Source organism: Micrasema longulum, unplaced genomic scaffold (assembly GCF_059751315.1).
Source record: "Micrasema longulum isolate JH-2025_06_02 unplaced genomic scaffold, ASM5975131v1 h1tg001119l, whole genome shotgun sequence".
NCBI lineage: Eukaryota > Metazoa > Arthropoda > Insecta > Trichoptera > Brachycentridae > Micrasema > Micrasema longulum.
The window spans coordinates 7,913-129,808 of NW_028278307.1; the positions used below are offsets into that span (position 1 = coordinate 7,913).

Genomic DNA, 121,896 nt, shown 5'->3' on the forward strand with positions numbered 1-121,896 from the left:
TTTTTATTATTATTTTATTTTATTTAATTTTATTTAATATTATTTTATTTTATTTTATACTATTTTATTTTATTTTATTTTATTTTATTTTATTTTATTTTATTTTATTTTATTTTATTTTATTTTATTTTATTTTATTTTATTTTATTTTATTTTATTTTATTTTATTTTATTTGGTTTTATTTTATTTTGTTTTATTTTATTTTGTTTTATTTTGTTTTATTTTGTTTTATTTTATTTTATTTTATTTTATTTTATTTTGTTTTATTTTGTTTTATTTTGTTTTATTTTATTTTATTTTATTTATTATATTTTATTACTTCAAAATGGATGAAACAGAGTTATTTTACACCTAAACAATTTTTTACCGTCAGGGAACAAATAATGTTTAACGTATTTTATATCAAATAGTTTGATTTAATTGTATCTATGTATATTTTAGGGTAAAATCAAAAGAGGCTTTTGCCATACGTACATTTTTCAAAATATTTGTCTCGATTCAGTCGGGAATCGTACGTGATACTACATTTGTGGTAGCCTAATGTAACAGAGATCTAACCACTACATTACAATTATTTACAATCAGTGTGGAGGAAAAAAAAATATGGTGTAAAAATTCAACTGTTTTGGAATATGATGAAATTAAAATAGTAATTAGATATACCTTACACAATTTTCTCTTGCAATAATTTATTTAATTATTGTGTATTAAAACGTAAGTAGATGGGAGGCAATCTGTGGAAATTATAATTGATTGGCAGCTCTATCACATAGAGCAGGAATTTACCGCAACGGGATAAGTGCGGAATATGCAAAACTGCTAAGAAAACCAGTATCAACTCTGTATCACTACATACATATTAAACATTGCATTTACTTCAAGATTGAATACATCAGTGGTGGATCTACTGTAGTACAATATTTAAGAACCTGTTAAAATATGTGAAGAAGTTCTTGACAGTTCTTGAGCTGAAATTCATATCTGCTACAATACAATACAGGAAATAAAGTCCACTTGCACACAATATAAACAAAACTTATTCAATAATATGTACAATTTCTCCCTAATATATATATATATATATATATATATATATATATATATATATTAGGGAGTAATTATATGTATATATATATATATTACATTCAAGAGTCGGCTTACTTCTTGATGTCGGGAAGCTACGCTCAAGAAAACAGCCTCCGATTTCGCCGATTTCCCGCTCAGTTTTGTCAAAAGGAAAATAAGAAGCACGATCTTTCAAATCTGGAACGATCGTTATTTAAATAAGACTACCAGAAGTATAACTAAAATGTTTTCCTTACCATTTTCCATGACTATGATTTCAGGAGAATGCAGAATGCTGGCTACGAGCTCACCTAGATGCTTACGGGTCATGGTGGGTTCATGAGCTACCTGCATCGCTTCAAACTCTCCGAGATTGACAGCTGCCCATGTGACGATAAAACCTGTTGATGCATTCTCCCTTTTTCAGCTTTCAAAGACTGCTGGAGGCACGATGCAGAAGCCTGGATGAAGATCTATGCAACATCCCATCGGTGATATATAATGAAGAACTCACACGAGAGGTAGTATAATACATGATCAATATGGTGCAGGCAATTGGTAAAATAAACCAAAGTAGGGAACAAATGCCGAACTCTCCTCTAGTGGAACGGAAGGCCTATTGACTACTGCCAACAGGCCGGCTTCTCCTGAAGAATTTTAAGTATTTAAATTATAAGAAAATTCCACCTACTATATATGTACATACATACTTGGTTATCAGTAGATTTCCATTGTAAGCTATATCTTCAATCAAGATAGTTAATGAATCGTACTTATTATAAAAATAGCACAATGAAATTATCAATAGTATTGTAGCTAATATTATAATTTATACCACTATAAAAAGGACTCCTTTCCGACGTAATGACTAAAAATATTTATTCAATTTGCACCTTTATAAAATTAGATTGAACAATCTGTTAGCTATCGCCGACTGTTACCTGCCAGTATTTTTATTTTTTAATAATAAGCTAAAATAAATAAATAAAAATTCAATTCAAATCCGACGCTTAGTAATATACTTAATTAAATGTACGAGCAAGACTTATATACGGAGAAAAATAACTAAATGTTTTAAATACTACGGTAGTAGTTCATACTAAACTTTGTGTGCAGGCGGGTGAAGAATACAGTTTAGTGTGTGAAATAGAACCAGAACCCTAAACGAGTACTTTTGACTCGATATCTACTAGGGATTCGAACCACGGACCTTTGAGCGGTGAATCCGAGATGCTAGCCACGGGGTCACAACCAGATTCGATGACAGGTCATTAGTCCTGTAAATGCCTATACTTTCATATTCCCTACTCAAAATATTTTCCCTCTCAGTTTCAACAAATTGAGATCTAAATAACTGCCTAGCCAGGAAATCCAGCCTGTCTCCAAACATTTGGACATACTCAAAACATTTTTTTTAAATAAAAGGTTTACAAAAATGAAGGGCCTCCTACCGCCAAAAACCCGACGCCCGCCCCTGGAATGTAACCAGCACCGCACCGCCCATAGTACGTCCCGCTATGAAGCCGTCAAGGAAGTTGGTGCAAGAATGCCTTATGTCTTATCCTAGTGTTAGTTTTCTTGAGATTGACCTAATATTGACGCAAGATATCGCAGGTAGAGCGTGCTTGCTTGTTCCAGCGGCCAATTTACATTTGCGTGTCGTTACATTTCTCTAAAACGTTGAAATAGGCGTGAATCTTTTGCCACTCGTCCCACCCAAAAGTAAGATGAAACGTTTTAAAAATGTTAAAAATATTCGGCCATATCCTTTTTTCCACTTTAAATTAACTGATGAGTTTTTTGCCAAAAAGAGAATACGAATGCTAGGCTTTTACAAAGTACATGACATGTTGTTATCGGCGGGCTTAACTGACATTTTGTCAAAAAAAAAAAAAAAAGTATTTATAGCACAATTTTTATCTTTCCAATCCAGCGCTGCTATTCCAAACGCTCTTGTGGCCGTACGAAACACTTTTATCTCGCGTATTTTGTGTGTAAATATGCGAGATACAAGCTGTTTCTTCGGCCGCGAGAGCGTTTGGAATACCACCCCAGGGTGAGAATATTTTTAATGGTAAAATCATATGATTTGTGGTTAGATGTTTTGATTAAGAGTGAATAGTTTATATGTGCAAAATGGTTGTTGCTATTTCGTTCAAAAAAATGTATTATCTGATATTGAAGATTTATAACGGTAATAATTTAAAATGTTTATTTAGATTTGCGCAAACGATATCACTGCACAGTTGTTATTAAATCGACTAATTCAGCTTCTGCAGATTATTATACAACAACAACAACAAACCATCACGCCGTTTCTCTGTAAGGGTAGGCAGAGAGGATAGAACTCCACGTAACTCTATCTTTGCATACATATCTCGATTCCTCTATATTCATACATCTTATCATGCACGCGCGCCGATTATTCCGACTTTTGACATGTCCGTCTTCAAGTATTTGTTGGATTTGGTCATGCCATGTTTTTCTCGGTCTTCCTCTATTTCAGCATCCATCAACATTCGCATTGTATATATTTTTAGCCGTTTTTTCGATGTCCATTCGCTCTACACGTCCAAACCAACGCAGAACTCCTTTCTTGATTTAATCAATAATGCCTATCTCAGCCTTACATAATGTACGGATCTCGACATTTTTGCATCTATCGTACATAGTTTTACCACACATTCGCCTGAGAGATCGCATTTCGACAGCATTCAGCCTACTTTCATCCCTGTTTTTCTAAGTCCATACATCAGGGTCGGGATCAGGACTTCATTGTGAACTGCTAGTTTTGCCTCTTGCGACAAACATTTGTTATTATGCATTCTTAACATTCAAACACTGTTATTACAATACTTAATAATGTGTTTTTTAGAAGAATAACGTACTTGGAAAATAATTATTCAGAATAATGTTGCGTAGGTAATCAACAAAAATAATCGAATATTTCGTCGTTAGGGGTTAAAACGTTTTGCCAGTTTATATAGTATATTTTCCACATCTAACGACCGCTTTATGTGGATATTTTGTTTCTATTTAGTATTCAAGGATTGTTTGTTTAGTCCTTAACACGGCCACGGTTTAAATTTTAAAGGTATTAATTAATCCAAATAGGCGCAAAATATCGTAACTTGGTATAAATAAATATGTATACGTGTTGATACTACCAACGATTTAAATTGATTCTTTGTAAAAAACACTCTAAATGCACCGTATAACGTATGTCATACAAATAAAGAACTGTTTGACATTTTTGCGAATTTTTTTTTTTTAATACTATAAATTAGACCTAGGTAATTTTCATATTTCTCCACACAACAATTACTAAACATATTTGCTATTTTAAGAAAAAAAAAAATTCCTTTTAACATGATGGGTAATATCGACCGAATTACAAGTTGCCAGATTACATTTTGATTATTTACCCAAACATTTTAATTTAAAGCACATTTTTTAATACTTTAAGTAAAATAACTGCTAAAATTGGAAATTAAATTAGGAAAAGCGTGTTTTGAGCCTTGGACGTAAATCCTTGATACTCTCACCGTGCCAAAATATGGTAAATTAATTTTTAAAAAAATTGCAAATTAAGACCAGCATTGAATTATTTTTTAAATAGCGTATAACTACTCTTTTTTATTCATAAAACCAAAACTTAAGACATGCGCGGATTAAAAAAAAATCTATTTAAAAAACGTAACCTGCAAAAAGCACCACGCTTAGTTTAGAAGATCGCCGTCTTCTATTAGACATGGGGGTGCTTCATGACATACTTAGTGAACGCTTTGATAGTCCGGCTCTTATGTCGGAGTTGTCATTAAATGTCCCTGGCTACCGCACCCGTCACACGTCGAGCTCTCTATTTCATGTGCCAGCAGTTCGTGCGAACTATGCCCAGAACTCTCCACGTATACGTTTAGCTCGTGAATATAATTTAAACTTTCCCCTCATCGATCCGTTTGATTGTCACAAATCAACATTTAAAGTGCGCGTTTTAAATCAAACAAAATCTTGTTTTATCTCTAATTCTCAATATTTTATATATTTGACACTTGTGCAATAATATTTACACACATGTCTACCCTCATTCTATAATAACACCCACTCTCCCACCCTCTCACACACTTACACACTAGCGTGTATTGTACGAGTATTTAATGTATTTCTGTGAATATCGGTCATTGGTTTTATTCACTGTATATTTTATTTGTTATATTTTTTTACATGTATTACTGTTGATATCCCTAATCAATAAAATAAAATAAATAAATAAAAGTAAGCTTAACATATTTTTATGTTTTCGCTTCAGGTTGCGATTTTCCCACAAAAAACGAACCTTTTCTAATTTATAACCATCTTATTTTTATCTCGTCATTTCGACGAATACTCGACCCTCTATCCTTACACTGCACCGGAGCAGGCGCAATTCATTGCATTGCCAAGTCTGCCATTTGGTAGTAAGGATTGTGATAAGTTATCCCTAATTGGATCCCTACCGCTTTCCATTGACCTTATAATACTTCAGGCATGGCAGAGTGCTCTAACAAGGTGACCTCAAGTGCTTCTGATGTGATAACAAGGAACTTAAGTGTTCCTCTTCATGCTCTAAAACTGTAGATTAACTTGTTCAGAGCGAGCGTCAAAACATGAAGCCGTTTGAAAAAATGAATGGGCCCTTTCACTAAAAATGGTACAGTAATTTCATTGTATTTTGGCCAGACCGCGAAAATTTAGACAGACGTTCGTTGAAGAATCTTAGAAAAAAAAAGTTTAAAAAATACCAAAAGCTTATGCGTTTATTTTTGTTTTGGTATAATATAGTGGGTTCGTAATACACTACTCGTAGGTACCAACTTATTTGAAAAATAACATATTATTTTTACATTTTAGTATTTTTTCAGGTTCGTTACTAAAATACGGCGTTTATTAGCAAAAAATAAAAACACATACATATATGCAAGACAAAATAAAACAAAATATATATTAGACATTGAATTGAATTGCAAGAAAATAATCCTAGCAGCTTCGCTAGATACAAAAATACCTGTTCTTAAGCTGCATTTCAAATATAAACACTATGAATATAACAAACAAACAAACAAACAAACCATCACGCCGTTTTCCCGTAGGGGAAGGCAGAGAGGAAAGAACGCCATATCACTCTATATTTGCACACAAACCTCGCTTCCTCTACATTCATACATCTTCTAATGCACGAACGCCGATTATTCCTACTTTTGACATGTCCATCTTCAAGTATAGATCTTGACCGCGCCATGTCTTTCTCGGTCTTCCTCGTTTTCTGTGTCCATCAACATTCGCATTGTAGATCTTTTTAGCCGGTCTTTTGCTGTTTATTCACTCTACACGTCCAAATCAACGCGGCACCCCTTTCTTGTTTTTTTGTTTTTTTAATAAATAACCCGCTAAGCCTCTGTTTTGAGGCTTGTCAGCAGGTAGATAGAGGAAATGGAAGGAGGTAATGAAAAATACACCACAACACCCAGACCAATTGAGAAAAAAAAAATCTTGGATTCTTTTCTTACATTCTGTCGATAATGCATATCTCAGCCTTACACAGTTCACTTTCTCCATTGTGAACTGCTAGTTTAGCCTCCTACGATAAACATTTGATTGCCAAAGTAGATTTCAGTGCACCGTTCACCATGTTCCCGGTACTCACTCTCCTTTTAATATCTTTCTCGGTCTTTCCATCCCTACTAAACATACTTCCTAGATACACAAATTCAACTTCCTGATTCAGAATATCTCCGTTCACATTGATCTCACATTTAGTTATATTTTCATCCCTTTCATAAACCATCACTTTCGATTTATCAACATTCATTAGCAAATCGTATTTTTTGCATACATCGTAGACTTTTGTTACCAAAAATTGCAGGCCTTCTTTGCTGCTAGCAAGAAGCACGGCATCATTCGCATACAGAAGGCAGTTAACAGTGAAACCACTCATTTATAAACATATATAATTCAATAGCAATAATCGTACTTAATTGTAATAAAAATAATAAATAATAACAAGAATAGTACTAAATTGTAATAAAAAAAATAAAAAAATATTACATCAGTAAGTATACTTATTTTACTAAAACAACTGATGGATTTTTAATAGCTCTTTTACCCTTAAGTATTACACAGTAGTTTAAAAGTTTGTATGAAAAGTTACTTAGGCTCTGTTTTAATTATCTTCGTATTTTTCAAACAAAGATATATAAGCCGTTTGAATTTATTTGTTTTAAGGTTTTTTTTCTTCTATTAGGGGTTTAATTTAAAATCCGTGTTATTATATCAAAGGTATTAGAAGATAACAAAAAGAAAAAACTTCAAACTTAAATATATTTTATGTTTTTGAAGTATATTATAAACTGTTCTTCAAAAGACTAAATCAAGGGTTATTTGAACAAAACGAAAATTTGTATACAAATTGTGTTTTATAAAATATTTTTATAAATCAAAGGGGGAATTTACAATTTACTTTAAACAGAACTGCTTTGCATGTGTCTCTGGTCTTTGTACCCGTAGACCAACGCGGTTTGTTCCATAAGGAGACAGTAAAGTAAAAAAAGAAGAGTCATAAAGTGCCATACACAAATGGGTAGATCTAGTTCTTGAAACCATCTTAACCGCCATTAGCCAGTTTCGGGGACCCTGGCATAATCTTATCACAACGTTCGTCGATCCAACTTTTTCGTTTCGCTTTTTGTTTTGCAATGCTGAGCGTCTGTTGATTATTTTGTGAATTGCACAAATTATGTTTTACTTAAAAAAATTAATTGAGTACAAAGAAAATTGTAAAACCGTAATCATACGAGTAGATTAGTGAACTTTAAATGCATAATACAAAAATAATAATAATGATTGGCTGATTTGTGTAGCGCCATTTTAGTAAAAAAAAGGCGCTTTGCAATTGTATACTTAAACTTACATTATAACTAAGCTAAACTGACATATTGTATTTTCTGGTTTAAAATAATTGAAGGTATAATAAACTAAAGAAGTTAGATTTTAGTTGGGATCTGAGCTGACTAGGACTGTCGGTGATCGTAAGTTTGAAGGCAATTGGTTCCAGAAAGAGGGGCCAGCAACGGCAAAAGCACGATCTCCGAATCTATTGTTTGGGAAGCGCCGGATTTCGACAAGTTTTCCTCTGCCTGAATCAAATGCTGGCCTAAGAATACATTTTCTTTGACATGTATTTTCCCTAACACAAAGGTCCGATAGGTATCTTGGAGCCATTTCATGAAGGGATTCAAATACTGACCAGCAAAGCTTGTATTTTATTCTCTCTGGGCTTTTTAACCAGTGGAAATTTCGAAGATGTTTGTGAGATGTGAGAATATTTTTTTACTCCCGTAATAAACCTTGCTGCTGCATTGCATATTACATCAAATGGCTTAAAAGCGTTCTTAAACTGGTTTCCACTCGAATTTGTTTAAATTATCACAAAACAATCAGTTTACGAAAGGATAAATAACAATTACACTCTATGTTCATATCCTAGTTAAAGCATATAAGGTGTTTACAAATAGTCTTCAAGCTTTTCTGTTGGCTGCCAACACGCGTGCGTCATCAAAAGTCAAGTCCGCGCCTCGCCGCGTAGTTCTTGACCTTGAGTAGACCTTGAAAAGATCGAAGAGATCAAAAAGCTGATGCCTGTTCAAAACTTTCGGGAGGTTTGAAAACTACAAAAAGATGTTTACATTGAATTTAATCTTAAGAAGTGAAGCTCTTTTTTCATTAGGCCTCAGACCTGATTTAGAAAGACCAAAGTAATATGCCAGTTTTTTAACGTTATCAAACGCTTTCCAACATTATTTTTGTAGATCTTACTTTTTTTGGTAAAATGAAAACGTTAAACTGGTGAACAGATGAATAAAAATTAGGACATCGTGCAAGGGCCCCAGGATTCAAGATGAGTCAGTGATTTGTGGACATTCGGCGGAAATTCTGCAGGAAGAATCCTTTCCGTACTTTTACCTCAACACCCTTATTCACATTAAGACCCTCCCTTTTCTGCATTGTTCTGTTCCCCTAAATAAAATGACCCATTTACTCTCAATGTACAGATCTTTATAATTATATTTTACTAAAAATGGTAACTAAGCTGTGAGAATTTAATGACTGTCATCTGAAACTATTTAAACCAAAATATAGGTATCTACTACAATCATTTCGGCTTAATGCGTATTATGTGTACATTTTTTAATTGATACAATCACATAAAAAGCTTTTTTTAAATCAAAATAAAACAGGTTGTGGTCCCGTGGTAGAATCGCGAGCTTTCAATTAGAAGGCTTAAAAATATTTACAACAAAAAAATGACTATTGAAATATTTGCGTTAGTCATAAGAATGCAAACATTAATTACAAATAAAATAAAATTTAAATTCCTTTAAAAAACATGTTCAATTACAAGTTACCGAAGAAGATACTAAAAATTCTCACACAAATATATAAATTTTCTATTAAAAAATAGATTTTACTTTATAGACAATTAAATTAAGCTCTGTTAAGTTCCCGCTGTAATCGGGGCCTAGGGGTTGTTACCATTCAAAATTATTCAGATATTTACAAATTCTGCAGTGTTTCTTTATTTATATATTAACGGATATAGTCCGAGTGGAAACCAAATACATTTTAAATAAAGTCGAAATTACAAACACAAGAGACAAAACAAAAAAACAACAGAGCTTTGACAAAACATTCAACGACTTTAAGAATTGGCAATCTCCGTGGATAAGACGCTTGACTCATGCACGGAAGGTTCTGGGTTCGATTCCCGATAAAAACAAAAAATTTAACGTGATTTTTCACAAGCCAGGGTGGTGAATTTTGGCCTCTTTACATGTTGCGATGGAAAAAATGACAGGATCTGGACTATTTATTTAGTGCTCGTTTAAATCTTGGTAGACTAAACCAAAATGGTTGTATTTTTAATAAACTAACTAACTAACTAACCATCACGCCATTTCCCCAGAGGGGTAGGCAGAGAGGATAGAACGCCACACCACTCTGTCCTGGCACACTTCCTTTGCTTCCTTCACATTCATACATCTTCTCATGCACGCACGTCGATTATTCCGACTTTTCACATGACCACTTTCAAGAATTTGTTGTACTTGATCATGCCATGTCTTTCTCGGCCTTCCTCGACTTCTACAACCAGACACATTCGCATCATAAATCTTTTTAGCCGTTCTTTCATCATTCATTCGCTCCACATGACCGAACCATCGCAAAAGACCTTTCTTAATTTTGTCGATAATGCTTAACTCAGCCTTGCATTCTGCTCTAATTTCGACATTAGGGCACCTATCATACATTGTTTTTCCGCACATTCGCCTGAGGGATCGCATTTCAACAGCATTCAGTCTACTTTCGTCCCTTTTTTTCCAACTCCATGCTTCGCTTCCATACATTAGGGTTGGTACCAGAACTCCATTACGAAATGAAGGAAATTATATGACTATAAGAATAGACCTTTTAAATTTATTCAAAATTGTAAATACAAAATATTGTATCTTATAAGATTGCCCTAAAATATTATCTCTTATCAACTTCAGGGTGCCTGGAAGAATGACTAGACAGGTGCCACCGTTTTGTAGCAACAATTCACGGACAGTGTATACTTGTAATGCCGTATTAAACAGACTTCATGAACTCAGCAATAGTTATTCCCACGAATCTGAAATATTTGGTGTAGGGTATTGTTCCCATAGAACAAACCTTTTGAACTTTTTCAAAGATGGTGAATGGTAATTATATTTATTTATTCATGCATTTCATAATATATACAGTTTTTATTCACTTTGCCCAGCTGTATGAAACAGTACTTATAATTTTTTTGTTGTATTACTGTAGAATATTTTATTATTTAATTTTGTTTTTTACATTTATTCTTGAATTGTTTAAACTTTCTACTAAATATGCTGTATAATTTGTGGGCTATTTTTTCAAATATAAATGTTGTATAATTTTAGGTTTAATTTTTTTTATAAATCTTGGATGTAAAGAAATTTATGTTTTTTTTCTTTTTTTAAATATATGTACTAAGCTAAATATGTTAGTATTATAAATTTTTGTAAAAGGCAGTTAAGTATAATTATGCCGTTTATGTTAATAAAATAAAAATAAAATAAAATAAAGAAAACAGAAGTATGGACAAAACACTCAAAAGCTACATAGTAAAAATGTCTGACATAAAAATGAAAAACATGTTACTATTATACCTCGTATCAAGCCAGTGGCAGTGGCGGTGATATGTACGGAAATGATTCCGGAAATAATATAAAGGAGTGGCGGTTTTACGACTGTGTCCGGTGTCCGGTTTGTTCTGAGAAACGTTACATTGTAAACATTATCCATCTCATATAAAAACAAAGGTGGGTTACCAAAACCGTACACGAACCATTTCTCATTAAGTCAATTGTTCATTTCTACCAAAAATATTCTAAATAGAATACTTGGAATAGTTGCCGATAACGATTTTACAAAACACACAAAAGTATATTGATTATTTTTAAAGATATATTTGCGTTATAATGATTTACTTACCAAAATATTTAAATTTCAGAGTTATGTGCAGTGCCCCATGCACCACTGGGTGCAGCTAGAGAAATTACGATGACGATGCTTTAAAATTTTACATATTTCGAAACTCGCATACAATCTAAGGTTAGTTGTTTCCAAACGGTAATGCAAATGAAAATCCATTATTTTAACTTTTTTTTCACATTGCGTATTTTTACTAGCATTTTACTTAATTCAATGGGTCGTTGCAATAAAAAGTCTGTAGTTTTATAAGAGTATATCTGCAACATTGTGCTCAAATTGAGATTCTAATTTATTCGCTGTAACAATTTCAGTCTGGATTAAGTTATCTCATGTTATCCAAACATTGGGCGAGTTTACCAACACTGGATGGCACCAAAGGACTACACGGCAAATTTGGCAAAGGTTTGTCCGGTAATTTAAGCAAAGGATTGGATATGTTATAATTTGGTCTATAGCCCATACTGTGCAGGCTGCAACCATTGTTTGTTTATATGGAATAACACCACGGTACAAGTAACACCGGTCAAGTAAATGAAGTACTAGTTAATAATGGTCTAACAGCAAACATTGTTGAATAACAGCGGTTCAAATTTATTTGCACGTTTATTTCTAATACTATTTGGCGACAGGAAAGTGTCGCGAACTCACGGATCAGAGGTTCGATGTAGTTGTTAAGGCTGTAGATAAAAGGTAAAAAATATAAAATTTTGTCATTTCAGTACTCTTTTTTTTTTTAATGGTGCAATTCAAAAAAATTAATAGATAAAAACACTTATTTTCTTCGGTATTTCCGATAAAAAATAAACTATATATTTATAACTAAAATATTAATTATTTTTCACAGGCAGATTACGCCTCTTGAAATTTAGAATTCACTAAGGTTGGTACATTGGTACAAAAAACAAATCAAATATTTAAAAAATTGTAGATTTTTTTTAAATTTTTGTTTTTGATTAAATACAGCTAATATTAATTTTAACCTTTATTTATTTATTTGACGAACTTATGCAGTCCATTCTAACGATGGTAAATACGATTTCCTATAATAAATACAGGCACTAATAAAATAAAAAACAACTAAGTAAAATTAAAGCTAGGACAAAACAAATTACTACCTTAGACAAGACGGTCTATCTTAGTGAATTTTTAAATCTTTAAAGACTTCCACCAAAGAAGTCCAGATCTTGTCTCGAGTTTACAATACGACACAATCGGGACATTGGTGCATGCAAGCCATAGTTTGTTCTGTGTTGATCGAGGAACAGTACATTACTATTTCGCAACCGGCGGATTGGAACATTGAATGCCACTTGTTCCAGTAACGATGGTACATCAATTAAGCTATTCAGTAAATTAAACATAAATATGGAGTCAATGTTTTCTACGTTTTTGTAGACTTGAGATTTTTAACATTGACTCCATTTCTCCGTAAGTGTCGTCTCCCCTGTCGAGGCCAATCATCCATGCTACTTTTCTTAGCAAACGATGTTGCACCGATTCGATATGATTTATCCGACCTACATGGAAGGGAGACCAGATCACGGATGCATATTCTAAGAGAGGACGAACAAGTGAGCAAAATAGTGTTTTAACCGTGAACATATTAATAAAGTCACTAGATGTACTGCTAACAAAACCCACGAGTTTTAGTGACTTGTTAATCATAGTATCAATATATTCATTAAAGGTATGTTTACAGTCCATGATAACTCCGAGGTCCTTAATTGACTTGACTACATCTAAATTAATATTTTCTATTTTGTAATCAAAGGAGATAGGTTTTTTCATTCTATAAAAAGACATTATTTTACATTTTTCAAATATGTTATTCTAGGTAGCTGGCTTTGCACCACACATTTAATTAATTTCTAACCCGCTAAGCCTCTATTTACATCATTTGTTTTTTTAAAGTAAATTGCAGTAATAAATATGTAAAAATGTAACCTTAAAATAAAATAAAATAATTTTAAAAAACAATTCTGCTTTATCCTACAATTATTTCCACGCACGGGTATACCAAATTCATGCTTTTCATAAAAGGAACTTTTGTATGCATTAGCCCAGTAATAATATGTGATTCCTATTCTGTTCAAGGTGCCAGACTCTGAAATTTACTGCATCTTCATGTTAAAAACTCACCTTTTCTGATCGCCTTTCAGAAACGCCAGAAACATTCATTTATATCTATCCTTACAACCCTAATTTTCCATCATATCATTCCTCTTTTTGCTGGAACCTCTCCCTGTGTTTTTCTAAACTCCTCGCCTGATTCTACATCTTATGCATTCCTTACCTCATCGTGTATACCATAAGAGATTCATTTCTACCTTAACCGAAATAATATGTTAACCCTTCAATGCATATTTTTCTCTCTAACTACGAACATAAGTTTATGTGTGTTTTTTTATGCGAATACTAGGAAAAATAATTTTAAAAAAAGTTTTTTTTAATTTTATTGTTTTTTGGTTTATATGGCATTAAAAGTTTAAAAATAGAAGAATGAAAAGAAAACAAGAAATGTCAATTCTTATCTTTCTATAAATGAAAAAAGTTGCGAAAACAATTATAACTTCAAATCTAAAAAAAAACAAAAAATCACACTATGAACTTTAGCTTAATTACACTTTTGACAGAATACGTGCTACTGACTTTTTCTTTTAAATTTAATCGAAAAAGTTTACCCTGGTGGTGACTTTTAAAATAAATTATAATAGCTAGTATGTATACAATATAATAAACCAGTCGCCGGGTGATAAACATGTGTTAAATAACTTTTATTTTATTTTATTTTATTTTTTATTTATACTTTTACGTTGTTAGTATTGTTATGTTCCCTCACTGGGGTGTCCCGTGCCGAAGGAAACATTTTACAAAATGTGAAACATGCCTTAAATTAGCTATTTAACAAAGTTAACATAATAATAACAATAAAAAAAACCTAATTAATCCAATCAACCTAATTATCATTAACATAATAAACAATAAGAAACTAAAATAATCACAAAAAACATAACCAATTTATATAGACCAATAGAACAAATTTCATAAACAGTACACACATTTTACCTATTTGGCTTGATCCACTCATCGACCCGTGTGCAACCCACCTCCACTATTAATTTCTTAATATAAGTTTTATATTGTGAGAACTTGCTATCTTTATACACCGATTATCGGTATGTAGCAGATCGTCTACATTATGCATTGAAGGATTAAATGTTCAAATTTGGTTTTTACGTAAGTCTGAGATAAGCTTAGCGACAAAAACCAAGAAAGGAGTTCAGGGCCTCGATAATGATGGGAAGATGAAATTTATCTTCAATTTTATCTACAAAATAAAATTAAGTTTTCTGTATAAAAAATAGAATATGTTTATATATTTTTTCTAAACATGTTCAATTACCGCTTACCGACGAAGGTACATTACATTTTCATACAAAAATACACACTTTATTTTTTTAAGCCAATCAACAGGCTAAAGTAAGCCCTAATAGATTGGCATTAATGAGTAATACTTAATTTAAATCTTAAAATCTACTTAAATTAACAAAGTGTATAATTAACAAAAGGTATGTACTCGAATATAGCATAATCTAGGCGGAAATGTCAAGTGTGACATCGCGAGTCAGGAGAGACATCACTGCTTGTTTCTTAAATGCCTGCCCTTGCTGTAGGAACACATCGATGGTACCGTTTAGTGAGATTTCGTTCACTGTTCTAAGGATCCTTGGCAGAGGGAAAAAGAATCCAATGTTAGTTTTATAATTTCACAGTTTCACACTTTCGTACACAAATATCTATATTAGTTTATACCATCTCAGTATATACCGAAGAAGATAGCCGTTCATAATCGTGGCCCAGATTTGAACATATAGAGCGAATGGACGGCAAAAGAACGTCTAAAAAGATTTACGTTGCGAATATTGATGAATGTAAAAAACTAAGAAAACCGATAAAGACATGACATAAAAATACTTAAAGAAGAACATATCAAAATTCGTAATTATTGGTGTGCGTTGGATAAGAAGATATATTAATGTAGAGGAAGTTAAGTACGTATGCAAAGACAGAGTGATATACTGTTCTATCCTCTCTGCCTACCCCTACAGAGAAACGGCGTAATGGTTTGTTGGTTTGCCTTGTTTTATATGTAAGTACAAGCACAATCTGCCCTTTGACAAAGGGCTTTTTAAATCGGTAAGTTCAATGTTGGTTCGAAGATATAGCTTAAACAATAAACCAAATAAATTGTACGAAAGTTCAAAATAGATGGATAGTAAATTCGTCTCATCTAAGTTTTATGATAGCTTCTATTGATCTGATTAAAATTCATTAATGCGCACCTGTTTATCGCATATTAGTTTATTAATTTAAAAAAACTGATTTTCTATTTAAGGTGGTCAGTGGTCACGTTAAGTGCCTATATTATTGAAGGATTAGCGGGCCTTAGTGATCCAACATCGGTAGATATTCATAACAAGAGACAAAATAAATGACTGCGGAATTATTCAAACCATGTACAGAAGCATTTCCTCCGCGAGAATGTACGGACGTGCATAAAAAGTATCGTTCATAAATCACACAAAACAATATGGCGAGAAGCAAAAAAACTGTAAAGTTATCTGCCGCACGGCTTCCGCCATATTTAATTTCCCACTCACTTTTAGGAAGATTTAGGGCTATTCAAACATTACAAGTGACATATCACGTATTGAATTTATTAAGGAATCCCACAAAAGTGTTTTGGGTCGGTGTTATTAAATATTTGTAAATAGTGCCGCCATTATATGAAGGGTTTATTGTTGACCCTGTACAAGGGTTGTCAAAAGGAGTTAACATTCTTAATATTATTTAGGATTCAAGAAAACTGTTTCTTTTTATGATTTTCGGTCCGTTTTCTACATAACACATTAATAGTGAAGAGAAAGCTTTCAACAAATTCGGAGAAAATATAAACATCTCGTATCTCGATATTATTGAGTGACACTATTTTTGACATTATTTAGTAAATGAATACTTAACTAAAGAAACATCTAGTAATTTCACATAAAAATACAAAATCATTTTTTTCAGTATTTTATAATATACGATGAAAATGGCGTGGTGTAGTGGTTGAACGCTTGATTCACAAAAGGAAAGTTCTGAGTTCGATTCCCGATGAAAACACAAAAATATATATGAAATTTTTCTCAAGCCTGGTGTTCTGCGCTGTAATTGGGTCTCCTGGCCTGTTTTGGTGCAAAAAAATGTAGTGTTCTCGCAAAGTGTTATTTATTTCAAGTCTATAAGTTGTTAAACTTTTTTATATCAGAATAATAATCACACACTAGAAAAATATGAAATGAGTTAAAACTGTAATATTATCATTATTCATATTTAAAAAAACTTTAACGATCTTCCAGAAATCTTAAAATCAATAGCAAATATTAAAACATCCAAATCTTAATTAAAAAAACACACGAGACCCACCCTTTCCTGAACCCCATACAGTAGAAAATTGTGTATCTTTTAGAATATTATATCCAATTCTAAGGAATCTGTTTTAAATAGTAAAAATGAAATGTAAATAAAATATAATACATGCACATATAACAAATGTAAAACGAACTCCCTCTCTAAACATAAGTTTTCTTTTTATTAGAGAGGTATAAATTATATTATTTATAATTATTGGGTATCTACATAATTATTATGTATGTACAAACCATTTGAAATTTTATACAAAACAAAAATATGTTGCTCAATAAATATAACATACATATTATCTTCTCAGTAAAAACATTGAAAATTTTTATATTTATTTGGATAATTTATATAGCGCCGTTTTTGTGAAAAGCTGTACAATAAATCATTATCCCACCACGTCTTGCAGCTACAGAGCGCATGGACGGTTGGGATTCTTGTTCCTCGTCGCCGAACACTGATTCGTCAATAACAATATAACATAAGAATTTAAACCATGTTAACCTATCGACTATCGAGACAACACCTGCAACCAACAAATTATTATATGGGTCTGGTTTTTGTATCTTTATACCAAATGATAATTCACTTACAGTACCTTAAGAATATTGAAAGCCCCCACCCCCTTACCCGGATCCGTTTAAAAAGACTTGTGGCCTCTTTTCAGATCCGCACGTAACAAAATCATTTTTTTTAGCTTTAATGAAGGGAATTTTTTTTTTTTTTTTGCAAACTCTTTGGTTTAGAAAAAATTGTGTTTTTTTGCTATTTGCATTTACTGCACCGTCAAAGCAACCTAAGTATATACAGTCAATTTATCTGTCATCTTCAATCTAATTTTCCCGATTCTGACGGCGATGGGGTATGTTAGTTCATTACCTTGTTCGCAAACCGGAAGAAACAAATCCGATCAGGAGAACCAGAACCGTTCTTATGCATATGACAAAGATGAGGAACACGTCAAAGGATCCAAAAGCCCACGATCCACCCGCTGCTGTCATAGAGTCCTGGGGGGATTTCTGTTAACTGTTCCATAGAGAAAAAAAAATAAAAAAATATTTACAGATTAATGAGGGGAGAGGAAGATGTATGGACAGAAGCCAACACGTCCTCCCCCCCCCCCCTTCAGGATCCCCTCAATGATTTCGTTTGTTTTTTATTCAACATTAAAATATGTTCCAAATTTACAAACAATTTACACAAATAAACGTATACAGATAAAGAACACAATGAAAATAATCTATTTTTATGTGTGATATTTTGGTAACCCTGGCGATTACGTTTTGCAGGATTAGGCTAAAGGGAAGACCGACGACTATTCCCGGTAGAGTTGCTGGTTGCCATGTAAGACAGGAGATGGGATACATTTACTACTGCGGTCCTCACGCATTCATATTATATTGTTTTTATAGGCCTTTGTGCTGCGTAAATTTAATAAGACTAAAAAATCCGACGTTGATAATAATTTTCATTGCTAATTACAACAAAAAATACATATTTTAATTGACGTGTTTAAAATACAGTATTCATCATTTGCCAATGTTTGAACATCCGTATTTCTTCAATTCTCCATCTTTTAACTTTTTTTAAGAAAAATATTTAATTTTAGTGCAATCAAATTGCATTTTTTAGTTTCATCCTGATTTCAAAAATCAGCGTTTACTATAAAAAATAATACAATTTATTCCATTTTCAAAATAGCACGGAGTATCTAATACAAAAAAGTGAAAAATAAATTACAATTACTATGGCGACTACTTTTCTTGACATTTGGCTTGCCAACCGCCGGTTTAATGCAATAAATAGCATGATAAATAATAAATAAATAAATAAAAATAGCAGTTTTGGAATATTTTCAATATTTACACCAGTGAAATTCAAATATGTATGTGATTGCGCAGCAGGGTTATACGTCGCGAAACGTAAATATTTTGACATTTAATATAAGTGTTCTCGGATGTTCCATTGTAATCGCGAATACGATAAACAAGCATGGCGAATAATTGTCGCTTATTAGCACTTCGACAGTTATTTGTGATTGAGCTACTGAATTGTTATAATTAAACGATAAGCATTTTTGTAAAAAAGTACCTTAGAAATTTTGAAAATGAATCAAGTTAAGGAGTACATTTAAATCGGGTTGTGGTCCCGTGGCTAGTGCCTCGGACTCACGAATCAAAGGTCCGTGGCTCGAACCCCACTCCACTACAACTCGGTTCCTATTTTCTAATGTGAGTTATTTACAAATCGTTGAAAATGGCTCTCAAAATGAAATAGGTACTAGGGTATATTTATAAGAACTCCAATATTTATTTTTTCTTTAAAAAATCAATAAAAATAAAACATTTTAAATAGGGACAACTAAGTCTTTAGATTGGAAACCCAAAATGATTACTTGCAAATGTGTAGGTACATACTAAAACAATAATTTTAAGGTTACGAATACAAATAATTTAGTTTGTGAATTATACAAATTAACGTGGTCTAAAAAACATTAAAGCTGGGTAACTAAAGAACAACTTGGCACAAAATGAAAGTTAGCGTTATGCTCTAGAATCCAGATTTCTTCCAGTATCGAAGTGAATTCTGTGGGTTAATGTCTTTTCATTAAACGACTAAGTTTTAATTAAATTTTTAACGACGCCTTTAAAAAGAAACTCCGAGACAAAGTGCTGAATGTGAAGTAATATTAGAGATATTAAGCAGATGATGGCGCGATAAGGAAGGTAATATTCTAGATATTACAAGTTATGGTGATTGGCCTCTGAGATTCTAAGTGATTCGAAAATTGAAAACCAGAGATTGAATCGCTAAAATCATAGCGAATTTATCGATAGCCACATTGAAAATTGTCACTTACCATTTGTTTTAAATGTAAGCAGTTAAAAAATACGTCTTCGAGCATTTGTTAGTTCATAGTGTCTCAGTGAGCGAAACAGAGTCCAAAGCATCAACAGCTAACTGCCGTTATGAACAAAAAAGCAGTTTATTTTACAAAGATCGCGAAACGAGTTAAATACTCACATAAAATAATGTTCTACAATAAATTTAAAACTATTTGAAATATAATAATGAGCACTTAAAAAATATTTCAGTACTAAAAACGATGTTATAATGTTTTTTTTTAATTATTGCGTTTTTTGAGCAAGAACAAAATATTTATCTTTAGATAAAAAAACTTTCTATGCGCTCTGTAGCTGCAAGACGTCCTGTAATCTAGCTCCTATCTGTTATAATTTTTAAATGATCTTAATTGAAAACGAGGAACTAGAATCCCAACCGTCCATGTGCTCTGTAGCTGCAAGACGTACTGAGATATTTATTAACTGTATGGCGCCCTTGAGGTGATTTTCACAAAAATGGCGCTAAATAAATTATCCAACTAAATATATATTATATATATATCAGTAGGTAAACGCACCAATCAATAAAAAGACCGTGAGGCAGACTAATCTACATGAATTTTTTTCCATTTTTTTCCTAAATAATGATAACTATCGACTCAAAAATAACTTGTTTAAGATTTGGGTGATATTGCACACCCTGACCTATATTTTTCAATTAGTAAAATTCAATAAATGAAAAAAAAAAACTGAAAAAAGTCGTTCTTTATACTTCATACTTCATATTGTGTCGTGGTTTAAACATGACAAATACTCAATAAAACAAATAGCACCATAAATAAAAATATAATAAGGCTAATATTTCACTCCAGAGTTAGTGCAAGTATTTCTGATTGGATCGCAATATCTCACTTATATCGTTAGGTCGGACAAGTCCTGGACGGATGTAGAGAAACACTCCTTTTAAGGGTCCTTCGGCGGTGACAACTGGGAAACGTGGGTCAGAAAAGAAATAAGAAATTAGGGAAGATGTACTGGACTGTCACCCGAGGATACCTTCGTGAGGTGACACTTTTTTTACTTCAACTAACTCCGAATAATTTTGTGATTATGTAAAGAAAAACTACTTTTTTGAAGATAAAATTGCGTGTACGATATTCATTGGAAATATTAGTATATTGTTCTACATTGTCTCATCATTTTTCTCTGTTCGGGCAGATAGAGAATCCAGTTCTGCGTGTGAAAAAGAACCAGAACCCTGGACAACCGTTCCCTACTCTTAGGTAAAAATCCTGCAAAAGGAAATCGAGCGGAGAGTAGTCAGCCTCATGGTGTACTGGTTTATATGTATGTTTGCCTTCCATTGAACAAAAAAATGTTATTAAACCCTGAGTTATCGTACCATGTAGGTTTTTTCACTCGTCTGAAATGGCCTATTGTGGGATAGAACTTACATGTAGATCTGTATAATTTAATACTATTTACAACTGCGAAAGAGTAATTTTAAAATTCATCAAATCAAACATGGAACGTCGATTCATTGAAAATATACATGAGTGAATAAAAAAATCTCACAAAGCCACCTTTTGTGGCTTGTTGGTGGATTTACCTGCATAAAATTAATCCCACTTAAAAATAAATATCTTCTTATCCACACAATAACATTCAAAGTAAAAACAATAAGACTTAGTAGAGCATTCAATTTATTTTTTAAAAAATGGGTATTACATCAACACATATTATAAACATTTAAGTACTTACATAAAAAAAAACATATATGTGCATCTACTGTATAAATTATGATCATTTTGATTTTTTAGAGGAAGTTAGAAATATAGAAGAGAGGGTCTTGTATTATTGTTTTAAGCCGAATATTTACGAATTTTCGACCCGTAATTTTTTTAATAAGAAATTCAATGATTTATTTGGTTTATGTGTTAATATACTAATAGTTTTGTAATTTTGAAATTACTCCACCCTTGACGTCACAAGTTATCGTCGGTGAGATCTGCTGACATTTAATGATCGAGCAGAATCCTCTATTTTCGGTAAGGCAATCGGCATACCCGACGTTTTCGTTCCACGGAGACAGGAGTGATAAGAGTACTGTCTGACTTTATTACGGCTGTAGACTCTGGTCATCTGGTGTTGATGGCTCTTTTGGACATGAGTGCTGCATTTGATACAATTTTTGAACATCTGGAGAAAACTTATGGTATTCATGATCAGGCACAAATGTGGATTAGTTCATATCTTAATGAAAGAGAATATGCAGTTGTGTTTCAAGGTAAAAGCTCACCCAACTTTCAGGAATCTACTGGAGTACCTCAAGGGTCAGAACTCGGACCATAAGTCTATCTCCTATACACTAAAGACATAGAGAATATTATCAAAAAATGTGGATTGTGGTCTCACTGCTATCTAGATTACATACACATTTATTTTTATTTCAAAACAGTAGAGATACGTGTGCTTGTTAATTTAATTAAAGGATGTATTGGGAAAATAAGAAACTGTATGGCTGAAAATACACTAAAGTTAAACACATCTAAAAAGGAACAACTATGGATGGCTTCAGCCAGAGGACAGAATTTGATTCAGGATGCGGCACCACTCGATGTAAGAAGTACCGCTTTACCCACCGTTAAACTACTGGGAGTGTTCCTTAATTCTGACCTTTCTCTTGACGCTCAAATCAGAAGAACGATAAGCTCATTCTTTTACCAGCTGAGGCAGATTAAATGCATACGCAAAAAAATGCCAGTTGATGCCACCCGTCCATTAATAAATGCTTTTGTAGTGTCTAGAGTTGATTATTGTAATGGTATTTACGCAGGTCTACCGATGAATAAAATGACTCGCCTACAGCCTGTATTGAATGCCGAAGCGAGACTCATTTTTGAAATCTCTAAGTTCAGTCATATCACTCCACTACTTCGGGAATTACAATGGCATGTCCCATCGTATAATATTATGTGTTGCATAATATAATATTGTATGTATTGTGATATATTATGTATTTCCAATTCTCTGCCACAGAAATGTTTACAATTTTCTCGCACTTATAAGACGCAAGATATTTCTTACGTTTGATAAAATTATATAAAAACATATTTCTCGCTATACAATTTTCGCGATATGTAGATTCAGTATTTGCTAGTTCACATTTGAAGAATTCACTATTGTATTATGTACAAGGAACGAGGGTGCTTTTCCTTTGAGGGCGTAAATAAATGGAGGGAAAGTCATATCCAATTATTCGAGGGACGCTAGAGTAGGCCATTACATACGACACCCTTATCAATACTTCAGCCTTATATTACTCCTCTAGGACTTGAGCTCCTGGCACGAATTCCAAACACGTTTATGAATCCAGGATATTTACCATAAAAATAATTTATTTACTAACTACACTTTGGTATTAGCGTACTTTGGAAACATTTTTAGTTTTTCTTGATTTTTGGAATTCTGAGATTCTTGGTACAAAAGTCTACGATGTGCGCAAAAAAAGCGATTCGCTAATGATTTCTTATTTTTTAAATTATTTATTTGAATCTAATAGAATAGAACCTATTTTACACGTCTTGCAGCTACTAAAAAAATTTACACTACATTTACAGGTGAAGTTTAATTTCGATATAATATGAAAGCTTACATCAAAAAAAGTATTGCGGCTACAAAGCGAATTAATGAGTTGAATCCCAACAACATAAAAATGTGTTTTTAACTTTTACAAGGAAAACATACAATTATTATTCATCTAGCAAAGAACTAGTAAGTTTGGCAAGTTTAGTGAACATGCAACAACACAAAAAGGAAACCATAAAAAAATTAACAAATATAACATTCCGATAGTGGCCGATAATCGAAGGGTGGATGTGTTTTTTTTTTTTGTTTTTTTTTGTTGCACCACAACAGGCCAGGAGGCCCAATTCCAGTGGTGAATTACATCACAGAACACCCAAGCTTGAGAAAAATCACATTTATTTTTTAGTGTTCTCACCGGGAATCAAACCCGAAACCTTTCGTGTGTGAGTCAAGCGTCTTGACCACTACACCACGGAGGCCGCCAAATGTTGATAAATCAAAAGCAATAGTTTTTGAAAGGGATGAAAGTAAAACTTAATGTGAGATCAGTGTGAACGGAGATATTCTAAATCGGGTAGATGAATTTGTGTATCTGGAAAGTATGTTTACTAGGAATGTAGGGATAGATATACTGAGAAAGATATTGAATGGAAGGTGAGTGCCGAGAACAGGGTAAATGATGCACTGAAATCTACCTTGGCAAACGAATGCATGTCGCAGGAGGCAAAACTAGCAGTTCACAATAAAAAATTTCCGATCCTAATGTATGGAAGCGAAATAAAGTGAAAGTGAGTTGAATGCTGGTGATCTTTTATGTGAATGTGTGGTAAAACGATGTATGATAGGTGACAAATATCGAGATCCGTGCACTACGTAAAGCTGATACAAGCATTATCGACAAAATCAAGAAAGGCGTACCGCATTGATTTGTACAAGTAGACTGAATGGACAGCGAAATAACGGCTAAAAGGATCTGTGATGCGAATGCTGATGGATGCAGTAAACGAGGAAGATCGAGAAAGCTATGGCACGATCAAATCCAACAACTACTTGAAGATGGACATGTTAAAAGTCGGAATAATCGGCGCGCGTGCATGAGAGGATGTATGAATGTAGAGGAAGCGAGATCTGTATGCAAATATAAAGTGATATGACGTTCTATCCTCTCTGCCTACCCTTACGGGGAAACGGCGTGATGGTTTATTGTTGTTTGTTCTGGTTGTGATATTATAAAAATATAAGTATGAAATTTTACTATCTCCACTTTCATTTTACCACTTTTTAATCGACAATGTTTTGAGTATGTCCAAACGTTTGTAGAAAGTAGAAAGACTGATTTTCCTCCCTAAGGAGCAATATAGACCTTAATTTGCTGCAACAGAAAGGGAAATTCTTTAACTTCACAAAAGTCAACAGATCGAAGCGTTTCGATGTGGATGTTTAAACATAAGCCGAATGGTGAATGGTACACAGTGTGTAAAGTGACCACTTCAACCAGCCAATGACAGGTCATGAGCCCTAAAAATGCTTAGACTTAAATATTTCCATCTCAAAAATGCCTCTGTGTTGCAACATTTTTTTCGTTTTATCTGTTTTTACGAAGATTTGGACACAATGCTGTTAATTTCTTGATTCAAACTCTGTCATTTCTTTTTCTATAACTCCATAATCTCGTGGGAATAGTCACCACTTTTGATTATAACAATAAAATCATTAGTTTTTTTTTCACAATCGGCATCTATAATATTTGAATAAAGGTACAAAGTAGAGTATAACGAATGATTAATGGTAACTTGACAAGCAATAAATAAAGATGAATTCTTCGGTAATCAATCATCCGATACAAGGTCGTATCACTTTTATATAAAGAGTGGGTTATTGAAGATAATAAATTAAAAGCTGCATTACAAAATGACCCCCGCTCCTTAGCCGGTACGGTTTCCACGAAACGAACTCCCATGGGACAGGATCATAAAGTAAACAAGCATTGTGTAATTTGATTTAGCTTCGGTCAATCTTTATCAAATTCGAATTTAGATTACAAGTTAATTAAAAAACAAATGATATTGAAAGCTCCCTCTTAAACATTTTTATTCGATTTTAAAATAAAGCATTATTACAAAGTAAACAGATAATTTTTAAATGTATTTTTATAGATATAAACAATTTTTTTACGCAAATACTGGATTTAACTCTTGAGTATTATTTTCCAATAGACATTTATAGATAAATGTATTATATATTGTATATATTTTTTAAAAAAATTCCTTGGTCCCTCTTTCTCTTTCCTTCCAAACTCATTACCTGATACCACATTCTTCATCCTTTAATATGTATAACAAAATGTACTTTTATTAAAGTTAATATATGTCTTACATTATCGTTAAAAAACAGCTGTTTTTCAATTAATTAGGTTTTTTTCATGTGTGTCTCTTTTAATATACAGATATTTTGTTTTTTAGTACAAACTTTTTGACCGACTCTTCTTTTGACCAGTCTGTTTTTTATTTGGCTGGAAGACATTTCTTTTAGCAATGAGTCCGCCGATGTACTTATTTTTTCTACTTGAAAATTTAAATAAATAATTATAATAAATAAACTATTTTTTTTTCGTTTTTGCTCCAAGTATTTTCTCTACTTTCAGCCATACGTGACTTTGATTTTCTTCTGCCTACTCTTGAGGGATACGATTTAATGGAATAAATTCGATGTGTGTTTTTACACCATAACAAGACAGGTAATCATCATAAATTATTCTGATGCAGAAATGGAATATTGAATCGATCTAAAAGACCATATCGAATTTAATACTCACGAATTACCTAGTTATTACTCACTTTTATTTTTATTCGTAAATCAGTCGACCTCTAATAGTACATTATTTTTAAGTGTATTTTGGATTTCTAAATCACCAAGTATGGTGCATAATAATGCATTAAAATAACGTGAAAATACTTCAAACAACTTTTTCAAATTCTTCGTAATATGAATAAGAGTAATTGTATTTCTTCTTCTTATTTTCCACATCTGCTCTTAAGTGGAGCATGTGGATATCACCAGGCGCCTCCAGGAGACCCTATCGCCAGCCGGGATTCTTGCCTCCACCCGCGTTAATCCGGCATCTCTTAGTTCCAACGAATAAAGCCGAAAAATCGATATCAACTGCCTTCCAGGACGTTTATTATTTAATATTATATAGAGTAATTCTACATAATATTGATTAGTAAATATATATAAATATAAAACAGTTAAGGTATAAGGGTATATAAACTAAGGACGGCTTCCATTTTTAACGTCACCAGCCTTACAAGGCCGGGCTACCCACTACTCGCAGGGCGACCCATTTTTAAAAAAATCTTTTTAATTTTTAAAGCATTAACCTTTTGATCATTTGCACCTTTAGGACGAAAACTACTCAACTCAAAAAATCAACTTTTAGGAAAATTTAAAAATAATATTTTTTTCTTCCTTCGTAATCTTTTGTCGATTGTTTCGTATTTTTCGAAGTAAACACCAAATTTTGAGTTAAAAATTATACCGAAAGCTTTCAGCTATAAATCTATGAGAAAAGGGGTAATAAAAATAAATTATTTTAAGTTTAAACAAGATATTTATTTAATGAGTCATTATTAGATTGAAATATCAGTACGCCCATACGGTACTCATAGATCGTCTGGAGCGTTTGCAGAATCAAAGCATCAGATTTATTTTTAATCTCAAAAAGTATGACTGTGTATCACCCTTTCGCGAATTTTGATAAATAGGTATTTAAAACTTGTTTTTCAGTCATTCTATTGCAAATACCTCCCCAGTACAGTGCAAAAAAGAAAACTGCATGTCGGACTCATTATGCCCAACTAAAATCGCTGTTTCGTAGTCCCGTTTACCGCACCCCAAAACTTGAACGATATCGTTTGTTTTTGTAAGAAAGAGTATCAGATCCTAAAACGGTGGGAACACTCCAATGGTAAATATCTATATTGTGTAAAAAAACACTGTTGTAGTGCCATAATCCAGGGAGAAAATACGGGAATATGCTTGTACGAAGAAAGGTCAGATTGAATTTCGTCCCGGCTATGCCGTTTATGTGAATAATCTATCATCTGTCTTTGCTGCTTATTTCTGTTCCTTATATTTTTTTATTCCTTTGTAAAAATTTCTTTTAATTGTAATGTTTATAATGGACTTTGTCCGTAAATAAATAAATAAATAAATAAATAAATAAATAAATAAATAACTTTTGGTCAAAAATGTCATCTAGATCTTGCACTTCAGAAACACAAACTAGTTGACTAAATTTCCGTAAAAGGTGTCAACAAATAATAATACTCTTTTAGTCAACAAAATACTAAGACAGTAAAAATAATATGTAAGTGATACCAGACTTCCTTTTCATGAGTAAAACGTAAATACCAAACGAATCTTTTCAGTAGCATGCTTTGGGTAATTACTGGTCCGTACAATGTAATTTTTTCACATGTTGAAAATATATTGACGTTTAAACAAAAGATGGCGGCTGCGACAAAAGAAATCTTTGTCAAAATGGTCGCTTTGTTCCTGTTTCGGCACTTTGAAATATAAATATTAATATAAACGTCATATCCTAGGACAGCCTTAGAGTGTCGACTTAATTTGGGGTAATACCTTGTTTTACGAGTTTATGGCGGTGCATTTTGTATTCCGGAGGCTTCTGTTTCTTGTTAGACCCAATAAATGGCAGTGTATCGAGGTCGGCGACTGGAATTTGGTAGCCGAAAGCTGTGCAATGCAGTACAACAATAAAACTTTATTGGTATAAGCCGATAAGATCAAATACACCCATCCCGACGTGGATTGCAATGTAAACAAACAAAGGATAATTCCTATGCGATAAACAGGACTATTTTCAGAGATATGCTCTGACATTTTGTGGAAGTCTGGATGATTACAATTTTAGAAAGTCCAACAAAATGAATTCGCAGAACCTAATAACATCCATAAAAGATATCCATTACCTACCGAATTTTGCAACGTCGTTTTCGAAACAGTGTGCTTTGCAAAAAAAAAATTGTAGTTTAGATTGATACTTTTAATGGATATAACATAGAGGTAAAAATAGTCCAGAAACTGCATACGCACATCAAACAGAAGGCGATTAAACTACTCATCAATGAGTATGTTTACGTTTTGACCCATTAGTTTCTTTGTAGACGTCGCTCAGTACCCAACTCCTGATTTGAATTCAACTATCCCGTGTTGTGTCCTTTTAAAGTTTAGAAATAATGCTAGGATCTTAAAGAAACAGGATGGTATCACATTTTATGTGTAATTAGCAAACGATTATTTAAGTAGCAAATGCATTACTTAAAAATTGAATTATTTTTCCATCTGTCAGATTGTCGAAGAAACAAAATTAACATTTCGTTAGTGTTGCCTGGGTAGTAAATTTTTTTACCCTACTTTGCTCATCTAATGCAAGAACTAATGGAAATTAGACCACGGATTAAACAACGCCGTGGGGGACATTCGAACGACATTATCTTAAAAACATAAAATATTATTTAACATGATATAAAAATATCCGTTTTATGTAAAATAAAATTAGTTTTATATTTTATGTTCAAAGTTCATAAATTCAATTACTCTTATTAAATGACCCTTTACTTATCTACTCTGTTGTGTCAATCAATGTTTCCGCGTGCACAATAAAATTTTAGAGAAATTAACAGATTGCTTTTTTTTACCTTACATTTGTGTTATGATTTTTTTCCCATCAAGCAACATTACGCGGCGACATCACGAATGCGCGCTGCAAAAGTAGGCCATAGTGGGTGGATTATTGGACACAGTCCGTTTTCTCTGAATCATTTGAATAAATCCGTAGCATGTGACAACAAAATAAATTGTTTTTATTAAATTACAAATTTCAAATCTTCAATTAAATTTATATACCTATAAAATCACTTTGTAAAACGCCCTTGAGGTATAATATTACGAAAATAGCGCTATTTGAGTTATCCATAATAATAATAATAATAAGCAGCGTGATATGACGTTCTATCTTCTCTGCCTACCCCTAAGGGAAAACGGCGAGTTGGTTTGTTTGTTGTTTGAAGTATATTCTTGAAGTTATTCTATTAGTGTGTATAAAATGTGATGTTTTCAATTCAACTCCTCTAAAACTTCTCGCTCTAGATTTTTAAAATACTATTTGACAAAGTAGAAGAAGACAATTATTTATCAATTTAATTTATTGCCTAAATAAGTATACGTATTTAATATTAAGGAATCTATATAAAACTAGTGAATTAGGAAATGAGTACGGAGCGATCTCTGGTTAGGATAGTCTCCATCTAACACGGCTCAGCCTGTTGTAAGATGGAGATTTTTTTAATATCTTAGAGTTTATGTAGTTCTAAACTAAATAATAATAACATAAAAAACTAAAACTACTAGAAATGTAAGGGTAATTACATATAAGAATTTACTTACCAATTTTAAATTAGTATAAGGAACATTGGGAGTCATCCTTAATTCTGACCTTTCTCTTGACGCTCAAATTAGTAGAACGATAAGTTCATGCTTTTACCAGCTGAGACAGATTAAATGCGTACGCAAATATTTGCCAGTTGATGCCGCCCGTCAATTAATAAATGCGTTTGTAGTGTCTGGAGTCAATTATTGTAATGGTATCTACGCAGGTCTACCGATGAATAAAATGACTCGCCTACAGGCTGTATTAAATGCCGCAGCGAGACTCATTTTTGGAATCTCTAAATTCAGTCATATCACTCCACTACTTCGGGAATTGCACTGGTTACGTTTTCCACAGAGGGTGGAATACAAACTCTGTTGGCTTATGTATAAGTCACTGCACAACTCTGCTCCAGAATATTTAAGGGAACTCTGCATTCCAGATGAACTAGCTGACAGACGTCTTACGCTTAGATCAGCTACATCTACGTCGAAAGGAAAATTTATTATACCTCTACGCAAACAGCGCACTAAATTCGGCGAACGTGCATTTGCGGTCGCAGGCCCTACGGCATGGAATGCTCTCCCAGCAGAAATCCGAAACTGTGAGAGTGAAGTGATGTTTCGGAAGAAACTTAAAACCCACTTGTTCTTTAAATCATTTGAATAAATTCTTAGCATGTGGTGGAAAAGTAGTATGAAAAAGTACATTATTTTTCTTAAATTAAAAAGTTAAAGTTAATATTAAATTTATATCTTTATTATATAGTGATTACACTTATGTTAATACCTCAAGGGCGCTTTATATAGTGATTACACTTTGTAAAGCGCCCTTGAGGTATTATATTACGAAAATGGCGCTATATAAGTTATCCATAATTATTATTATTATATTATATAATTATTATATTATACGGGTATGTGCTCAGAATACATAATGTTACTCGCACATAAATAGTATAGTAAAATATATAATAAAAAAACAAATGTAAAGTAATATAATACTTAAGTATATAAATATTGAGTGTACCAATTACATAAAGTAATACGTTAATTAGTGTTCATATATTTTTCAAAAACGTCACTTGCTACACTATTTATATTTATATTTTATAGTGTATTGATTTCAAGGATAAGCAGTACGTGTGAAATATTTAAAAATTGTAAAATGTAATTTTCACTTTACGACCAAAAATGTAAGCGAAAGAAAATAAAATCGCAACCGCAAATTATTCATCTCACGTTCTTCTCCACAACATTTTACGATGACGTCACTCACAACTTTCGGAAGGAACAATAAAAAGCCACAAGATAAAAGGCGCCGAAAATTTTACTTAATTTTTGAGGTTAGGTACTTTAAACTTACAGGCGTTACATTTGAACATATCCTCCAAAACCACACTGCAAATTGAAAATTCAGCTTTTTTCTCGAAACCCATTTTACAAAATACTTACTTTCCAAACATACCAAAAAGTTACAACTCTCCGCGATTAACAATGTAATAATATACGGGGTGTTCTTCAAACCCTGTCACATCCAAAACCACGATGATCAGTATGAGCAAGAAAAATACATTTTTAGAACGACTAAAATCTTAAAAAAATAAAATAGAGAAAAAAACAATAAAAAAAAAAAAAAAAGAAATATTTGAGTTCTTATATTTACCCGAATATTTTATTTTTTCAGGGCCATTTTCAATAATTGCCTACTTCTGCAGGGGGGAAACGAGGGGGGAGGGGGAGTCTGATACACCGCCAACCGCATGGGCCGCGCCCCCCTCGCTTCTCCCCTGCAGAAGTAAGCTACCATTTGTTTTTTTTTTTTATATTTTATTTTTAATTATTTTACTAGTTCTAAATGTTTTTTTTAATATGCTCATACGTCTTCTTGCCTATACTGATCACCGTGGTTTTGGGTATGACAGGTTTTAAAGAACACCCGGTACATACATGTTCAATATTCTTTTTTATTATTTGTACACCAAATAAATTTACCTCTACCCCCAGGTTTAGTTGGAATGTTCAGTGGTCTTCTTACCGAATAGTAGTGACTGACCGAAACGATATCTTCAGCCGAAACCGAAGCTTATTTATATCGGCCTATTTTTGGCCGAAACCCACATTTTGGTCCGTCCTCATCTGGTCATCCGAATGGTCCTCATTTCTACACATGACGTGACCATACCATGGCATCCTGCTTTCTTCTTCTAAAAATATTTAAAAACAATTTCCAAAGGTGATTAAAACTAGAGTGAGTAAAAAATCATCATTATCATTTCCCTGCCCGTATGCAGTGGTGCATACGGCACTACATTGGTAGTCCAATCGCAGCGTATCTAGATTATTATCATTTTTTACATGGAAGGTAAGGTTTATCGCTTCATGTGCTAGTCCTGGTGAAATATTGAAGTGTAAAACCACCTTTATAACTAATATCACATCCCTTTAAAGTCTGTTCATTATTAGAAGCATTTCCAAATAAGAAAACCAGCCGCGTGTTACCCGACGGAGAATTTCCTATTTCACACATATCATCTAACTCTAAACGGCACGTTTATTTAAAAATATAGTGAATTGAGGTTTATTAGATTAGTATTTATTACCTATTTAAATTTGATAATGTTTATATTTTTAGTATTTTTTAAATAAAACTCCATAGTTAAGGACTTTAATAAAAAAATATTAATAAAAACGGCTTGGTAAACATATAACTTTAAAAAAAAAAGAAATATAAACGTTCTTATAATTTACCCAAATATTTCAATTTTGGTGACCATTTTCAACGAGTTGTAATAACTCATCAAGTCGGGGTAGAGTGGGGTTCGAACCTCTGACCTCTGATCCGTGAGTCCGCAACACTAGCCACGGGACCGCAACCCGATTCAAATAATATATAATAGTAAAACTTAGCAAAGGAGATTTTAATGATAATTTTATCAAAATCATTACTTAGCGATTACTCTAAGGTAAAAATTCTGCAAAAGGAAATCGACTGGAGATTAGTCGGTCTCATGGCGTACTGGGTATTGCGTTTACCGGGAATTAAATAAATAAATTATTTTAAAACAATAAATACCGATCCACCGTATAGTATTTTATCATGCCATATAGATTTTTGCCGTGGTGTGAAATGGACCAATCATGCGATATCACGCAGTGGGCTCGTGGTTTGCACATGCACAGCGGTCCAGTCTCCGTGAAAGTACGATAGGAATCAAGCCTAGGACGTCTGGAAAACGGAGTGAACATATTGCAACAAAACACGTAGGTAAGCATAACATAAGAAAACAATATATTTATGTGGGTTTGGTTCAAATATTATTAATCCATATGATTGTAAATTTTAAACAAGATCTACTATGTAGAATGTAGAAACGAATTCTGACAAATTAAGAATCGTTGGATAAAGTGACGATATTCCAGCCATGTTTTACCATTATACCGTATATGTAAATTATAAATAGTAGTTTATAATGTGCTGCTCGCTTCGATAGTCCTAAAAGGACCTCTAGCACCTTACGGAAGAATCTAGAGGGCGTTCTGAGGGCCACGGCTTCAGCGTTACCGAGCATATCAGATCTCAGTATTTAGGCCGAGAGACGGAGGGACCCACTGAGGCACCTCAGGAGGGTACACTATAATATTAAAGGTATTCTTCATTTATGGACGTAATTATATGTCGCCACTGCCCGGAGTGGCTTGGAGAAAGAAACGCCCTCAGAACCAATGCGCCGATCATATAAACAGCATCGAATCAAAATAATCTCTTCTTGGAAACATTTTTTGAACTTTTACAAATTATCTCGTTTTTCGTTTTCAGTGCGGAAAAGTACCCAGTAGCGTTTATTGCCAAATATAGCACGTTCATATAATTTACCCGTAATACAAAAAATTAAATTAAATGAAGTGCTTGTGTAAATATTACATAAAGTAGGTTTGTAGTTAAAAAAAGAATTTAACCTTCAACCTTAACTTCTCCAGGTACAAAATCCCTGTTCTAAAACTTCTTTATAAGAAATTGAGAAATTACACAATTAAAGTATAGGTACAACATTTATAGAAAAATATAATCAAATTTAAAAAAAAAACTGAAACAAGTTTTTTTTTGTTATTTGAATTTTTTTTCAATGTGCAGCTGAATAATCTATATGTGCAAAAAACAGTATTTTTTTGGAGCAATAATTTACTCTTACTTTTGATATTGAAGTAAATTTCAATATTATTTTTATAACAAATTTTCAAAAAGATAGTAAGATAGGTTGATATTACCAACTTAATTTTTTTTTGTAAAAATTTAAATTGAAAAAAAATTATACAAGTTTTATAATCAATATTCCTGCATCGTTTTTTTGGGTGATCCCGTATAGGTTGGATATTTTCCGATGTTTCCATGTAGTTTAGCCTGAAGATGGCTCCTTCAACCATAACTGTTAAAATCTACTCACGTATCTTTATATCTATAATTTGAAATCAATGGCGAATAAATGGCGAAACGTAAGTTGTCCATAATAATAACAATTAACCTTGATAAACTTCCTAGGTGATAAAATTCAGTACTTGGCTGCAAAGGTTTGGACCTTCTTAATAAATATTATTTATTTAAAAGTATTATTTTATTTATTTATACACATTATAATATTACATACATTTTTTGTACACTTTGCCCAGCTAACAAGGGTACATACTCCGTTCTAAGCTCGGCAATTACATTTTAATACATAATAATTACTTACAAATCAAAAGAACGAACAGACAAATAAATTATAAACTTACTAGGATACACATTTTAGTATCTAAACATCAAACTAAACTATGACTTAAGTGACTAAAGTAATAATTCGCTCCCTCTTAAATAGAATCCCTTAAGACAAATTAAATGCACAAGCTTAAATTTGCCGGTCGATGCCACCCGTCAATCAATAAATGCGTTTGTAGTGTCTAGAGACAAGAGTCAATAATTTTAATGGTATCTTTGTATTAAATGCCACAGCGAGACTTGTTTTTGGAATCTCTAAGTTCAGTCATGTCACTCCACTACTTCGGGAATTACACTGACTACGTTTTCAACAGAGGGTGGAATACAAACTCTGTTGGCTTGTACATATAAGTTACTGGACAACTCAGCTCCAGAATATTTAAAGGAGCATTCCAGATGAACTAGCTGACAGATTTCTTGCGCTTAGATCAGCTACGCCCACGGCGAGAAGAAAAGATTTTATATCTCTACGCAAACAGCGCACTGGATTCTGTGAACACACATTTGCGGTCGCAGGCTATATGGTATGGAATACTCTCCCAGCAGAAGTGCGAAACTGTGAGAGTGAAGTGATGTTTAGGAAAAAACTTAAAACCCACTAGTTCTTTAAATCATTTGAATAAATCCGTGGCATGTGATTACAAAATAAGGCATTCATTGTTACCAATAGTGTTTGTACATAATGTTTTAAAAAGTGCATTGTAAAAAAATCCGATATGAATTATTATTTCGCACATTTTTTATATCGGCGCACAAGCACGGAAGCTACTCATAGTGCGTGCATATTGAGCTGAACTGGTTTGCATCATACAAGCTTAACGCATTCAACATCAACCATCAGACATTGAACTCTACAAAAGGAATGAACTATTTATACAATCACACACAACAAATCAAGTATCTAAACTTACTTTTTAGCTCAGAATTCAAATATTTTACATGCAGGAGAAAAAAATATTGTCTTTGAAATCCGGGCACTGCGAGCTCCTGGATAATTTGTGGGGCACCAAAGAAAAGGGGAGATTTTATTATCGACGTCATTATTGTCGCGCATGTAATTAATTTGTTTTTTTTATGTGTTCAATGGCAGGTTCGGAAGCCGGTTTCCTGGACCAGATGAGGCAATTATTAGTGTGCGGATGCGATGGTCATGTATAACTTTAAACCGATTACTTCAGTGCTCACCTACCTGCCTATGTGTCTATATATTTATTGTGTGTGTATTTATTCCCTACATACAGTTTTAACTGTCTTAAACTTAACTCTGTCCGCCTCGTGTTCTTATGGTCAGCGCGTTTGCCTACCATGCAAAAGTTATTTTTTTAGTTTTTGGGGGTTGCATTATAATTAAATTTCTTATAGTATCATAATTTCCTTTCCCGCACCCAGTGGTGCATATCTATTATCTATAAATATCTATTATCTCAGTTTCACTTTTCTATGGCTCACTGCTTTCCGTATAACTGCATTCAATTTATATAGCGCCATTTTTGTGAAAGTCACCTCAAGGGCGCTGTACAATAAATAAATATCCCAGCACGTCTTGGCAGTTACAGAGCGCATGGGCGATTGGGATTTTCGTTCCTCGTTTCCAATCATAATTCAATAATTTTAATATCATAATATATTTCAATTGTAACAGATAGGAGCTAGATTACAGCATGTCTTGTAGCTACAGAGTGCATGCACGGTTAGTAATCTAGCCCTCATTTACAAGATGTTTTAATTGGACATTGAAATTTAATGTTTAAATGATATTAAAATAAAAAAATCAATTAAAAAGCTGGCTTTTAAAAATAGGAGCTAGATTATAACAAGTCTTGCAGCTACTGAGCGCATGGACTGTTGAAATTCTAGACCTCATTTACATATTGAAGCAAGAATACCAATCGTCTTGCAGCTACAAAGCGCGTGGATGCAACTAGCAACTTAAAATTATATCAATAAATTTTAAAAAATTTAAATAATAATAAACAAGAGTTATATTTACTTCTAAGAGATAGTTATTTTCTTATTTACTTTTTAAAAAAAACTTTTTTTCTTATTTACTTTATATTTATAATATAAGAGGATCGGGTGGGTTGTTTGGCATTTGATGTCCTACTATTATTGATAAATTTTATTGCCTTAACTATGTCTATCATGCATAATTTTACCTCTCTGGACATATCCTTATGATTTATCACTGTATGAATATCGTATAAATCCTCATCCAGACTTCTGCACCAGCACCTGAAGTGTGAAGACTGATCACCTCACCTACATACACATACATCAACAATATTTTGAGTTTGTCCAAATTTTTGTAGACAAGGACTGGATTCAACTCCTTGGGGAGCTGTTTATATTAACATATTACAACAGAGATAAAGAACATTTAAGAGAAGGTAATATAGAAGTCTAGGCATCTACGGGGCTTATGACCTGTCAATAGCTGGTTATGGCCACTTTACACACTGTATAACATTCACCATTCTGCCCTTATTTGAACATCAATATTCCTTCAATCCTTTCATCTGTTGATGTAGGTGAAATAATTTTATTAGATGAATCTCATCCGCATAAATAAAGGTTTCAGCTCTTTAACTTCACAAACATCAACAGATGAAAGGATTGAAGGTATATTTAACGTTATTTAGAAGTCTAGTCCTTGTCCAGTCCAGTTCTTGTCTACAAAAATTTGGACAAACTCAAAATATTGTTGATAAATTACCTGGTCCATGAAGAAGTATAGAAATTGAAAAAATAACATTTTCAGGCGTTGCCTAGTATGTAGGTGAAATAATTCAATTAGATGAATCTCACCCGCATAAATAAAGGTTTCAGCTCTTTAACTTCACAAACATCAACAGATGAAAGAATTGAAGGAATATAGATGTTCAAATATAGACAGAATGGTGAATGTTACACAGTGTGTAAAGTGGCCACTTAAACCAGCCATTGACAGGTCATAAGCCCTGTAGATGCCTAGACTTCTAAATAACGTTCTCTTAAATGTTCTTCATATCTGTTGTAATATGTTAATATACATACATGTTTAGTGTAACAATGCAGTACTATATGGACTTTTACCTGCATTTAAAAATAAAATGGATATACGTAATTAATTATCACATATCAGTAAGACCACCAGTCCACAAGAAACATGTTACATCGACGGTAAAAGGGCCAAGTACAATTTTTTTTTTTTACAAAATTTTATACACATTTTTACACTTTTAACATTTCAATCATTTTTTTTAAATTTATTTTTACAGTAACTAAAATTCCACCAAGCCACTTTCTGAGGCTTGTTGATGAAGATTTATATTAATAGTAACTTATAAAATATTACCTAAATTTATTAAACAATTCATTTACAGATAGAATTAGCAGTCGAAAAGATCCGTTTTGCCGAAATACTTATTTGTTAAATACAATTTACCCTTATACCAATTGACTTGAGTATAATATTTTTATACGTGTATTTTACCAGCCGTCATATGAGCCGTCACGAATCCGTCGTAAATTTTGGCGTTTACATCGAAACCATACATGCGTAGGAACATAGCTTTAAATAATAAATAATTTATTAAATCTTACATTGTTTTGGATTTTATAATACATAAAAAAGGTATTCTTATTTTTCTTTTTTTTATCTTTATGGCGCATCATTTATTTACTCATTTTACAGTCGTTCTGTACAAAAAGTTAGTAAATAAGTATTTTGTCACTGGCTTAGTTATAATGATTACATATTGTAACTAAACGAAAATACATAATAGATTTTTTGTAATTTTTTTTTTTGCCTTTCTTGTAAAACCAACATTAAAAAAATTCATTTTTTTACAAAACCTGGCCCTTTAAAATTATCAACAGATCAGCTAGAATTGATAAGGAAGAGGTACCCGAACTTTTTAAAAAGCAAGGGTGCCTATCCGTAAATACAATTCTATGGCTCAAATTTGTTACTAGATATCGATTTGATCATAACTACCAGAATATGTAAACATACACATAATACAAGGCTTGCACAACGTGAAGGCTTGTCAGTACCGAGGCTTGTACACAAGTATGGCCAAAAAACACTTTATTATACAATTCCTAAAATTTTCAATAAGATTCCTTAGCAGATCTTTAAAGAAAGTGTTGAAAAAACTTTTAAGAAAAAAATAATTGAATAGCTAATATGTAACAAGGCTTTATAGTCATTATTATTTTATGTTAACAGTCATCTATTTAATTTTTTGTAAATAAATTTTGTGTAATAAATACGTATGCTTTTAGTTCTTAATAATGTTTATACTACTTTTTAAATTTATATAATTTCTCTAACGTTTTCCTTCGTAAAGGAAAAATAAGAAACCTGCTGACAAGCCGGTTTCGCGGTTTAGTGTGTTTCATTTTTTTTTTCCTTTTATATTTTCTGTTCGTGTTACCTTCTTAAATAAAAATAAATGAATACCAAAAAAAACATAAAAAATCTGAAACTGGTAGCTAGCTAGGGATTACCTAATAGCACATTTTTAAAAGAGAAAACATAAGAACAAAATTTCCTGGAAGGGAAAAAGCGGGTCAGAAGATTTGGGTCATTAAAAGTTTCATATTATATTGCACGTCAGACAAAGCGATCTATGGCCCTTTCTTGTCCTGTTTTTACAAGTGCCCGGTTTACCGACAGCCCCAATAAAATAGCTACCGCCCTTTTCCTAACCACCCGCATTTTTTGCTTTTGCCATCGACGAAATAATAATAATACTTACGTGTCAGTCAGCACCCTGATGATGCACATTCAAAATAGGCTCATTACAATCTTTAAAATGGCTCTATCCGTCCACATGTTAAACAAACATGGAAATACATATCCTAATTGAAATTAAAATCGATACTTTTTAAACACTTTCTTACAAAACTATAATTATTAACTATTTGTAGAACCTACTGAATTATGAAGGAAGAGCAAGAAAAGAGACAAAATGTCTATTCTCTGTTATTCTGAATCAAGCCTATTATTAGTTTTCTTCTATACATATTGTATGGAGTGTTAAATATATCAAGACTATTAAACTTTTTATTAAATGCTTCACATATACGAGGGATTGTAGAATGTTTCCGATGATTAGTTTTAATTTTACGAATATAGAAAATATCAGAGAGTCTAGTTGGTCTGAAGGGGACACGGTAAGTAAGTAGATTAATGAGTTCTAGGGGATTGAATTTACTATTTACAATTTTGTAAAGCATATAATTTTTATCCTGACTAGAGAAATAGATGAATAAAAACCCCATATAAAATATTAGATTTGTTTACAATTAAACGAAAAGGACAACATCTTAATGTTTTAAATAAATATCACGTGTCAACACTGTCGGGAATCGAACTTGATACTTCATTCATGGTTCAATTTACAACCATGTTACATCGGTTGTTGGGGAAACCCAATGAAACCTCGTATTCGAGTTCTACAAATTGTAATCTTCCAAAACTTGATTAAAAAACCAATTTAATTTTGTGAACCAGAAGTTGTATCCAGGAGATAAAAAGTATCTACCGCCGCGGAATAAAAATATTGAATAAAGAATTAAAGTCTGTCACACAATGACAAAGGATCCGACATATTATAACACGGCTTGTCCCTAAGGACGAAGCGCTTTAAACCTTTTTGATTGACAAAAAAATCATTCCTCTCGCGACCACTTTTCGAACCCGCGTACACTTTGTCAAAAAGAAAAGAAAAATGTTTGTAAGACAAGTTTCAACCCTTTTACATCACAAAACATCAAGGTAATTTATTTTTTAAAACCGTTATACACTTTACGTTACGATTCGTCCCATCTCAACACGGAACTTTTAGTCTCATGGAGTTGGGACTTGTGTTTCAAATAATGTACAATAAATTTATGTATGTAAATAAATGAGTAAATTAAAAATTTCTATCATTAATTTGAAACGCTTTCATTAATATTAAGCAGATAGTTTCTACATAAATTCATAATCATTTCCTTACGGCCCCCAATGGAGCATAGGACACTGCATGCACTGCATGATATTTTTTGTTACGTGAAGGTAAGATGATCAGTCTTAGGCTTCAGGTGCTTGGACTGCCAGGAAATATTACTATTAAACGTTTTAAATCAATATTACATGTTAACCATGTCGGGAATCGAACCCGAGACCTCTTCAAAATTTCAAACATTACCTTTTTTTATTTTATTTTTTATATGCTAACATATTGTTTTAGATGTGAGTAATACACAAAATAATACATTTGATATTGCGAAACCTGCCTATGGGTCAGTGGAGTAGCTACATCTGCAAAAAAATGCTTTATTATTGTACTTTTTTTTAATTGGGGTGTCAACGTAAAATGTTTCCCTCGGCACGGACAGGGAACATTTTTTGAATTTCAAAAAAAAATACATGAATTTTAAAATAATAAATCAGTCGAAATAACCACATTTTAAACTCATGTCCAACCGAAAAGTCTTTAGACCTAAATAATTTTGTCAATTTTATATTTTTATTTATTCATATAAAGATACACATCTTTTCTTTTCTTAAAAAGGGAAAAAATTTAGTTTCTTATGTTTAACTCAATTTTATTTCTTTAACTCAATCTTTATTCTTATCTTTCACAAAACTTAATCTTTATTATTACTTGAATTGATTTTACACACTTATTTTATATAATTTATGAAAGATGGTGGAGTTATGTAATTGAAGATATATATAAAGAACGTTAGTAATGCTTACTTGAAAAATGTATGTATCCTTGTTGAACTTCCAAATAAACAATTTTTTTTTTTTTTTTTTAATAAATAACGTACCCCTAACTATATGAGACCTAGAGCCCTGTGTTTAGTTGGGGTACAACAAAATAGAAAGTGGAAGCATGCATATTATTAATGAATACTTAATAAATAAATATATAAATAAATAATGAATAAAAATAAATTTCAACAAACATCTGGACATCACGCTTAATAGTATAATATATATACATCTAATTTTAATTGTAATTTATTTAATCAATTTTAGTAGTGCGGTAATAATATCAAAGTTAAAAATATTATGATTAATATTATTTTCATAAACTCACACAATATTTTAATTTTGTGTTGTTTTAAGTGAAATAATAATTAATTTATAGTTACTGTACTCAGTAACTTACTTCATGATACTTCATTGCTATTTTTTATTAAATAATATAACCAGTGAGCTTTTAAGGGGTTAAGTTTGAGGAAAAGTAGTAAACACTTCCAAGTCTCTTTGAGTTGCGGCCTGCCGGTGTCAAGTAGAAAGGGGCAATGTATTCGAGTCGACGAATCACGGGAAACGGGGACGACAGGTAATTTGTTGCTCATTCGCTCAGCTTTTTGATTGGGCCGCATTCTTCATGGAGTCTCGCCCGCGGGGACTGCAATCAGCTTAACGTTTCTTTAATAACTCTAAGCAAGTAGTGCCTATAATTTCAAGTAATATTTTTTGAATTCTCTCAAAGTTTATGTACGCCATACATGTCTATACATGAACAAGTAATGTATGTAAACAGATATATTAAATTATGTGAATCGAAATCTCTAAATCATTTCGTCAAGGTAGATTTCACATTGAAAACAACTCTAATCTTTATTAAATTCCACTATATGTCCGTCACAGTAGTTATCGCGTTGGCGTAATATACATACAGTCCAAAATTCGATTCCCGTATGGCACGACATGATTTATCTATTTAAAATTATTTTTCTATGTGATTTTTGGTTCTGACGCGTAAGACTGGTCTTCTTACCTTCTTAATACTTAAATTTTGGAAACATTTTTTTACTCGTAAAAAATCGTGTCAGTCCATGTTTAACTTCCATACATAAGTGTTGAGACTAAAACTTCGTTGTGCACTGCCAGTTTTTCGATTGACATATTTTTACTAGCAATTACTGTGTTTAGTGCGCCGTTCTTTTTGTTCCCCGCATTCACTCTCCTTTTAACATCTTTTTCTACTCTTCCATCTCTTAAAACATGCTTCCATGCAAACATGCTCAACTAAAAACCTAAAAAAATACAGATGGTCCTTTTCCTGACTTCCTTGCTGCCAAAAGGATTTACAATGCGAATGTTGATGGATTCAGAAAACAAGGAAGATCGAGATAGACATGGCCTAGCCAAATTTTTAATAATAATTGTCTTGCGTGCATGATGTCTATATGCAAATACCCCTATGAAGAAACGGCGTGATGGTATTTTTTTGTATCAAATAACTTTAAAATATAAACTGCAGTCATAAATAAAAAATACAGAAAAATCATAAATAACCATAGAATCAAAACTCGTATTTGCATACGCCACCAATCAAATATGTCTAGATTATTAAACTTAACCTTTTAAAAAAGAATTTACTTTATGGATAAGTTCCTTTATAAAATATAATCACAAGATACACTTATTTGTTTATAAATTTGTATAAACCACTTAATTTTTTTGATTACACTTCGACCGGTTTCGAGGTTACTACCTCATCGTCAGGAATTTAACTAACTTATAATTACATGCGTTGCTATTTATATAATAAAATATTGTATGAAAGAGACAGAAAATTGAAAGAAAGAGAGAGAAAGAAGATAAAATAAATCATAACGGGAATAGTTTTAAAAGAGGACTCGAAGTTAAATTTAATTGATTATTTATTATTTGAAGTTTTTGATTAATGGCTTTACTAATTTCTAATCGTTCTAAATTATCTAAACGAAAACCATTTTTATTGACATGCAAAATTTCTACACACGTTTCTTGATTAAATTCATGGTTTTCGGAAATAAGATGATTTTCGAATTCTGAAAAATTATTATTACTCAGACATCTTATATGTTCTTTGATTCTAACTTTAAATTTACGTGAAGTTTTTCCAATATAGAAATTTGGGCAATTTAAACTATTTAATTTATAAATACCCGAATGATTTAATTTATCATCCTTATCTTTACAATTTGTTAATATTTTACCTATGTTATTATTAGTATAAAAAGCTGGCCTAATATTGTTAGGTAAAATTTGTGCTATATTATTAGATATTTTTTCAATATTTTGAGTTTGTCCAAATGTAGACAAGGACTGGATTCAACTCCCTGGGGAGCTGTTTATATTAACATATTACAACAGAGATAAAGAACATTTAAGAGAAGGTAATATAGAAGTCTAGGCATTTACGGGGCTTATGACCTGTCAATGGCTGGTTATGGCCACTTTACACACTGTGTAACATTCACCCTTCTGCCCTTATTTGAACATCAATATTCCTTCAATCCTTTCATCTGTTGATGTAGGTGAAATAATTTAATTAGATGAATCTCACCAGCATAAATAAAGGTTTCAGCTCTTTAACTTCACAAACATCAACAGATGAAAGGATTGAAGGTATATTTATGTTCAAATATGGGCAGAATGGTAAATGTTACACAGTGTGTAAAGTGGCCACTTAAACCAGCCATTGACATGTCATAAGCTCTGTAGATGCCTAAGACTTGAACTTGTCTTAGTTAAAGATAACTAATTTTGTCATTTTTATGTGATATTGAATTTGTTATTTAAACATAATAATAAACAAGGCAAAAAACAAAATTAACGTATTAACCCGTGTGAGGCTATGATGTCACATGAGTCTACATATAATACAAGACTTGATAGGTATCACTTTTTTTTTTAATTATGAAGTCATTTAGTCGGCCTCGTGGTGTAGTAGTCAGCGTGTTTGCCTACCATGCAAGAGGTCTTGGGTTCGGTTCCCAACATGGTTGACATGAAATATTTATTTAAAAATATGTTTTAAACTAGAATATTTCATAGTCTCTAGACTGGTACCACAAGCGTAAGACTGATTATCTTACCTTGATGTAACAAACATTATCAAAATTCAAGATACACTGCAATTTATGTACCAATGCAGTGCCCTAACAGTGACAGCTAACTGTGAAACTAGCGTCGCGGGTTCGATTCATGCCAGTCAAAAAATCCAAGAAAGATTTTTTCTCAATTGGTCAGGGTGTTTTGGTATATTTTTCATAACTTCCTTCCATATCCTATTTCTTACCTCCTGACAAGCCTCTAAAGAAGAGGCTTAAAGATATTATTTTTGCTTTATTAAGTTAGTTTATAACATCTTAAGAACTAATATAAACTTTTGATAACTTTACAATTTTTTAATCAAAATTTCTCAAGAACATATTTTTTCAAATTAATTTCAAGTATTTCAATGCTTTCTATTTCATTCATTTTTTTCAGATTTCTACAGCTTAAATCCCTTGTACAATGAGTTTTGAGACTGTTTTTCTCCTTATTGGTAATCTTATCTTTTTTTTTATCCTATCCTTAGTTTTGTATGTTGTTGGTTAAATTAGATTGTGTGTTTATTTTTATTTATCCTCTTAGTTATTTTATGTATTGCTAAAAAATTGCTACATTATATTTTATTTGTTGCTTTACTGTGGGCGAGCCAATTTATTTGTGCATTCTTTCTACACAAGAATAAATACTTCTTTTGAGTACAATCCTCATCGCCTTATTTTGAAGAATTTATATATTTTTATTGTTTATATTTATTGAATGTTTTTCTCTTATAATTACATAGGTGTACAGTACATGTGAATAATAATAGAACAAAATGATAAGAAAAAAAATCCCACATGGGCATAGCCTAGGCGTGGGTATACTGGTTTAATCAGTTTAACATGACAGCACGAATTTATGAACAAAATTATACATACATAATGATACATACATGCACACACACGTCCATACACAACATTCATGTGTATATACACACATACTCGTATACACATATATATTTTAGTGTAAAAAACAAAAAACCGAAAAATAACATATTTTGCTAGCAATTTAGCTAAAGAAATCAAGTACGTCGCTTTCCATGACCCATTTTTTGCATATTTTTAACAATGTGATAGGTTAAACTTTTCGTGTCTCTTACATTATCTGTAGATAAATTGTATAGTCTGGGAGCGAAGAAGAGGGCATGTCTAATGTCTATGTCCTTATCTAGTTTTACAGGGAGGTACTTTGATTTGAAGGTTAAGCCTCTGACTCGTTTGATTTTGATTAGTTATAAATAAGAAGCCCATAAGCTCTATTTCATAGAAAAAAAGCGTTCAAATTTTTTGGTTTGGTTTTAGTGTGGTTTTTAGTTCAACAACAAACGTGTAATGTGCGGTTTCGGTTTGCGCTTAAAATTCTCACCTAAGTGTCTATGGCCAGTTGTATTGCTGTAATCTGCAGCTAACTTCGTGATCAATAATCATAGAATGTTTTTTCTCCGTATAGGTGACTCTATTAGGTTATTACTCTAAGGTTACAGCCATTTTCTGTTTTTAACTAAGGAAAACCATTTTTTTGTGATATTAATTTGACACCACTGTGTTATGGTTTGCCGGAACTCAGTACATACAGTTCATTCAAATATTTAATAACCTCTGCTTTATATGTGCATGACAATAAGTTCTTTTATAAATCATTCTAGTGTGCCTACTACCACAAACGAAATGTGTATGTTTACTTGATTCACTTCGGTGAGGCACTAACACATTAACATAGGCTTATAAGCATTCGAACGCGTTGTATTTAAATGAGTATGTACACAACACTACCACCGAATCACAACCCTTATTTAGTATCGATTTTATTATAAAATTATTATTTGGAGCAATAACTTTATGACTTTCTATATAAAATAATAAAACTACATATTCTGTTTGTATAAAATCACTTAGACAAATTTAATATAACGGTCGGTTTCAGAACATCACTGTATTTTTCTCAAGGTTTAAAAATAAACCATAATTCAATATTTTAAATCATACCAAATTACAAGTAGTTACCTAAAATACACAATCTTAAAACAGTGCTTTATTTATTTAGTTTTTTATTGCTTACTTCTTAGCATGCTCACTTGACAAATTTACTACTCTGCTCTATTTTAAAGTTTATTTTTTTGTAATTTTATTGATATTGTTAGAAGTTGCTATAATTTCACTCGTCCGTGCGTTTGTAGCTGCACGACGTTTAGTAAACTAGCTTCCATTTTGTTTTTTTTTTTTTATAGAGTCTTTATTCAATAAAATATACACATTATTACAATATTAATAAATTGTATTAAGAAAATAAAGTATTAAAACATATTTTGTCCCGATAAACTATTCAAAAATAGTTGGTCATCGGGTGCTCAGACATTAGTTTTAATTAATAATCAAATAAAAGAGAACAGACATAATACTGCATACGTATAAAATAATGAACATATATTATTTGGTTTTTGATGCTTTGAAAAATATTATTAAGAAGAAAAAACTCAACAAACCTAGATAAAAATGGTTTAAAGAAATATTTTTTAAAAATAAGAAAATAGAGTAAAATAATACAATTATTAACTATAAAATACCTTTTTTAAGGGGTTCTAGCATTTCAACCGTCCATGCGCTTAGTAGCTGCAAGACGTGTTGTAATCTTACTACTTTTTTTTTTAAATTTATATTATTATTATTTTAAATTTTATTAATTCACTAAATTTCATCGTCAATCAAAAATGTGTAAAAGGGGGCTTAAGTTCTTACCGTCAATGCGCTATGTAGCTGCAAGACGTGCTGGGACATTTATTTATTTTACAGCGCCCTTGAGGTGATTTACACAAAAATGGCGCTGTATAAATGATTCAAATATTATAATAATAATCTAATTTAAAGCCTTGATATGGGAACGTCATTTTAGTGATTTTACAGAAACTAAATACATACTAATATTATTTTGTTTATTGGTAAGCAGATTTTTTTTTTAATAATAAGCAAATTTGTAATAAACTTTTAATTAAATAAATCTTTTTTTTTTAAACCAATAGACGAAAAAAATAAATACAAAAGTATTGGGACCTGAAAGTTTACTAATGTCATCAATAATGTTTTCAGTATGTCCAAATCTGTTCCTGTCCAAACTTTGGTATCATTCTCAAAAAAGTTTTCCATCTCTGTTAAAATATCTACTAAGATAATACAAATAATCAGTTTATTTAAAACCTACGGCAAATGTAAAACTTAAATTAACGTAAAATTTCAATCAGTTAAACGTTTTTTTAAAATAAATAATTCATTCATAATAATAATATTCGCGTGTTGTAGTAAGCGCGTTTGGCTACCAAGCGTATGGTCCCGGTTCAATTTCTGACATGGGTAATATGAAGATATATTTTTTTAATTTCTTTGCTTTATTCACTGTTTCCAGGCCTCGATTACAAACGTTTCATCGGTACATATCGAGACGATATAAAGTAACATCGATATTTATGTACGAAAATGTGTATATTTGTATGAAAATTCAAAGTAACTTCGTCGGTAACCGAACATGTTTAGAAAAAAAAGTTATATTTTTCATATCGTAAACTTAAATTAACATTGTAGATAAAATTGAAGATGAATTTTAACTTCTCATTAGAATACGGGCCCTGGACTGGTACCTGGGTCCCGATCACAATGGGAAGTTACCAGAGTTATATTCGACTGTCTATAAAGAAAAACCGATATTATTTGTCCACGATAATGAGTATATTTGCATGAAAATTTAAAGTATCTTCGTCGGTAACCGGTAATTAAACATGTTTAGAAAAAGAATTGTAAACATTTTATATTTTTCATACAGAAAACTCAATTTTACTTTGTAGATAAAAATAAAGATAAATTTTAACTTCCCATCAGAATACGTACCCTGAGACTTTATTACTAATAAAAATGACCTCTATTGTAATTATTGATCGACATAAACTGCAATTCGTACCTGATCTGTCTTTTCTCTTCAAAATTTTAAACAATTTTATCGATAGTCCTTATCTCTGAGAGCGTATTTCAATAACGTGTCCCGTTAAGTCAACGCAATTTAAAAAAATATATAATCCATCGCTCCAAAAAAAATATTTTAAAACTCGTTTATTTATTGAAGCTGCTTCAAATTAAATTTACTTGGTCCCCATTATGATATTTTTAATACAAAATTTGTGACTTCAAAAAAAACTTTTTGAAGCACTCTAAAATTAAACATTTGTCAGTGTGTAATAAGTTTATGTTCATGTTATTATCATATCAAAATTTGAATCGGTCAACTTTATTAAAAACTACGATCCTCCACTCTATTTTCTCATCCCTTAACATTCTTGCTATTTTTTTCTCTTGTATTATGTAATATTATTTTTTTCTCTTTACTGTGTAATATGAATGATCTCTCATTGTTTTTGTATAAAACCTTTAACTGGATGTATGTACTATTTTTTGTATCTTTTTTTTATTTTTTGTTTTTTTTACAGCATACATAAGAGGTAAAACAGAGTATTAAAAAATAAAGGATAATTACATAGCAATGAAATGAAATACACAATAACAGTAAAAATAGTAAACAAAAAAAATCCACAAAGGCATGGCCTGTTCGTGGATATACAAGAAATGTTTATGAATTTTTGCTCCTACAATAAATAGACAGTTATAGTATTTTTGTGTAAAATAAGAAAGATAAAAGAAAATCTTCTGTAAAAGATTATAAGGATTATTATATCATATAACTGTTGTTTTTCCTAAATAATATATATATAATTTTAACATTGATCTATGCACCATTAGCCATTCGATACATTAGTGAAAAGGGTAATAAATTTACAAATATTTCCAAAATCAAATTTCCTATAATATTGTAAATTATGTAATAATCATAAAAAAAGAAACAGTTTTTATTCAAATTATCAAAACTTAAAAACCTCGTAAGTGCAAAACGTTAATTCTATTAAAATTAAACAACTATAGTATTCTATCATCCGTCATTGGAGGGAATGCTCTCCCGAAACTATAGTTGTGTTCTTTAAATAAAATAAACGTGTCACACTAATAAGAAGGTTTTTATATAATAGAAATTCATCATGAAGTGTAACGAAGTGAATGCCGATTCAATAAATGAAGGTTTTGTTTTTCTGAGAATTACTTTAATTAATTTAATTAATTAATAAGCACCCTAATTTAGATTATTTTTCAAATTAATCACATTAACTATAATGAAAAAAGATTTAATATTTTAAAGAAAACCCGTAAATAGACATTATAAATTTAATACAGTCCATTGAAATTATTGATTATGAGAGTCAATTTTAATAACTCAACCCCAAAAATATAACAAAATGTCGGAACGAACTTTTATTTTGACTGAATATTCATTGTACTGATAAAAATTAATGTGAAATAAAAAGGGTTATTTACATTATGTTTGATTCCAATAAAATAATTATAATTTATCATAATCAATTGATATGTCCTTTAGTATCAAGAGACTTGTGTTTGAAAAAACTTAATTAATTATACTTCATAAAATCATTTTTTACATAATATTATTAGAATTCATAGTAAAAAACTAAAACATAATCACAAAGTTAAATGTCACAAATAAATTAAAGTTATTGATTATAACTTTAGTTAACTATTTTTATAAATTGATGTTTTCTTTTTTTTCTAAATATTTCATATTCTTGTATCTACCTACACAGAAATAAACTTGACAATGGAAAAATTGATCGTTTTAAATAACCAGTTGGAAATAAACATAACTTTACTGTGGAATTAATCATTTTAAGGACATACTGCATAGAATCACTTTTGTAAAGCGCCCTTGAGGTATTTTATTACGAAAATAGCGCTGTATAAGTTATCCATAATAAAAATAAAAATTAAATGTAATATTTTTTTAGACCAGAATTACAATCATCATCATCATCATTCCCTTTCCGCACCTAATGGTGCATAGGACACTGCATTGTTACACCAATCGCAGCGTATTTTGATCATTTTTGTTACATGAAGGTAAGATGATCAGCCTTACGCTACAGGTACCAATCTAGGGACTATGAAATATTCTAGTGTGAAAACATATTTTTGAATAAATATTTTATATCAATCATGTCGGGAATCGAACCCGAGACCTCTTGCACGGGAGGCAAACACACCACGAGGCCGACAAAGAATTACAATTTTTTATTTATTAAGAAATTATTTTTTTTAAAAAACAATGCAAACGTTTATTGGGCCAGTTGCACCAAAAAAAAGAAGACATTACAAAGGAGATGATGAATATTTCAAAAAAGGGAATATGGATAGTCTTTTCTTCTGTAAATTTTTCTCCATCTCTGTTGTAATATGTTAATATCAATAACTCTAGGGAGTTAAATCTCTCTATCATCTCCTAGGGGAGATAAATTTCCAGTCAATCTCTACAAAAATTTGGACAAACTTATGTACTTTTTTTAATATGTAAAATGATAAAATAGTTGTGTTTTCTTCAAAATTGTTAGCAGGAAAAAAGTACGAAAAAACAAAACGTTTTGCTAATTTTGTCAAAAGGTAATCATTTTTTTATATTTTTATCAAAAGTTTTTGAGGTGCGTTTGGCCGTTTGTGATCTTTTTTTATGTTGTGGCAACTATAACAATTATGTTTATACTGAATACTCACCATATTCCTTACAAAGTACTAACTTACACCAATTATTAATCACTGTATATCCTATTTCTGGATTAACTTCCTTCACTCATGTTGGCACATTTCAAATTTCACTAAACTCGTTTTGTTTACCTTATATTTTGTGTCTGGTACTATAAATGTGAATATTATAGCAACATTTTCAAATAGCAAATTATAAAAAAGTACACTTCTCCCAAATGTCCATTTTGTACAAAAATGTAATATCACAATTTGCTTATTTTTTCAAGGGACCCATTTTTGAAGTGTCTAATACATATTTCTGAGAAAATAACCAGATTCAAAACCTAATTCGATTAATTCTGACCAATTAACAATTATCACTAGAAAGTGAATATTTTTAGCGACACGTTTGCGGCTCGATCTCGGACTGACGAGAAAAACCACGATAAAGGAGACTACTCGTGGTTGTGTTTTGTTTTGAATCTATTTATTTTGTCAACATTAATAATACAGTGAAATAAAAGAGTTAGATAATTTTGCAAATTGCGCACAACTTTATTCAGGTATAAATATTTAATTCACGGTAATAATATAGATCGTTCGTGTCCTATATACATTTTTACAACAGTCTTTAATGAATTTATTCATTTTAGTATATAAAAATCCGCAGTTTGTGTCCGCGTTAAAACTATAAGGTAAGTTTTGGTAAATGACTTAAAAACTTAGAGCGAGCTTTATACAATATTCACATAATATTTACAAATCCAATAAAAATAAAATCTAAGCGACGAATTAACACGAAATGTACATTGCGAAGCGCGAGCACCGGTCGGAGCCGAGTCAGACCAAGTAGGCCTGCGCCGGGGGAGCCCGCCAGCCCCGGGAGCCCCGAGAACCCCGCTCCAGAGTGGAGTAGTCCGAGTCTATGGACGAGTATATATGGTCCGAGTGGGGCCGGCCCGCGCTCCCCGGCGGCTGGTACGCGGGCGGCGGCAGCTCGCGCGCCTCCTTGTCCACCGCGCGCGCGTGCTGCGCGTGTGCGTGCGCCAGGTGCGCGTGGTGGTTGCCGTTGGGCACTGACCCGTCTAGCGTGTACGTGTTGATGTTGCGCCGGTAGTTGTCCGCCGGCTTCCGGGGCCCCCGAGCTGCCCCCGGCATGGCGTAGCGCAACCGCTCTCGGAAACGCTTCTCGCCCCATCGCACCCGCGAGCCCGTCTTCAGGTAGGGCCTCAGGTCCGGGTCGGACTCCGCCTCGGGCGCGATGTGGCCCTCCTCGACCAACACCAGCTTGAACACGCGGCCCTTGAGCGCCTCGTGCAGCGCCTGCCGGAACTCGAACCGGGACCACTCGGTTTGCAGGAAGTTGCGCGTCAGCACTAGGATCACGCGCTTGGAGGCCTCGGCCGCCTCCAGTACCGGCCGCGCGGGTAGGCACGGCGAAGGAGGCAGATCGCGGTGGTGCAAACACAACTGGAAGGCGGGATCTCCGTTCTCCAGCTCAGCCGCGATAGAGCGTATGACGAACTCCTCGTCCTTGGGGCTGTAGCAGACGTAGCCGTCGTAGAGCTTCTCTCTCTCCTCGTAGCCACCGGCGAAGCTGAATAACCGAACGCCGTAATGTGAGAAGAGCCACACTCTAATAGGGTCCCGGAATACGAAGGCGAGCACGAGCAGCAACAGTGTAAGCAAAAAGCCGCATAGAGTCAGTACCATGGTGGGAAGGTAATCTGATACCAGCATGTTATCGATGACGGATCCACCTGCGTAGTAGTCACTACACGCTGTGCCATTTAAATCCAACTCTCTTTTTCGTGGAGCTTTTGATTCGTTATTCCAACACCAAACATCGGCTCCGTCGACAATCTTTTGTGCATTGTCTACTACGAATGCGGTGAAGTCTTGCAAAAATTTACACCTACAAGACCACCGATTATTTCCGATAGACACCTCTCGGAGTTGAGTGTTCAAATTAATCTGCCATATGGGAAACACTGCTAACCTGTTTCCGTCTAGCCTAAGGATTTCCAATGAATGTAAAGGTTGGAAGGTCATATTTCCAATATGCTCGATTAGATTATTTTGCAGATAAAGTTCTCTGAGGTGACCGAGATTTTCGAACTCGTATCCCTTCAGTTCCATTAAACGATTATCCTCTAAATGAAGAGATTGCAAAGCATTCAAGCCAGTAAATGTTCTATTTTGAATATTTTCAACGCCACTTCCGTTCACAAAAAGCACTCTCATGTTTTTTCTACCTATAAACACGTGATTTTGCAATTCTTTAAAGTCGTTGCCGTCTAAATACACTTCAGTAGCGTCCATCGGTATTCTATGGGGAATTTCTATAACTCGTTGCCCCGAACAATCCACTACGTTGGTGTTCCAAGTCTGGTCGTGATAGCACGAGCAGTTCTGGGGACATGTCATTTCACAATCACAGGCGTCGAAGTCACAACAATGGCACAAGGCGAAACAGTGTGTTTCGTATTTACACAAAAAGTCCGAAGATTTAATACTCGTTAGGGGTAAGTGGGTGGTTCCGCGGGAGTGGGTCATTTTACACATCACATTTTCCAAGTCCATAACACGAGGATGTTGACGCATATTCGTCATATTATTTATAAGAGGTAGCCACTCCATAGAACAATCGCAATGAAACGGATTACCACCGATATAAAACTCAGGCAAGGAACGATTTTTAGGCACAGGCGACAGGCGCAAACTATTTAATTCTAAATGCACTAAGTCGTTAGCGTACATGTCCACTCGCGATAGATTAGTTTTGTCCAAGAAAGTATTCACTTTAATATTATTAATATAGTTATTATTAATAAATAATAGTTCAACACTGTTCGGAATCGCCATCGGCGACAACTCCACAATTCTGTTATGACTAACATCTAAAGTTTTTACACGTATTTCTTCTTGAATTTTATAATAATTTCCTAAGTGTTCAATATAATTACCGTGAATATCTAACCACTTGAGATTACTGGGAATGAAAGCGTAATCGAACCAAATTAAATGATTTTCGGAGAGATTTAACCACAATAAACTAGCTAGCGTAGAAAACACTCCGTTGATATCCGATATGATGTTAGCGTCCAACCTGATGGCCTCCAGCTGGGTATTTCTGTCGAAAGTTCCTCTTTCTATACTCTGGATTTTATTTTTGGCGAGATTTAGAACTTGAAGGCTCGGGAGGTCCCATAACATCCCTTTAGTCAAATTTCCAATATGATTATCAATAAGTCTCAGTCCTGTGAGCTGACCGAGATTTTTGAAGGAGCCATTTCTAAAATCAGAAATTTGATTTTCACCGAGATCCAATGTTTTCAAAAATGCCAGTTCCCACAAAGCTTCCGGAACTTTCAATAACTGATTAGAACTTAAATCCAATTCTTTGAGGTCGGAACAGTTCCTAAATGCCATCGGTTCAATTTTCACCAAGAGATTATTATTCAATGTTAATTTACTCAAAACATAAAGTCCGTTAAATAAGAGTTGATCTATAGTATGCAGTCTATTTTCCGCTAAGTTCAAAGTATGCAAATTATAAAGCGGCAAAAATGCGTTGTCTTCCACATATCCAATTGAATTATTGCGCAAATCTAGGATCTGAAGGAAAAACAGATCTTTGAAAGTTTTCCCGTCGATTCTAGTCAACGCGTTGTGCGACAGGTTCAATATTATCAGTCTTATTAGTCCGACGAAAGTTCCATCGTCCACATGATTACTGGTGAGCTGATTACTAGACAAATCCAGCACTAGGAGCTGTTCTAGGCGGTGGAATATTCCCTTAGCGAGCTCGTACAGCATATTGTTGTTGAGGTAAACGTCGCGCAACTCGCGAGAGCTAGCGAATATACCCTCGGGAAGCGTCTGCAGACGATTGTAGGAGACGTTGAGAACTCTCAGCGAGATGAGACCGTTCAGCGCCTCGCCGGAGATCTCCGAGATGTTGTTGTGCTGCAGCGACAGGCGGTGCAGGCGGCGGAGGTCCGCCAGGCCGGAGCCCTCGGGCAGCGCCCGCAGCAGGTTGTGACTGAGGTCCAACTCCTGCAGCGCTCCCCCGCAGCCGGCCCCCGTCCAGCCGAGGCGCTCGGCGCTCCGCAGCCGGTTGCGGGTGAGGTTCAGCGTGTGCAGGTTTCCCAGCGGACAGAACACGTCCTCGGGCAGAGCGCGGATGTTGTTGTCGCCCAGATCTAGGCTCTGCAGCTCCCGCAGGCCGTTGAAGGTGCCCGCGACCACCTCGAGGCTCTTGGCCGGGCCCCAGTCGGAGTTGCGCGAGTGCACGACCAGCTTTTTCAGCTCGCGCAGCCCTTCGAAGGAATTACCGGGAAGGTGCAGCAGCTTGCACCCGTCTAGGGTAAGTTCGTCCAGCTGCGTGAAGCGCTGGAAGTAGTGCGCCGAAATGGCGCTCTCGAACAGCAGCACTCGATTGCACAGCAGCTGGAGGCTGGAGGAGCCCTCGGCGGGCACAGGGCGCAGCGCGGCCCCCTCCGGATCCAGCGTGCGCAGGCGGCAGGTCTGCGCCCCCGGGGCCGCGCCGCGGCAGCCCTCGCGCTCCTGCGCCCCCGCCGCCGCCAGCAACAGCGCGGCCAGGAGCCAAAGCGGCGCCGCGCTCCTCATGACTCTGATGGCAGATAGTATAGAAGTCGACCGCGAGTCACCGCCCGCTACATCAGTCGAGCGCTCTGGAAGCTGACGTCTCGTATCCTAATAAGCGATAGACCATTCTCTCCTTATCACCCTTAAAACTGTAACTTCACAATCACATCGAATTTCTATAAACATCGCGTAATCCAAAAGATAAACGCACTAAAAACTCGTCACCTTTTTAACATAATAATAATTTTGTCTTTTTTAGCCGTGAAAATACTGAAAACTATTCTATATACTCGTGTACTTCAGTCGCGTGTCACGAAATAGAAATGTACTCGCGGAGAATAAATTGTACGTAGCGCTATTCGATCAGAATACAAGTTCACTGTTACGTTAGAGCGCGATATCGCTTCACCGGTAGCGCAACCACCCTGGTCGAGATCTCGGTGTGGACTGGTTCGATGCGCGCGACCGCCGACCGCCGTTCTCCCTATGCTCGTAGTGCGCCGCGGAGCCGCGCGGCGCCACCGGCCGGACTCGACTTTAGACAGAGTCAGCGATACTCCTCTCGAGCCTTCGGAAGGGAATGAAAGAAAGAGCCGTAAAGTATTTATCGCTCGGATTAAATTAAAACGAACAAAGTTTCCCTAAAAACGTTTCGACTTATACGCAGTTCGTTCGAGAGAGAGAGATGCGGAATCGAAAGCTGGACAGCTTTTTGTATAAGTTAACGTTATGTTATTAGACGACCTATGCCTACGTAAAATGACAAAAGTAAATTGAGTTACATGGAGAATACAATCTTCGTATTTACGTTATTAGTATTATGATGGAACTATGTTGATAGAAAAATCAAAATATCATATGAATCCCTCTTTCATTTCATTCCAGCGTCCCGTGTCTTGGCCCAATAAAAGTACCTAATCGATCGTTTCCATTTTTCCTAGGCTTGAAAGTCCACTGAAAGTCTGCGAACTAAATATCAACTAAAATATAACGATTTCATTTTTTAATTTACTGAAATTTCAATGTTTTTTTTCTATAGTTCGTAGTTCCTACTAAAATGTTATCTGTTTTTTATGCATTACACATTATTTTATTATTATTTTATTGGTGCACATAGCATAAACATAATAATATATATAAGTATGTACATTCAACGTTATAACAGTGTTTCTATTAAACAATAAAATATCACAAATACATTATTTTTTGGAAAAAAATACTTGAACAATTTTTTTTTTTATTTAATTTATTTATTGACAATTCTTGGTGGAATTCCATTGTTATGATGTAATAACTTATATTTATATATAAGTTATTAATTTAATAAAATACTTGGTACACTTCCACTTGAACTTAAGTGGAAGTGTCCAAGTATTTTTTTGAATTAATAACTTAAATGTAAATATAAGTTATAACATCTCTTAAACAAAACTTGATGATTTATGTTTGATAATGTCCTTATTAGACGAAACACGAAACCCGTCACATTTTAATATTATACTCTCCTATATGAATCCTTTATATGACACTAACTTATTTTGTGTTGATTTGCGTCTTGTAAGACTAATCTACCAGCGTACACACTCTACGATACTCTTGTGAGATAAAACATTGTATTATTAATACGAAATATTATAAAATAAATGGATCAATTCTGCTGGTATATTTATGTGCCACGTGGTTCTAGGTGTCACATAAAAAGTTATTAAATAAATGTAGAATTTGATCCAATGAAATTTAATTTTGGATACCTTATCAATAATTTTAAAAGAATCCTACCTAATAACAATGACTAGGCAGAAAAAGTTCATTAAAATTATATCATCATCACTACCTTTCGCACCTAATGGTGCATAGGGCACTGCATTGGCACACCAATCGCAGCTTATCTTGATCAATTTTGTTACATGAAGGTAAGATGATCAGTCTCACGCTTCAGGTACCAGTCCAGGGACTATGAAATGTTTTTAGTGTAAAAACACCCTTTTAAATTAAGTTTTCATATCAACCATATCGGGAATCGAACCCTAGACCTCTTGCACGGTAGACAAACGCGCTGACCATTACACCACGAGGCCGACAATTATATCTGCATATTATTATTTTTTTTTTTTTTTTCATTTTGTATCTTGAAATAGGACACACATAAACATATTCATATGTGTGCTGTAATAATAACAATGTAGATACATAAATTTCATTTATGTTGTTTAACACATATTTCTTACCCTTCTGTTTGAATTTTGATTTTAAAAAATCATGAATGTTTTTTCCCACATAATATTTTTTTACTGCCTCATAAAAAAAAATTAGTTATTTCGCCTTTTTTCTAAACGGAAGTCTAATTTTTACATTTTCTCTGGTATTGTGATCATGTTCATGTTGCTTTCCAAATTTTGTGTTTTTCAAAAGTTAATAATCTTATACACAAATATCATATACTATCATGCACTGTTTGAAACAAATTATTAATGTCGTAATGAAACTTTCTTTTTCATACAATTCTTTCTCTGTTTTTGATGTGTATTATTATTATTATTATCTTATCTCTTTCTGATATTAATTTATCAAATATTTTTGTGTACCGTATATTATATTATTTTCACATATATACTTACTGTTAACTAATTTTCATTATTTGTTTTTAAGATTAATTTGTTAATAACATTTTTTTTATACGTATATATGTGTATATATGTGTGTATATATATATTTAGAATTCTTAAAAAGTTATTTACAATTTGTTTTTTAATTTTAACATTGTTCTTATATTCATATTTTTAATCTTTTTTTTATGCAAAGTTTCGCTTTTTATTTTGCATTGCAGTTTGCTTTTTATTGTTTCTACATGTATATAAAATCTTTTTTTATTTCTTTTAATGTGTTTTGTATTTATAAAATTATTACTTTCTTTGTTTGTAGTTACCTGTATTTTTTTTTTATACTTATAAGTGTATGAAAATGTATTATTTTTTTTGTTCGAATTCTTTACAAGTTACTTACAATTACTTTTATTATATCCATTTAAAATTATTTTTTTCTTTTTTACTATGTAAAGTTTCATTTTTTATTTTGCATGGCAGTATGCTTCTTATTGTTTCTAAATGTATACAAAAAAGCATTGTTTATCTTTTAAATTTTTACGCACTATGTTTGTACTTAACTGTATATTTTTTGTAAATGCCCCTTGGGCGTATTGTAAAATTAAATAAATAAATATTTCACGTTTAAATACTTTGAAAATAAATAAGTAAGTTGTGAACGGCAAAAAGCATTAATCATTTTATAAATAACTCTAACGTACAAGACAAAATGACGGGCGCTGGGCCATGTCGGAGTAGTTTAGACGGCAACTGTGAAATTGGCGTCGCGGGTTCCATTCCCGCAAGAAAAAAATCCAAGGAAGATTATTTTTTCAATTGGTCTGGGTGTTGTGGTGTATTTTCACAACCTTCTTCCATATTCCGTCTTTCCTATCTGCTGACAAGCCTCTAAAATAGAGGCATAGATTCCTTTATTATTTTTTTAAAAACAGAATACAAAAAAAAACATTTTGCCTTTATGTTAAGGTAATTAACGCCAGAGACGGAAATACAGTTTGAAAATTCGTTTGTATTGTTGCAATGTCCCGGGTCCTGATTTTGAGGGGCCTTAAGTACAACTGCTTTATGGTAAATCGTAACTATTTTGTAATTTCGGCACGGCTTCAGGTGAGTTGAATTGCATGTAGATACGAGTACATAGCTGATAAATAAAATTACTGTTTATGAAAACTGTTTAGGTGCATAAGAAATATTGTGATAAATAGAAACAAATACCCATATAAGAATATTTTTTATTTAATACGAATCGCAGCATACAATCAATTTAAGGCACATTAAATTCATAACAAACAAAACAAGAGAAAATTTAAAATAAATAAAATTTAAAAATAGCACATAATATATCCAATCAAAAACCTTAACAAACATAAATCTGTACCAACAATATTTTGAGTTTGCCCAAATTTTTGTAGACAAGCACTGGATTAAACTCCCCGGGGAGCTGTTTATATTAACATATTACAACAGAGATAAGGAATATTACCTGTACCTTATTACCTGTACCCATTACCTGTAGATGCCTAGACTTATATGTTACCTTATCTTAAATGTTCTTCATCTCTGTTGTAATATGTTAATAAATCTGTAACTTAGAGGATAAAACACGGGAGTCCACTTTTTGCCGTTTTGAAGTTAAGAATGCAGAAATTATCGCAATAAGCTCTTTTATATGCAAATTAAACACCGCCAACTTTTGGCTTAAAAATGCTTTTTTTAAGTTGAAATAAAAATCTGAAGTTCACTTTGTCATACGCTATTTTAATATGTATTTTTATTATCAAAATAATTTTTATTTTACATTGAAAGTTCTTTATCGATTGAAATTATCTGATGATGGTTTGAAAATCACAAAATCTTGTTTCCTGAACATTTCGTTCAATGTGACTCCTGTGGTTTAATCATTAAGTTACATAAATACAATATAATAATATAATACACACGCATAAATACAATATAATAACATATAAGACATAAGCATGTTAAAAAATACATCAATTGATTATTCGCATTTCACTTTAAAGTGTTTCAAAAGAATTATTTTTAAAACGTGAAATTTTGTAATATAAATTTTATATTTGAAGTTTGAAATGTCCATCGCTCTTGTACACAGACAACCTGTTTCCGTAAATTACGTTAATTCGTTAATAATTAATTCGTACATCCCCTCCTCAAAAATGTTCATTATCTCTGTTGTAATACGTCAATTTTACGTTATTTCTAATTATTTTTTCGTAGATTTTTCGAAACATTAACAAATGAAGCGCTTATCTATTTTTATTCTAAATTCATCATCAGCGCGTTTAGTAACTATGTGATTCAATATTATATAGTTAATTGAAAACATTTACTATTTTCCTTAAATTAAATACTGAATAAAAATCCTTCAGTAAAGCTTTAAAGTACATTTGAAAAGTGTAATATTATGTACAATACATTGAAAAAATACCTATATATTACAACAACAATAATCACTTATATAATCACTTACACTATATAAAATGTACATAGTCCAGTTATGTATGTAAATACGCGTTTTCGTTTTTTAACTATTGTTTTTTGAGTAGTTTTAAATTAACGTTTTACAAAAACCTGTTTTATTTATTGGCTTAAGCATATTATTATTTAATTACAAATACTCGCATATACACAAGTAATATTTTACAATACCATGATATTTGTGTACAAAATTAATAATTCTAAAGAACACAGAATTTAAAAAAAAAAAAGTCAACTTGAATACCTACCATCAAACTCCAAAAAAAATGGGAAAAAACATTAATGAAGAAAATTGTAAATCCAAATTTAAATATCTATGTGTTAAACAGTTTATAAATGACATATATTCATATAATGTTAGTATTAGAGCATACATAATAATATGTTAATGTGCGCACTATTTCAAGATTAAAAAAAAAATTGTTATCGACAAAAGTCTCATTTTCTTATTAGATTTAAAAAATTTAAAAGTTGAAGCAAATCCCAATTAGATTGTAAAAATAGTAGGTAGGCAAATTGGGAAAGTACATGGTAATTTTATTTCAATTAAAAATTCATCGCTGATGTTTGTATCTCTGTATTATACACTTAGTGTAGAGTTCCATGGTACCATGACCGACATCTGTTGATGAAAAATATACTTTAAAAAATTCACGAAAATTAAAACCTTGATATGTGCGACATCTATTGGTAAAAATAAGAGCATCTTACAAAAGAGTGTGGTTCGATTACATGCTTACACGCTGACATCTACCGAATAAAATTGTTTACACAACAGACAATCTGCAACTCGTATTGCGTGACATCTATTGGTAAATAATAAAATTATTTTGAAAACAATATCGCTAGTGATAAACTTTTATTACTTTTTTCGTCAACAGAGGAATTTTGTTATCCGACTGTCCCTGAGTATTTTTTTTTAAATCGGAGTTTCAAACGCAAATTTTAAAAAAATTCAAATTAATGTAGATACGTACATTTTAAAAAAGTTTTGGTTCCAAGTTCAAAACAAAAAAAAAGTTATACATTCCTGTCATCTATATTTAGGTTACTTATAATAGAGAATAATTAATTGGTCCCTCTTGTATGTTGAACTTCTAATTTTGTCACGTAATGTACATTTCACTTTCAAAATATGTCCAATAATAATTGCTTACCGTCGCAGCATCACTGTAAATGTGTTACTCTACACAATTAATTGTATAGTAAGCAGCATATATTTTGAAAACAGGTCCAATTTCATAGTATGCCGGTCGAAAATACATATTTTTTATTGTGGTCTTTTACCAAAACATGATAACATCGGCCGAAAACAAGTTACAAATATTTTTTTTAATTTAATAATAAGCATATAAACAACAAAACCACCCTTGAGGTGATTTTCACAAAAATGCCGCTATAAAATGTTACAAACAGAATTAAATATTGGAACGCAGCTCAACTTTAAATGTCGATTATTATCAGTATATTGGTGCACCTGTTAGGAAGTGGAAAATCTATGGGCTAATCGCCCAATGATAAACTTGTTTTGACATTTCAGTATTTTGACACGATCGAACCGCCTTGACAATTTCAATATCTGTTTTTACTGTGCAATTAACATAATTTAAATCCAGAATTGAAACACCAGTAGAGTAAGTGTGTTTTGTATTATTATCACCTTTTAAAAGTATTTTACTGAACTACTGTTTGTGCGATTCTGTGATACATTGCGAATGAATAATAAAAATGACGTATTGCAATATCCCATATTACTCATTCAGGCAAGAATCACCAACATACAAATACAATGTACTTTTTCTGTCTGTAAAACCATCAGCTGAATACTTAGTCACGGCCGATATGCATTTTTTTATTATAAAGTGGTAGTATTTTGATCGGGCTGAGAAATTCCATTGTTCTTTCAAAATAATTATGAAAAAAACGTTAATGATGCGTTTAAATTTTTAGATTTTTGTAATGGGTCAGATATTAGATATTCACAGAGATATTAAGATAATTCAACCCCTCAACATGCCACATACTCCCGAAGGAAGAAGATATAAAGCTGAGGAAGTGGCCGCAGATAATGGTTATGTCCTGAAGGATGTTTACCTGCCTGAAGAAATATTGGTGTTAATACTAAGTTACTTGGATAATGAGGCCTTGAGCAAGGTGCGCTATGTCTGCCGAAAGTGGTGTGAACTTATCAGAGAAGAGGTATGGAAAGTGAAGGCCGAACGGGAACTATCAAAACGATTTCGTAAAATAAAGCCGTACCGGAGGTTCCCAAGTCAGGTCTACCAAGGAATGTGCTGGAAGGATGCGTATGATAGAAATTTAATAAAAAATCATTCGGGCCAAAATAAAAATAATCAATTCTGGAAAGTTCTAATAAATGGTAAGTCAATAAATATTTTTTCGCATATTTAAATATATTTATAGGAATATCAATTTATCTTGGAGGACCAAAGTTTTGTTTTTCTGGGTAATGGTGCCGTCCATCAAAGCAATCCAAGATGGCGGCAGTCATGAAATCTAAAAATTTTTTTTTATTTTTTTTATTTATTTTTCTTTTTTAAATTCAAAACAATTTTTTTTTTAAATTCCCGCCAAACTGCAGAAGCAGTTTTTTTGCAGGGATTTCTCTCTTTAAACATTTTTGTAACATAATATAATAAATGTTTACATAAAATATTTTTTTTTAAAAATCTTAAAAATATCAATAAAATAAAAGTTTAAAAAAAAAATTAAATACAAGTTAATCAAGTCTTTTTTGAAAACGAAATATATAAAAAATAATAAACAAACACTTTTTTTGACACTGTTTTAAATTGTTTGGTTTCCCCATTTTTTTATATTTTTTTTATTTTTTTATAGACTAAACTTAGAATTTAAGAAAAAGATTTTTAAAACCAATTTTACTTTGTTTTTATTCATATCACTATTTTTTATTTCGTCCGGGAGTCTCTTTACTATGCGAGGGAGTATATACGCCCTGGTCGTCTCTCCATACGCATTTATGGCTCTTCTTTCTATGAAGTTTCCTCTCGCTTTTTGGCGCGTTTCATGCTTATGTGATATTGGCGTTTTATAGAAATCCATGAAGTCCTCTGTTACCAGGCGATAGTATATCATATTCTTTTTTTTTGAGTTTTTTCATTTCATTTCATTTCAATTGGAGTGTCAAGTATTCATCTAAGGGAAGGTTCTTACCTCTTGATAGAAAAGATACTTATATCGTAGACTTAAATATGTCTGTCACGGCACCGAATAATTATGAAACCATAATATTGTACTCCACATTTCAAACTCATTATCTGCTTAGCTATTTCTCCTTATATGGCATTTATAAATGCCACACTATATTATTAGGTGAATAATATACTATGAATATGTAAAGAAGTCATCCAACTATTGATTTATTTAAGAAATCAAAACTTAGTATATTAATTTATTATTATTGTTATTTTGATTTTAAGGAAACAACCTAAAGTTGATATAGTATATATACTTTACTTAAATCTATTTTAATGATAGTAACTAGCTTTTCCAAAACAAAACTAGTCCATTTTTCAACTTGTTGAGACTACACGTTGGTCCAGCTCTTGTAGCAGCTCATTCCAACCGTCAACAACCCTATTGCTCAGAAAATGCTTCCGTGGGTTTAAACTGAATCTGGTTCTCTCCAGCCTGTAGCTTTGACTGTAGCCTCAAAGTCGAGCATCTTGTTAAAGTTTAAACATGGGATCCAAATTTGGGCAGCTATAGTAACTGTTAAGTATCTTGATGACTCTTATCATGTTTTTTATAAAATTAATACCCCAGTCTATCAGATTTTATGTTATCAACTAAATTATATTTTTTTTTGAACTAAAGCATTGAACATTTTGAGTTTGTCTAAATGTTTGTAGACAAAAAACTAGATTTCACCCCCTAGGGAGTCATTAAGATTGACAAATTAAAAAATCAACAGATGGAATAATTGAAGAAATATGAGTGTTTAAACATAGGCAAAATGGTGAATGTTACAGTGTGTAAAGTGGCCATTTAAACCAGCCAATGACAGGTCATAAGCCCTGTAAATGCCTAGACTTCCATATTCCCTTCTGTAAAATGTTCTCCATCCCTGTTGCAGTTTGTTAAGCATTAAACTTTACAGTTAATGTCCGCATGATATTTATTGATAGGAGGAGATTCTTGGAAAGTGGAGACGCCCCCTGTAGGAGTAACAATTCCAAAGAATGAGTTGACACGGGAACCGCAGTCTTGTTTTGTCACTTCATACCAGAGTTGCAGTAAACAGCAGCTCGTGGACTTGTGTGCGGAAGGCATTCACCCTGACATACTGGACACCTTCCAACCAGATATTGTCGTCTCAGAATGGTGAGTAACTTAACTCTTATCTATATAAAGACCTTATTGTATCTATGAGACTAGTATTATAAGCGAGGCAATAAATAACTAGCATGTAACAGTCGCCAACAGCAGACTGTTATTATTTTAAATTACAAATTCTTCACGATTCAATTTTAATCGCGTACTAACTGAACTTTTTGCGTAGATATTTAACATATCTGTTAATTTTATGTGGTTTTGGTAGCATTTTTTTGAATAACAGATTCTTTATTACATTTAGATTGCTCCGAACAGCAAAAAATAAGTTGTCAAGACCAAAGGGGCAATATTTCTGGGTGCCCGAGATCTTAATAATCAATCAAAGCCTGTAGAACCGATGAAAGGAGGCCCGGAGGGCCGAATTTCCTAACATGTAACAGTCGGTGATAGCCAACTGTTGCCTTCCAGTCATACATGATTCATGTAGTACCATAATGTATCATACTCAATTATTAGCATAGTATCATACATGCCTATTGTAGTATAATACATGGTTCGGTTACATACATGGTTAGGTTACATACATGGTTATAAGATTAAAGATTACTATTGAAATAAATAAAGACGGGTCACTAAAATTTAAATCATTGTCAAGTGAAACGGAAAGTCTATTAATGTCTGTCAATAGTTCAGCTTTTCTTGTTGAGTCTCCTGTGGTTTTCTATATATAAAAAAATCCAGAGATCCTAAAAAGGCCAGTCATCTATTTTTCAATAATACATATATGTCTATCATATATCTATTTACTTATTTGCTTAAAACATTTTCATCTTATTTAATATTCATATTTGCACCTCTTATATGGATGCATTTCTGTGTTTTGTGTTATTTTATTTATTATTTAATTGTTACATATTTATCACAGCAATTAAAATTTAATTATTTATACAATAGGTTAATCGAGTAGTAAAAGTATACATACATATTTTTTGTTTTTGCTGGTGAGTCATCTAATCTGCCTAACTAGGGATAGCTTCCCCGTTCTAAGGCAGTAAATAATGTATTTTTGAAAGTTATTTTTGTCAAAAATATATTTACCTAAATAAGACATTTTTATCCATTTTGATAGTTTTTCAAGTTAAGACACAATACATATAAAATTATTTATAAATGAGATACACATATAGACAGTATTATTACTAGAGCACACATAAGAATATGTTTATGTTTGCCCTACTTCCAGATTTAAAAGTAAATAATAAATACACCACTAATACCTAAATCCTAAGTCATTATCAGTAAAACTAGAAATCAACTTACATCCCTCTACATCAGACAACAATTTATCTGACTCCCCCCGACTAATACAGATTAAAAATGCAGCCAGCAGCTTCCTCAGACTGGCAATCCCACGACACTTCCATGAATCTAGGATAAGGTTATATATCCTTGGGCTTATATAGTATTGCTGCCTTCGAGTCAAAAAAGTTATACATCCCTAGATTCTTTACTGAAATAAATCTAAATAAATTTGTATTTTTGTAAAACCTTAAATATGTCATTTGCGTGCAGGTATGCGGCGAGGTGGGACTGTGGCTCTGTGTACGAATTAAAGGTATCTCTTCTTGACGACATGGGAACAGAAAGAAGCATGTTTGATTTTCAGTTTCAAGTTCGGATGACCAACTGGATGGCTGGCTGGAAAGAGGTAGAGATTTAAATATTTCTGTATATCGATTTTTAGTCAATGCTTTATTTTATGTTTGATCTTTAGTTATCCAGAGATCAAACACAACATAAGTTGAATGTTTTATTAGTTCTTAAAACACATTTTACTATGTTATGTATATATGATTATTGATTACATTTGAAAAGTTTATACTGTCTACTGAATTTGAAAAATTATTATTCTTTTAAATATATTTTTAGTAAATAGATTGAAAGGCCTCATAAAATCAATAACAAAACATATTATAGGAAATGCAAAAGTCTCACATAATCATGATTTATTTATTTTTTCCCTCTTAAACTGGTGTATAGTATATGTAGATAGAATCTAAGAGTTACTAAGCTCAAACACACTCTAGAAAAGAATTGTAATTTTGTTTAGACTAGTATACAGATTTGTATAAACTTCATCATCATCATCATTATCAAACCCTCATCCACACCCGCTGGTGCAAATGACACTGCTTTGTTAAATAAAATACAGCATATCTTGATCACATATATTACAGGAAGGTAAGGTGATCAGTCTAATGCTTCAGGTGCCATTCCAGAAACAAATAAATATTTCAGTGAAAACCACCTCATAAACGAATATTTAATGTCAACCCTTCCAGGAATCAAACCTAGAACCTCAAGCATGGTAGGTGAACGCCTCAATCACTGCACTACAAGGCAGACTTTTCTCCACTCGATTTCCTTTTTAAGGATTTTTACAGCAAGTCAAAAACACTTTTTCAGGATTCTATATAAACTTAAGGACACATAAGCAATATCTTAATCAAATATCATCATTTGAAAATTGAATAGATGCTAAAATTTGATTATAAACTACTACGTTACATGTTTCCTTACTCTTCTTATATGAATTATTTATATGCCCATCCGTAATATGTATCAAAATGTCTAGAAGACTGAAAACCCTACACAATAATTTTCAGGTTAAACATAAATTTCAAAACTATGGTCCCGGCGTCAGGTTTGTGAGATTCCTCCACAGCGGGTGTGATTCCCAGTTTTGGGCCGGACATTACGGATCCAAAATGGCCAATGCCAATGTTTTTGTTGATCTCCAGAGTATAGAAGAACATCAATATAAGTCGGCCAAAGATGAAATGGTGAGTAAAAAAGAAAGAAACAATTTATTACATAACTATCAAATATTTATTTATTTTATAAACGCCCAGACAGCTTAAAATATACAGTTAAAAAGTACATAAAGTATTATAGCAATTGACATGAAATAGAATCATAATTATTTCACTAAATATGTTAATAATTGCAAAAAAAGGAAATAAAGTTAAGATGAATAGAAATTAAAAACATATTAAAAAGAGGAGAATTGAAGGAATGGCCATTCAATGGAAATAGCCGATTTGATTGCAGCAGGAGTGGTGTGGAGCAAGTCCAACAGCTCAGAATAATTATTAGCATAATATGTTTCCCTAATATCGAATTACCAAGGCGGGCATTGTATAACAAAAGAAATTAAATTATCATCATCATTCCTTTTGCGCACCTATATGTGGTGCATAGGGCACTGCATTGCTATACCAATCGCGGCGTATCTTGATCATTTTATTTTTGTTACATGAAGGTAAGATGATCAGTCTTACGCTTCAGGTACCAGTCCAGGGACTATGAAATATTCTAGTGAGAAAACACCCTTTTAAATAAATATTTTATATCAATGGTTGATCAGGAATTGAACCCGAGACCTCCTACATGGTAGGCAAACGCGCTGACCATTACACCACGAGGCCGACAAATGAAATTATACTAAGAAAAAACTAAATAATGTATTTTTCTTATTTTAATTCAAATGTAGTTTCACCAAGAAATGTCAGTAGAGAAGCTCAATCTAATAAGGCCCAAGACACAAATTACCGGGATGCCGACGATAAGTATTTTATATACTCACCCAGTCCCACATTCCGCCTTAATTTTTTTTTAATTTACAATTTAAACCAACATGCATCCAGCCCAAAATATTTCTCCTAGCTGATAAATAAATTAGTAGATTGTTAGAATTATTTCGGCACGCCACCGCCGGCCGTGTGTCAAAACTACAATATAAATTTTTATGGAGACATGGGACTAGCATTTTTAAATATTCCAAAAAGTTTGATTGAATTACAATAAAAATTTTATTACTTTGAAGTAAATTTAATGCATTTAGTGTATTATTTAACTTATTTTATCTGGGATTATGAAAGGATTTTTTAATAAAATGTCTGTAACAGACCCACAGAAAGGGCATTTTTGCATGTTATTATGTAAGTTCCTGCATTTACTTATCATGGGATTTAAAAAATTTAAATCAATAACTTAGATATTTATCTTAACTATCTGTATAGAATTAACAGTTCAAGCATCAGTAATATTGCTTCTGTTGGAATGATGCCAAGTGATGTTTCTAATCTCTGACCCTTAAAGAAATTAAATGTTTTTAAATTACAAAGTGTAGTATACAACATCATTAGCTCATCTAAATATACATCCCTACATTATTGAGTCAAAATAATGTATCGTTTCTCACTCTATGTGAGTATAGTATTATTATTATGCGTAACATATGTAGCGCCTTTTTCGTAGTACAATACGTCAAGGGCGCTTTATAAAAGTGGTTCTATGCAATATTGAATTTGATTTGACTTAAAATTTAAGTAAAACAATTTGTTGTCATTTATACGAACAGTTTGGCTAAAATACATAACACCCAGTATTAATAAATAATGTGTTGATTTTTAAACAGGAAACAATGATCTATCTTTATGCATTTTTTAAATATGACAAAAGCACTAAAAGTTTAAAATCTTTTAAATAGAACTACCTACATAATACCGTCGGGTTTCTGGCATAAGTTGGTAACTACATTTTACTAGTTGTGAGATATTGCACCTTTAGTTAAAGCTCATCCCAAATCAACAATTGAAATAAAACAGCAAGTTAAATATTATATTATAAAAATTTTTTATTTACTTTTTAAACAAAGATTATTTGGTGCACTTTATGAAGACTTCTCATTTTTTGAAAATTTGTAATTAGAACGTTTGCCAGAAACCTGGTGATATGTCCTAATTTTAACAGTGGGCAAATGACTAATTTTACAAATACTGTCTTTGATCGCATATTTAGAAGAAAATTGTGAATTGTAGGTCACCTACATCATTAATAAAATGAGTTATATATCTAGATATATAAATATAATACATACACAAATTAAGAAATTCTTGTTAGTGAATTATTTTATGATATGCTTTTTTTTGTTTCAGGGTGACTCCTTTCCATTAGATTGAGATGATTTATCAATCAAAATTATGAACTTAATAATGTTGCTGTAGAAATTTTATAAAATGTTATTTTGAATATACTGGTTTACTTGTGATAATATGTATTATGTTTATAAAACAAAACTTAATGTGTGATTAATTTATATACTTAAAAATATATTAAATGCTTTGAAATTGCATTTTGATAATGTTATTATTGAAATAAAAAAAAGGATATTTCATGTAAATTGATTTAAAATGAACAAAAAACAACAAAACAATACACCATAGGCAGAGAGGATAGAACACATCCATGTTTGCTTTATTTATATACAAGGGGGTACCAAAATAAACCGAACTAATATTGTGGTGAGTGGAGTCTTTGTAGTACGGGGTTCTGCTGATATGATCATGTAGACCTGCCTTTTATCAGTCAGAATCCCATGTATCGTTGCTGTAGAAGGTTCCGTTTAGCTGGTGTGATTTTTTTTGTGGCAGTTGTTCTGTCTGCTCGTCGTTTTTGCCATGGATGATCGAGAGTGCGGCCGAAAAGTTTTGCTTCCTGCTCGGGAAAACTGGCACGAAAACTCTTGAAATGTTAACAACGGCCTACAAACATAATACTACGAGGAAAACTCGAGTGCTTGAGTGATTTTCCCGTTTTAAAAGAGGTGAAAAGGCAATTGATGACCAACCTCGCTCTGGATGTCCTTCGACGGCCCGAACCGACATAAATTTTATTAAAATTTGTTAAATCATCCTGGTAAATTTACGACAGACCACCAAAAAAGTTGTCAAGCTATCCGGAGTGACTTGCGAGTTCAGTGAAGCGAGTTTTAAGTGAAGATTTGGGCATGACAAGGACGACTGCCAAATTTTCTCTCACACAGCCCTCTTTGTGTGCCAATTTTTGTCCAAAAAAAGTATGACTGCTGTGCCTCACCCCCCCCCCCCCCCCCTATTTTTTTATTTTTTTTGGTTACAATCCATTTATTCAATTCCTTGCTTATTTTTACAAGGATTTTTTACTTATATTACATATCATAGTTTCTTAAATACTTAAAGTTTGTTACATTTTTTCATAATTTACTTTTTTTTCAAAGTCTTTACATACTAATATTATATTACATTATAAGATATCACTTTTTTTTTTTTTACACGGTTTTTTTTATTTTTATTTTAATTATATTTCATTTCAAATTGTTTGTAAAAACTTAAAAATAGTTATGTTATTTCAAGATACACTGAATTTGCTTCTTATGCAGGGTAATCACACTATAGGAGTATTATATTTTGTTTTATATTGTGGCTCTTGAGTCTAGTTCATTAATTTGTTTTATTCTTGTTACTATGGTTTTCAGAAAAAACACATATGCTGGTCTTGTTTCGTTATGCTTGAGTACTTCTTTTGGTTTATTAAAGTCTATATTTTTCATTTTGCACAGAAAGTCTATTTTCAACCTTTCAACATCAAAAATGCTGCATTTAAAAATTAGATGTGTTACATCTTGAATTGACATTTGATCACAGGGACATAAATTCGTATTTATTAATTGAAATCTGCATAAATACTCCCTGAAAGCGCCATGGCTAGTAAAAATTTGGGTTAGTTCAAAATATCTGTTTGTTTCATTTAATATATTTATGCAATCTTCTACATTGCCGAAGAATATCTTAGTTGTTTTTCCTTTCTTTGAGCTTATGTATTTTTCGTCCCATTCTTTCGTTGAATTTATTTTTATCAATTTTTTTTACATAGGATATCGGAATTTCATCATAGTTTGGTAGTGTTTTCATTTTTGTTGCTTTCTTTGCGAGGCTATCAACAAACTCGTTTTGAGTATGGCCTGCATGGGCCTTTATCCAAGTTAGGTATATTTTGTTTTCAACGTCCTTGTTCAGTTGTCCAACACGTTTTATTGCATGAATGATTTTATCGGCTGACCTCATGTCGCTAACTTCTTGGATGCTTGAAAAGCTGTTACTGTATATAACGATTCGCTTGTTAGTAAGACGTTGCAAACTCCAATTAAGTGCTTCTTTTATAGCTATGAGTTCACTCTGATATACTGTGCATTCTTTAGAAGTTTTTTGTAGATTACCTGCTCGTTTATGTATACTACAAAGGCTGCTCCTACACGGCTATCTAGCTTGCTTCCATCGGTGTAAATTTGAATGTCATGCATATTATCATTCAGCACTGAGTTATTTTCAAAAATCACTTCAATGGCGTTCAAGGCAGCTGGGTGATCAAGTTCACTCACATTCACTAGGGTTTGAATTATTCTGTCGGATGGGATTTCTTCGGCTTTGCCATACCTTTTTACGTTATAATTTTTTTTTCTTTCTGAGATGGCAATTTCTAATGGTTTTATACCAGCCAAAATTAGTGCTGCATCTGTAGAGATTGTGCGATAGCCCTTAGTTATCTTTATGGCAATAAATCGTTGCAGACTTTCAAATTTTTTTATGTTTTTCTTCTTGCTAGCACAATCTCCCCAGACGCTTGCTCCATATGTAAATATCGGTGTGAGTATATATTCATAAAGAATTTTTATAACCTCGCTTTTAAGTCCCCACGTGGCTTTAGCTGCTCTAGCTATTTGTACTTGCTCTAGCTATTTATAACCCCCCCCCCCCCCTATTTGGCCGATCTAGTCCCCTGCAACTTATTTTTATTCTTTTCAATTGAAAATACCTGAAAAGATCGCTTTTTACCTACGTTGGCTGAGGTTAAGAAAAAAACGACAGAGGCGCTGTCAAACATCACGGAAAACGAATTTTAAGGTTGTTTCCAACAATGAAATAAAATATTGGACAAAAACATTATCTCCGACGGAGGCACTTTAAAGACTATTAAGTTTTTTTTTTTTTAATAATTAAATATTTTTAAAAAAATATTAGTTTGGTTTTCTTCAGGGTACCCCCTCGTATTGTTAAATTTATTCAACCATATAAGAATAAATTATTATATGGTTGAATTAACAATGTATTCCTCACTGGGAAAATCCGTGCCGAGAAATACATTTTATTTTAGTTTGATTTTTTTATTTTTGTACGCAAATAATAGTTTTAGAATATATTGTTACAAATCTCAAGCTTAATGTGGGTGAGGTTTGAAGGTCCATTGTATTTCCATTTATTAATATGTTTTAACTTCCTGCTTGTATTTTGTGATGTCCCGTCCCGATCATTTTTTGGCAGATTATTAAAGGGTTCAGGTCCAAGATATAAGTGAGAACATTGACCATATGATGTTTCCATTCTTGGTATCGGCTACACTACTTCGATGGCTTCCCATGTTCTTATGTTTCTAGTTATGGTTTTGGCCTTGTGTTTGTACTAATAACATAGTAAAACCCATTTGAAAATGTGCAGAACATACATAACAGCCCCTGTATGGAACACATATACCGAACTTACCTTATGCATAAATAAATTAATTAAAATGTACATTAGTGGGAATATTCCACAAAACTGTTTCTGCTTACCTATTACTATATATATTATTGTAACATAGTATACAAATATTAATAAGATAAATACTTACAATGATATTCAATTTTTAAAAATATGTAGGTACTACTTGAGTAAATGGTGAGCTTTCCATATTCCTTTCTCAAAATGATTTTTTCATTTCTGTTTAAATACTGTACATCCGATTATGTAGTTATTATAGCCTAAAAACTAAATAAACAAGTTATCTTAAAATTGTGATTTTTTGTTTTTCTTTTCACCAATTAAAGCAATGCATATATATTAAGATTTGTGTTTAAAAATGCAATGACATGTTTTATAGAAAATCTCAATTGTCATAAAAAAAAATATTTTTTAATATTGATACTGTTTAAGGATGGCGGCGCTCAGATAAATGTTAGCGTACACTATTTAAATTGTTAGTGTACTCAGTATTTGTAAAGCCATTAAGCTGGTAAATCATAAAGCTAGAATTATGTCAGTTTTTTTAAACATATAAGAGTTTTTTCAAATAATTTATTCTGTATACTTAACTAAAAATCAGATTTTTTGAGATTACTCTATTTTATCGGATGTGCAATATGCCAATTTCGATTACATTCTGAATTTTGTATTAGTTACTGCTCATTTTTACAAAATCAGTTTTGCATACCATTATATTTGAATATTTCAAAGCTCTATATTATGTTATTTATATTTTTATGTCCAATATATATTTTTTTAAATATTGTCCACTTTAAGGTGCAAGGCTATGACAAATAAGATCCCAGATATTTTTATAAACTGGATTGGTATAAAACGTTTTTTAAACCGTAATCATGTAATGAATGATCAAAATAATGCTGAAAATTTTATTCTATATAAATATACAATATTGTATTGAAATGCAGGCAAGGAGTGTTGTAATATTTTATCGGATTTGATAGATCATTTTAGAAAATAAAAACATTACACATTGTAAAAAACATTTATTAAAATACTTGAATGATTTTTATAGTTTTTAAAAACCTAATTGTACTTACTCAAAATATTGCTAGTTTTTTTCATATTTTAAAAATTGTTTACAAAATAAGTATAAAATTACAAATGTTTTGTGCATACATGATTAATAATAACATTTCTACCTCTCTAATAGAGTGAAAACTCATGTTTAGAGAGGGAGTTTGTTTATCATTCATTTTTATTTTTATATATACATAGTACACATAAAAATATTATATTTTATTTACATTTCATTTTATTATCTAAAGCAGGTTCCTTAAAATTAGATAATATATTCTAAAAGTTACACAATTTTCTACTGTATGAAGTTCAGGATACTGTAGGTCTTGTGTTTTTTTATTTAGATTTAAATGTTTTAATATTTGATTTTTTCCCCCAACATATGAATAATGATTTAAAGCTACAGTTATATTGCATCTATGTAAAATTAAATTATTGAAATGATTTATTTATACTAAATATAATTTTACAATACTGTTATTGTTCTATATTATTTACGAATATATTTCCTAAAGAGTAAAATACTTAATCAAAACATATGCGTGGACCCGCCCATAGATCAGATGAAATCAATGCTTCCGTAAAAATTTTACTACACAATCAGTATCTAATTTTTAATCTAATAAAGTCAGCTATAGGTGAAATCATCTTTTTAATAGTTAATTTGTTTCTTCTTTTTTGGGTGATTTTGGGCAATGGTAGCCGAAACGTCGGAACAAATCCAACACACACGGTATCACCCAAAAAAGAAGAAACAAATTGATAACAGTGACCGTGAAAACCTTTGTACCTTTTTAATAGTTGATTATAAACAACAAACATTTTTTTAGTGATTTTGTTATTAATCCTATCGATCTACAATTGGTTTGATATTCATTAATTGTAATACCTTCTAAAAAATTGCCACCAACCCCACATGCAACCTTTTCAAGTATCTTTTATTTCTCAATTATATTTGTTCTGAAGATGGGTCAGCCGACTCCCTCTATAACTGGCAGATACAAAAAAAAACAGTACGGTGTAAACAAAGACACGTGTTTAAAAATTTGTACATTCGAAAAACAATGCTCAGAATGCTTATACTATTAAAAATATTTTATGGCAGTTCATTAATAGCGATATATGTACATAATTAATAATTCAAACCGAGTCTGAACGCTATCTCCACAATGTTCTGTGGAACAGAATCATGACAGCAAACATAAACTTCTGAAGACTGCTGGTTTTCAAACAGCCGCCTGAAAAAAATGTGCATATTTGAATTTATTTCTTCAGTTAAATAAATACAGATTTTGTACATACATATCGTCAATACTGCGGAAGAACCATTTGTAAAAATTTCGGGGGGGACAAAAAACCTTGCGATTTCATAAAAAAAGGTTAGGGGTAGGATTTGCTTCGCTTAAGGGAGGAAAAGGAATAACCCAATCACGCAGTTCGATTAATTAATTTACGCCTTTTCAAAAGACACATGTTTATTAGGGCACTAATCTACAATAGTTAGAAATAATCTCTTGTATGAGAGGGTGATTGCTGCCGTGAACCCCACAAGTGGTGCTACAGCTGCCGGAGAGTCTCGTTTGGTGAAGATAACTCTGGACCACAGTTTTTGGATGTTTGCGATAATTTGAGCAGGAACGCACAATGGCAACACCAATAAAAATATTTGTACATATGTAAACCCGCCTAAAGTAACATCTCACAAGTTCCATTCTAAGTTTTAGACACTGAGAAGTTGAACATTACCAAAAGCTGTATGAATTGAACTAAAATCACTTTAGTGTGGGAAATATTAAGATGGATTCAGTTATGACACCTATTTTTAAAAAAATAGTAGGCGCAAGGATGCAACGCGCCACTTGTAATCATCCATTGCCCCACATTTGACGCATGCGCCTGGCCACCACTAATATATACAAAGTTAATTATGGCAGTTACGCATGGTGTATTTGTTTTGCTTTTACGCAAATCGAGTACCGCTGTATTGGATTTAGGGATATCTGCGGTATTGCTTGCTTCTTTAGTGGGGATGATTCATTCTCAATATTTAATTTAATGGAATCTACTGGTCGATTTCAAAATTTAACTGCACCAATCAATGTGGCTTATCCCATTTAACTTAAAATGCTAAAAAAACATGATATATTTAGATTTTTTTGGCTCATATGCGGTATTGAACTTATAACACAACAATATATTTAATCTTTAAAGCACTAACTTCAAACTAAAATAATTTATCGTGATTTTCAATGATTATTTTGTTTATTTGTTTTTTTTCTTGTTTCAAAACTTTCATATTTTATTTACAAAAATGTTCAAATTGTTTGTCTCTTTGTCGTCATAATATGGACTGTCGCAGCAAATATGTTTACTATTTATGTCTCAAATTCAGTTTTGATAATGCGATGCATTATATTTAACAATATAATCTGATTTACAAATATTTTTTTTTTTTTAAAATGGAAACTTTTTTAATCACTTTTACTTTTGCTCGTTTAGGAATATATGTTACTTACCCTATCACCCAGTAGCTAAAGGATTCACCAACTTTTTTACTGGATGAAGTTTGGCCAAAGAACTTGGCTGGCACATCAAATAGTATCCCATGTTCTTTAATAGCAACTAAGGACTTGTTTACTGAACTTGATGGTGATAACATTTTCTTGAACCTAAAAAATAGAAATATTCAATGAACTTAAATCAAGAAATTTAACTATTGGACGAGCTAAATAAATATAGTTTTACTAATATACCGTATTATCTCGAATATAATGCGATGTTTTTTTACTCAAAATATTTTTCTAAAATAACATTCGCGTTATATTCGGGTTCAAAAATTAGTGAATTTTTCCTTTTATTCCCGCTGCAAATGCATAGGTCACGTTATATTCGAGGTCGCGTTATATTCGAGGCCGCGCTATATTCGGGCTGATACGGTATTTTCTTTTTCCTCCAAAAACAACAGTATAGCACAAATATGAATCTTCCAACAATGTTTGATTATATCCAAATGCTTGCAGACTGGCTGGATTTCCTGCCTAGGGATTTGTTCATATTTAAATTTATTTCAACAGAGAGGGAAAACATTTTTACTTCACAAAAGTCAACAGATGCAAGAGTTGAGGAAATGTGGTTGTTCAAACATGGACAGAATGGTGAATGTTACACAGTGTGTAAAGTGGCCACTTAAACCAGCCAATGACAAGTCATAAGCCCTGTAAATGCCTAGACTTCCATATTCCCTTCTCAAAAATGTTTTCCCTCTCTGTTGAAATAAATTTTAATATGAATCTTCCAATTATGGTGAAGTGGAAAGACATACTATACCTTATAGTATTTTGTAACAAGGTGTGAATCTTTTGACTTGCTCGTCTAAAGTTTTCTAGAATATGTTTGTACAATTCACTTTCTGATTGTTTCTGAACGTGAACAGTTGGGGCTAGTAACACTCCCCTTTCACAATCCAATCTGATGTAATGAAAACAAACATTATCCATTCCAGCAGTTATTCTGTAAATAAAAATCAAACTCAACCATTAGATTGATGTATTTACATAAAATTATGCTTTAATTGCTACTTAAAAATTAGCTATGATTACACATATTGTCCAAATAACACAAATTGTTATTTTAATAGTGAATAATTTTACATATGCGCAAAGCTTAGTTTGAGAATTACGTCTATTAAAATATGTATAACAAAAAAATATATTTTAAAAATATAACACTGTTATTTTGAACCTTTGAACACCTTTGTTTCCAGATAATATTTTTGAAATTATTTTTTGTAACATTAAAAATTCATTAATATACAAAATTTGTCTGTAATTATTGTAATTACTTAGTACAAAAAAATCCCTTTGGTTTAGTTTTGATTGATAGCGACTCGTGTTCTTAACATTAGCCTTCCTCCTCTCCCAATTCTACCACTATGTATATCTATTTAGTACAACGTAAACATTTTATTTTTGTACCATTAAAAAATTGTTTCTATATTTATAAGACCCCTAGAAACAGATTAACGATGAATATAGAGGTTCCACTGCATAAATATTTACTTTAAAAGTTATAATTTTATTTACTTTTTCATTCAAACTGTCGTCAATGAAATTTATATAATTGAATTCTACCACAATATGCTCGCAATATAAAAAAACCAACCTGTTTATCATCTCAAATGAACAAACCTTTTTATTTATTATTTTTAAAAAAAAGGTAATTTGTCAATATCGTAGTTTAAAATATTTTGGCAACATTAACAAACAGAAAAAGAAACACCTATGCATTTGAAAAATATTTATACTGACGAAATTTTAAATTAGTAAAAACACTTGCAATCTTTGAATATGTTTTAGACACTTACTTAGTTGGAAGAGCTAAATCCATTTTCTCTAGAAGGGATTGACTTAAATCAGATAAATCATAACCCCCACTGTATTGACTGTTTGCCTGAAAACATTAATTACATAATGATAAATATTAAGAGCGTGTGGCATATAATTTTGATCAATAGATTTTTGAACATTATTTTTCTGTCACTCTCTCACAAATGCCTCCCCGATACCTAAAATCGACATTTCTTTGTCCCATGTTCGCACCCCAAAACTGAACTGATTTTAATTATTTATTTGTTAATTAAAAGAAAACAACAGCCATTATAACAAAAAAAAAAATTACAAATAAACTAAAATTATAGGCCAATAATAGTTTTCTATACATTAATAAATACAATGTCAAAAAAAGAAGAAAAAGCGTACCTTTAAAAAGCCACTCCGCATCATCCCACACGTAAAAAAAAACATTACAATAATAATGAAATAATAAAAAAATAAAAGAAAAAGTTTTTTGTTTACTCGGACTTGAGAGTCTTTTCGCCGGCGGATCCATACCGAGTAACCCCAGATCAGCCTTTCCTTCTTTTTTCTTTCAAACAAGAGAAAATAATTGAAATATTAAAGCGTAAAAAAAATAAAATATTAAATAAATGTCAGTAGAAAAATTCAATCTATTGAACCGATTTTGTTGTTTCTTTTAAAAAAGATTATCAGAATTTTTTTTTTTTGTACCGGTACCTTTTGCGTTTTTCAAAAATAGTTAATAATAATTATGGATAACTTATATAGCGCCATTTTCGTAATATAATACCTCAAGGGCGCTTTACAAAGTGATTATATAAATATATAAATTTCATTTTAACTTTTTTATTTAAGAAAAATGATGTACTTTTTCATATTACTTTTTCACCACATGCTTAGAATTTATTCAAATGATTTAGAGAACAAGTGGGTTATAAGTTTCTTCCGAAACATCAGTTCACTCTCACAGTTATCATATTTGTATATACACAGACCGATGAGGTTTCGATTAAACAAATTTTGGTTAAACCGGAAAATATGTATATAGCGAAAATGTGCGGCATAGAATGAATAAAAATATAAAATTTCTAGACAAATTCCTACGTGATGCAATACAAAAAGTATTTCGGTGATTCGATTGATCCGGCAATTCAGTTAAACGGGACTGTCATGTGGTATGTCTGAAGATGGCAGTTAAAACTGGGCGCTTTCAAGGGTTTTTGGAAGGTACAAGGTCCTATTCAAAAAAATAAAATGATCAAGACAGACCAATGGTAAATACCTATAGTGTGTAAAAAAAACACTGCTCAAGTGCCATAATCCAGGGAGAAAATAAGGGAATATGTTTGAGTGAAGAAAACTCAGATCGCGTTTTCTCCTAATAAATGTTATTGTGAAAAAACAAAACTTCCTGATTGGCTTAACATTCTAAAGTATGTATTATGATTAGTATTTTCAATAACATGTTTTTTATTCTAGTAAATATGTAACATAAAATAATGTAATTTAATCATATAAATTTGAAAATTATAAGCACGTATGTGTAAAAAAAAAAATTCTTTGCATCATTTTTAATTTCTATCAATAACATGTGTCCAGGTGGATCAAAATACAGTTGTGTGTAATAGAACCAAATTATACTAAATAAATAACCCTGGGCAAGTGTTTTTGACTCGAAAACTAAATTGGGTTAAGATGACTCCATGTTAGCGTGTTCGCCTACCATGCTTGAGGTCCTAGGTTTGATTCCTGGCAAGGTGGATGTGAAACTGATTATTTCTGAACTGGCACCTGAAGCGTAAGACTGATCATCTTACCTTCCATGTAACAAAAACGATCCAGATATGCTGCGATTGTAGTACCAATGCAGTACCCTATGCACTAATAGGTGCAAAAAGGAAAATGATTATCAACAATGTGTTTTTATCTAAATTATTTTTTTCTGTAAATAAATAGCCATAAAAGATTTTTACCTCACAAGCATCCCATTCTGCATCTGAATCTGAAGAGAGAGAGTTTCGGTTGAGTCTCTGTTCCCTTTCTCGCGCTACTCTCCTTCCTTCCACCCTCTCTTCTCCGATTTCACTAGAAAATTCCAATACAGTTTCTACTTAGAATATTATATTCACTGTACATTATTTTATCACTAATGAAGACGTCAAATGCCCAAAAATTTACAGAGACTTAAATAAAATTAGACATGCCCTGAGCCCTAAAAAATTATTACACTTAAGTCATGCCCGAACGCTCAGTCATGCCCAACGCGTACTTAGTCGTTCTTCGACCGCCAGCTAGGCGTGACATTTAGAATCTAAACAAAAATACCTGCTTGTGTCATGAAAATGTGTTAAAACCTTTTAGATAAACTTTGTAAAAAGGATTGTGTAACTTTTCATCGGTAAATTCAGTTTTGTAGTGAGAAGATCTTTTAACATAATTATGAATCCCCGTACTGCGGGCCAACTGTTTGTGACACCCGATTTTTACTATTCTAATCATTTATATCAAACTTATTAATATTTATTAAGTATGTAGGTGCATATACATAATATGTGTTTGTATGTTAATTTTGAACCAACAAGTGTTGACCTTGTAAAAAAAGGTCAACACATCTCAATAGAAAAGATCAACAACTTTTGAACTTTTCGACTTCATAATTTCAATTACTATCCCTGATCTTACTGATGTCAAATTTCGAAGGAAGTAATAAGCAGCGGCGCCAGCAAATGAAAGCTAAAACAAGAAGAAATCATACAATGGACTTATCGAATATGTGTCACTTATTGAGGACAACGACAGGGCCTGCATTGAATAGAAAAATAATTATATGGGTTTTTTTATTATTGAGTACCATTGTATGTTTATACTCTGATATTATTTGAAATAGTTAATTGCGATGTACTCATCTCTGATTTGGATATAAAATCAACACATACTGACCAATTCACCAACTACATACTTATATTTACGATAGTTACTACAAAGAATCTTTATAGTGTAAACCAAATAATTAAGACTTGCATAAAAAATAAGACATATATTATAATATACCTAGTACTTTTCTGGCTGCCAGAGTCTTCAGAAAAGGTAATATCTAAGTTGGACATAGAGCTTGTAGTCGGATGGTGAGATGAGATATTGCCTTGTAATTGTATAGGTGATGTGTTAAAGCTTTCATCATTTCCAGAAGTTCCAGAACTAATGTGGTCGTTGGAGTGATGGCGTCTCTTCAAGATCGACTGAATCTCTGGAGATTTCTTAGAGACCGGAGAAGGAACTTTCTTATTGAACGCAGCTGCAAATCCTAAAATGCAACATTCCAATGTCTAAAAAATATATTATAACAGTTGTCAGTTCGAGTAACTTTCAATAGATGGCGTCAGCTGAGTGTCTATAAAAGAGGTCACCCAGGCATTCAGATATCGGCCTGAATGAATTTCACTTCAAATAATTTGTATCTTCGATATATCAGCATTTAATTTATTGGCTTACCTGAGATTAATACAATAATTTACATGCAGTATACACACAGTAAACCTGTCTTATTTTTCACCAATAGCATCATAAATGTTTGCTTTGTTTTTTATAGCTATAAAAATAATATTCCGACAGCTAATATTTAAAATTTTACCCTTTTTATTTTGTATTTAAGAGCACTATCTGTAATATATATTTATTTATTAAATCTATAAAAATAATACAAAATTGTTAATGGTGTGAGTTGTCAATTTAAACTGTGTTTTGTTAATAAATTTAATCTGCATACACAAAATAACATCAAAACAGGTTAAACACCTAGTAACAAACAGACAGTAGATAATACTGTGCAATAAACATATTTCTTACAATAAGTCATAGAACCTGTTAAATAGAGATTATGAATAATAATGACTGAAATAACTGAATATACCATAAAACCGTTTCAATATTTCATGTTTACCTGAATCTCTATTATTCTTAGCTTTGGGAAGTAACAGCTCAGGTTGGGTGAGGACTTGTGGCCGGGCATTGCAATGGAACCACTGCTGCAAGAATTTATCTAGTCCAACATCTATCAGGAGATCCAAACAGCTCTCACACTCTTCCACGTAAAAAGGTTCCGGTAAAATAGTACCCTCGGCCTGAAAATTTCTCTTCTTATTATTATTGATGTTAATATTGCACATGCATACTATTTAATACGGGACTTCGGGAGCTGATGTACTCATCAGAGGAATATAATTCTGTGTGTTGACATTGACTTATTTACCTACAATTTTTATTATACTGCAGTGTTCATACTTTAGGACTGATGTATTTGATATCTGAACAACCATAAAAACATACTTACCTTGTCTTCAGTTAATGTTTTTTACATTGTTATAAGATTTATCAGATAGTGATTTGCTAGTGTAAAATATGTATTTACCTTCACTGTCGCTAATCCTGCCTCCAATAACGTCACCAAGAGCAATTTGCCTTTTCCAATTATAACTATAAACCAGCGGCCATGCGGAACTCTGAAAAACCAACACTTTTGATTAAAAAAAGTTTTAGTTAACTTTTAAAAAATCTTTGTTATATATAACCATATACACGGTTATCAATGGAAAAATAATTTAATCAGATAAAAATTCAACAGTGTTTTGAGTGTGTCCAAATGTTTGTAGACAGGCTAGATTTCCTCCCTAGGGAGTTATTTAGATCTAACAGAGAGAGAAAACATTTTTGAGAAGAGAATATGGAAGTCTAGGCATTTACCGGGCTTATGATCTGTCGTTGGCAAGTTTATGTGGCCACTTTTACTCCATGAAAGTCAACAGATAAATGAGTTGCGGAAATGTGGATGTTTAAACATAGGCAGAATGGTGAATGTTACACAGTGTGTAATTCCACAAATATATTTAATAGCTTAGCATATAATTTATGACTTACCTTATGAGAATATTTACATCTGGAGAGCAAGAAAAAAAATTGCATCATGAAGTAAAACCAACACAGTTAAAATAAAGTAAATCCATATTAACATAGTTAAATCACATCAAGATAATCATTATTGAGAAATATTTCGTAGATACTAAATTTAATACAAAAAAATGAAATAAATAAATAAATTGTTACAATAAAGAGCATTACTATATTTTATTTTATTTTTATTTTATTTCATTGGAAAGCCAACAGACATTTATAAATTTATAAGATACAATTATACCATAAATACATATCATAAAGTCCAATTAGAGACATCCACGTAATATTGTTATTGTAAATGTTGTCACATAAAAATTATACATAACATAAAATAACTAATCATATAAAACTTATAATATTACTAGAAATGTAAATGTAATACATATTATTCAAAATATATCTACTTTTGAATATTGGTCACACAGTTGCACATTATAATATATAATACAACTATAGTTGACCGTACAAAGTTAGTTAAAGATATGTTATTAATATCAATACAATTTAATTTCTGATAACACATATTGCAGGTTCTATTTACAAATTAATTTTTAAAAGATTTAGAAGAACATTTAGAAATTTAAAAAAGAGATTGGTTTCTGGTCTGCGTTACTGGGACTCTAAAATTAATAAGTGATAGAACCTTAAAGCAATCTATCATGTTATTCAAAGTTTTACACATAAAAATGGCGTCAGCCATATTCCTGCGAGTTTGGAGTTTAGGTAAGTTTGTAGATTCATCTGGACCTGTATTTTGAGTCAACCGTCTAAAATTGCAATATGATATAAATTTTGATTGTATAGATTCAATTCAGTCAATGTATTTTTTGTGTTGAGGGCTCCAAGCGGGAGATGCGAATTCTAATTGACTTCGAACATATGCAAAGTAAAGAGTTCTAAGAGTGCGCGCATGATTGAATTCTCTCCCTATACGGAAGAGGAAACCTAACATTTGGTATGATTTTTTCACAATTGAGTTGACGTGCCTCAAATGTCAACTTATTGTCAAGTAGAACCCCGAGATCCCGCATCTCATTAACTTTAGTAAGTACTTGATAGTCAAGGCAATAATTATGGATGATTTTAAAGTTGTTGCTTGAAAATGTGAGCACAGAGCATTTTTTAATATTCGATTTTAGTAAGTTTTGTTTACAATATAAATTTAATCTATCGAGATCTTCTTGGAGTTTGACACAGTCTAAATTAGATTTTCATGTCATCAGCAAAAAGTAAAAAATTTGCAAATTTAAAGCACTTACTAATGTCGTTGATAAAAATTATAAATAGTAATGGCCTAAAGCATGACTTAAATGAATATGTAGGTACTATGAATATATTACTTGTAAATTTCAATTCCATTAGTCTGCGGTCCAGTGTCATCACGCATTCCCCGGTTGCAACTACTGACAAAAACCTCCTTCCAAACAATTAGGTTCTGTACACTCTCGTCTCTTGAGATGGACAAAAACCCCTGCATTCGAAGGAAGGAATGAATATCCAATAAATCTACTTCCTGGAAGTGGGAGACAAGCAAATGGCCCGAGTAATATAAGCATGTTCCGATCACCACAAAAAGCCGCTGACAGTCAAATGGATCATCATTCTGAAATTATTAACATAATTTTTATGTCACCCCCAAGAGACAATGATTAATGTAAGTAACATTTTTAAAATTATTTTATAAGAAAACATACCCATTCTCTATAATCAGCTGCTTCCAGCTCAGTAAGAGCGTCGTCGATTTGCAATTGAGCTTCCCAAGGTAAGTTCACAGCCTGTGCCATCGGAAGACATTGCTCGAATAGTGGTTGCGATGGTGACTCACTGAGAAGTCTTATGTTTTCTAAGCGGACCCCATTTTGGCAATCCCACCCATACCCGCAAGTCAATATTTGTGCAAACAATCGAGAAAACAGATGATCCAACTTTTTTACATTTTCGCCGCTTTTGAAACATTTATCTAGACTTTGATAGCAAAACTCTAACATCCTAACTAATTCTCTATTTATATGCTTCAGCTCAAACAAGTTACACTTCTTATCTGGCAGCGCCAATAGTAAGAGTTCGTTACCTCTGGATGTGTAAGCGATGTTTACAAAACTGTCTTTTACAAATACTGCTGAAGATGAAGGTTTCCATTGTTTACATATTTCAGGTATAAGATGGTTAAGTGTTATAAAAGTGCCACGAGATGTGCACAGGAAATTATGTTTCTCCGGGCGAGGATAGCAGTACAAAACTCCGTCATTTTCTGGACCATTTTCTGAGAGACCTTCGGAAGTCAGGTAAAGTACAGAAACAGCCAAATCTCGCAATATTTGAGTGAGAACTATCTCGTGTTCATTAGTCGCATCTGTAAGATGTCTGACCAGGTCAGAATATGTACTATTGGATTTATCGAGAATTTCCTGAGATACCTCAGTTGCTGCGACTCTTTGCAAAACTAATTTAACTTGCTTCTTTTCTTCTGGATAAATACTGAGTATTTGTTCAATATTATCAGAGGTGACATCTTGATGATCAATTTTCTTAAGCCAATCCCCTATTTTGATTTGCCTTTGATTTATAGCTTGTCCTTCTGGTAAGATACCGGAGACCATTACGCGTTTCCCGTCATCAAAAGTGTTAATCGAAAAACCAAACAAAGATTCTATTTGACTAATTCTTCTACCATACTTTAATCTATTTGCAAAATTCACCTAAAAATAAACAATTTATAAGGGGATATTTTAATTTGTACAGATTACCTTTTAAAATTAATATGTATAATTAAACAAATGAGTTAATATTATTTATGACAGCTGTTTCACTAGGCTAGGGTTTCATCAAAGTATCTATCACGACATTATTAACTGCATGTACATAATATATTGTGGGATGTAAATACCTCCATTACAAGCTCTTTAACTTCTCCATCTTGACTCTCAATGAAGGTAACTTTAGATGCGTTTGTTGCATCTGCGTTAGAATTTTGATTTTTAACTGGCTGATTTTCCACATGCCCAGATTTATGTTCTTTATTAGACTTAGGTTTACTCCTTGTACTATTACGACGCTTCAATAGTTTTAATAATTTTCCTGAAACAAAAACACACAGAAGGTGAGAAATAACAATAATATAATTTTATAATCACGAAATAAGCATTATAGCAAAGAAAGGGACATTTGTCCTGCCAATCTAAACTATGAGATTTTTAAAATATCGAAAAATTTGATATTATAGACGGGAAACCGTTTTCATATGCCTAAAATATATTTGCCTGTATCATTGACCACTCCATAAATTCAGCGGAATATTTTAAGTTTAAAAAACCAAAATCATAAGTCCATCCAATAGTAATAACATGATGGATGATAATAAGACAATCGAATCTGTTAAAGAATATATATATATATATATAAATAAATATCTTGGACATATCAAATTAGGTAAGGAAAACCAGACCGCAGAAATACCCAGAAAAATTGCACTAGGTTGCACAGCCTTTAGGAAACTTTATTGTGTCCTTGAAAACAAAGATTTTCCCATGAATTAAAAAAGTGTTAGAAGCATGTATCTCCCTGTGCTTACGTATAGATAGAAACTATAGAAACTATCAAACTAACTGCGAGGGCCATACATAAACTGAAATGTACACAACGATCTATGGAGAGACAAATCCTAGGCGTAAGTCTGAGAAATAAAATAAGAAATAATGAAATCAGACACCGGACTTAAGTTTTCGATGTAATAGATCATATTGCTAAACTAAAATGGCAATTGGCAGGTCATGTTGCCAGACAGGAAAGGACAGAAAACACCCAGAATTGGACCTTCGGAAAGGATAAGTTGCATAGGGCGGCCGCAGAAAAAGTAAACCGATGATATTATCCCCGTGCTGGATGGATAGGAAAAGCCAAAATTAGAAGAGGCCTACCTCCAGCAATAGAGAGATTTCTGAGTAGAAGAGAAGAGGAAATGTTAAGTTAGATGATCATAGGGCTGTTTAGTTAGGTTGGTAAATGTTAGCAAAAAAATAAGTTTAAAATAACAAAATAAAGTAGTAAATTTACCTCTAGAACTCCTGCGGACTGACTGTCTCGTGAACCCACCCCTGTCCACTGTACTAACATTATTGTCTGCCTTGGAGAGAAGACCAGGTTTCGCTGAATCTTTCTTTAAGTCACACACAATGTATACCAACTCTCCATCATCCTGCACACTTGGCTCCCATTCTGGTACCGAACTAAAATATTTTTTTAAACATTCAAATTTTTTTGACCATTGAGCAAGGGTCATTGCTTCTCAAGTCCCTGACATTACTTTGACCTTATAGTAAAAGATGCTTCTGCCCAACCAAAGGCATCTTAGTAGATTAAATAAAGGTAGCGGACGCCGACTCAAAAGATAAATAATATGAAAATGGGATTTATTTTAATATAAGCAGAAAATAATCATTCAACATTATATTCATAAGTACATTGTGCGAGTACCTTCCAGAGTCAGAATAATATGAGCTTGAAGAACCATCTGACCAGTTATCACCATCGGAACTTGATCCTGAGCTTAGGTCCTTTCGAAATCTATTGTTTGATGAATTATTACTAGCCAATAATGGTTTCCTCTCCTGATTTTCCATTTTTTGTTCGTCTGTGTTCAACGTGTCTTGAACCGAATGATCAATTTCATAATGTTTTAGGATAAGACTTATATTGAAAACAAGGAATATTTCGATAGTTTACAAAAACTGCATAAAGTTAAAGTCAAATTAACAACAACACTGTGCTCTAAAGATTTGTTGGCATACTAATGCATCACAATGAGCGAAAGTAAAGTAGCAAACTGACAGCAGTTGACAGTTTGTTGATTTTTGAGTGACAGCGGTCAGCGTTATCAAAGATATATAATTTTTATAGATGAAAAATAAATTATGGATCGCGTTTAGCAAATTAAATATTAACGTATTTCTTTTTTTTCAAAACAAATATGGTATTTTAAACATTTACTGAGTGCTGAATTCTTTTAAAATCAGGGAAGTCATTTTAGAATCGTAGCCTCGAGCATCGCATATTTGTGTTTTGTGTTTGTAATTCAGTGACTTGGATTTAAAATGGGCAATGTCGTTAATTGTAATATTGTAGGAAAGTAATTAATTACTGATTTTGTGGCATTATAATGAACTCTTTGACTTTTATGATTTTAATAATAATTAAAATCATTATCACAAATGTACGTTTATATGAAATACTACCGCTACTACCATCACGCCATTTCCCCGTAGGGGTAGGTAGAGAGAATGGACCGCCACACACGTCTATCCTGGCATACATTCCTAGCTTCTTTCACATTCATACATCTTGTCATATATGCCATTTGGTTCAGTCTGCTTTTGACATGACCAAACTTAAGATTTTGGTTTATCTGATCATGCCACGTCTTTTTTGGTCGTCCTCGTCTCACATTGCCGTTCATTTTCCCCATATCTACTTGTTTTACCATTCTTTCGTCTTTCATTCGTTCTACATAACCAAACCATCTCAGAGACCCTTTCTTAATCTTATTAATTATATTTGACTTAGATTTACACTCTCGCCTGATTTCATTGTTCGTTACCCCGTCATACATTGATTTCCCACACATTCGTCTAAGAGGTTGCATTTCAACTGCGTTCACTTGGTTTTTATGCTTCCTCTGCCAGTTCCATGTTCCACTTCCATATATAAGTGTTGGGACTAAAACTCCGTTTTGAACTGTCAGTTTAGTTTTGATTGACATCAATTGTTTGTATAAAATAATACATCATATTTATGTTTTTATTATATATTTTGACATCAAACATTTTGACATCGAAATTTTGGGAAGATATGTATAAAATCTAATATTGTCCCTTTTAGATCTAAGACACAAAATTATTTTTGCCCTATTTGAGATCTAATAATAGTGATGAATTACAGCAAAGAACACTCTCGATAAAAAATAAAATAAATTATTGTGATCTCATTGGAAACTAAACCAGAACTCCCCATGCGCGAGGCAAATATTAAAGCGGACTACCGTCATAATAAAATAATTTGATATTTTCTTGCTTGCAATTTATTTGTTTACTGAACGCAGCGTATTTCTAAGTATTGTATTATAACACGAACTATCTATATTTGCAAACAACAATGTGGTCTGTGGTTTTTGGGTTAGTGGTGATCTGTTGTAGAAACAATCGAATAACCATGAACCAGCTCTTTATAAAATAATCGAGATTATTCGAGATGGAATCTCATTTTTATATTGTTTACAATATAAAACCGATTATTATATGGATTAACAATGAATCCTGCAATATATTTTCTGTTTATTATTCCCAAATTTTAAAACTTGTATAGGGAGGTACCTAATAAATACCCTTTCAACCAAATCTACATTTGATTTCTAAATAATCTGTTTTTCTGTTAGGTGATTTAACATTTCGTATGATTTATTTCATTCAGGTTCCGGGTTCGATTCCAGGTGAGAACAAAAAAAATGAGATTTTTCTCAAGCCTAGGTGTTATGTGATGTAATCACCACTGTAATTGGGTCTCCTGGCCTGTTGTGGTGCAAAAAAAAAATGGTGTCAATGGTTTTCACCGGCTTTTAGTGTGGGACCCACAAAAATATATTTTACATATTGAAACACTTAGCCTCGGATAGCAAAAAAATCGTCTCGAGGTAGATAAAAGTAACTAGGTAGGTACATTGAAAATTAACCTTTTGATTTTATTGTTTAAAAATTGTAATACTGCACTTTTAATATTTAGGCCCGGTTGTTTGATCGTTAGTAAAAGTAAAGTTTTACTGTAGTTTAATTTACCAACGATTTTGGTTTTACTGTCGTTCTACTATCAGTGCGTTGTTTCACTTGCATTTTTACTATTGTAAAATGTAACCACTGATTTTTCGATCCCGAAGCTCAAAAATGGAATATTGTTCTTTATTCATTTTTTACAAATGGTTACACTGTGGAATGTGACTTTGAAAACGTCAAAACACCAAACAAATTAAACCACGTGACAACATGGCATGTGTACTGAGTAAACGCAACAAAATAACATCGGTTAACATAATGTTTTTTTTTTTTTTTTTTTCAATTTAATGAAATAAAATCCGAGTTACAATAACAATATTATAATATCTTTTTTGAAAGCAAGAATGATAAGAAAAATTAAATGACAACTAAAATATTGTCAATTCAACAAGATAGCAAATTTTAGCTCTGGAATATTATAATGTGGGAATATAATATAATATTTATATGTTCTTTATTCATGCCATTATTTATAATTTAAAAAAATATCCAAAACATTTTTTAAAACTTTAACCGAAATATTTTTTAAAAGAAGAAAAGATTTGACTTACACAAAATTGTCCATCCGAGGTTTGGTGGAATAATACTGCCAAATCGTTTTCAAAATGTTTTCGTTTTCTTGACAATAAGTACAAAATGTTATTATTGAAAGAACCCTCTGATTTATATTGATCATAATAAGCGTAATTCATTCCGTATTCGTAAATAAAAGCAAAACTGAGAGACGTGAGCAAATAACGACAACCGGTAAACGTAAAAAAATGACGCCATCTTGATTATTCTACTATAGTAAAACGTTTTACTCGCCAACATTGGCGGGTAAATTTTTTACTATCCACCGTTAGTTACTATGAATGAAACAACCCATTTTTTACTATTACTAACGATCAAACAACCGGGCCTTAATCAACATTTTAACACTAAATTAATATGAATGTTTGAATAAATAAAAAGTACTGAAATATTTTTTCATTCTCGATTGTATGTATGGATGAGTAAATAAGTTATTTTAAGCATGGGTTGGGACAGATATCGGAAAATAAACAGACGCACGCTCATGATATCGAATCGTTCCCTTTTATCTAATATAAATGCTTTGAAAAAAAATCATTCACTCACTCACTCACTTTGCACCCAACTTGTGCGTTTCTCTTCCACCCGCTTTGTTCCCCGCTCCGGTTTTTGCTTCGTTTTTCGCTGTTGATTGTCCCCGTTGACTGCCTTGACTGCACTTGCCTCTCTGTACCAACACGGGTGGTTGGGAAATCCTCATAAGGACTATTAATTTAGGTTGACTTAGTTGTCAGTTCTTTCCTGGCCTGCAGGCTTCTAGCCCGCTGGGCTAGCCTCCCGTTTACGCCGAGATGGCTAATTGTCAGGAACCAGAACAACGAAGCCGCCCCCTTATAAAAGGTCGGCAAAATTATTGATTCAATTATTTTATGTATTCTGGTGAAATATGAAATAAATAAATTTAAACAGAATTTTCAAAAAAATACAATCTGAAATTTTGAGAGAGATTGTTGCGTCTTTCATTATATACATTCTACTCTAACGTTGCGTCTTAAAATGAACACAAAGCCGATGGAATAAAAGGCATCATCACATATGTGCATCTTTGTGAATTAGCCGAAAATATGTGGCTAACATGTTTTACGTTATTTATAATATTGATAGTCTTAAAATAATTTATTGAGTGTGTCATGTATGAGCCTGTTTCACACGTATTGCGTCAATTCACTCAGATTGGTAAAATTAGAGTGGGTGGACACATGTTTATTATTTTATTTTTTGGTTTCATTTAATTAGTTTCTACTCGCGGGAGAAAATTTTGCTAAAAGAAATCGAGTGAATATTAGTCAGCCTCATGGCGTACTGTTTCGTGAGTTTTTCTACCTATTGACAAATGAAATAATTATTAATGATTACACCTTTTTTTTATTTGACGCTAGAGGTAAAACGTCATCAATTCACTTATAAGAATACACATGCATTCTAAATCGTTTTGTTAAGGACTCTCTCTCTCTCTCTCTCTCATCAGTGGACTGGTTTGCACAACGCCATCTCTCTCATTCAGACTGGTGGAATACACATGCGTTCTAAATCGTTTTGTAAACACCAAATTAATATTTCAAGGTTATCTGTTAGTTATAACGTCTGGCATTCATTAGTCTGGATAATCGTTTTACTGTTAATTCTTAGAAAATGTTGCAACAAAAAATGAAAAAGAATAGAACATTCTATACCTTCGAGTTAGAAATAAACCTTAACAAAACTTCTGGGTGTAGGTTCTGCAGTGCAGACGAGGAAATACCTATACACATGTGAATGAGATTTTTTACATAATAAGAAAAGTCTCATCCTCGGAGAACTAGTAGTTAAACCTGAAGATGTTAAAGAGCTTTCTCCCTACCTAATTGCCGGATACTTTACGGATCTGGACTTGGAGAGGGAGATTAAGCAAAATAAGAACTCTCACCACTCTCACAATAGCCAGGCTCTTTAAAGACCTGGGCTTGGAAGACGAAGAACTACTCACGGGGACCCGTCACAATAGATCTTCACAGATTGCTGTGACGTTGGGAGTTTGTATAGCACAGATATCTACCTTTAAAAATTAAGAATAATACCTTTGATCGCGTGTTTTTTCAATCCTTATAGTCCTATTTAAAATTCTCAACTCACTCTTTAATGCGCCTGAACTACTGAGCTCAATAAAATTAAATATCCCAACTAGAAACCTCAGACAAAACTTACTCTTTCATGCCGATATCCATAGAACTAACTATGGTTTTCATTCCCCTATGCCCAGAATTCTCAGGTCTGCCAACAAACATACCAGTCTTGATTTCTTTGATAACAAGTTGTCTTTTTTCAAACGATCACTGGATCTAATTCAATTATAAACACCTCTCTCCCGCTTCCACTCCCACAAAGTCTACTATAAGCCATTGAGTCTTTCTATTTTTTTTACAATAATTTTCTATGCATAAATGTGTCCATAAAAATGCCCATTAGGCGTATCTATAAATAAATAAAAACTGAAACTGTCGTAATTTAAATCTTATAATTATTTGTTTCATATTTCATGAAACGCTTTCTTTTAGTGGTCATATTGATTTCGAAAGATTTTTAATCGATATTATCAAACAAATTATTCCAATTTATAAATTTTTAATTGCATATACCACGAGAAAATATAAACCATAAACTTATCTTATATTCATTAAATTTACTTAAAATTAGTGATAGAATAATAATATCCGATCTGGTTTTTTGTATAAAGTTATAAATAATCTTTTTGTTGTTCCTGATTTGGTCAAATGTATCTATTTTAACATTAATTCTCTGTTTCTGAGAATTCACCCAGTCGGGAACAAATACAGTGATGGCCAAAAAATAAAAGTATTCGCTACAACTTTATCAAACTTCAAGAGTCAATTATTCCTAGAATTTTTTAAATAATAATTGTGTTTTTAGTATTTTAATTCGTTTTTAATGTTTTTTTTTTTTTAATTTCAAATTTTTATATTAGTAAATAATTTATTGTTTTAAAACTTATGTAAAAGCCCTTTGAGCGTTAATAAATACAATTGATTTCTGCTCCTTTGTTTGTCTTAAATGAGTGAGATCACAATATTTAAGTAAATTTTTACGTTTATCGTAATTTTAAGCTTGCTTATAATGGCGGCCTCCGTGGAGTAGTGGTCAAGACGCTTGACTCACGCACGGAAGGTTCCGGGTTCGATTCCCGGCGAGAACACAAAAATTTAAAAATGTGATTTTTCTCAAGCCTGGTTGTTCTGTAATGTAATTCACCACTGTAATTGGGCCTCCTGGCCTGTTGTGGTGCAAAAAAAAAAACATTCTCACTGTAATACTATAATGTTAGTAGAAAGGGTCAAACGAAACTGGGTAATAAATTTGAGAAAAAAATACTTACGTTAAAAACGTTTCACTAGGGGTGATCTGCTGACATTTAATTTAATAAAATGGAAATTATGAAGAGAAATGACATAATTTTAATTCATCAGCTTTGAAATGGCTCACGCATGGAATGCTCCGGGTTCGATTACCGGTGAGAAAACAAAAATTCAAAATGTGATTTTTCTCAAGCCTGGGTTTTCTGTGCTTTAATTCACCATTGTAATTGGGTCTTCTGGCCTGTTGTGGTGTAATAATAAAAAAAACTTTAATATTAAAAATAAACAGATGGTAGCAAAAGTATTTTTCCGAGCAAACAGAAAAAAAGGAGAATTTTGTTTATTAATGTATAAGTGGATTGCCTATTTTGGGGACGAATAAATAGTTTAAAAAAAATATATTAAAAAATGGAAATGTTTAATAATCGGTAAAATTTCGATGAAATTCAATAGATCGATATTTTTTTTTGCACTTTGATTTACAGCACGGTACACTCGGGATTGAGAAAAATCACATTAAATATTTGTGTTCTCACCGGGAATCGAACCCGGAACCTACCGTGCGCGACTCACGCGTTTTAACCACTACATCATGGAGGCCGCCGGGATATTTAATATATTATATCTGTTAATTTTATGTGGTTTTGGTAGCATTATTCTGAGTGACTGATTATTATTTTTGTTATTTTTTTAAAAAGAAAAATTTATGTTCTCATGATTAACACAAATATTCCAATTTCGGAGGCCATAAATAATTCACTATTAGAAAATGGGAAGCAAGTCGTGTATCCTGTAGAGATAAAAAACATCAGATGGAGCATAACTGTTTTGTTTGTCTGTTAATTTAATTTCTCTAATGGGTGAAATTTTACAGTGCCCGATATCCAAATTAATCAACTTAGGCCCGAGGGGCCGAATGCTTTCTAGCACGTAGCCTACTAGCACGTTGCCTACTCGTTTATGTAAACACTTTATATTTATATACCGTTTACATGCATATGCATAAGAGTGGGCATATTGCCTCATGGAATTTTTTTCCTATCTACCCCAACCGTTCAATTTGAGAAAGTCAGTGGTTTATCAACATATTGTAGGTATATTAAAATATTTTCATTATAAAACAAAACATTAACCAAGTTACCCAGTAGAAGATGCTGTACGAGAGACTACCTACCCCTTAGACATCAGTGGTCACTTTCATTTTGTGAACAATAATATAAAATAAGATTGGGGAAAAGGTAATTTCGTATTTTTCGCTTTATTTCAATGCTTTATAAAAAGTGTTACAATCATTTGATTTCAGTCAAATATGCCCGTATAGTTGAAAACTTGTTGCCAACGATAACTCAACTTCACAATACTCCTCTCGTAGAAGCCCTTGTCCCTTTGGCAAAAAACTCGGACAACCAATTTTCACAGGCCTCTATTGAGGCCAAATTTGTACCCCCAAGCGCGTTGGCCATAGACAGGAACAGGTGGCAGTCACCTGGTACCAGGTCCAGACTATAGGATGGATGCATAAGAACTTTCCATTCGAGCTTCCGGAGCTTCTAGCGCGTCATCAAAGATGTGTGCAGCCTGGCGTTGTCCTTATGACACACGATTCCTCTCCTATTCACCAATGCTGGCCGCTTCTGTTCAATTGCCAGCTTCAAACGGTCGAGTTGTTCACAGTAGAGGGCAGAATTGAGAGTTTGGCCATAGGTGAGCAGCTTATAGTAGAGTATTTCCTGCCAATTCCACCAAACACACAGCAACACTTTCCTGGCCGTCAGTCCTGGCTTGGCCACGGTCTGGGCCGCTTCGCTGGCTTTCGACCATGACCTCTGTCACTTGACTTTGTCATAAGTGACCCACTTATCATCACCAGTCACCATCCGCTTCGATATATTCGAATAACGATCAGCTGTGAAATAAATTTTATCTTGCTTCCTAGTCTGTTCAGCCCGTTGTCATAATCAAATGAATATACTCTAAGGTCATAATAGTAAAATAAAGGCATTATTCGATTGCCATAACTAACAGCCGTTATTTACTATGCACATCACTACTTCAATTTTTTCTGTGCGCGGAATATTTATTTGTTATTTCAATCTTCAATCAGAAATTATTATCGTACCAAACTTTTAATAATGGAGGTTCTGTACTCGCTGGAGACATACTTCTAATACGAATTAATTACAATGCGTAGTGTCAATAACTGTAAGTTGATAAAACACTATATTCTTAAATTCTCACGTTAGAATATCCTCAGTTAATTTTTTACAAGACAAAAGAAATTTCTCAGTTGAAGGTTAGATCGCTAAAACAATTAATGTGTGTAAGTCGTTTATTCTCATTCATGTAGTTAGCGCATCTAATAATGGTATAGTTTTATTATGTTTATCCAAAATATGAAAGTTTTATTTAAAAAATACATTTGTTTTTGTAACTACAAAATCTTAATTTTATCAACATTGTCAAAAGTTACTTTCTTTTGTAACATTCGACGAATCATTATTCAGTAACATACAATTAAACTTGTTAATGCATTTTGTAATGTCAAGTCGTGTATTTATTATAAACTGGTGTAAATTGGAGGCTTGAGCACGCCAGTACATGACAGGAAAATTTTCACGGATTTATACATACCGCACATTGATAATAATGAGAAAAATAATCGAGATAGGTAGTGAAATTTGCCTCCTAATTAATAATATTAATGTAGACATTTGTTCTATAAAATAAGGAAGAAATACAACTTTTGGTCCAAAATTAAATTTCTGATTAGACTGGGATCATAACATTTATTATATTTCACTTTGAATGTTACTGGATATTAGATAAAAAAATCATTGACACATTTTTGATTCTGTGGTTACACGAGAAGATCCCAGCAGATGCTCGTACGAGGTTTTCCTGTATTTTGAATTATTGCATACCCAAAATACGCGCACGCACGACTTTCGCTCAGATAAATTTCTCTTATATGGCCCAAAGAGTGTTCAATGTCCTGGATGAACATATTAAGTTCTTCAAAATGAAAGCCATTTTCAGGAGAGGTGTACAAGTTTGTATTTTTTCTAAGGGAAGAGACCATTGCAGGAGACTGCTGCGAGACATTGCATACATAACAAACATAGAAAGGATTGAAAATATTCAACAAAAATTTTTAAAATACCTAGATTATAAAAACAATAAAATGCTTTGTACTTACAGCCAATCTGCCAAACAAAATGGATTTTTTACCCTTGAAAATAGAGGCACTGTATCTGAATTATGCTCTTTACATAAATTATTAAATAATAAAGTAGACTCTTTTGACTTACTCTCCAAAATTAATCTTAATGTCCCCTTTCGCGTTACAAGAAATATGTATTTGTTCCATCTACCAGTCTGTAGCACTAACTATTATTATTATTATGGATAACTTATATAGCGCCATTTTCGTAATAAAATACCTCAAGGGCGCTTTACATAGTGATTCTATTGTTAAATTAATTTAATTGAAGCTTTTAAATTTGTAATTTAATGAAAACAATTTATTTTGTTGTCACATGCTACGGATTTATTCAAATGATTTAGAGAACAAGTGAGTTTTAAGTTCTTTCCGAAACATCACGTCACTTTCACAGCCTCGCACCTATGCTGGGAGAGCATTCCATGCCATAGGGCCTGCGACCGCAAATGCGCGTTCACTAAATTTAGTGCGCTATTTGCGTAGAGGTATAATAACTTTTCCTCTCGCCGTAGACGTAGCTGATCTAAGCGTGAGACGCCTGTCAGCTAGTTCATCTGGAATGCATAGTTCCCTTAGATATTCCGGAGCAGAGTTGTGCAGTGAGTTATACATAAGCCAACAGAGTTTGTATTCGACCCTCTGTGAAAAACATAGCTGCACAACGCTCTTTCCTCTATCGTTCTTGCTCTAACTATAATGATTTTTTTTCATCTATTGATATATTTTACATGCCTCTTAATTTATTTAAAAATAAATTAAGCCTCATTATTTCTGGCTGCCATACGATCCCACTTACTATTTAATGGTGCTCACACTTACACACACCTGAACACTTACTCCTAGGCTAATACACAAAAACACACATCTACACTTACTCTCATACAAATACACACCCTTTTGTTGTAACACAATTTAATAATACGTATGATTCTTATTTAGAAACTTTGCTGGTCTGTCTTTAAACTGTATTTTTTTAAATGTTACTACATCATTGTCGACTGTTTGTTTCTTTAAAATAAATAAGTAATAGATTTATATATAGTACTATTAAGCGTGTTGTCCAGATATTTATTGAAATTTATGTTTATGTAATAATTTTTAGTAGTATTCTTTGATAATATCCATGCTTCCACTTTCTATTTTGTTGTACCCCAACCCAACACAGGGCTCTTGGTCTCATAGAGTTGGGGATATGTTATATTTTTTTATAATATGTGTCTTAATATAAATAAGTAAATAAAATAAATAAAAATGTCTCACCTTGCATCGACAGCCGAAGTGTAAGACCGACAACCTTGTCCTTATTTGCATTTACCACTGCATTGATCCAATAATAGCTTTAGCACCTTATAAGGGTTAAAACTAGTCTGTGATTTCACTAATCAACTGATTTTATAAGGATAAACCATTCTTCATGTTAATCCATCAGCCTATTTTACGCTTGTATTTTTTACCCGTGTAATGTGTTTTAAGGAGTCTACCTATCCAAATTGTTTTTAACCACTAATCATTTCCCCTTTTTTTAAAATTAAAATTACACGGGATCACCATAAAAATATAAAACATATTGATAACAGTGACCTTGAAAATCTAAGCACCCCTTTAACTCCATTCTCTGGATGGATATGATCTTTAAAACTAGACAGGAGTGGATTAAATGAAATCGCTTTCTTAATTTCTACCATCTCAATTCACACTTCCCATCATTAAAAAAACAACTTGGCAAGAACACTGGACTTATTAGCTCCATAATTTCACAGAAATTATTATTGAGATTAATATTCCGGCGCCCTCCAACATACCCGTCAGAACAGTTGTTCCAATACATGAAGGTGCTGGATACGAGACAACTGTACCTAAAAAAAGCACTTAAACACTTCTGGTCGAACAATAAGGAGGGGTCTCAGCAAAATGTCCATACGAGGTTTTCCCAGAGCATGAATTATGTCATATCCAAAACCCGTATGACTTTTGCTCAGAGACATCTCTCATTTATCGCACTGGGAGTGTTCAATATTTTGGAAGAGCGTGTTAAGCTCTCAAGGACAAAAACTATTTTCAAGAAAGTAGTTAAGGACAAGATTTTCCTTAGTGGAAGGGATTTGAGTAGGAAACTCCTTGATGATTTTCCGAATGTTTGAGTTTACTGTTTACCATATTGATGTGTCATATGTATATGCATTTAAAAAATAAATAAAAACATGTTTCTGATCCTATATTTGTGGTGATATACTCATGTGTCTGTGTCAACTAATTGCTAGTCACATCTCAACACAGGACTTTTAGTCCCATGGAGTTGGGACTTATGTCTCAAATAATGTGCAATGAACTTATGTACGTAATATGTGTATCAATAATGTAATATTTAGTTATCACTGTAAAAATAAAATAGGATATAATTATTAGTTAAGTATACCTCGATCAAGAAGCTTGTGTAGCTTTGAAACCGGTCGGTAGAAAAAAAATAAGTGGTTAAATACAAAGTTGTTTTATATTTATTTTATTGAATAACAATGTCATTAAATGATTTTTTTCTAGAAAAATGGATAATACTAGACGAAATTTACTAACAAAATATAGAGAAAAAATAGTCAATGATTTAGATGTCAAAGACATACAAGACAGTCTGATATCTAGTGATGCTTTAAAGCTCGAGCAGGCCTATATTATCAATGATGCTGTAAGTATTTTATTTTGTTATTCATAAAAGATATGTGAAAAAATGAAAATGTTGAGTAAATATTAGATCAAATCGAAAACGGGGGGTGTATTTGTTGCTGTTAATGTTGATTTATTATCAAATTGTTTAACATTTTACACTAAATTATAAAAATTTGTAGCAAGAAGTCATATGGGGGGTTAAATGCAAAACCGCCACTGTGAATGATCTCTATTTATGGGAAGATCAACAAAACCAGTAGCCAAATGACTATTTCTTTCAATGTGCACATTCAACATAACATGAGTAGTCTTTTCGCTACCTGTTATACCACACACAAGTTGCACATTGAACTTAAAAGAAATAGTCTTTTTGCCGCTGGTTTAGTTAGTCTTTCCAAAAACAGTGATCGTGCACAGTGCCGGTTTTGCATTTAACCCCCTCATATATGGATCCTACATATATTTTTATTGATGCTTAACCCTTACCACTCCTGTGTCGAATGTGGCTCGACATCGTATTTCTTACGCCGACTCCTGTGTTGAGCTTGACTCGAAATTATACGACGCAATTATAAATACGAACCGGGTTGTGGTTAGTGTCGCAGATCGGAGGTCCGAGGTTCGCACCTGCTCTACCACAACTTGGTCCCTATTTTCTAATAGGGAGTTATTTACACACCTTGTTGACAATGGCCTCAAAAATTGAAATATTTGGCAAGATCATAAGATTGCAAATATTTTTATTAAAAAAAAAATCTACAATTATAATATATATCGTGATCATAGTACAACAACAGATGTGTGAAAAATGCGACATTGACTTTCTTTTATATTTAATCTTGAAATGGTTTAATATTCCAGGTTTTAAAAATGCATACATATAACTAACCCAAGTATCAAAGGATATACTTTTGAACTTATCTACATAAAGTGTCAAAATAGAATTTCAACTCTCATGTAAACATGCGTCGTTTTTCTACAATCATGACGATATGATATTTTTCTTTCAAATACTAAATGTGTCATATTCCCAACACTTGAATTTGTAAAACAGGATTGAATTTGTCATATTCCGACTTTCTACACAATTAAAAAAAAATTAAGGAGTGCAAAAGCTTAAGTCAGCCATTTTATCTCCCCACACATAGTATAATTATATTAGGGTTACCCGAAATTGATGTTGTTTATAATGTCATCCATTTTTAACAGTCAGTTGCGCTTCAATCGCGCTAGTGGTTAGTCGTGTTTTGTGTTTATTTTAAGTATTCATACACTTTCTAGCAATTGGTTATAGTTTTTAAAGTTCAAATTCTATGATTCCAATTTATAATGTTTCAATTTGAACCGAGTGAAGAATTAGTGTAAAATTTGATGCTGTATCATTTTTTTAAGAAAGAGAAAGCAACGGTTGCCACTAAAAACATTTGTGATGTATTGGGGGATATTTTGGACGTTCGCAAGTGTCAGAGATGGTTTTCGATCTGGGGATTTCGATTTGAAGAATATCCTTAGAAGTGGAAGACACACTAAAGTGAATGAAGTTATACTGGATACTGAAATTAAAAACCATCCAACTCATTCTATTGAAAACATGCGAGCACACTCGGATATTCATGGTCAATTGTTCAACGCAGTGTTAAAAAAATCGGCAAAGTGTGGAGACAGGGTAAATGGGCACCACATGAGCTAAGCGACGAGCACCTCGGTGACCGAGTAAACGCGTGCGAAGAGCTGTTACAAATGCAATCAGAAACATCTTTTTTAAAATTATGTCATCGCTTCTGATGAACAATGGGTGCCATATTCTACACGACAACTTAAAAGACAATGGTTATCTGAAGGCCAAATACCAACACCCACTCCTAAGACTGGCCTTACCAACAAAAAAGTGTTTTTTTGTGTTTGATGGGATTCCAAAGGCATAATTTATTATGAGGTCCTCAAACATGGACAAACAATTAATGCCCAACTTTATTGTGAACAATTGGACCGTTTATCGGTCGAAATAAAAAGTCCGCCTTTGGCAAATTGAAAGAAAGCGTATTTGCCACATGATAACGCTTGCCCGCATACGTCAAAAATCCCAAGAGAAAAATTAAAAAGTCTCTGAATATTGTTAGACATCCACCATACTCTCCGGACATTGCTCCTTCGGACTACCGCCTGTTTTGTTTGATGCAACATTTCTTGGAAGGAAAAAATTACTCTTTAACTATGATGATGTGTAAAAGGGCAAAACTGAATATTTCAAGTCAAAGCCCATTTTTTTTTTTTAAAAAGGCATTAAAATGTTACCAGAAAGATAAAAGAAGGTCATAGAGAATAAAGGAAAATATATATTGGAAAATAACTTCTAAACTAAAGAAAATAAGAATATTTGAATTTTTTATTTTAAAAATAAATTTAACATTTGAGTTTAAAACTTAAAAATGGACTTTTTATTCTTATTTTTTTGGTCATCTAATTACTCCCCTGTCTGTCAATAGTGACTAAGATGCTTGCCTCATACGTGGATGCTCCAGTTTAGATTCCCAGTACAGTAAAACTCCAATCATCCGGATAAATGAGTGCTATACGTTCTGGAATATGCAGAAATACCCTAAGATAACTTTTACTGCTTTTGAAATAATACAGCGAATTGGAATCACATTAAAAACTTACAGCAACAGTACAGCAAAGTTAATTGCTGTGGCTTCTTAATTTTTTATTATAACATCTCCTTTATTTTTTATTTTCTGAAAACGATCCGGATACTTGACAATTTTGTTGACTGGAGTACGGATACACGGAGTTCCGCTGTAATTAAATATGATATTGATCCCGAACTAGCTTGTATTCCCGAATTCGGCCTGTTGTGGTGCAAAAAATAAAACAGTAACAAAAGTCGTCTAAAAATTAAACCAATATATTATTCTTGCAGAGAGATCGAGCCGAAAGGGTAGGAGTATTATTAGATGTGTTAATACGCAACGGTAACAGAGCTTTTGATCTATTTGTTGATTGCCTGAAGAAAGACTATGATTGGCTGTGGAAGTTACTCACGGAAGGAGAAATATCTATTCAACGTGAAATTGTTGAGGAAACATTTGAAGATGTTCTTAGTAGAGGGGATATACCGAGACTTCCAGAGCACCATGTTGAGAGAGTTGAGTTGGTAGGTAAAATATTTCATAAGTGATACTCGATATCGATGGCCACATGAGTATTATTTTATTAACACATAAACTACAACAAACAAGCTACTTTAAATGTTGTGGTTTCATTGTCTGAATCGGTGTTTTTCAACATTTTTTAATATGCGACCCCTTTACGAGTATAAAAATACTTCGTGACAGACAAGTTGAAAAACACTAGTCTAAATTATTTTGAAACAATAATATTGTGACATAATTACTGTCAGATTCTTTTTTTTTTATGTTTTTCGGATATTGATAATATATTTATACTTAAAGGCCTCTGGGCTGGTATTCCGAACGTGTTTACAGTGCGCTATAATGCGTATTTAGTACGTAAAAACGCGCTACACAGCGCTATAATTTCGTTTGAAATACCAGCCCAGGTGTTATGGCTAAGACGCTTAACTTACACACGGAAATTTCCGGGTTCGATTCCCGGTAAGAAAACAAAAATTAAATGTGACTTTTCTTAAGCCTGGACGGTCTGTGCAGTAATTCACCTCTGCAATTGAGCCTCCTGGCCTGTTGTAATGAAAAAAAAAAATGGCCCAACGGTTTCAAAATTTTATAATTATTTTTCGTACATAAGTAAATCACAATATGTTTTATAAATATTACAGTCTCATATTATAATTTTCGGCAATGCGCGCAGTATCTTATTTCAATTAATTAAATTAGCTTAAATATTTCATTAGTATGAAGACATGATTATATTAGTTTGCGACTATGGGCATATGGCTAAAGTGTGTGTTGTGTGTTAAAAATTCATATATTCTCATAATTAAACTTAAATTTCATATAAAAAAATTCATTAACGTAATAAAATAAAAATATGATGAGACATAATAATGCAATTGTTTGTTAACAATAGAGTAAATTATTTCCAATAAAAACCCTTTAACCTCCTAATCTATTTTTGTTTGTAAATAAACATTTGTATCGCAAGTAATCACTATTCTTTTATATTTGTTTCATAAAACATAATTACATGAATTAATTCACACTACAGTAACTGTTTTTAGAGCATTCCTATATTACCAATTATGTATAGTATTCATAATTTTTATTCAAGCTTTTTTGGTGATTTTGAATTCAATTAAGTAAATTCATATCTCTCTTTAAGAGATTTCACCGATGGTATTTTTTGTAGATGATTTTATGATTACAGCTACGTAATGAACCATTTTTCTGTTGGTTTTTCTTGGCTAAATATTAGAATGGTAATCACGTTAACCTGCCAGTTATTGTTATCCCTAAATAGGAAAAAGAGTTAGACGACCAACTCCATAAACTAAATAGGCACAGAATGCTCGTTCTACACGGGATGTCTGGGAGTGGAAAATCTACCTTAGCGATAAGTGCACTTAGAAAAAACCCCTCACTGATAGTCAACAACTTTAAAAAAAATGTATTCTGGATTAATGTGGGAGACTGCAACTCGGAAGAGCAAATTGTGGCTTTACAACTGAGGTATGCACATGCATGCTGCACTTTACTAATCAATCACTTTCCGTTACTGGCTGCCATTTAATAAATGTACATTCATCGTGTCTCGCTGTTCCAGATTGTATGGAAAGATTTGCGCAGTGGATTTATATAACGACTGTAGTACAATAGATACTCTATCTATTATGAGTTCCAGCTCTCACTCGATAGGAATGGATTCCCAAGGAAGTGAGCATTATAAAGACTTGCTCAAACATGCCTTTGAAACTGATAATTTAAAGGAAACATTATTAGTAATAGATGACTTGCGTCTACTTAATGTAGCTCAAGCATTCGATGTTGGGTGCAAAATCATGATCATTACGCAAGATTCAACTCTCACTGAGAAATTAAATCCTACTATAATAAAGGTAAGTTACAGCAGAATTTTATGAAAATAAAATGTGACAATGTCCGTTTTGTATTTTCAAGTAAATGTATTCTCTCCGTTGGTTCTAGATACCGGATAGTTTGAAGGAATCTGAATCTCTTCAGCTGATATCTCGGTGTGTGTGTCAGGAAGTGGATAAGTTACCTCGGGCGGCACACAAAATTCACCACATTTGTAAAGGGGCCCCTTTATTGATGGCTATGCTGGGCGGGATGCTTGCTGATAACAAAGAAGAACTGTTGCATGATCCTAAAAACTGGAATTATTACATCAAAAGTTTAAAGAACAGAGATTTTTTGTTGTAAGTATATTCCTTTTTTTTAAAACTTTTGTTAAAACTGATAAGATCCATGTCACACATTTCTACAACTTCGGTTAGTAAACTATTTACCATCAATATTTCAATTGGTCAAATTTTAATTCAGATAGAGTTCTATTTTTTTTTGCAGCAGCAGCAATATCTTCAAAAGTCAAACTGGACAATCCAAGTCAACCATTAAGATGTGTATCATGTCATTAGGTGATCAGAAACACATGGCAGCCTTTAAATCCCTCGCAGTCCTCCCGAATAATGTAAAAGTTTCCACTAAAGCTCTCAGTGTTATTTTAGACATGCCAGAAGCTGAAGTTAAACCTTTAATGAAGAGATTCAAAAAGAAATCTTTGGTCAACGAGCATTTCAACATAGATCTTAAGAGCTATCAATACGAAGTTCATGACTTGATTATGGAACATTTGAGGTCGATTCATTCTGATGAAGAATTGAAAAAACTACACGCAACGCTGATACTCAGATATAAAGATGTCTGTCATGAGAAATCACTAGTGCATTTGCCCGATGATGGGTACATAGCTTACTGCATCAGCTATCATATTCTGAATAGTGGTAATATGGACAATTTGTGGGAATTGTTTCACACTTTGTACAACGATATTGTTTTTATAGGAAATAAAATAAGGCTGGCAGGGCCCGCTGATGTCGTGCGTGACTTGTTGGAACATTCCAACAAAATAATAAAGGTAAATGTACGTTCATTAATATATCAACCTATGCTCAATTAAACTCTTTTGAAATAGTTCTTCTCAAGTAAAAGAGATTTTGTGCTGTGAAATCAGATTTTTGTCTTATTTCTTTTAATGATATTTATCCGGATTTTCATGAATGTTTGCACATTTACCAAAGTTTTACTGCTGTGCATATTACCTATATTGATAAGACATGTCAAAATGTGTTAAATTTAGATTGATATATATTGGGTTGATGCAAAAGTTATGACCGTTTTTTATGATCGTAGGTAAAAAAAAATTTTCTTCAGAAATGATGAATAGTATTTTCTTTTAAATGATTCCATTGTATAAAGAATGCTTTCCCTCTACTTTCTATTCAGTTTTGGCCTGGCCAGAGTACAGTGAAGAGCCCTTGTATTTTTTCAAAATGTCGGTCGATAAAGTGCATTTACGTCATTGTTTACTTTATGAATTCCGTAAAGACAATACCGCGAGTGTGGCAATCAAAAACATTTGCAAAGTGTATGGAGCAGATGTCATCAAAGTTCGACAGGTACGATGGTTTGCAAAATTCCGATCTGGGGATTTTTCACTAATTGATAAACCACGTACCAGGCGGCCATTGAAGTCTGATGACGACAGTTAAAAGTCATAATTGACACCAATCCACGTCTAACCACCAGGGAAATCGGATCGATGATGGGAGTCAACCAAACAACCGTATTAAGACATTTGAAGTATATGGGGATGGTTTCGCGGTACGACGTTTGGATACCTCGTCAATTGTCAGCTGCCAATTTATTGGATCGTGTTTCAACGTGCGTTGCTTGGAGTGCGAGACAATAACATGTACCTTTTTTGCATCGTTTGGTAACGGGAGATGAGAAATGGGTCGTGTACAACAACGTGACAAGAAAAAGACATTGGGCTATACCTGGACAAGCCCAATTAACAACTTCGAAGGCCGAAATCCATAAAAAAAAAAGTTATGCTTTGTGTTTGGTGGGATTGTAAGGGTATTGTGTATTTTGACCTCTTGGAACGCAATCAGACGATTACAGCAGAACGATATTGTCAGCAATTATCCAAATTTAACATCGCTCTTCAAAAGGATAGACCAGAATTGGTAAACAGAAAAGGGGTAGTGTTTCATCACGACAACGCGCGACCACATGTGTCTTTGATGACCCAACACAAGCTAAATGAGTTGAGTTGGGATGTTATCAAGCATCCACCGTATTCTCCAGATCTTGCTCCTTCCGATTTTCATTTATTCCGATCACTGCAATTTTTTAAATGATAAAAAAATTGTTACAAAAGAGCAGGTAAAAACATCCCTTACTACATTTTTCGCATCAAAATCCACAGAATTTTATACTAATGGTATTAATAAGTTGATAGAAAGATGTGAGAAGGTTTCAAGAACTGATGGAAATTATATAATTTATTAAATAAATAATACAAATCTTTAAAAAAATGTTTAATTGTATATGTAAAAAATGGTCATAACTTTTGCATCAACCCAATATTTGTAATTTCATGATACTGTTTATATAAGACCTTTTTGCCAGTCATTCTAACTAATGAAACATTTTCATATCTTTTATATTTTAGAAAGCATCTGAAGGTGAATTCATAAATGAGGTAAATAAGTTTATTAGAAACCATGCTCATGACTTGCACCGTTATCCTAACACGGACATCTTTCAAAGTGTTCTTCAACATAGTCAAAAAGGAGTTTTGGGTCAAAAAGTGCATCCATTAACTATGATGGGTGACAACAAGAATCATCTTTACTTTCAATTTCAGTAAGTAATTCATATAATAATGATTCCTCGCACTATGCAATTTCTTGGAAATTCTATTCTGAACAATATGTTATAGTTTTAATTTATTTCATGGCATAGACAATAAGTTATTTGAAAATTTTTGCAGTGGCATCTAATATATATAAATAAAGGTTTCAGCTCTTTAACTTCACAAACATCAACAGATGAAAGAATTGAAGGAATATAGATGTTCAAATATGGGCAGAATGGTGAATGTTACACAGTGTGTAAAGTGGCTACTTAAACCAGCCATTGACAGGTCATAAGCCCTGTAGATGCCTAGACTTCTATATTACCTTCTCTTAAATGTTCTTCATCTCTGTTGTAATATGTTAATATAAAGAACTTCATAATGTAGAAAACAGAAAATCTATTAATGGTTCTCTGAATTATTTTATATCTGGGATCTTTATTTGGTTTTTAGTTTGCACTATATGGAACACAGCAAGAAAACAGCTAACACAGAATATTTTTTAGTAGACTAGTTGTGTTTAGTAAGATGAAATAAATATTCTACGATTTGTTGCAAGCTTGCCTTATTCTATGAATATTTTTTGTTGTATTTTAGAGGTGAGGAAGATGTAGAAGAAAACGATTACTTTACTCTCGATGTCAGAGACTCCATCTGTGTGATAAGATTTTTGGTGGATTATATACTTGTTGGTAACTCCAATGGAAATATAACTGTGAGTACATACTTTTCTTTTACATACATATATTTATCTTCTATGTATTTTTTCATAACATTTCATGGACTGCAATTATAGCTTTGAATCACAATACAAATCATCTAGGATTAACGATACTTTAAGCGTCTCTTTGAACAAATAGTACCTACTGGATTCGACCATTCTACTGCTAGAGTAACTTTGCTGAAAAATAAACCCGCATAAAAAAGCCAATGTTTCAACTAAAAATGTGGAAACTGCTCATATTGTAATTTTTAACCCAAATGTGTAATTGATTATGTTGTTTTAACTTTAACTGTAAATTCATTTGTATTACCACATATTGTACCAAATTTAATTTTTTCAAAATTTTACAGCTGTGGGATTCACTTAAAAACAAAAAGCTAAAAACTTTTCATGGCCATTCAGGGGCCATCAAAAATATAGCTGTAAGCCTGAAGGCTCCATACAAGATGGCCTCTACGAGTGATGATGGTGTATTGAAAATATGGTACTTGGATTACTGTTCTGAAGAAAATGGTGCGGAATATGAAAATGGAGTTAACGATGCTGACTCCGAATCTGGTAAAAGTTTAAAAATTTTATAATTTGTAATCATTTATTGCTCATATGTGAATTCTCATACGAGATTCAAATACAAATCTCAAAGGGAAAGTACTTAAACTTGTTTTAGTATTCAAGCATGTTCTATTTTCCCAACTTTAAGACTGGGTGCTCTTACAAATATACACTAATTTGAATATTTATTAACTCTCGTTCTTACCAAAATTAAAAAGCGGCACATTTATATTTTAATTACTGCTATTCCTAAATATGCCCTTTTTTTTCTGCTCAACTTGGTAATCAGAATTACACAGAAAACATATATTTTTTAATTTTTTATTTTATTAACATTGATAAACTAGTCCGGGAGGTAGCGTTGCATTTTAGGTAGTGTTTTTACGTCGATCAATTGTTGTCTTTTTCGATAGATCTGGTATGACTAATGATAAAACCGAGCGTCAGCTGACGCACCCGCAGTGGGTGGGAGGCTGCGAAAGTGGTAAAAATAAAAAAGCCATAGTACGCCGGTTGAAACGTTTTTTAAAAGATAGTTGACATCACACTGAGTTGAAAAAAAATCGTCAGCTGCATAGTGGAGGGGGGATTATGCATCAGCTGCTCATTTGAACATGTAAAAAAAAAAGTGGTAGTACGCCGGCTGAAACTTTTTTTTAAAGATAGTTGACGTCATAGTGAGTTGAAAAAAAATCGTCAGCTACGTAGTGGAGGGGGGATTATGCGTCGATTTGTTTTTCAAGAGAGGGATTTTTGTGATACGTGTCAAATCTCATGAACTCTGTTTTATAAAATTACAACTTACAATTAAGCCCGAAGGTAATCTAATTTATAATTTATATGTATTTTATAATTTTCTTTTATATTTCATTAGCATCTAATATAAATTATTTAAATTAGGGATCATACACAGTAAAATATTGTGGTTTGAAAAAACGATAACTTTAATATTTTTTTAAGCCGGTTTTTAGCGTGTTTTGATGAGTTCCTTTTCAGGTTATCGATGCATCTCTATACTGGCTTTAATTTTCTTTTTTAAAAACTCAAATCGTCATGTGGGCCAATTATCGTGTTTTGAAAAAATGATCCTCAATTAGCTTGAGTGGGTGGTTCCTGCTATGAGACCTTTGTATTACTTTTTTACCACAAGAAGTTTAAAGGCAAAGTTAATTTAGTTTTAAGCCAAGCATACTGTGTATTTGTTTTTTTCTGAATAATGTTTTATGTTTCCAATTTATTTTTTAATAGAACAACAATGTTATTCTTTAGTGTCCGAGGAGAAAGGACAGAGTTCCTAATAACCTAATGGATTAATATTATTTCATCAAATGCTAAGTCTAGTTATTTATTTTCAGGTGATCGCTTTCAAACTCATTATGATATTCAAGACAGTCAGTTGACCATTAGTCACCCCCACGGAGCGCTTATTGGTATTTCTTGGAGCAAGAATGAAGATATTCTATCGCATACAAACAGTTGTCTAGTGCTCTACAATTCCAATGGCTCCAAGATAAAGGAAATTACACTCGAAGAAAATTATACAATAACCTGTAGCATCCTGTCCCTAGATGACGCCCTCGTGATATGTGGTTACCAGTGCCATGTAAAGAAGAGTAATAGATATGGAATAAACTTATACAGCATTAACTCTGGTGATGTCATCATGACGTTTCCTGAAAATGCTCCTATCCGATTGCTTGCTTCCGTTCCAGGTAAGCTTTATAGAAAACTATCTTTTACTTGCGGCTTCGCTTGCTTGGTATTAGGGAGAAATTAGTTAGGTAATTAATTCGTTTTATCGTTAATCAATAAGAATTTTCCCAATGGAATATATTTTTTCGAGATAGAAAGTAGCTTGTATCGATTGCCGGTCCTCCAACTATCGCTATGAAAATTATATGACGGTCTGTTAGTTTATAGCGACGTAGCATCGTTATTCTGTTCACAAATCCAAAATCCTACTACAAAGCCAAAAGGAAAAGCAAACAACCATAGATAAAGTAAGTCAATTATAGAAATTTAAAGAATTAATTTCAAATAGATTCTTTTAGACATCTAACCTTACCGCCTACTCATTTTCAAATAATGTTGCTCATTGTTGACATATTAAATCATAGAATTAAGAATAGTCCAGAAGGAGCGTAGAATCATATTTGAATACATCGGACTGTGTCAAATAATTCCCCCACTGTGCCCTACTTTCGCCGCGCACATTCGTGAGGTCGCAGCGTAATGTTGCTTGATGGGAAAAAAAGAGCAATCTGTTAATTTCTCTAAAATTTTATTATGCACGCGGAAATATTGATTGACACAACAGAGTAGATAAGTAAAGGGTCATTTAATAAGAGTATTTGAATTAATAAACTTTAAACATAAAATATAAAACAAATTTTGTTTTACATAAAGCGGATATTTTTATATCATGTTAAATAATATTTGATGTTTTGAAGATAATTTCGGTCAAATGTCCACCACAGAGTTGTTTAATCCGAGATCCAATTTTCTCTTATTAGATGAGCAAAGTAGGGTAAAAAAATTTACTACCCTGGCAACACTAACGAAACTCCCATTTTGTTTCTTCGACAATCTGACAGACGGAAAAATAATTCAATTTTTAAGTAATGCATTTGTTATATACACATTTATTTGTTAATTACACATGAAATGTGATTGCATCCTGTTTCTTTAAGTTCCTAGCAGTATTTCTACACTTTAAAAAGACACAACACGGCATAGTTGAATTCAAATCAGGAGTTGTGTACTGAGCGACGTCTACAAAGAAACTAATGGGTCAAAACGTAAACCTACTTATTTATGAGTAGTTTAGTCGCCTTCTGTTTGATGTGCGTATGCCGTTTCTGGACTATTCTTAATTCTTTGTATTAAATATTTTTTTATTGAACTTTTTTTTAATTTGGTATGAAAAATAAGTATCCTATTTTACTTCTCACCTCTCCAGCCATCCCCATGCAAAAAATTATGTCAATCGATCAATCCGTTGAGACGTGAAGGAATCAAACACACTTTTACATTTATAATATGATTATTTTTTTATTATTTATTTATACTTTTACATTGTTTGTAGTCTATTTTTTATACAGAATAATGTTCCCTCACTGGGGTCCTGTGCCGAGGGAAACATTTTACAAAATGTGAAACATGCCTTAAATTAGTTATTTAACAAAGTTAACATAATAATAATAATAGAAATACGTAATTAATCTAATCAACCCAATTATCATTAACATAATAAACAATATAAACTAAAATAATCAAAACAAACATAACCAATTTATACAGACCAATAGAACAAATTTCATAAACAGTACACACATTTTACCTATTTGGCTTGATCCACTCATCGATCCGTACGCAACCCATCTCCACTATCTATTTCTTAATAGCAATTTTATATTGAGAGTACTTACAAATTGTTCTTATGGATAATGGAAGCAAATTGTACACTTTGACCGAGTAGTAGGCCAATCCTCTTTGACCGAAGGTTGTATTAATTTTTATTTATATTTATGGATTACTACTAAAACTTAGCCACAATACTGCGGTTGCCACAGACAAAATAAACAATAAATACCGCTGAAAAATTTAGCATACTTCAGGAGCATATATACCAACAATTTTTTTTTTTTTTTAATACAATTGGACTCTCCAAACCCGCGAAATTAAAAAATGCCCGCTATTTTCTGAACACACCTCGCATAATAAAAATCATTGGATTTATTTTTATCAGAAAACTTGTGTATTGTCTTTAAAAAAATATGTATTCGGATTCTATTTGTACTCATTTCTTAAAGAGCTTTATTCATTTGTTAATTTTATTTTATTACTAAAATAGCAGTACGCTATTCTTCCATAGAAGTGAAAAAGAGGTTAGCACACCTTATTATTTGTTAACAGACCGGTAGACCCCATATTGCTAATTTAAAAAAAATTGACATTCAATTTTACTTTTAAAAAAAAATGTCTCAGGTCACCCGAAGAGTATTCTAGTTCTGACTACAATCCATCTCAAAGTACACAAGTGGAACCATTGCGCCCCAAACCCGTCTCAAGCCAGGAGTAATGTCACCCAGACTAAGATAGCGGACATTGAAGCTTTGCAAAATGAGTACCAATTCCAAACAGCCTGTGTGTCTGATGATGGAGCCTATATCTTCATCTCAACAACTGACTGTAGGATCCTCATTTACAGTTTGAAAAATTATTCCTACGTTTCAGATTTGAACAATCGTAGAGGGTAAGAATTATTTTTATGTATTACTAAACACGTTGAAATTTATATATCTTTCATTTATATCTTATGTGTTTAAAAAATATAAGCTACAGATAACAATCTGTCATAAAAGTCAAGAAAATAATTAGTTGTGAGTGTTATGGCTTTTCTCTTATAGACCTTAAAAAAATTATATCATAATTTTGACGTAACCAATAAAAAAAAGACTACTTATAATTGGGTATTGCCTGCATAAAAATCAGTTTCAGTGCTGATTTTTTTAATCTTTTAACAGACCCTACCTAAATAAAACACTTCTTAAATTAGTTTTTTTATTATTTTCAATATTTTTAGTATCGTAATGAGTATGGACACAAATGAATCTTGGGACAGTGATATAAATAATCCAAGTTACTACCACAACCTAATTACTAAGAGTGGAGATGATGTTCATATTGTGAAAGTTTGGTGTTTATTATCTTCTCAAATTGCTCCAGATACGGCTTCCACTGAGTGAGTATTATGTACTTATTTTTGTACTTTTATATAATACGAGCTGAACCCAGCAATGCTTTGCTATTGCTAGATTTGAGTTCTTGCTTAATAGGTTAAATGAACACAATTGAAAGTTTGATATCAATTATTGTATTTAGTCCTAATTAGATATGTACGTATACATTATTATTTTTGTGTTTTGGTTTAGATAAATTGTGAGGACAGAGAATTTTGATAAATAGGTGTTCGAACATTGTTTTCTTGTCACTGTCTTGCAGATGCCTCCCAGATACTGTGCGAAAAAAACAACTGCATGTCAGACCTTCTGTTAAAATAGACAAAATCGATGTTTCGCTCTACCGTTTTCCGTACCTCAAAACTGAACCGATTTTGTTATTTTTTTAGACAGAGTATCAGAATAAAATTTTCTGTATCGGTATGATTTGCGTTTTTCAAAAATAGTTATATTTGTATACCGTGCGCCCGAAGATAGCAGATAAAACTGTGTTTTTTTATGGGTTTGAATGGTTCTAGTTCCCTTAATAAACCATTTTTTAAAAAACGAAACAATATAGGGACACGTCAATTGTAAATATCTATAATGTGTAAAAAAGAGCTCTACGCTGGTTTGGACAAGTAGAGCTAATGGACAATGAAAGAACGGCTAAACATATTTACAATGTGAATGTTTATGGATGCAGAAATAGAGGAAGACCGAGAAAGACATGGCATGACCAAATCAAACAAATACTTGATGATGGATATGGCAAAAGTCGGAATAATCGGCGCGCTTGCATGAGAAGATCTATGAATATAGAGAAAGCGAGATCTAAATGCAAAGATAGAGTGATGTGGCGTTCTATCCTCTCTCCCTACCCTTACGGGGAAATGGCGTGATAGTTATTGAAAAAAAAAACATTTCTCTAATGCCATAATTCAGAGAGAAAATACATGAATCCGTTTGTATGAAGAAAAGTCGGACCGCGTTTCCTCTTAAGTTTAACCATAATTAAGTATACTTACAAAACTTGGTACGCTTATGATTGAATTCCAAATCTAAAAGTAGTTGTAGATATTCAAATATTTAATTTAAGTAGGTACCTAAGTACTTGTTTATGTTTAAATTCCAAAACATAAAATAATCAATTATTTTTAAATAAAGAATTCTTTTAGCAAATGTCAAACTCTGCTCAGGGATGCACTTTAGTCAGGAATGCGATTTTCAAAAATGTATAGAATGTCAGTTGATATTATTTTAGTACAACCAAAAATCCAGTAAAAAATAAATGGGTAGAAATTATAAGGAATTCAATGAAATAATCGATTGGGATCCATAAAAAAGCGATTATTGTCGGTTAGCATTCAAAAACAAACTTTTTTTCTACACAAAAAAATAACATCCATCCATTTTTTGTACACACATTCTCGGCGAATGCAACCCTGGTGATGGATAAAAAAAAACATTTACGCTCCTAACTTTTTTGTGCTTAATAAATTGAAGATTTTATGAGCTATAAACCTTCTCATGGCAGAGATGTACATTTATCTGAAAATCGCACGTAAATCGGTCCGGTAGTTATCGAGTCCATCGAGAACAACCATTTGAACATTGCCTTTTATATATATAGATTGTAGTTTCTTAGTTAATGATAAATGTTACAAAAATATGCTGATAATATTACATTTCTAGCAGCACTCTTTCTCATCAACCCTTAAGTTATATTTGTGGTGTTTATTTGTTAATTTTACTGTAAGATAATAATCTGAAAAATTCCATACAGAATGTGAATGAAGAATATTTATCTGATACAAATAAATGTCTGCTTTTTACATTATTTGATTTTTAAAATCTCCTTATTTTCTTAATAAGTCAAAATTAGGCTATTCACAATAAAATGCCAAAAATTTAATTACATATTCATCTTTCACATACTCAAGTGCCCCCCATAAGTTAAATAAAGTATTTCTAAACAAATGTTAATGTTACTAATGGTAAAAAAATATTTCAGAAAGGCCAAGCTATCTCTGAAGTTTGACTGCGTATTTGACATAGTGCTAAGTTCTCCGATTATAGCCAACACATATAATCCTAAACATTTGAGTACACCGGTACGCAGATCTGAAACTCTGAGTAAAACTATGGATAGTCCCAAAGTGAATGTTCATAAAAGTACTAGCTTGGACAGGCACGCTTTACGCCCTTTAAACTTAACCAATGGCTATACAGCCGACTCTCCCATTATTAATCCTGTTACATCTTATAATCCCCTCATAGCAGTGATTGACAAAAGCAATAAAATACAAGTGAGTATGATTTATTTAAGATACATTTATCACTGTCGATTTTTTTTATATGACAAAGTTGTTATAAAATGTCATTGTTTTCTTTGCAGATATTAAAAGGTAAAAAGGTAATGGAAGTCACACCCATTTCCGAAATTAAAATAACCGTGGTTAAACTGTCCTTATGTGGTCGTTACTTGGCTTACGGATTGAAGAATGGAATAGTCAATTTATTTTATTTAAACATAGGATTCAACAGAAAAATCATGGATCTAAATGATGATGTTTTTTATTTAGAATTCCTCACATTAAATATTCTCGTCGCTGGTGGAAAGAACAGCGGTCTAATGATGTATGAAATAGCAACAGACAGAGGAGAATCTGTAGCGAAAATGATAATTCTTAGTAGAAATGAATTAGGCTCCCAAGAGTTAATTAATGATTTGAACGGCACTCGCCGACCTCGAGATTACAGACGGGATTCCGATGAATTCAACACTAAATCTTCTCCGACTTCACTTTCTGGTACATCTACCATAGAGCGCAATTACCGGTCATTTAGTAGAAATCCACCCATACTAAAGTGTTACTGGTTTAGTGTCGGCATTGTGAGTGTGGCAATAGATGCCAGTGTAAAACTTTGGAGCCTGGACCCCCAATTACTAGCGGTGCTTGTCGCCAGCCAGACCAATTTTTGTTTATCGTGCGTTACACTTCATAAAAAGAAAACTCTGGTGCTCTGCGATACTTCTGGTCATTTTCAGGTGAGTTATTACTTTATATGCTCGATGTGAAATATTCTCGAGACGCCAATTGAAATTCTAAATTCTGTTCCAGATCTATAATTTACTGTATAATTCTGAGAAAGATCGTCTGAGCGCAACTTTATTCCATTCGGATGAGGTTAAAGAATGTATTTCCTGCTGTGATGTTTCACCCAATGGGAAACTATTGGCTATGGGCTTAGAGAGAGGCTATATTATGGTATGTATAATTTTTATGAATTAATATTTCCTATTATTGTAAAGTTATTCCATCATTCCCTTTCCACACCTAATGGTGCATAGGGCACTGCATTGGTACACCAATCGCAGCGTATCTTAATCATTTTTTTTATATGAAGGTAAGATGACCAGTCTTACGCTTCAGGTACCAGTCCAGGGACTGTGAAATATTTTAGTGTAAAAACACCCTTTTAATTAAAAGGCAAACGTGCTGATCATGAAAAGTTAAGTTATAAAATTTAAAAAAATACTTAAATGTAATTGAGGGTGCTGGTGTTTTTACGGCTTTTTTTTGTAGTACTTATGTGGAATGAAATAAATAAGTCAAATAAAATAAATAAATAAACATAATTTATCACAAAATTTGGAACCAATAAAAAAACAAGCCACTTGCAGAAAACGAAGAATGATTTGAAATGATTCTATTGACAACATAATTCGGTTCTGATTTCCAATAATTGTTTATTACCACTGTACATTACAGTCATTGTTGTAATTCAATTGTTTTTTCAGCTGTGGAGTATGGTAAATAAATCGCTCATCTACAAACTGTCCCTTCACACTTCCAAGGTTGTGTTTGTAAAGTTCTCCCCTGGCCCCCTTACTAGTAACAGTGATCCTGCGCCTCCCTCGTCCCCTTTCGCAGCCAAAATGTTCTCCTTCCCTCCCCCGGGGGGTCCCAGTAGTAGCGAGCAAGACCTTCCAGCAGAAACACCTTTAGTCCTCGTCTCCCTTGCAGGACAAATGGCCTGGTGGAATATATCGTATATTTTAGCCAAGAAAGTACAAAATAAGAGACGGAGCAAGTAAGTTTTTCAACAATATTTCGAGTATCTCAAAATCTTAAAAAAGAAGACAAATTAAAATTACAAAACAACAATTTTAATATGTCAAAGAGTTTATGGTAAATAAATAATAAATATAAGTATGAATAAGAACTTTAGAGCCAGACTATCAAAACTGCCATAACAATTTCCACTTAATTTTTATTGTAAATATGCATTATGTATGTATGGGAATATTTTCTAAAATGCGTACAAAATTATATAAACTATATTTACACATCATTTCATTGCGCCAGTTTTTCAAAATACATACATAATTTATCATATTCATTTAATAATGATCCAAAAATCATATTAATTCAGAAAAAAATTATTTTTTAGGGGGGGCAGCACTAATCACCTTGTCCCGACACCGCCTTGCTTCCCACTTCCCGATGTGCAGTGGGAGGGACTGTGGAAAGGAAAGAGGTAATTTTTCTGTGTTTTTACGATTCTGTAAAACGTTTTTTATAAGCTTACTTATTTTAAATGTATGAAACTAAAATATGCCTTTTTTTTCAGATCAAAAACAAATGCTGCCCGTAAAGAATTACTGGCATGCATAAAATTAGTGGGAGATTTAGCTGATAACTTAATGATAGATGACAAATTTTCTAAATTTGTTACGATTGATCAAAGCGGGACTTTGTATATCATGAATGTCTTAGATAATAATAACACAAATAATAATGGATCTTGAAAAATTTACCGCGATAGTAGTAAGCGTGTTACTTTCTAAATAGACTGCCAAAAGAGGTGCTAGCTAATATGAAGAGCCATTTTGTATATTGTTTACAAACATTGTTGCTACGGAAACTTTTCTTTGGTTTTTCTAAAACTTGGACTGACCGCAGGCAACGATTTCAATACTTTAAGGTCTAAGGATGATATTATGTATTTGGCAATACTTGTTCATCAGTGACATCTCTGTGATCAATTTAGGCACAAAAATATGTGATTTTTAATTCGATTCGCCTATTAAGAATGATCCTTAAGATAAGATTTTTTTTAATCTTTTGAGTATTTCTATGGTTACCGAATTCATAAAATAGAATAGTTGTATTTTATAAGTAAATTGTTTTTTTTCGAGTTATCTTTATTTTGATAATTTATCGTGTAGGTATTAAAGCTGTGCAATTTAAACCTCTTGTCTTAGAAATGGCAAATTAAGCACTGAAAAACCCATTTAATAAATACAAATTGATGTAACATGTTACAATTTTTTAAAGCTGTTTGAAAACAAACTAAAAAATGTATACCAATCACCTAATTTTGTTTGCTATGGTGGCATCTTTACCTTCAAGTATGTTACGGAAAAAATATGTAATATTAAACTGTGAACAAAGATAACAATGTGAATGACACACATATGTTAATGTTTTTCCAAATTTTCGAATTTAGGGGTTATTTTTATGGTTAAACAAAAAGTGATTATATTATTATATTCTTTGTAGCATAGGTATGTAGGTAGATTATTGCTTGAGAAACTGATTTACGATTAACGACTGCGAAAAGTTTTTTTCAAACTATGATTGATGTTTTAAGTTTTTCTGTACATGCATAGTTATTTTAAATACCTACATAAAACGAAAATTAAAAAACTCAAAAGGGTTTCTCTCTCACATTGCGTTTAAAATAATTTATTATTAATATTTTTATATTCAGATCATATACAGGATGTTCTTTAAACCCTGTCACATCCGAAACCATGATGGTCAGTATGGGCAAGAAGACATATTAGCATATTTAAAAAAATATTAAGGACAAATGAATTTTTTTTAATTAAATATTTAAAAAAACAAATAGTTGCTTACTTCTGCACAGGAGAAGTGAGGGGAGCGCGGCGCAGTATCAGACTCCCCTCTCCTCGTTTCTCCCCTGCAGAAGTAAGCAACTATTTGCTTTTTTTAATATTTTATTTTTTTAAATTATATTTGTTCTAAAAAAATATTTTAAGGTGCCAATATGTCTTCTTGCTCATACTGATCATTGTGGTTTCAGATGTGACAGGGTTGAATGAACACCCTGTATATCTATCATATTTTCTCACAATTTTGTAATCATGATCGAATTTTGAACAAATATATTTATTTTCGCAGATTGTCCCACAATATTTTTATTCTACTAAAAATATCAAATTATATGTTCGATCAAACATGTGTTTAAAAATTATTTAAGTTATCTCATAATTTTGACAAGAAAGTGGAATTGTTCAGTAAGGTCACAATATATTTAATATACGAATTGAAATTCGTTCGAAATGTACAAAGTCTGATTTATTAGTCCAATTTTATCTCTACATTAAATTTTATGTTTTTGAAAAGAACACGTTTTTAAATAAGTTATACGCAGACCGATAAATAGGTCTGTGGTTTTATTTTACTCTATCTTAACTTAACCTGTTCTCAAATATAAGTCATGGACCCTCTATTAAAGATATGTTTGGTTATAATAAAATAGAGTCATAATATTTTTTAATTTTATTGAAAGTTGTGCCTTAGTATTATAAGGATAGAAGTTAATAGTTTATTGCTCAATTTTAACTAAAGAGACGGTTTTATTAAGATCTTCATTGGTTTATTCTGAATCGTTTTGTAAACCAAATATGCATGTAGGTAGTCCATAAACGAATCTTAATGCTGCTTAATGTAATGTATCCATTATTTTTAATTTTATAAAACTTAATGAATACAATCATCTAGAATAGAACTGATTTTATAAATATACCATAAAATATTATTTTTTCCTTCAAGGTCTTAAAATGGTTTTTGTTTATTTATTTTTTCACCTCATTACGGATCATTTTAATATACAGTAAAACCCCTGTTTTACGTTTTTCAAGGGAGAAACGAAAAAATGTGTAAAACTAAGGAAAACTAAAGTGAGGAAATGAAAAATGTATGGAGAAAATGAAATTTCATTAAAATATAATTATTGTACAAGACTATACTAAATATACTGCAGAAAAATTGTAAGAACTGTCATGATTGGGGATTATTCATATTTACCAATGATATTTTTTTTTTTTAAAAGAAATATTTGCGTTCTTATAATTTACGCAAATATTTAATTTTGAGGGCCATTTTCAACGAGTTGTAAATAACTCACTATTAGAAAATGGGAATCAAGTTGGGGAGTGGGATTCGAACCACGGACCTTCGATCCGTGAGTCCTAGACACTAGCCACGGGACCACAACCCGATTCTAATTACATAATTAAAAATATTTTGTTTTTTTTTTAAACAATACTGCAATGTGTTACTTTTTATTGAA

The 121,896-nt window shown here is 32.4% G+C and overlaps 4 protein-coding genes across 5 annotated transcripts; 2 read left to right on the forward strand and 2 right to left on the reverse strand.

Annotated features, from left to right (window-relative positions):
- Positions 1-51,751: 51,751 nt before the first annotated feature.
- Positions 51,752-56,266, reverse strand: Toll-7 (Toll-like receptor 7). The gene has a single exon (XM_088233537.1). The coding sequence runs from the start codon at positions 55,850-55,852 to the stop codon at positions 52,061-52,063; it is 3,792 nt and encodes a 1,263-aa protein (XP_088089663.1). The 5' UTR covers positions 55,853-56,266; the 3' UTR covers positions 51,752-52,060.
- Positions 56,267-62,428: 6,162 nt separating this feature from the next.
- Positions 62,429-70,444, forward strand: LOC148276949 (F-box only protein 44-like). Of its 2 annotated transcripts, none has more exons than XM_088233547.1 (6): positions 62,429-62,564; positions 62,881-63,310; positions 65,100-65,295; positions 66,820-66,955; positions 67,914-68,090; positions 70,248-70,444. In XM_088233547.1, the coding sequence occupies exons 2-6, from the start codon at positions 62,890-62,892 to the stop codon at positions 70,269-70,271; spliced, it is 954 nt and encodes a 317-aa protein (XP_088089673.1). In that variant the 5' UTR covers positions 62,429-62,564; positions 62,881-62,889; the 3' UTR covers positions 70,272-70,444. The 2 variants fall into 2 exon arrangements, with proteins under 2 accessions (XP_088089673.1, XP_088089672.1); XM_088233546.1 differs by lacking the exon at positions 70,248-70,444 and adding an exon at positions 68,801-68,941.
- Positions 70,445-75,677: 5,233 nt separating this feature from the next.
- Positions 75,678-88,884, reverse strand: in (inturned planar cell polarity protein). The gene is made up of 13 exons (XM_088233545.1): positions 88,502-88,884; positions 88,082-88,254; positions 86,916-87,106; positions 85,723-86,727; positions 85,369-85,631; positions 83,487-83,577; positions 83,019-83,199; positions 82,130-82,382; positions 81,052-81,163; positions 79,087-79,172; positions 78,051-78,233; positions 77,240-77,392; positions 75,678-75,961 (listed from the first exon to the last, which is right to left on the reverse strand). Exons 1-13 carry the CDS (start codon positions 88,645-88,647, stop codon positions 75,856-75,858), a joined length of 2,943 nt encoding a protein of 980 aa, XP_088089671.1. The 5' UTR covers positions 88,648-88,884; the 3' UTR covers positions 75,678-75,855.
- Positions 88,885-96,815: 7,931 nt separating this feature from the next.
- Positions 96,816-119,473, forward strand: Dark (Death-associated APAF1-related killer). Its single transcript, XM_088233544.1, has 19 exons — positions 96,816-96,971; positions 100,528-100,669; positions 103,571-103,804; positions 105,088-105,296; positions 105,391-105,682; positions 105,771-106,003; positions 106,152-106,722; positions 108,325-108,518; positions 109,108-109,225; positions 109,585-109,792; positions 111,142-111,498; positions 113,774-114,041; positions 114,372-114,530; positions 116,522-116,816; positions 116,906-117,559; positions 117,633-117,779; positions 118,313-118,605; positions 118,966-119,052; positions 119,146-119,473. Exons 2-19 carry the CDS (start codon positions 100,532-100,534, stop codon positions 119,321-119,323), a joined length of 4,635 nt encoding a protein of 1,544 aa, XP_088089670.1. The 5' UTR covers positions 96,816-96,971; positions 100,528-100,531; the 3' UTR covers positions 119,324-119,473.
- Positions 119,474-121,896: the final 2,423 nt, after the last annotated feature.

Bases quoted from the DNA above. Each gene is read 5' to 3' on its own strand.
- Toll-7 (XM_088233537.1), bottom strand. From the start codon at position 55,852: ATGAGGAGCGCGGCGCCGCTTTGGCTCCTGGCCGCGCTGTTGCTGGCG.
- Dark (XM_088233544.1), top strand. From the start codon at position 100,532: ATGGATAATACTAGACGAAATTTACTAACAAAATATAGAGAAAAAATA. The intron at 109,226-109,584 runs GTGAGTACATAC...AAAATTTTACAG, and splicing joins ACTCCAATGGAAATATAACT to CTGTGGGATTCACTTAAAAA. The intron at 114,531-116,521 runs GTGAGTATTATG...AAAATATTTCAG, and splicing joins CCAGATACGGCTTCCACTGA to AAAGGCCAAGCTATCTCTGA.
- in (XM_088233545.1), bottom strand. From the start codon at position 88,647: ATGGAAAATCAGGAGAGGAAACCATTATTGGCTAGTAATAATTCATCA. The intron at 81,164-82,129 runs GTATATTATAAT...GGAATTTTCTAG, and splicing joins GGCAGCCAGAAAAGTACTAG to TGAAATCGGAGAAGAGAGGG. The intron at 77,393-78,050 runs GTATAGTATGTC...TCTATTTTTTAG, and splicing joins TTGTTACAAAATACTATAAG to GTTCAAGAAAATGTTATCAC.
- LOC148276949 (XM_088233546.1), top strand. From the start codon at position 62,890: ATGGGTCAGATATTAGATATTCACAGAGATATTAAGATAATTCAACCC. The intron at 63,311-65,099 runs GTAAGTCAATAA...ATTTATTGATAG, and splicing joins CTGGAAAGTTCTAATAAATG to GAGGAGATTCTTGGAAAGTG. The intron at 65,296-66,819 runs GTGAGTAACTTA...ATTTGCGTGCAG, and splicing joins GATATTGTCGTCTCAGAATG to GTATGCGGCGAGGTGGGACT.